The 144,179-nt window shown below is 46.4% G+C and overlaps 2 protein-coding genes and 1 long non-coding RNA gene across 3 annotated transcripts; 2 read left to right on the forward strand and 1 right to left on the reverse strand.

Annotated features, from left to right (window-relative positions):
* Positions 1-23,218: 23,218 nt before the first annotated feature.
* On the reverse strand, positions 23,219-24,444 carry LOC147701876 (uncharacterized). Its single transcript, XM_086928719.1, has 2 exons — positions 23,354-24,444; positions 23,219-23,309 (listed from the first exon to the last, which is right to left on the reverse strand). The coding sequence occupies exons 1-2, from the start codon at positions 24,442-24,444 to the stop codon at positions 23,219-23,221; spliced, it is 1,182 nt and encodes a 393-aa protein (XP_086784845.1).
* Positions 24,445-30,053: 5,609 nt separating this feature from the next.
* On the forward strand, positions 30,054-83,540 carry ZBTB45 (zinc finger and BTB domain containing 45). The gene is made up of 3 exons (XM_086930511.1): positions 30,054-30,191; positions 31,137-32,804; positions 80,031-83,540. The coding sequence occupies exons 2-3, from the start codon at positions 31,247-31,249 to the stop codon at positions 80,282-80,284; spliced, it is 1,812 nt and encodes a 603-aa protein (XP_086786637.1). The 5' UTR covers positions 30,054-30,191; positions 31,137-31,246; the 3' UTR covers positions 80,285-83,540.
* A 65-nt stretch (positions 83,541-83,605) lies between these two features.
* LOC147701878 (uncharacterized) lies at positions 83,606-90,827 on the forward strand. Its single transcript, XR_015297485.1, has 2 exons — positions 83,606-87,741; positions 87,886-90,827. It is a non-coding gene; the product is annotated as an uncharacterized LOC147701878 (long non-coding RNA).
* Positions 90,828-144,179: the final 53,352 nt, after the last annotated feature.

A 144,179-nucleotide genomic window follows, 5' to 3' on the forward strand; every position in this document is an offset into this window, starting at 1 on the left:
CTTGTTCTCTCTATTTTTCTCTGGCTCACTCACCCCTGCCCATTAGTCTCTTCCCCATCTCTCTCTTGCTCTTTGCCCTCAGACTTGAGATCTTCTCTATGCCGACTTTCCTCTCACTAGTTCTTCCTCACAATCATTCACCCGCCTCACTCTGCACACACACAAGCATACAAGCGTGCTCTGCTTATTCACACTTAAACAGGTGGCCGACGGACTACTGATGGTGAGGTGGAAGGGAGGAGCGGCACTGTTGGCTTAAACCCGGGGTGTAGTGGCGCCGAAGACAACACGATCAACTTGCGCAGCGATCGGCCTTCCGGGGGTGGCAGTGACTCCTGGGGCGGCGGACTGAGTGGCTTGCGCAGAAACACCCCACAACACCTGAAACCTTGATAGAGCAGCTGCCTGCGCGCGCCTGCTACCGGCCTATCGCTTCGGGGTTCCCTCCAGGATTCAGGTTCCCGTTGATGGAGGCCGGGCCCCCGGGACAGTTGTAAGGAGGTGCCGGCCCCGTGGGCCCTTGGCAATCCCCCGGTGGTGCGCGTGACGAGTGACGCACTCAAGCATGTCCACGGCCATGATACCCAAGCAGAAAGCCCAGGATTCTCTCCACACCTAAGACACCAGCTACCGTTCCTACGATGGCTTCCCAGCCACAGTCCCCCGGGTCACAGAGCGATCCCATCACTAAGGACTTTCTGGAATCCCTCTTCAACACACTGCGGGCTGATATTCAGACGGTGAAGACAGACCTGACTGCCGAATTAAAAGAGACACGCAGGGACATTGACGGAGTAGGAGAACGGGTTGCTACACTGAAGGACAAGCAAGACAATACCACGTCGGATGTGGCCGTGCTACAGCAAGAGATCATTGCTTGCAGGACCAACACCTGGAAATCCGACTACATCTGGGGGACCTGGAAAACCGGTCCCGGAGGCACAACATTCGAATTAGGGGAGTTAAAGTCACTGAGGATACCAAAGACCTCTTCACATTCACAACAGGCCTCTTCCAGCACAACTTGGGGGTCTCTGACAATATCGACATTGTCCTGGACAGGGTGCACCGCGTACGGGCCCCACGTGCATCTGGTGCCCCCCCGGCAGACATCCTAGTATGCCTTCAAGACTTTAAGACCAAGGAGGCCATCCTATCGTGGGCTCGAAATCTCCATCCCATCTCTTATAATGAGCATGCTCCAGTGCTCTATCAGGACCTGGCTCTGATCACTTTACAGCGCTGATGTCAATTCCGACCAGTGACTAAATCCCTCCGCCAACAAGGCATTTCGTATTCATGGGGGCATCCATTCCGCCTGATATTTCAGTACAACGACAAATTACATCAGATGCGCTCCCTCACAGAGGTGTGCCGCCTCTTGGGCCTAGCGGCCCCCACGGATGATGATGAAGTCCGCAGCACTGCGTCGGGACCAGAGAGTCCACCCTCGGGGTGGCAACGCCAGAGACGACATCGGCGACCTAGGAGGCTGGCGGCAGCAGACATTGCAAAGGGGCAGCAAGATGCCCTGACTCTGGCCTTGGAGACCCTGGCTGGCTCTGGCTAAGTAGAACCCTCACCAATGGCACCTTCATTGGGAGCCGGATGTGGCTTCTGGACACGGGTGGGCGGCGGGAGGAGGCACACTCCCCTGGACTGATCACTCGTAAACCCCAACATGATAACCTCCTGGCTCCTCCAGGATGGCGGACTTTACATTTGGACCTTGTTTCCGCTCCTGGTTACCCTATTCCCTGTTGCACTTATGAATTTGCAGACGGCTATGCCCTGCACAGATTTCTTGTTTTGTTTGTGGGTTCCCTCGTCCACCTTTTTTAGTAATGTGATAGGTTTTTTTCCCCTTGGGGTGCTCTCTGCTCATGCGGCCGACATCCCTCTGCTCATGCTACAGCAGTATTATTTGCACTTAGATCCCACCCCTACCCCTGATGTCTACAGGCACGCTTAGAATCCTTATGCTTAACGTGAAGGGCCTGAACAACCCTATTAAGCGCAGAGCGATCCTCAATTATCTGGAACAATCCAAGGCTAATATATGTCTCTTGCAAGAGACACACCTTCTCTCCAAAGACCACTTCAGGTTGAAGTCCTGAGCCTTTCCCATCCAATTTTTTTCCTCTAAAGCGTCTAAATCGGCCGGAGTCGCCATATTGGTCTCCACATCCTTTAAAGGTAGGGTACTCCAAAAGGAAGCAGAAATTAAGGGTCGCCTGCTTACCTACCAATTTTCCATGGGGGGGGGCTACCTTTGTAGCAGGTTCCATATATTCGCCCAACGATAGCCAGGTCAAATTCCTCCTTCAAGCCCTCCGAGACACTGCAGCAACGGCGGACCGCCATTTGCTATTAAGAGGGAACCTTAATATAGTTTTCGACAACGACATGGACAGGTCTTGCCAGAGGACCCATTAGTCGTAGGCGCTCACTTCCGCAGGGCGGGCCTGTCTCCGCGACCTGGGGCTCTTCTTTCATTCTCGCAGCTACACCTTCTACTCTGGGGCCCATAAAACATACGCGCAGTTGGACTACTGTCTTTGCTCCTCCTCTCTTCAGGCTCTTGCACGTAGTGCTGAAATTCTGACTGCCTCCCTCTCCGACCACTCCCCAGTCCTAGCTACTTTCCTCCTGCCGGCCTCGGAGAGACCTCTTAAACACTGGCGTCTACGAGACACTCTACTCCACCGCACCTCAGTGTTGGATCAGATCCGGAAAGCTATTGAGAGCTATCTTGCTCTCAATGCTAACCCCGACACCTCACTAGCTACACAATGGGGAGCATTAAAAGCGGTACTTAGAGGGGAACTTATTGCTATTTCCGCTGCGGATAACAGAGAAAGGGTGCGTAAAAGAGCAGAGCTTACGCAGAGAGTAGCGGAGCTGGAACAAATGTACCAATGTACTGGGGCATCCTGTGCATGGTGGCAACTTTGTACTGAACGCAAACATCTTGCAGCTTTTTATCAGGACAAGACCGAATACGCAGCGCTTAAGCTTCACCATTCTTAGTACACGGGCGGGGTCCTCTGTGGCCGCCTTTTGGCTAACAAATTTCGGGAGGCTAGGCAACAGCAGGGGGCCCACACGATCCTCACACCACAGGGAGTCCCCGTCTCGGAAGTTGCAACCATTGCAGAAACATTTCGAGACTTCTACGCTACCCTCTACACAGGAGATCCCCTCAATGTTCAAGTCAGTGCTGATTACATAGCTAGGGCCCGCCTACCCGCACTCACGCAAGCACAAGCCGACTTTCTGGACAGGCCGATACAGACTTATCTCCGCCATCTCACGCCTTAAACTGGGCAAATCACCTGGCCCAAATGGCTTCACGGCGGCCTTTTCTAAGACATTCTGGGGCCAACTAGCCCCCATCCTGACAGCGTTGTTTAATACTTTTGAATGCGCTGGAGCCATTCCTAGGGAAATGCTGGAGGCAGCGATAGTGGTCATCCCCAAACCAGGGAAAGATAGGACGAGCTGTGGTGCATATAGGCCTATTTCACTGCTGAACATTGACATCAAACCGTACACCAGCATTATTGCGACCCGGTTGGCCCCATATATGGCACAACTAGTTCCGCAACGGCAAACCAGTGACAACACGAAGTGCATTCTACATCTGCTGGAGTGGGCCTCCCGCACACAAGGAGAGTATATGTTTTTAGCTATAGACGCGGAGAAGGCCTTTGATAGGGTACACTGGCCTTACCGAAAACTGGTCCTGATCACCGCGGGCTTCGGTGAGAGGTTACGGTCCGGTATCTTGAACTGCTATCGCTCTCCTTGTGTGACTTTCCGGGTTAATGGCCACACTTCCTCTAGGCTCCCCATCGAGAGAGGCACTAGGCAGGGATATCCGTTGTCTCCCCTACTTTTCGCTCTATTCATGGAACCACCGGCCCTTAGACTTCTGCAGCATCCCCTCATATCTGGTATCAAATTCTGGGGAGACATTAACACAGTCAGCCTATACGCCGAAGATACCCTTCTCTCTCTATCGGACCCGATCACATCTATGCGCGCCCTTTTTGTTGAATTAGATTGCTTTGCTCTGGGGTCTGGGTTTCGGATGAACATGGATAAATCTGTGGCCCTGAATATTTCTCTGTCGAAACCTACCCTTGCTCAACAGTCCCTTGTCTGGGAATTCAACTAGCTCCCACAATCCCTGCTAATGTAGAGACTAATTACTCTAGCCTTCGCACACGCATCCGGGCGGCTCTCCATAGATGGAAAAATTGCACAGTGTCCTGGTTAGGTCGAATTGCGGCTGTTAAAATGACAATCCTCCCTCAACTCCTATATCTCTTCCAGACCCTTCCCATTCGGCGGCCCCGCGGGTGGATACACCAAACACAGACGGACCTCTCATGCTTCATGTGGCTCAGACGCAAGCCGCGATTCCGACATCAAATCGCAACATTACCACCCGAACAGGGAGGAGTGGGAGTCCCCGATATTCAGCTTTATTTCCATGCCACGCAACTCAGGTATCTGGTAGAGTGGAGTCACCTAGAGTCCGAAAAACGCTTGCTGTTCCAGGATCAGGCAGTGGCCGGTAGACCATTACAGGGGGTCCCCTTTCTTCATAAAACTCACAGGCCCCCGAACTTGTACGCCTTATTCATTACTAGCACAATGCTGAACTCCTGGTACCCTACCAACGTCTCTCATCAACTGACTACCTTCCCGTCCCCTCTTACTCCTCTTTTCGACAACCCGGAATTCCACCCCGGCACGATTGCTTCTGCCTTCAGGTTGTGGCGCTCCTCCCCCTATAGATCATTGGCCCATTTATTTGATCTGAATGGCATCATACCCTTCTCACAGCTCAGGGAGGTCTACGGTCTTCCAGAACGTGAGCGCTTATCTTATCTGCAGATCCGGTACTGGGCACTACATCCGACGATTAAACCGCAAGCACAGCGTCTACTGACAACATACGAAAAATGGCTAGTGACCCGACCCACTGATAAAAAACTGATATCAGATATCTATTGCATGCTGTTAGCTAACATCACGCACACGTACAATGCAAGCTGCTCACGGTGGGAGAGAGATCTTGGAAGGACGTTAAGCCGTAAGGAGTGGGAGGGTATTTATTACAGGGCGAGACACTCGGCTTACCACATGGGCCTTACGGAGACCCTAACCAAAGTGGTACTTCACTCCTGAACGCATTCATCGCTTCGATCAGCGTCGGAGCGATCGGTGCTGGAGGGGGTGCGTGGGGGTTGGGCACCTTAGAGCATATTCTAGACTTACACATGGAAACGCAGCTCCCGAGCTTCCCCTTATACATTCTTCTGGGCCACCCTAATCCACTAACATACCCTCTTAAGTCACAGAAGGGTCGGCTGATAGCTATTGCTCTAGGGGCTGCGATACAGAAAATCCTAATACACTGGCGCTCCACTCAACTCCTACGCAAACCGGCCGGCTCCAGCGACTGTGGTCCGTGCTAGGCATGAAAAAATTTACCCTGACGGTAGCTGGTTCCTTTTCTAAAGTATATGTGAAAAATATCACTGTAAAAGTAATATAGGTCTTATCAGAGGTACTTTCTTAGCTAAGGACAGGATGGAAGCCATGGTCTGGAAGGGCCCGGATCAGAGTCTGCATCCCCCGTTGCGGCTGGGTCAGTGTTAGGAGCGGCCAGCGGAGGGACAGGGGATGTCCCTGCAGGTAGAGCAGGTTGACTGTTTCGAAAGGCCTGTTTGTGCCTTGCAAATGCATTCAGGTCCACCCGCGAGTCCCTGGGACGCTTAGGTGGCGGAGTGCCCAGGTCTCCTGGTCCTACGGGCACCAGGCTGGAGCTGTTGTGGTAACATGGGGTGTGAGCTTCTCAAAGCTCTGTGCAATTTGGCGGGAGAGCCTCTCCTCTAAAGGAGCTATGGCTTTATCAACCGCCCAGTAAATGGATGTGTGAATCGCTTCATAGAAGGCGTCTCTCCACAGTAAGTCAGCCAGAGGATCTTCCTCCTCCTGGTAGTCCTCATAGTTATGAGGGAGTAAAAGGCAATAAAAAATGGGTGATAATCCACCAGGCCATGAGTTAGGCCCAAGTATGTGAGGGCTGTGTTTCAGCTGGTGATAGGATGCAGATTCACCCAAAATGACCAGAGTACTAGCCCCAGGAGACTAAAGGTGCTGGTGAGAATGTATAATCAAATAGCCCTGTTTCAAGGACGAACTGGCCTGGGTAAAGTACCAAACAAGGGTTGCCAGACAAATACAGACCTGCAAACAGGCGTTTGTTTATGTAAACACTGACTCTGTTCTCCAATAGTTATCTGTGAGGAAAAACAGCGTGAAAGATAGTACTGGTGGATGGCCGCAGTATCGAGAGCTGCTCCCCGCCTACGGACCCTAATTACAGGCGTCTTACTTAGGCCAAAGGCTCCAGTGTGCACGTGCGGTGCCGGAAAACGCAATGATAAGCATTCAAGCAGCGTGCCGCACTCACCGCCCTCTCCCACGCCTCCTGGTGGTGGGCGGTCCTCAGCGCCGAGCCTAACACCAGCAAGGAGCTGCGTAGGAACGGAAAACCTGTCCCGTGGCGAAGGTCAAAGACTAAATAAAACACAACGCACCAAACGACGCCGATCACAAACGTGCCCAAGAAGAACCCAAATTCCTTAAGGAAAACACAAAACGAGCGCAAAGCACACCTCCACAAAACAGTCGTAAAAATACAATCATAGGCAAAAGAATGCAACAGTGAGTATAATCTCAAGAAAGGAACAAAGCCTGAAGGGTACTTATCTGGCTGCGTAGCAGCTAAGAAAGAGGGCGAAGGGACATTGAGAAAGGACTATTGTGCTAGAAGGCCCCTAATTGGATACTTATCTGACTTGATTGGATGTTACCATGTGTTTTACTTACTACCTTTCCCTAGGGTTCATGGGAAACTTAGTCTTTGTTAACTCTTTTAATGTGCTTCTATTCGAATAAAGTGAAGAGAGAAGGCATAATCCTCACCCCCAGTCCTGACAGAATTCATACTATCTATGGCATAGAATAAATCATTATTTTAGTTGAGCCTAAGTATGGCTGAGAACTACAATTAAATGCATATACGTCTCTCATCAGTGCACACATCACATAAACTGTGTAGTTTCAAGTTAAATATAAGGATGGTTTTAATCACAGTTTCTAATCGAATTTCATCTTCATAGAAAGTAAATTATCTGCTAAGAGAGGATGGTTCTTGAATGTATTAAGGCCTCATTAGTAGATTCACTAATTCTACACTAAATGCACTCTTAAATAGTAATGTTAAATGAAATATTATCATTAATTATTGAATCAAGGAAGAAACGTGCTAAGTACACATTCATGTCATGTATCTGTTAACATTTTTTGTCATAATTTGTGATGTGTAAAGAGTGGACAACTTTGCGCTGCACCAATCCCCCTCTGATGGTGAATCAAGCCATCACATCAAGTCTTATCAGATTGACAACATGATATTATAATTAAAGCTCCCTGTTGTCCGTTTTTACCGATATTTACAGATAAATACAGACATAAAACATTAATTTTCTTGTTTGCATTTATTTTTAAATGTGGATAAAAACGGAAATTGTGTTTCTTTTTTGAGTAATTCAAAATACTGTCTGCCATGACTGCCAAGCCAATAGATGTGTGATTGATAGGTAAAGGGGTTAAAAAAGAAAGGACTTTTAGTAAAGAGACTTTAACAGCAGTAGATATGCACACAGTTGATACTTAAATTTGCATATTTTCGTATAAGTGCATTGATTTATCTTCTGTGGGTTTTCACAGCACTGAAACCTGGCAGGCATGCAAGCAAAAGTGCATATTTATCGGTTAAATACATATGGAAATATACTCATTTTAGCTTAATTTTTCCACAAATCCCCAAATAAATATGCCTAAATACTGATAAAATCAGCAAAAAATAAATGTGGATAAATACAGACGCAAATGGCAAATAAAAAAAATACCATAAAACCAGGATCCCTAATCATAATATTTACTCAGCCTATCCTCCAGTTCCATATCTGCTCTCTTTCTCCCCATTCCCTTTTTTTGCTTGTGCACGTTTGTATACCTTAACTATTACAAACAAGAATAATCCACAAAGAAAAGTTATAACTAAGGGTTTTAAAATGCTTACAACAAGTCCACCACCTAGGTTTCCAAACCATCAGCCTATAGCAGAAAATCCATTCCCCATTGCTTTCCAAGCACCTGTAGCTGTTAATCATTTCAAATCTTTCGTAAGGTCAGTAATGTTGCTAATGTCTGATAATAATAATAATAATATCTTTATTTGGATGTAAAATAACATCCTTAAAAGGAGCACTAACAGCAATACACATTGTAAAAAACTAAAAACTAGCATCACATAAACAACGATGGTTAAGTACAGGTGTTCCACATAGCATTATACAACTCCCTATTGTAAACAATCCACATAGCATTAAACTAACTTTAAAAGGTAAGGAGGTTGTGATACCGATGATTAGCAATGTTGGACTTGTAGACCAACCAAACGATGACAAATAATTACAAATTTTAAAAGTAAGTTCAGATAAAAATAGTAGTAACAGTTCAGTAGCAGCGAATTATAAGAAAATACAGAGGTAAAAGGACTTTTTAACAGCTTAAAAATAATGCGATTTAATTTAGGCTGTTGCCGACAGGAGGCGATATGCGAGGCGTATGTAGGTTGTGAGGCCTATGTTTAAAGCTGTGTTTTCTGGGCTTAGGGCTGCGATGATTGCCTGTCTGCAGGACCGGACTCCCAGCCTGTTCCACTCCGCTTTCAATTTGCGTCTACGCTCTGACATAAGTGCTGGGCAGAGACAGACCACGTGCTCCAGTGTTTTTGCCGTCCTGCCGCACCCTCTGCACCATAATACATCTGACGTACGACGCCAGCCTGGCAGGTCTTTTAGAAATTGCCAGTCACCGAGTCTAATGGCCATAAAACTAAGTTTTAGATGCAGGGAGTAGGTGCATGACAGGTAGGTTGCAGGAGCTAAACGCCCATACGAATTCATAATAGCCCATGCGTGTCTGCGTTTGGCAAGGTGGTTTTTATCAATAATGAGGGAGCTCGTTCTGACACATTTCTTAAAGGTACTTTTAAATACTGTCGTACTGGGGTTGAGGTCCCATAGGTCACCCGCGGAGAGTTCTTGGATGGAATCTTTAAAAAGGCGACCGTACGAGTCCCCTGGATTTTTCTCAGTGATGTCTAACCAAACTAATGACTCTAATGAGCCTGTGTCTGCTTGTCTAAGTTTATGGCAGAAATTTAAGTACATGCGAATGCTAGAGACTTCATAATTTAGTAAGTTCTAGCCTGATCTGGGCAGCAGAGGCACTTTTGGGCAAGCGAAGGACTTTTTTTACAGATTTTAGTCACGTGTTGGTTTAGATTCATATTTAATTTACCCCTAAAAATCTCAATACCATATGACAGTGTCGGACCCATTTTTGCTCTCATAACTTCTAATAAGGGTGTTAGACTTGGTCCGGGCAGTTTTTTTGAGAGCTTGGAGAGGGTCACCTGTAAGGTCACAGCTTTAGCTGATATCTCCTTATGTTATTTCACAAAATTGCCCCTTGAGTCAAGATTGACCCCTAAGTATTTGTATGCACTTCCTACTGCAATACTCAAGTTGTTATACGACCATCCTCCCCCGACTTTTCTTTTTTTTCCAAAGGTAACCACTTGGGTTTTCTTTAGGTTAACCTCTAATTGATTTACAGTGGTGTAATTGTATAGTTTGGCCAAGAGCCTTTGTAAACCTACACGTGTAAGACTAAAAAGTACTAAATCGTCAGCATAGAGCAGGTTACTTATGGGAACTCCACCCATCTTTGGTGGGTGACTGTTAATTTCTTCTAGAGCTGTCGGCAAGTCAGCTATAAACAGATTAAAGAGAAGTGGGGCCAGCACACAGCCCTGTTAGACACCGCTGGTTGTCATGATTTTCCAAGAGAGATGTGTGCCAGACCCCAACTTCACCTGGAACCATGTACCTGAGTGTAACTAAATAATTGCCTCCAGGAGTTTTCGTGAGATTTCCCATTTCTTTAACTTTTCCAATAAGGCTGCCCTAGGGACCCGTTCGAAGGCAGCTTTAAAGTCAACAAAACAACAAAAAACAGCCCTTGATGTTGCACAAACTTTGTCAACAATTATGGCTAGTGTTAATAAGTTGGTCATAGTCCCGGATTTGGCAGTGAAGCCTGTTTGAGTCATTGGGATCAAGTTGTTCTTATCCGCCCATGCTCTCAGCTCGTTCAGGAGAATGCCAGCATAATGCTTAGCCTCAATGTCCAAGAGAGCAATTAGTCTGTAGTTGTTTGGTGATTAATGGGGACCTGATTTGTAAATTGGGTAGATTATTGCCCCACGCCAAGAATCCAGTATGATTGAGTTTCTGAGGGAGTAGTTAAAAAGGTTGGTTAGATGACCCGACCAAAGTGCTATGTTTGATTTAAATAAATTCTGTGGTAGGCCATTGGGACCTGGGGCTCCGTCCGATCTTGCTTTTAACAGTACTTTAGTAACTCTTTCTTGACGAGTTTCATTCATTTTTCTTTCATTTAACATTTAACATTTAACCCCAGTTTAGATCTGGCCATATGCAAATCAGTCCTGATCCTGCGCCTCATGGAACAGTCCAGCCCGAACTGCCTAGCCAGGTCCTGCCTGGGCCGGAAACAAGCATCCTAGGGCTAGTTTTGGGGTTTCACCCCTCTTCAGACAGGATAGCTTGATTCCAGTGGCACAGTGAGCCCAGGACCCACGTCTGGGCATACCTGGCGAACTTAGGGCGAGAAAGTAAAAGACACACAATTGATGGACGGAATGCAGAACAAATAAAAACATTCACCCCCAGTCAAGATATCTGGTATAAATCCATCATTCTTTTGCTCACCATGCCACCCCCAGTTTAGATCTGGCCATATGCAAATCAGTCTTGATCATGTCCTCATGGGAACAGTCCAGCCCAAACTGCCTAGCCAGGTCCTCCCTGGACCGGAAACAAGCATCCTAGGACAGGTTTCGGGGTTTCACCCCTCTTGAGCCAGGATAGCTTGATTCCAGTGGCACAGTGAGCCCAGGACCCACGTCTGGGCATACCTGGCGAACTTAGGGCGAGAAAGCAAAAGACACACAATTGATGGACGGAATGCAGAACAAATCAAAACATTCACCCCCAGTCAAGAGATCTGGGATAAATTCATCATTCTTTTGCTCACCATGCAAAGCTATAAAGTTCTGTCTCTAATAATTGTGCAGTTCAAACTCACTAATGATCACTTCCAAAATAAACTGACACAGTCTGTTTAGTGGCAATGCAATTTCAAAACTCAGTTTGGCCACAAATTTCAGTGCAAGGAGGCTCACTTGGATGCAAATTGTTAAAGCAAAAGGTGAAACTGTTTCTCTCCTTGTCATCGAAGGCTAGGTAAGTCCATTCAGGTGAAGAGTACCCCTAGCAAGGTACTCTAGCTCTCTTGGATCAATCCATCAATCAATCAATCAATCATAAAACTTGTATAGCGCGCTACTCACCCGGAAGGGTCTGAAGGCGCTTGAGGGAAGGGGGCCGCTACTGCTCGAACAGCCAGGTCTTGAGTTGTCTCCTGAAGGCGAGGTGGTTCTGGGTCAGTCTAAGGTGGATGGGGAGTGAGTTCCATGTCTTGGCCGCCAGGCAGGAGAAGGATCTGCCTCCGGCGGTGGCTCTTCGGATGCGTGGTACGGCGGCGAGGGTGAGGTTAGCGGATCGTAGCTGGCGGGTGGGCGTGTGGAAGGTCAGGCGGTCGTTGAGGTACTTTGGCCCAGGTTGTGGAGCGACTTGTGTGCGTGGGTGAGGAGCCTGAACGTGATCCTCTTGTTGATGGGGAGCCAGTGCAGGTTCCTCAGGTGGCCGGAGATGTGGCTGCGTCGAGGGATGTCTAGGATGAGTCGGGCGGAGGCGCTCTGGATGCGTTGTAGTCTTTTCTGTAGCTTGGCTGTGGTTCCGGCGTAGAGGGTGTTTCCGTAGTCCAACCAGCTGGTGACGAGGGCCTGGGTGACCGTCTTCCTGGTTTCGATCGGGATCCATCGGAAGATCTTGCGGAGCATGCGGAGGGTGTGAAAGCATGAAGAGGAGACGGCGTTGACTTGTCTGGTCATGGAGAGGGAGGAGTCCAGGATGAAGCCCTGGTTGCGTGCGTGGTCTGTCGGCTTGGGGGCGGTGCCCAGGGCAGGGGGCCACCAGGAGTCGTCCCAGGCGGAGGGTGATGGTCCCAGGATGAGGACTTCCGTCTTGTCTGAGTTCAGTTTCAAGCGGCTGTTCTTCATCCACTCGGCGACGACTTTCATCCCTTCATGGAGGCTGGTTCTGGCGGTGTCGGGGTCTCTGGTGAGGGAGAGGATCAGCTGGGTGTCGTCGGCGTAGAAGATGATGTTGAGGTTGTGTTGGCGTGCGATGGCTGCGAGAGGTTTCATGTAGATGTTGAAGAGGGTGGGGCTGAGTGATGATCCCTGCGGGACGCCGCAGATGACTGCGGTGGCCTCGGAACGAAACGGGGGGAGGCGGACTCTCTGTGTTCTGCCAGCTAGGAACGAGATGATCCACTTCAGTCCCTTCTCTTGGATGCCGGTGTTGCTGAGGCGTTGGACTAGGGTGCGGTGGCAGACGGTGTCGAACGCGGCGGAGAGGTCCAGGAGGATGAGTGCCGCTGTTTCTCCGTTGTCGAGAAGGGCTCGGATGTCATCGGTGGCTGCGATGAGGGCGGTGTCGGTGCTGTGGTTGGCTCTGAAACCGGACTGCGAGGGGTCGAGGGATCCATTCGTCTCGAGGAAGGCGGCAAGCTGTTTGTTGGCGATCTTCTCGATGACTTTGGCAGGAAAAGGGAGGAGCGAGATGGGGCGGAAGTTCTTGAGGTCGGTGGGGTCCGCTGTTGGTTTCTTCAGTAGGGCGCTGAGCTCGGCGTGCTTCCAGCTCTCCGGGAAGGTGGCGGTGTCGAAGGAGGTGTTGATGACGTCTCGGAGTTGGGGTGCGATGGTGGAGTCGGCCTTGTTGAAGATGTGGTGGGGGCAGGGGTCAGTCGGAGATCCGGAGTGGATGGTGTTCATCGTGCGGGTTGTGTCTACGGTGGTCACTGCGGTCCAGGTGCAGAGGGTGGCAGTGTGCAGTGTAGAGGGTGGCAGTGGGGTGCGTTGGTTCGAGGGTTGGGTGCGAGGATGGTGTGTCGAAGCTGTTGTGGATGTCGGCAATCTTGCGGTGGAAGAACGAGGCGAGGGAGTCGCAGAGAACTTGTGAAGTCCTAAGTTCCTAAATAGTCTTGCCAAGGGAGCAATGTAAATGTTAAACAAGGTAAGGCTCAAACATGAGCCCTGTGGTACTCCCTTGGTCACCCTGCACCCTGGTTGTTTGTGAGTGGAAGGGACCCAGGTTAATGGTATGAGTTCTGTCAGACAGAAAGTTAGCCATCTACTTCAGGCCACTCCCTATGAGGCCTGTATCTCCCAGTCTCCTAGGAAGAGTCTGGTGGGAGATGGTGTTGAATGCTGCGGATAGGTCAAGCAGCACCAAAAGTACCACCTGACCTTTTTCCAACAGCGTCCTGATGTTATCTGTAACTGCCACCAAAGCAGACTCTACTGTATTTGTGTCAGAATCTGAGTTACTTTTAGAAGGGTTTCAGTCTCCTTAGTGGTAAGTGTCAGAAAATTCTCCAAAGTGTGGGAAATGGGAATAGCTGGTGGACGGTCATACTTAGGGCCAATATGAGAGTCCTTAGCCAATGTGATTTTGTTGTAGATCATATCAATTTTCTGGGTCAGACGACTGGCTATGCTGTTGCACAGTGTTTGAGATGGGGCAGCTTCAATGTCGCAGGCTTTGGGGTTGGTGAATGTTTTTTGGATCTGGTAGAGAGTTCTCGGCGTACTCCCTGTTAAATCAAGTTGGGATGCAATGTGCATTTTGCGAGCATTTTTCAGGTTTTTGTTGTACTGTGTCAGTGCATACTTGAATCTATCTTTCCCTGGTGTGTCATGTGAACGGCGCCACTGACGTTCAAGTTTTTTGCACTGACTTTTTTTAAGGCAGAGAGTGGCAGAATACCACGGCGTCAGGGTGCACTTAATGGTCGTGTAGGATTTTTTTAGGAGGGCTAAGCTGTCCATAGCGGATAGCAAGTTGGTATTAAAGGATGCAAGGCACTTCTCTACATTATCGGTTTCAGATATTTGTGGAGGAATAAAAGCAGTTTGGAAATGGGAGGGTGTGAGCTTATGCCATTGTCTGTAGCTGTTTTTAGGGTAGTGTTGTGTACAGTCTGTGCTTTTGGGTCGTTAATATGGTACTCGATCATAGAGTGATCTGACCAAGTCAAGGGGTACGTTGCCCCATAAGAAATGTTGGGGGAGGTTGTTAGAATTATATCTAATGTATGACCTGCCTGATGAGTGGGCTCATCATTTATTTTATTTAGGTTGAGTGTGGACAGGTCAGTCAGAAGGGTGGCCGCTTCTAGGTTTTCAGGGTTTTCACTGTGCACGTTAAAATCACAGACATAGAAGAAATTCTTGGCTAGGAATACGTGTGGGGAGATTAATTCAATGAGCTGTGAAGTGTTGTTAGGGAGTGGTCCTGGAGGGCGATATATCAAAGCTCCTTTCCAGCTGAGACGTTGGTGTAAATCCATTTTAAAAACTAGAATCTCCAGCCGGTAGGTGCAAATTAGATCTAAGATGGAAATGTTAACAGGGTGCCTGTAAACGATGGCTATTCCTCCTCCCGCCCTGTGCGGTCTATCTAGTTTTTGTATGTGATAGCCATCTAGGAATGCCACTGCAATTGTGCGGTTGAACAAGGTTTAGTCCAGGTTTCTGTGAGGAACCCTATGTAGGGGTGTGTAGAGGAGAGCAGATCCCATATGTTAACAGCGTGTTTTGGCAAAGACCTGACATTGGCCAAAAAGCAGTTCCAGCCTTCGCTATTGTGAGTCATTGGGGTGCACAACCTGTGGGGTCCTAAAATACTTTACCTCTTTCAAAGCCTGCCTACCCCTATTCCTCAGGTAAGCATCCGAAGCCTCCCACGTCACCTAACCTCCTTTATTTGGGGTAAGGGTTGTCTGCTTCTCGAACAAAGTGCTTATGCTGCCTGAAGAGCTTAGTTGCCTCACCTGCTTAAATCTTCTGGAATATTAAAGGGCTGCCCATCTTCGATACATATCTGAATGGGTGGTTTGTGAGAGCGAAAAACTCTGTTTTCACATGGATCGGGCAGTTGCTTGCAGACCCTTGTGGGACCTAGCCTGGCTCTCCAGAACGGCCTGACCCCACAGCTCATACATAGTAACCCCTAAGAAAACAGTCCTCTGGCTATGGGACAGGATTGCGATTTCTAGAGGACTGACGAGCTTCCCCTCACCTAATACACCCATTACCCGGAATCTCGTGTTCCCTCCGGCTTCACAACCACACACATTCCCAGACTGGAATCAGGGGGAATGCTGAGTTATCCAAGACCTCTTCAAGGGTGATAAGTTTAAATCCTTTGAACAATGCAAGCAATCTTTCCATATTACTGAAACCAACAGATTTCAAAACTACCAACTTCGTCACTGGTTGCTCACCCCCAAATACGCTCAGAGCGCTTACCCCCTTTGAATCCCTGGTCCGAACCTTTGAAGGCACATGCGGCCTAACATCTCGCACATACCAAGTGCTACAACACTCGCAACCCAACCATCTCCATACATACGAAAAATAATGTATAATTGACATAGGGGGAGAGCCCTCCCCTCAAAACTGGGAACAACTATGGTGCGACATATCTAGAATTTATAGGAGCACTACCCAGTGTGAATCAGCATTTAAGCTAATGACTCACTGGTACTACACCCCCTCACATCTACAGAAAATGCTTCCTGCTCTTTCCCCCCCACTGTTGGAGATGCCAGTCAACGACCAGGGGACTTTATCCACATCTGGTGGACATGTCCGCTCCTGACTGTGTTCTGGAAAGAGGTCCTAAGCTACATCAAAGACACAGTGGGGTTCCCTATCCCAAACTTCCCCTTGGTAACTTTATTGAGTATAAGACCAGCGCAACTCAAAGCTATGTCGCACTCTGACTGGCGCCTTACCATGCAGATGCTGGGAGCTGCGAAACAATCTATAGCCCTCTATTGGAAGACAACGTCTCCGCCCCCAATCTTTGCTTGGTTTTTGCGCCTATGGATTGTCATGGCAGTGGAACTACTGACAACCCATCTCACCCATACAGATTCCAAATTCAAACACACCTGGCAACCAATTATAGACCATCTCTCCCAAACTGATTGTGCCCGCTACGTTCACCCCTAGGCTGTGAGCTCTCCAACTTTTTGAGGGCTCTCTCCCATCATACCCTAGAGAAATCGCCCGACAGGAGCCCTCCACATGGGAAGTAGATGGTGGCCCCCACTCTCCGTAAAAGACGTGCATAATTGAAAATGATTTCCTCAGAACCCACAGCACTAAAATTGACTTGGTTCCCCTCAGACTCTATACAGTCCTGGTTCTCCCTGGTTCTTTTTCTCTCTTCTTAAGTGTTTCTATGTTTCACCCTCGTATGTTGTACATTAATCGGAAGCTGATGAAGCTACCTTGACCACACTGGGGCCTTGTTAGGCTCTCTACTCTCACTTACCTTACACTGCAGAACATAGACGTCTTGTTTCAATTGTATTCTGATGCTGTATAGGATATTCTTCTAACCTCCGAAGCACTGAAAATGTCTGATATTTGTACATTTACTTAACTGTATTCAAAGTTTGCAGCTTTGTATGCTTTTATGTTTATTTCAGCAAACTAGACTATACTTTAGGGAATATATTTTCTTCAACACAATTAACCTGTACTTCTACCAGTGAGACACTATTGTCGGCTGTGTACTACGTGAGGTTTGATAACTAAATGTTACAGGTACGGCATATACTGGCCGATGCCCTGCTTACTCACACCGCTTTCTGACAGGCTTATACAGCAATAGATGTATGTACGACTACTATTTATAAAAACAAAACCCCGTTTTTTTTCTTCATAAACAGAGTTGAAACAAAATGGACCGCAAAAATACACTATAACATTCCCTGGTATCTTGAGTCTGCACTCATCTCTGGTGAAGGGCTTCCTCCTCTCGCCACACTGACTGTGCCACTAAAGTATTTTTAGACACAAGTGACGCACCTGTAATTAATACCAGCATGAGCGCATCAGTTCACACATGCAAGTACTCCATCTTACTTCAAGCTTGGAGATCGCGCCACTGTCTTCCCACCAGCATTGTGTTGCAGAACGAGACATGGGTGTCACACAGCTTCACGTAATCGAACCCCATTGGTAAAGCAATTTCAATCATTAGGCAAGTCCACCATGATACACTATCAGAACCTGCACCCTGGCAGGGTGTTTATTACTTACATCGCCTTCAAAATTATGCCTTTCGCTCCTTGGTAACCTCCTGCCACGGTCCGTGCAGGTACCCACGGTGGGGCGATGTAAGGCGGATTCAAAATTTGCAAACATACGTGACAAGAATTTTCAATTCTATTAAGGACAAGGAGGCGAGGATTATGCTATACTCATTTCTTTATTAGAAATGCCCAGCAGCCAATGAAACACATAAAAACCATAATACCCATGAACACTTGGGTAAGAACCATAGAGTCTGTAGTATATAAGGCCAGGTAGATAGTCACACTTCCTCTTTCTTTGATGAGAAAAGTTTGTTCAAATAACCAGAAAAATTAACATGGAAAGTCAGTCAAGGTAAAACACCATCACCAATCCAGGACAGGCAAGGAAACCTCTGAATGTCAAAGCTGAAGACAGGAACCACAATCCTCAAAGGAGCAGGCAGGGAAGTCCAGGCCTCCACGAAGAATCATCACTTGGGATCAGACCCTGATAAGAGACAAAAAAAGCCGTAATACACAGTCTGTGCAAGATGATCATAAAAGAAGGGCGGGTAGAAAAACAAGATCATTGCATTATGTCAACAGCAAGGAAATCTTGAACACGTGTACAGTAACAATAATGTATACAACAATGGGTGGGATAATCCTCGCCTCCTTGTCCTTAATAGAAATGAAAAATCTTTTTTTTTCTTTTTTTTGTCCTCATTAGCCATAAAGTCGATCCAACTGTGCTCTTTTCCTCTCAAACACGAGGACCGACCCCCCCATAGCACCTAGGAGCCCAATGCTGAGCTCCAGGTGCCCAGAGAGCCGGCCTCCGCGCTTCCAGCAGAGCTTGAATAGACATACTCGCTTCAGACCAGTTCGGCCAGTTGTCCAGTTACTGTACGATACCACCCTTTTTGGACAGAGAGATTTTAGGCCTAATCATCGGACCCGGGGGAAAAAAAAAAAAACCCGGGTTGGCTAACTATCCCTCCTCCAATCAATCAAAAGGTGACAAAACTTAAGAGATCGAGGGCTGCATGTTCTAGATAGGTCCAGCTTCGAAGTTGCATATAATGAAGACAGCCACTCTGCATGTGTTGGGGGATTTATGTTAATCCAATTTTTACAAATTTCTCTTCTAGCCAGTAAGATGGCATAAAACAAAAAATCTCTCTCTGATCCCTTGATATTGTGATTTAATCCGAAAATGATCAAAGACCATGACCACGGGATAGTGACACTAAGAATAGATTTGAGTGTTGTTCTAACTTCATGCCAAAAAGTGGCAATGCTCGGACATTCACAAAACATATGCAGATTTGACGCTGCTGGTAAAGAGCATTTACTGCAGCACTTCCCTGTTTGGAATTTCGACAGCCTTTTAGGAGAGTAATACGCTCTATGAAGTGTGAAGAAATGATTGCGCCTCAGCCATGCTGGCTTGACGATTTTATAGAGGAGGGTAAAAGATTCCTCCCAAATATCTCCCCTATCTGGTTCTCACTCCGCGCCCCAAAGATTTTCCGGGAGGTTAAAGTCTCGCTCTCCATCCTCTATAATATGCCAATAGAAGAGTGCTACTTCCTTTTTTCCAGCTGGTCTTTCAACTAGGATATTTTCTAAAGGACTCGTTCGAAATCGTTCGATAGGGTAAATTAGGCATACCTAAATTCAATAATGATTAAATTCCATCTGGGACCCAAATTTTGTAGGACCATAGGCTTACTATATAACAACCCTAGAGCATCTCTACTAATAAACGGTACACGAACAACTCCTTTTAAAATCAGTCGAGGAACAAGGCAGGGCTGCCCCCTTTCCCCCCTTCTCTTTAATTTATATGTAGAACCGTTTGCACAATCCATCAAGGAGGATACCAACATTCCATATTTCACTTTTTCGGGCTGGGAAAAGAAGATTGGCCTCTATGCCGATGATATACTCATATATACAACAGATCCTACAATGGCATTCCCCATCATTATAAAGAAAGCGGAAAACTTCGGGAAATTCTCGGGATACGAAATTAACGCAGGAAAAAACGAAATAATGGTTTGGAATATTCACAATCTTCAACTCCCGACAAAATCCTCAATGAGGTACCTCGGAATCACAATAACTAAAGATCTAGATCACTTGGCTCAAAACAACTTAGCCCGTATTTCCCGGGAATCCCAAATTCTGATGAAAGCCTGGTCTTTTCTCCAGCTTAACATCTATGGGAGAACTAGTTTGATAAAAATGAGTATTCTCCCGAAATTCACTTTCATTTTTAATTCCATTCCGCTAATCTTTGATACCAAGCAGCTTGCAAAATGCCAGCAAAATATTAATTCATTCATTTGGGGATATAAATCCAGTAGATTAGCTTGGAAAAAATTGAGAAGGAGGAGAGAAAAAGGGGGGCTTGCTTTGCCAGACCTGGAATATTATGCTTGGGCATTTCATCTGACCCACTCTAGGATGTTACTTAAGCTCCCCTGGGAAAATGCAAATGGGCTTATGTACAAGGCAATGCTACTGGGTTCGAACCTTCCAGTGAATGGTTTTCTCTTCAAGTTCGGCCACCAGAAGTTTTTCAAAAAAATCAGATTAAAGACACTATTGAGTAGTTCAAAAGAATGGTCTCAAATAAAATCTAAGACTGGGATAGGACACTTATCCGAACATGCCCCAATTTGGGACCTACCGGGACTAGCACCACAAGAAGCCAACACAGCCAAAAGAGTCCTGTTGGACGCAGGGATCACAAAGTGGGGGGAACTGTTGACGGAAGGATCAATTTTGGACTGGGATATCTTCAAACTTAAAGTAACATCACCACTCTCCTGGATAGTATATCTACAAATAGGAAGTTGGATTCGGACTCAAATCAAGAAGAAAGAAATGAAAATTCTTGTCACGTATGTTTGCAAATTTTGAATTCTATTTTCAGGACAGGAGGCTCCGATTATGCTTGGTTAAAGCTGATCCACCACAACAGAAGCAACATGATCAATAGGCTTAAAGTTAAAGGTTTTAAAAACAGAATCAGAGGACCAATCAGCTGCCTTCATAATATCAAACAAAGTGACACCCAACGAGAATGCTTTAGAAGCCATAGCCCCTCGTGCTGAATGAGCCCCAAACACCGACACATCAATTCCAGCTTCCGCCATGAGCCAACGTACCCACCGAGCCAAAGTAGCCGGGGTAACGGGGCGAAAGGGCTACTGCAAAGCAATCAACAATTGACCCTGCATATCAGAACGAAAAGAAGAAGTACTTACTTCGTAATCTTTGAGACATTGAACGACACAAAGGTTAGGATGTGCGGGGAAGGACAAATAAGAAATAAACGTAGTATTGGTCTTGGTACGCCTAGAGAGACGCCCTTAGGAGTAAAACTATGCCCGGCTAGATCTAAAGCACAACATCTGACACCCGCTTGCAGGAAACTAGACACAACAACAAAGTCAGTTTGGCTGACAGCTGTTTATGGGACAGCAAAGAATTGACGGGCCAAGCCTCCAGAAAACGCAAAACAATAGACACGTCCCATAATGAAACTTATTTAGGACGTGGAGGATTCGCAAGGCGGATACCTTTGAGCAATTTAGCAACTAAAGGATGTTCACCCGCCGGTTTACCATCCACGCGGAGGTGACCTGCAGAAATAGCAGAACGGAAGTTGTTCACCGTGCGATACGCCAAACCAGATGAAGCAAGTGAGGCCAAAAAATTGACCATCACAGAGACATCAGCCGATGTTGGATCAACTTGCCGTTGAACACACCAGTCACTCCAACGCTTCCAAGAGCCTCTGTAGCGTTTGTGGGTACCAGGAGACCAGGCGTCACTGATAAATCTGGAAGCGTCCGCAGAAAGGCCTGGGACCGACCAGCGTTCCCCGAAATCCGCCACGCCAGAAGAAGGAGAGAGCCTGACAGAATCAGGGGATGCGGAGTCTGAAGAGGATCTAGCAGGAGATTCCGGCACTGCACAAGCCATTTCCAGGAGAACCGGGAACCACGCTTGAGCCCTCCACAGAGGAGCAATCAAGATCAACTTCGCTTGGTAGCGCTTCGTGTAAGCCAGGGCCCTGGGGATCATCATGAACGGGGGAAAGGCATAACACAGCGCTGTCGGCCACGGTTGGAGAAAGGCATCCGTGGCTAGAGCTTCCGGATCTGGCCTCCAACTGAAGAACAGTGGAAGCTGAGAGTTGGAGCGGGACGCAAATAGGTCTACCTGACATTGTCCCCAGGTCCGGAGAAGATGACGGAACACGCGAATATGAAGCCTCCAATCGCTGAAGTCCCTCAGATGCCTTGAGTTCCAATCTGCAATGAGATTGTTGCAACCAGGGAGATACTCTGCAATAACCGGGATCTTTTGTTGCAGACAAAAGTGGCAAAAATCCTTGGTAATCTCCGCCAGTAACCGCGACCGAGTCCCCCCCAGCTTGTTGATATAGCGGACTGCCGATATGTTGTCTATGCGGAGAAGTATGCAGCAGTTGGACCGAAGGGGAGAGAGGCAACGAATCGCAGAGGATCCCGCCAGGAGCTCCAGACAGTTGATGTGGAGGGAAAGCTCTTGGGGAGACCACCGACCCCCCCCGTCGAGACCGGGCCGCACCAGGCACCCCAGCCCCAACGACTGGCATCCGAGTCGATCACCATCTCTGGCGTGGACCCGTACAGGGCTCGCCATTCCAAGCCTCCATATGATCCAGCCACCATTGCATCTCCGACCTCACGTCCTCCGAGAGAGGAATTTGATCCGAATATCTGAGGCTGTTCTGGAGATGACAAATTTTCAGGCACTGCAAAGCTCTGTAATGCAGCAGGCCGGGAAGATCGCTTGAAGGGAAGAAGTCAAGTGAGCGTCGACTCGTGCTAACGACCTCAATGACAGTCGGTTTCGTAATAATGGAAGCCAACTCCCTCTTGATATACCAAATCTTCTGATTGGGTAATAGAAGCTGACATGTAAGAGAGTTGACTTTGAAACCCAAGAAGTCTATCACCTGAGTCGGGCGCAACACAGACTTTTGAGCGTTCACCTGAAAGCCGAGGGATTGCAAGAGCTCTATGGTCCACTCCAGGTGAGACATCAGTTTGAGTGGACAATCCGCCAGAAGGAGGATGTCATCCAAATAAATGATCAACCGAACACCTCGTCTGCGAAGAGACTCGACGACCGGCCTCAACAGTTTCGTGAAGCACCAAGGTGCTGACGAGAGGCCGAATGGGGAACTTGATACTTGCACCAAGTCCCCTGCCAGTGGAACTGGAGGAAGCGGCGATGCTGGCGGAAGATGGGAATGGACAAGTATGCGTCCTTGAGGTCCAGACGAACCATTCAGTCCTTCTCGCGAAGAAGATCCCGCAACAGATGGATTCCCTCCATCTTGAAGTGTCTGTAGACCACTCCTCCGTTGAACTCCTTTAGATTGAGCACCAATCTTGAGCCCCTTCCCTTCTTCTCCACTAGGAAGACCGTGCTGACGTACCCCTGTGGATGACGCACGGTTGGAACAATCGCCCCCTTTAAGAGAAGTGACTTGAGTTCCTCGGTGATGAACACTTGATCTTTTTGGGAAAAACAAAGAGGAGAAGGAGGATGGGATTGACACTGGGCTGATAAAACTCCATTTTGTACCCCTGGACCGTCTCCAGCACCCATGCATCGCTGGAGCTCAAGCGCCAATTGTCTAGGAAAAAACGTATCCTGCCCCCCAGAACAACACAGCATGCAGGAATTAGGCTCACCTGAAGTTGCGGAATCTTGATATCCACCGGAGTGTCCACCGGAACGTTCCTTTTTGTACTGTCCGCGGCCCTTCCTTGAGGGATAGAAGTTTGACTTTTGGGAGTAGCCGGAATCTTTATTTCCTCCTCTGTGGGACTGGTAACCTTTTTGATTGGGTTGTTGTTGACCACGGCCGAACGAGCGTCCCCTGTTTCGTCCGGCCTTGTTGAAAACCGGACGAAAAGCTTGTCTGAGTGATGCCTGGGCTTTGTCTAATCCACTAAAGGTATGGACAAACTGGGTCAGCTCTTTCAAAAATGGCTGACCAAAAAGTAAGCCCTGTGCAGCAGGGCCCGACTCGGAGGTGGAAAGTTCTAACAGTTTACGGTCGCGTTTCAGAAGGATAGACCCACGCCTCTCACTGGAGAGCGAGCAATTGGCGTTGCCAAGTTGGCAAATCGCCCTCTGAGCCCACTCGATAAGCTCATCCGGATCCACCATCGCAGATGACTCTTTGGCCATGAAGCCAAGATCCAAAATGTTTGTAAGGGGACCCAGCATATCAAGGACCTTGTCCTGGCACGAACGCCATGAACGGTCCAGACCTTTCTTTGGGTCTTTTGCAAACTTGCGAAGATAAGTCACCATGGTGGGATCCACCTCTGGTGTGTCTGCCAAGTTGTCCGCCAGATCCGGTCTAGGGCACTCCGAACGGAGACGTGCACAGACCTCCTTCTCAAAAGGTTGACGGATGTGCTGTTGCACATACTCTGCCACCGCCGGGGATGGGAGCCACGCTGTTGAATTGGGGTGAACAATGTCCGTGGGATCAAAGGTGAGGACTGGAGGATGAGTGGGGGCATCCACAAAATGTTCTTTGCACTTCCTCTTCTTTGGAGGTGGTGGAACGTGGTCCGAGGAAGATGAGGAGAGCTGGTCCTCACTATCAGCGTCAGCTGCCGCAGATGTGGACTTGGCAGCGGACAGAGACTTAGCTAACCGCTGAAAGTCTGAAGCATGGGGATTCCCAAGGGAATTGGAAGATTTACGCGATGCAGGAACCCAACCTTGTTGTTGAGCATATTGACTCAAATGTCTTTTCAGAGGATGAATTGCACGAACCAGTGCTTTATTCATGGAATGTTGTACACCCCTATCAAGGGCTTCCACCAAATCCTGCTCAAGAGACTCAGAGGTCTCTTCGTCAAAAGCAACATCATTTTCATAGTAATATTCACTCATCGTACACCAATAGTGTAATTCTGCCCACAAGATGACTGAATAGAAATGTGCCAAAGGCCAAAGTCAGGGGGAGTGACAAAAACCCCACAGCAAGCCAAGGAAAGCAGAAAAAACTGCCCCAAAAAAATATTTAAAAGGTGGAGGGAGGGATTGCCATCTATCAAAAAGCACTATAGGCAGAGCCCATGTCAAATTATCAAGCCGGAAGCTTTTTCCAGCAACCGGCGCCAATTTGGGGTTAAATTTGAGGCTGTGGGCGTGTTAGTCTCAAGGGACATCGTTCTCTGAAGCTCCGGTTCCAGTCAGACACACGGAGCGCCGGAAATCCTCACCGCGCATGCGCGGACACTGGCTGCCTCAAAATATAGAGAGGAGCTCTAGCCGGCAGCGCGAGCCCTCTCCAACCCCCAACTCCCACTCCACAAGCACAGGACACGGACACAAGGCGCCCGGACCTTCAGGGAGGTGAACACACGCTCCTAGCCGCGCAATGCCGCAGAAATTAAATAAAGGGAAAAGCGGCACAGACGCGAGGGAAGGCGGAACACAGCACGGCACAGAGCGCGAGCACATCGCTAATTAGAATAAAAGCAAAAACACAGCAAAATGTAAGTAAGTAATAATAAAGCACTTAACTGGCTGCGGAGCAACAAAGAAAGAGGAAGTGTGACTATCTACCTGGCCTTATATACTGCAGACTCTATGGTTCTTACCCAAGTGTTCATGGGTATCGTGGTTTTTATGTGTTTTATTGGCTGCTGGGCATTTCTAATAATGAAATGAGTATAGCATAATCGGAGCCTCCTGTCCTGAAATAGAATTTCTTGAGGGCGATGCCGAGGGAAAATCAATTATTTATTTAATTTTCCCTCTGCATCATCCCTCGAAATCCCCCCTTATCCAGTCCCACCGCTGTTACCTGCACGGACCACAGCTGATCACCTCTCTCTTAGTGTTATCTTGCGATACAAACAAATGTAAGTTCGAGCACCCTTGAATGACTACTTCTCACACCTACGAGGCTTGCTAGTACTGTTTCCAATCCATCCGGCGGGAATTACCAAGCAGCCACCTCCTCTCCAGGCATGAGCATTAAAAAGGTGCTCACAACTTACGTTTTGCTGATTCACTTGATTGATGTAATGGGGACAGTGGGTCAGAAACGTGCAGGCACCCTTCTCCTGAGACCAAATTACCAACAACTGATATTCAAATGAGAATTGCAAGTGAGTACAACATTACTAATGGCTATACCCTGTAATTTCAGATTATCCAAAATATTAATTTGCAACTGCCTGGTGTAACAAGTTTAAAGCGAAAGTGCCTCTCAAACATTTACCACTATGAACTGTAACCTAATTACACTACTCCCTTTTGATCCTTCCATCTTGCTGTCAGACGATCGTAGCGGCAATCTACACTTTATAATTCCAATTATACACTGCTGAACTCAATTCGATTAAATATAACTTTATTTTGTCTAAAAACAATAGCCATAAAAATATTGCACATAGCTGTAATCAGAAATAAAGGTTTAAAAATAATCGTACATTAAAAACTGTTAAAAATAAGTGCATAAAGGACTTAGGTGTTTAACACTACAACAAATAATACATCAAATAAACATACTTGAAGTTAGCAGAAAAAATGCAAGTCAAAGGCAGATATCGGAGCTCCAATATAGTATTATAAGCAGTGGATACAGTTGGAAGAGCATGAAGATGAGATAGAACAAAATCCTCAAATAGGGTCCGCCATGCGCTCCTGCTATTCCCCAAAAGTAAACCAAACACCTTTGCTAACTGTATATACTAAGCTATGGTGAACGTAAAATTCTGACAAACTAGCCCATCATGGTTTATCTAGCCCTAAGTGCTGCTTTATAATAAAACAATACCAGGGGTTTAGATATGTCATGTTTGAGCCTAATGTTTGCACTGTGTTCCTTAAATAATGTTTTCACTTCCATCTTGGCATTTTTGGGAATAAGACTGGGTTCGGTAAACCACCAGGATATACAGAGGATACCAAGAGTATCTCTTATATAACTCAGCCATGGCATTGAGCGTGCCTTATCCAGCGTCAGGCAATCGGATGTAATGTCTTTGCAGAGTTTAGCGGCGGGGTTCAACCAAACACTAGCTCATAATAAAAGTGGCACCAGCTGAATGCTATCCTCAATAAAACCCTGGTTTAAATCAAGGTGGGTAATGAGATTCGGAGTGGATGGCGGTGTACTTAGCAACTGTTGCAAAAAGCGGTTTTCCTCTGCCTGAAGAGAGCAACATTTATTGAAACACCATACTCTAGCTCCGTAGGTGGCTACACTGATGCACTGTGAGTTGTTAACTTTCAGTGGTGGAAACACAGTCGCCCTAATATGCGGTCTAATGAGGTTGAAGACTGTGCCCGCAGTTTTGATTAATTTAACACTAGCCTGAGCAAGATGATGATTTCATGAGCCTGTGGAACTGAAATTTAATCCTAAATAACAAAAGTTCTCAACAGTCATCAAAGCATGATATTAATTTTATTTAGCCTTAGTCTGCCTGGGCCACAGGACATGATATGCAACTTAGAATAATTGGTGTTTAGATTCAAATTGTGCATAAAGGAAACAAAACAGTCCACCTAATGTCTCAGTCCTTTTGGAGTGCGGCCTAACAATACTGCATCATCAGCATACAGCATATAGTAAAGCAGGGGTAGGGGAGCCAGCAATTCTGGGTATGTCTGTGTGGGAAGTAGATAAATGGGCTTTTAATCAGTTGATATATAAAATAAATAATAAAGGTGCCAATATACAACCCTGCCTCACTCCACTCTTAAGAGGGAATTTCAGAAGAAGGTTCCCCAAGAGAATTTAAATGAACCCGGGCTGAAAGGTCTGAATGCAGCTAGTATAAGAAATTCACCATAGGGAGGGTCCATGTCTTGATCCAGCAACATTAACCAAAGTTTGGTTCTGTTTACTGAATCAAAGGCCGTGGAGGGATCCATGAAAGTTAAGTAGATGGGGGAGAGCTTGGCCTTGGTGTATTTTGAAATGGTCAGGCCAGATTCAGACATTGTACGTTGGTTCCTAGTTTAAGCCGAAATCCACATTGAAAAGGGGGAGGATGTCCTTGTCAGTTCCCATTCGACCAAACGATCATAATTGACTCTACCTATGAATTTAATAGTGCTGTTGATAAATCAAATAGGTCAATAGTACTTGGGCGCATACAGTCACCCTTTTAAAATATGGGTACACTTGTTTCGGTAGACCATGAGGGGGGAATAGTGGTAGAAAGGGAATTGTTAAAAGTGTTCCTAATAAGGGGGCTACAAATTTCAGGCTTGGATTTCAACAAGTCCATCGGTACCAATCTGGGCCTGGGACTTTCCCACCCTTACTGTGATGGATGGCCGATTCAACTTTCTGCAAAGTTTATAAAAGTGGGGGAGAGTTCTGCAATCTATTGAGGAGAATAACAAACATAACTGGCTCGTCCTCATTGTGGTAAATAGAGGCAAAGTGGGTAAACTAGTTCACACCTGAGATGTTGTTTTGGAGAGGGGGATTGATAGAGGAATTTCTGGATCGAATTAACTTAACTAAGTCCCAGAAGAATTTACTGTCCTTTCCCCGGGATGCGTATTCCAAGAGTTCCCAGTCTTGATTATATCCCTCCCTCTTCCTGTTTGTAAGTGCAATTTTGCACTCAGTGCATGCCAGGGATATGTTGGTCTTATTCCTAAGGCGCGCCTTTAGGGGTTTTTTCAGCTTCCTGTTTGCCAGGGAACAAACCCCTTCGAACCATCTTGGGTCTGTGTTTGAAATACGAATTAGCTTGAACATCGAATCCCTGATTGTTGGTATTAGCCTATTATGGTGTGGAGCCATAGAATCCTGTGCACTCTCCGCTAAGCAGTCGAGAAATTTCTTTAAGTGTGACTTGAGTAAAGCAGTTAGTGACTCTTTTGGGTTTTTCATGCACCAAGCTAGTCGTAGGCCATCTGATGTGTGATGCATAATGGAGGCTAGATTACTGTTGGGCGCTCAAAGTGTTATGATCGCTTCAATCTGTAGGCAAGATCTCTCCTTTGGAGAACCAAGATTTGCTGAAATCGATAAAGTGTGACAAAAAAAGTGTACTGTGTGCTAACTAGTACTGTTCCAATTCCCAGTGTCCAAATTCTTCATCCATTTTTCATAACTAACAGGGCTTCATGGTACATACTTGATCAGGAAGTTCTGGTGTGCACACTTGTTTTTTTTGTCAGGTGCTTTCTTACATAAATTATCACATGCTCATTCCCCATGATTTAAATGCCTCCTTCAAATCTCTGAGAATTGTCTTCCTCAACACTACCATCAACATCATCAAAACGCACCACAATCTCTGCATCTGGTAATCCTTAAGCATTTGCTGTCAACTAGATTCAAGTGGTCTCCGGACTGACATACTCACACCAGTGATGCACGTGTCTACCTAATATGACACATCAAAGTGATGGAATATCGCCCTATAACCAACACATCGCCTCTTTCTATGCCAATCTCGCTATAATCTGCTCCATCTGTCATCTATGCATTACTTACGAAAACATTCAACCATGTACCTATCTCTTGTTAAAAACAGTAAATTGTATGACAGCCTGCCCACTGCCTTTTATTTCCATTAGGGTATTGTAATTGTAATTCATAACACTTTAACAAAGTTTCAGTGACATGTTGCACAATAGGGGAGAGGGTGTAACATTACGGCTAGAGCTGCCGACTTTGGAACTGGGTTCGAGCCTCGGTGTGGCTCAGCATCCTGTGATTCTGGGCAAACACGTAATTTCCCCGCGCCTACCAAATAATGAAGGCAGCGACGGCTCGTGGAGGGAGTTACGGTGGGGCAGGAGGGTGGGGAGGGGGAGGGGCAGGGTGAAGGTTGCTAAAAACCGGCATATGGATAATTGCAGGTAAGTAAACAATTTAATTAATAAAACGAATTTCGTAGCTCGCACTGCATTGCATTTTGCGACGCAAGGCGCACTACGAAATTCGTTTTATTAATTAAATTGTTTACTTACCTGCAATTATCCATATGCCGGTTTTTAGCAACCTCCACCCTGCCCCTCCCCCTCCCCACCCTCCTGCCCCACCGTAACTCCCTCCACGAGCCGTCGCTGAATGAAGGTGTGCTCGTGTAACGTAACTGGTGCACATGTTCGTGTATATAAATCTGCAAAAAAATAAAATAAAAAATGCTCACTAAGCTACAACTTACAACAACAAAACATTATCATTTATCAATAGGCGAAACCTATGCATTCACCAATGTGTGTTGCTCAAAGTGGTGAGAGGGCTTCGACCTGAGCCCCAAGAATGTAGGCAGCAGACAGGCGGGCGTGATCAGCTGTCTTTGACAGTGATTTCAAGAGTCTGTCACCTCAAAGGACCTCGGACAGACGCAAGTCTGGACTCAACAACCAATCAGCATTTAGGAATTATATGTAGGGCACTAGGGTTGGCTAAGGTTCCATCCAGGCTCCAATCGCAGATCTCTACATATCCCGCCCACTCCCATACAATGATCTGAATATGTTCAGCCCTAGGATTGGCTGTCATGCGACCCGGAAGTGCTGAAATTATCGATATATCAAGCGTTAAAATCACTAATGAACAGCAGATATTACGTTGAAGTGGCTGGTGTTTCGTGGATCTTATGCATAACATTTCAGTGTGTGGGAGGGAGCGGTAAAAGAAAACGGAGGTACCGTGGGCAGCAGAGGGCTCCGGATGACAGTTTATGCTTTTATTATTATTATACATTTCCGTGATTTTCCAATGGCATAACTAATCAACAAATTACTACAATGAATGTAGAAGAAATGCTGCTCTGTAATTGCTCCTAAGCTTTGAACAGGGCTGACCAGCAGCAGGAGTCCTGGATGATAATGGTGTAATATATCCCGAACGTTTTACATTTGACGATAGTTTATTTTTTGAGAGACCCCCTTGATCATTTGCTGTAGAATTATTTGTGTTTACATGGGGCTCGTCCACGAGGGTCTGGTACACATCTGGTGACATTTTTGGCGAACTATATAATCTGATCAGTGTACCTAAGGCAAATCTGTCCCTAGATCAGTGCAGAAGTCTGTCATTGCTAGACAAGTACTGTGGCATTGCTTTTCCGCGAAAAACTGCACCGGACAGCTCGTGTATGTACAGCTTTTTAACTGATCGGTGTCCCGAGTTACGACTCGATAATTCAGTCCCAGACTGTAGTCGGTTTTCTTTGTTGTGTTGGAGGCTGTTGTTGTTTACATGTATGTCTGGCACAACATACGGATGGGTTTTTAAATCCATGAACAAAAAAAAGGGGACAACTCTGGTACCACTATTAGGTCATTACCAAGCGGATCAGTTGGTTAATAATCTCACAACAATCGCACATAATCACCACAGCAGCCCTCGTGGGGTCAGTGGATAGTTGCACTGAATCGTCAGGGGATTCAGAGGACAGGTGGTTCCCAGAAGTATCGAAGGGCCGAAGGTACAGGAGTCACATTCAGCTGAGAATCTATGTTCGATATAATTGCTAGTGGACTAGAGGGGCTGTAAAATTGGCAGACAGTTTAATAACATTGTTGTGAAGAAGTTTACGTTTCCAGGTATTGTAAGCGACTAAAGATGTATTCTTCTTTGTTTGCAGGCCAGTCCGGTGGTTTACTAAAGAAGACTTTTTCATCTGGCGTCAGCATCGGACTCTTTGCATTTCCCATCTTTCCCTTCCATTGTTGTTCGTATTTTCCGGCAGGAGAAATGTCCGAGGCCGTACATTATATACACTTGCAGAACTTCAGCAAGTCCCTACTAGAGACCTTGAATGCACAGCGCCTGGGTGGTCACTTCTGTGACGTAACTGTGCACATACACGATGCCACCTTACGTGCTCACCGCTGTGTATTGGCTGCTGGCAGCCCCTTTTTCCACGACAAGCTGCTTTTAGGCTACTCTGAGATTGAGGTACCACCAGTGGTACCCACACAAGTGGTCCAGCAGCTGGTGGAGTTTATGTACAGTGGTTCTCTTGTGGTGGCTCAGTCTGAAGCCTTGCAGATACTCACTGCTGCAAGCATCCTGCAGATCAAGACTGTGATTGACGAATGCACTCAGATCATCTCCCAGAACCGGGCCAACAAGCCCCCATCTGCTAGCAGCGCCACTGTTTTCTACAGTAACCAAAGCCGAATCTCTGCCAATAAATCTCAGAGGCAGCCAAAAGAAATCGATGGAGCATTTACTGTTGCCCTCAGAGACTCCGATCCTCTCCCCTCTGCTCCAAAGGCCAATGAGATGGACACAGTCACTCAGTCTGGGTCCATGACTCAGGCCCCCAAGATCCTTTGCGCCTCAGAGGTGCGTTACAAACTAAGAGATCTGCTCTCCTCTCAACATAGACAGTTGACGGAGGTGAGAGAAGTAATGGTGCCGGAAGTGGAGCCTGTTGCCTCTAGTGACGGTGAAGGGGCATCTGTGGAGTACCTGCAGCAGGTGGAGGCCCCACCAAGCTGCCATAGCCGGAAGCAGCGCCAGCCTGTCCGACTTCAGCTGTCTGACTCATTTCCTGTGGTAATCAAAGATGAAGAGGAAGAGGAGGAACGACCACATGCAGAAGAGGAGAAAGATGAAAAAGAAGAAAGCAATACAGAAAAGCCAGAGACATTCGCGGAACCTGAGCAAATGCAAGACTTGAGCAAAGCTCAGAATACCCCTAGCAACCGGAAGGATGCCAGTGGCCAGTTGGAATTTGCAGCAGAAGGGCAAGATTTCTTCAGTAACCAAGATCTCTTCTCCGAAACCTTCATCCCGCCATGGCAGGGTGAGGAGGGCCTCCCAGAAGGTAGCAGGGACAGCTCCCTGGAGGAGAGGGATAAATTCCACACAGACTGCAGCCTGGAAGTTCCTGCTCTGAGGACCATAGCCACATCGACCAGTGAATTCAAACCAGTCCCTCCATTCAATTCCCGTGTGTTTGAGTCCAGGGGAATCGCTTTTGTGTCTCCTGCTATCCAGCGGGAGATGAAGCCGTCTGCGCCAGCTGGTGTTGCCACAAGCACATCGAGTATCTTCCAATTTCACATGTCTCACCCCAACCAGAGTCAGCCGGGGGTGGCTCAGGGCTTCTACAGTGTCCAGCAAGAAGGTACAACGAATCTGGTTCAGATGTGTCAGAATGTGCCCTCTGGTCCAGCACAGAATGACCCCTCCCAGAACCCTGGACCGTCTCGTAGCACAGAGCCCTCCTACGAGTGCAGCCACTGCCAGAAGACTTTCAGCTCCAGAAAAAATTACACCAAACACATGTTCATACATTCAGGTAAGAACTCCCCACCAGTTGTATAACAAGCCTTGGAAAATCATAAAAGTGTTCTTAGACCTGCAACTCCAGTGATTTGATTAATTTACTCAACCTAATTGTAATGTGTTTGACCCGTAAACGGGTCTCAATTTGTGGGAGCCTAAAAAAATATTTTATTTTACTGAGTCACCTTTTTCTCTGTTACCACATCTATTGAGAACAGTGAAATCCCCTCAGTCCTCCCAGATATCGGTGATCTCCCTGAACTATCCTTTTATACTTCTTTGACTACTCAGGAGACCATTAATCTTCTTCCGTCCACCAAATCTGGCTCCCCAATGAACCCATACCCCCCCCCCCCCAAATTTTCCATCTCTTACCAGAACTATTCCCCTTGCATTTGTCTCCCATTTTTAACCGAATGTTCTCTGCTGGTATATTTCCAACCAGCTGGAAATTGACATCTGTGCTCCCCCTTCTGAAGACGCCAAACTTAGATGGGGCAGATCCCAATAACTATCGTCCAAGTTCCACACTCCCTCTGCCTGCAAAGATGGTGGAGAAAGCCTTGAATGGTGTCATATCAGACTAAAGATTCATTCTTCTTCGTTTGCAGGCCAGTCACGGTGGTTTACTAAAGAAGACTTTTTCATCTGGCATCAGCATCGGACTCTTTGCATTTCCCATCTTTGAGAAGCATGCTTTCTTGGATGCTACTCAGTTTGGTTTCCGAAAGCACCATAGTACCGAACTGTCCCTGCTCACAGCGTCTGAATTGAATAGGCAGACAGTTGATGCAGGAGGTAAAGCAGCGCTTGTGCTGCTTGACCTCTCTGCTGCCTTTGATACGTTGAACCATCAAAAATTATTGGAAGCTCTGAGGGGGATTGTTGTTAAAGGGAAGGCGTTTGCGCTACTTAACTCATTCCTGACTGGAAGACAACCGTTTGTGGCGCTTGATGAGTTTGTCACCGAACTTCACATTGCCATGCGGAGTGTCACAGGGATCTTCTTTGAGCCCAACTCTTTTTAACATTTATGTTGCACCGCTGGCTAGGCTAATTAGGTCTCTGGGTTTCTCTGCAATCTCCTATGCCGATGACACCCAGATTGTAGTCTCAGTGACAGGTTGACCTGCTGACACTGCTGCACAGTTCTACACCTGTCTTCATCAGGTCGGGGACTGGATGGCCACCAGCTGTTTGAAATTAAACTCTAGTAAGACCGAGGTCTTACTTTTTGGTGGCTATACTCATTTCTGGTCCCCTGCCATGTGACCTTCAGAGCTGGGTTCATTACTGACTCCTACGAATAAGGTGAAAAACTTGGGAGTCACTTTTGACTCTAAGCTTTGTTTCGAAGGCCACGTTAACCAGGATATGTCTTATTCCTTGTGAACACTAAAACTGTTTAGAAGGATTCTTCCATTTATTCAGGCTGAACTGCAGAAAGTGGGTTGGTTTCGCCTCTTGTTCTATCTAGAGCTGACTACTGTAGTGGATTATTCATTAACCTTCGGAAGAAGTGCTTGACCAAGCTGCAGATTGTGCAAAACGCTGCGGTATGTCTGCTGTTGAATATCCTAAGATATAAATGTCTCACCGGTGCTCAAAGAAGTACACTGGCTGCCAGTGAAGAGACGGATTGAGTTTAAGGCTCTTTGCATCGCCTTTAAGGCCGCACATGACATAGGGCCACCCTTTTTTAAACAAAATTTACAGCCTTCTGTCCCCGCCCAACATCTTTGTTCATCTCATCCCCATAATCTGACCGTCCCCAGGTTAAAAAAAAGTTCCTGGGGTGGAAGCAGGTTTTTGGTCGTTATGACCAGACTGTGGAATTCTCTTCCATTGAGATTAAAAGAAGAAACTCACCTGTTAGCCTTTAGAAAGGCATTGAAGACTTGGCTGTTTAATCTCTGATGTGTTTTGAAACTGTTCCAGTAGGTCTTGTTTGATGAGCTACCACCTTAGCACTCTCGGGTGAATGTTTGGCGCTCTATACATTTCTTTTTCATTTAATTAAATTTTATTTCATAAGAGCATCTTCATTTATGTTTGTTCAGCATTTCTGCAGTACAAAAACACTTTTGTTCGATTTAATAGACTATACTTTTGTTCCGGGTGTAATAAGAATCTGGCCCTCTTATGGCAGGTATACACAATCCCCCACTTACCTTTTTAGGTCTCGTAGAGAGACCTTTTGCCATCCATCCACAAAGCTGACTTTTTACGATGAGGATTTGAGGATTTTCAACAGTTCATGAGAATCCCAATTACGTGACCTGCTCTTATGCACGAGCCTTCCCCCTGCAAGCGGGCTTTCTCCCTTCACAGCCATCTGTTCCTCTCTCCCCGCCCCCCGCCGTCACTTATTCACGGCCGCAGGCCATGCCTCGCATTTACTTCCCCGGCTCGGCTCCCCGCCCGCCTCCTCTCTATCCCTCACTCTCCTTCACCCTGCCCCCACCACCTCTCGATATTGCTGCTTGTTTGTCTGCTCCAGTTTCCGAACGTGAACGATAGTCCCCTGTCTACAGAGCACAATACCGCTGTTGTAACTTTTATACTCACTTTAAACTAAACCCTATTATTTATGTGTCGACTATGAAGGGTGAACTGCTGGGTTGGAGCGCCTGAGTTTGAAAGACGTGACTGCAGCCAGACCTTTAACTCTCAGAGCTATTCTGCCAGCTTGAGGGAAAACCAGCTTGATCGAGAATGTATTCATAAAGAAAAAATGTGCCAGTAAATAAAATCCGCCTTTTAATTATGCAAGTAATTTCGACAATCACGAACAACGATCTGCCTGTCCTTCTTACTAAACAAGAAAGCAAAACGTGTTCAAAATAAATTGGCTCCAAGTTTTTGCACGCGTGCGTTCGACTCGCACATGACACAATTGCCACCGAATTGTAAACTCACTTGTGAACAAGTTCAGAAGGTAGGGGAAATACATGAGAACACAACAATGATTTATTGGCATGCATGTGGGTTGACACGTGTTTCCAAAGCTTCACAGATTCGAATGGTTGTCACAGTTTTACACGAGCTTCACAGATCTTTTGTTTTCTGCTGTAGAAGAATAGCTTTTGGTCCGGCCACTCCCTCTGCTATTTCTCACCAAAGTGCTATGTACGAGCACAAAGGAGCAAGCCGGGTAATTTCCTCCTTCACACCACTGGAGAGTCAGAAAGAAGGGGGCACAAACATTCCCAAGCCGTTTCAAAAAGTAAAAGGGTTCCAATTAACACATGTGGAAGGAACAAGCCAAGGACCAGGCCAGGGGCACAGGACAGTAGCAGATTTTGTGTTCAATATGTTCCCACCTGTGCTGCACATGGCAGTTCTCTCTACACCCAGCACTGCATGGCCCATGAGATATCCATTTCTGATACAGTGGTAGCATTGCTAACAGTCGCAGAAAGACGTCGTGGCAATAAAGTTATTTACACTGAATTGAGCCCTTCCTTCTTAGGAAAGTCCTAAACAGGCCGCCTTCAACATCAAAGAGCTCCGTTGTTTAGGGCCGTCATTCTTTCATGCAGATTATTCTGGCGCTTTGGAGGACGGGGGCGGACACCCATCATCCCACTGAGAAGATACTAGCATCTTTCCAAGCATTTTAAAGTACATCATTTAATTCAAAGTATCCTTAAGTACTCGGAGGATTTACTAGAAGAAAATACTGCGAAAATCAAAAGAAGGTACTTCCCTGTAAGCACAGTTCTCCAGCGTTAGTATCTCTTTGAAATTCTCATGTATGCACGTATGAAAGGTGTAATGCTGGTGTATTGGCCACACAAATCCATGCTAGCATTTTACTGGGGCGGGTAATCATATTGTCCCTTTTGAGTTAGGTTACATTAATACCAGTGAGCTGGGTAACAGTAATATCTGCCATTAGAACTGATGGTTGCCAAATAATTTAGGCAACATATAAAAAGTGTTGAGAGTTTACACTTAGAGCGCTTAAAATATGTGAACCTCGACTACTAGCTCCTTGCGGATTTATGTAGCTGAAGGCAAACATGCCAGGTTCACAAAACTGCAATGCAAGGGGCTAGCTGTTAATAGTGCACAGCTGGAGTGGCACATGGGGCCAGTGGTTGCAGGGAGCCACTGCACCCAAATTATAGCTGTTTACTATCCAATTGGGAGTTAGATGAGCATATTTTTCTCGCTGCAACAGAGCCCATTGCACTGTTGCTGCACCACAGCTAAAATGATACAAATTCTATTGCGAAACACTAATCTTTCGAAAATAGGGATTCAGACACGCATTTCTTTTTCTTTCCTGGTAATATAATTTCGGAACCGTATCACACTTCACACAAAGGAAATCAAAGGCAGCAGGGTCTAAGTATCTTTACCCAGGTAAGTGACATGCTACGCACTGATTGATCTACTAAGCTGAAGTTCCGCATTCAGAGCATTTTGGAGAGTGGGCCTCCTCAGAGATGAGAGGGTGTCTGGACTTCGTTCTTGTGCCTTCAGGATAAGGTCGCATTGTCTCTCATCTCTATGTACATATTAACACCTCAATGGAGTTTAGGAATTAGGTCTACAGATATCTGTCGGTCTATTGCCCAGGGAACAACACATGGACACAGAGAATGGGCCTGTAGTTAAACCACGGTATTTACTACAGCAAGGCACTTCGGTTTCAAACAAACGTCATGGCTCCATTTCTCCTCTTGCACACATTCACCATGCACGTATACAGCTCTCCCACACACGCCTGCATCAGGCCAAGTACTTCAAATACCGTACCTAAGGCACGATTTGGCTAGGAACTGTTTGTGCCACACATGTTGCTGTCTGCCCTAGTCAGGCCCAGCCTCGGATTGGTAACGCGGGCATTCGAGCAATGCCCGAGGGGCCGGTGTCTGAGTTCCTGCTGTGGGCTGCTTTTTTTAGCAGTCTGGTGGGCCATTTGGGCGCTGTCTCTATTGTTCGAACACAGCCAGGTGCCCAGTGGGTGTCTGAGTGGCCTTTCTAGAGGCAGATGGGCGCTCGTTACCTCCGTTTTGCAACAGCCTTTGTCTCGCTGGCCGGCCCATTAATGTGTGCACATACTGAGCGGGGCAGGGGGCCTGTGCAGAAGTGGCCTCACTTGTTTTCAGTGCGTTTCACTAGTGTAAACTAATGCATGCATTTTTTTAAGTCCCCCCCCCCTCCTTCTTTTTATAGCAATTATGCTGAAGCAGTGATTTGAGGAAAGGCATTATACAAATGGGGGCCGATTTTTAGGTCTCGTAGAGAGACCTAATGCCGTCCATTCACAAAGCTGACTTTTTACGATCCGGATTTTGACGAGTGCATGTGCTCTCGTGCACGAGCTTGCCCGAGCCATCTGCCTGCCTCCTGCCTTGAAGGCAATCTGCTTCTCTGCCCCCCTGGCAGCCAAACGCTCTTCAGAGGGTTTTCTCCACGCCCCCGCCTGCACCACTCTCCATACTTCTCCTCCCACCTCCCAAGGCCGTCCTTTCTGCCCGCCTTGCACACCACATCAATGCACCAGATCACAGCCTGTCCAGCCTGTGCCTTCTCTCCCTACCCTTAACCCTGCCCCCACCACCTCTCGATATTGCTGCTTGTTTTTCATGCGTTCTTTCTATGTTCTGTTTTATCTCTGTCTTTGCCGACTTTTTTTCCTCTCCTCCATCTTTTATTCTTTCTTCTCCTCCACCCTCCTCTCTTTTCACTGTTTCCTGCATTGTCCGCCCATATTTGCTCCTATTACCCGTTCTCTACTTCTGTTCTTTTTCTTGTTTACCTTTCACTGTCTGTTCACTTCTATGTCTCTGCAGTAAATTTGATCATAATATCAATAATATAATAAAAACGAATAATAGCATTAAATTTTTGCTCTAGAACATTCCACGGTTTCTTGCATCTTTGCACCTGTGTACATGTGTAACGGTTGTTACTGTTACCTAATTCAAGGGCCCTCTTGTTATACGTATTATTATCGTTATTAATGGTATCTAAGATGCTTCAACAATATGCCACCACAAAGCTCCAATAAACTATCAGCTGGGAAGGATATAGCCTGACGGCTAGGGCGGCCGAGCTCTAACCTGGGGAACCAGGTTCGCGTCTCGGCAATGACGCTCAACATCGTGTGATTCTTGTCAAATCCCCCGTGCCTAACAAAAACGAATGTGTCCTTGTGTAACGCAACTGGTGCTCATGTAAAGCGCTCTGAGGCCGTCGGGTCACGTTTGTGCTATGTATAATTCCGGCAGAATATTTTTTAAAGCAACGTAGTTCTTTAGTTTGTTCTTTTATTTGTTTAGCAGCCTCCTAAGAATGAAAGTCAGAGGACAGAGCTATAGAGACCCCAAAGCTCTCCGAGCTCTCTGCATCCGCCGGCCGCTCATGACAGCCTCCACACTTGCCCCAAAGGGAAAGGCACATTTGCACGGTGGCAGGCATCACAAAGAAAACCCATCAGTGACCCAGGACATGAAAGGCAGAGAAAGGCAGCAAGAATTCACTGGATGCCAGTCCTGCTGTGAGCATTCCAGGGCATTTCTTGGTAGACTGGGCAGTCATTCACCAGTGTATTGGCTGATGGAATATATCCATTTGCCCGTTTGCAAATGCGATCAGGTGACAGTGGCCGGGATGGCGAGTATTAGTTACCCTTTGGAAACAATCTGACGTGCAGATAGCTGCAGGACCAATCCAACAGGCTATTTACGAGCTGCCCTTAACATACACACAGTTGCATGACCTGCAGCTGTACACATTTCTTATGAGTTCATTACGTATACGGTTATGAAAATATATGGTTAGTCATAAAATTGCCAACACCTCCCCAGCAGTGGTACAGCAAGGATGCTGTGAAACCAAAAGCAAGAAAGGAAACTGGGTACACTGGTTGGAAAGTAAAAGCCATTATTGGGGTGCAGTGGGGCCCTGGACCCACTAGCTTCCCGTCACACTGGACTTTCTGCACTTATTATACTAGCCACCATGACCTGAAGTCTCAAATATAGACCACTAGTTTGGACAATACAGCACCACCACAGCATCACTCAGGTCTTGTTTGATGAGCTACCACCTTAGCACTCTCGGGTGAATGTTTGGCGCTCTATACATTTCTTTTTCATTTAATTAAATTTTATTTCATAAGAGCATCTTCATTTATGTTTGTTCAGCATTTCTGCAGTACAAAAACACTTTTGTTCGATTTAATAGACTATACTTTTGTTCCGTGTGTAATAAGAATCTGGCCCTCTTATGGCGGGTATACACAATCCCCCACTTACCTTTTTAGGTCTCGTAGAGAGACCTTTTGCCATCCATCCACAAAGCTGACTTTTTACGATGAGGATTTGAGGATTTTCAACAGTTCATGAGAATCCCAATTACGTGACCTGCTCTTATGCACGAGCCTTCCCCCTGCAAGCGGGCTTTCTCCCTTCACAGCCATCTGTTCCTCTCTCCCCGCCCCCCGCCGTCACTTATTCACGGCCGCAGGCCATGCCTCGCATTTACTTCCCCGGCTCGGCTCCCCGCCCCGCCTCCTCTCTATCCCTCACTCTCCTTCACCCTGCCCCCACCACCTCTCGATATTGCTGCTTGTTTGTCTGCTCCAGTTTCCGAACGTGAACGATAGTCCCCTGTCTACAGAGCACAATACCGCTGTTGTAACTTTTATACTCACTTTAAACTAAACCCTATTATTTATGTGTCGACTATGAAGGGTGAACTGCTGGGTTGGAGCGCCTGAGTTTGAAAGACGTGACTGCAGCCAGACCTTTAACTCTCAGAGCTATTCTGCCAGCTTGAGGGAAAACCAGCTTGATCGAGAATGTATTCATAAAGAAAAAATGTGCCAGTAAATAAAATCCGCCTTTTAATTATGCAAGTAATTTCGACAATCACCAACAACGATCTGCCTGTCCTTCTTACTAAACAAGAAAGCAAAACGTGTTCAAAATAAATTGGCTCCAAGTTTTTGCACGCGTGCGTTCGACTCGCACATGACACAATTGCCACCGAATTGTAAACTCACTTGTGAACAAGTTCAGAAGGTAGGGGAAATACATGAGAACACAACAATGATTTATTGGCATGCCTGTGGGTTGACACGTGTTTCCAAAGCTTCACAGATTCGAATGGTTGTCACAGTTTTACACGAGCTTCACAGATCTTTTGTTTTCTGCTGTAGAAGAATAGCTTTTGGTCCGGCCACTCCCTCTGCTATTTCTCACCAAAGTGCTATGTACGAGCACAAAGGAGCAAGCCGGGTAATTTCCTCCTTCACACCACTGGAGAGTCAGAAAGAAGGGGGCACAAACATTCCCAAGCCGTTTCAAAAAGTAAAAGGGTTCTAATTAACACATGTGGAAGGAACAAGCCAAGGACCAGGCCAGGGGCACAGGACAGTAGCAGATTTTGTGTTCAATATGTTCCCTCCTGTGCTGCACATGGCAGTTCTCTCTACACCCAGCACTGCATGGCCCATGAGATATCCATTTCTGATACAGTGGTAGCATTGCTAACAGTCGCAGAAAGACGTCGTGGCAATAAAGTTATTTACACTGAATTGAGCCCTTCCTTCTTAGGAAAGTCCTAAACAGGCCGGCTTCAACATCAAAGAGCTCCGTTGTTTAGGGCCGTCATTCTTTCATGCAGATTATTCTGGCGCTTTGGAGGACGGGGGCGGACACCCATCATCCCACTGAGAAGATACTAGCATCTTTCCAAGCATTTTAAAGTACATCATTTAATTCAAAGTATCCTTAAGTACTCGGAGGATTTACTAGAAGAAAATACTGCGAAAATCAAAAGAAGGTACTTCCCTGTAAGCACAGTTCTCCAGCGTTAGTATCTCTTTGAAATTCTCATGTATGCACGTATGAAAGGTGTAATGCTGGTGTATTGGCCACACAAATCCATGCTAGCATTTTACTGGGGCGGGTAATCATATTGTCCCTTTTGAGTTAGGTTACATTAATACCAGTGAGCTGGGTAACAGTAATATCTGCCATTAGAACTGATGGTTGCCAAATAATTTAGGCAACATATAAAAAGTGTTGAGAGTTTACACTTAGAGCGCTTAAAATATGTGAACCTCGACTACTAGCTCCTTGCGGATTTATGTAGCTGAAGGCAAACATGCCAGGTTCACAAAACTGCAATGCAAGGGGCTAGCTGTTAATAGTGCACAGCTGGAGTGGCACATGGGGCCAGTGGTTGCAGGGAGCCACTGCACCCAAATTATAGCTGTTTACTATCCAATTGGGAGTTAGATGAGCATATTTTTCTCGCTGCAACAGAGCCCATTGCACTGTTGCTGCACCACAGCTAAAATGATACAAATTCTATTGTGAAACACTAATCTTTCGAAAATAGGGATTCAGACACGCATTTCTTTTTCTTTCCTGGTAATATAATTTCGGAACCGTATCACACTTCACACAAAGGAAATCAAAGGCAGCAGGGTCTAAGTATCTTTACCCAGGTAAGTGACATGCTACGCACTGATTGATCTACTAAGCTGAAGTTCCGCATTCAGAGCATTTTGGAGAGTGGGCCTCCTCAGAGATGAGAGGGTGTCTGGACTTCGTTCATGTGCCTTCAGGATAAGGTCGCATTGTCTCTCATCTCTATGTACATATTAACACCTCAATGGAGTTTAGGAATTAGGTCTACAGATATCTGTCGGTCTATTGCCCAGGGAACAACACATGGACACAGAGAATGGGCCTGTAGTTAAACCACGGTATTTACTACAGCAAGGCACTTCGGTTTCAAACAAACGTCATGGCTCCATTTCTCCTCTTGCACACATTCACCATGCACGTATACAGCTCTCCCACACACGCCTGCATCAGGCCAAGTACTTCAAATACCGTACCTAAGGCACGATTTGGCTAGGAACTGTTTGTGCCACACATGTTGCTGTCTGCCCTAGTCAGGCCCAGCCTCGGATTGGTAACGCGGGCATTCGAGCAATGCCCGAGGGGCCGGTGTCTGAGTTCCTGCTGTGGGCTGCTTTTTTTAGCAGTCTGGTGGGCCATTTGGGCGCTGTCTCTATTGTTCGAACACAGCCAGGTGCCCAGTGGGTGTCTGAGTGGCCTTTCTAGAGGCAGATGGGCGCTCGTTACCTCCGTTTTGCAACAGCCTTTGTCTCGCTGGCCGGCCCATTAATGTGTGCACATACTGAGCGGGGCAGGGGGCCTGTGCAGAAGTGGCCTCACTTGTTTTCAGTGCGTTTCACTAGTGTAAACTAATGCATGCATTTTTTTAAGTCCCCCCCCCCCCCTCCTTCTTTTTATAGCAATTATGCTGAAGCAGTGATTTGAGGAAAGGCATTATACAAATGGGGGCCGATTTTTAGGTCTCGTAGAGAGACCTAATGCCGTCCATTCACAAAGCTGACTTTTTACGATCCGGATTTTGACGAGTGCATGTGCTCTCGTGCACGAGCTTGCCCGAGCCATCTGCCTGCCTCCTGCCTTGAAGGCAATCTGCTTCTCTGCCCCCCTGGCAGCCAAACGCTCTTCAGAGGGTTTTCTCCACGCCCCCGCCTGCACCACTCTCCATACTTCTCCTCCCACCTCCCAAGGCCGTCCTTTCTGCCCGCCTTGCACACCACATCAATGCACCAGATCACAGCCTGTCCAGCCTGTGCCTTCTCTCCCTACCCTTAACCCTGCCCCCACCACCTCTCGATATTGCTGCTTGTTTTTCATGCGTTCTTTCTATGTTCTGTTTTATCTCTGTCTTTGCCGACTTTTTTTCCTCTCCTCCATCTTTTATTCTTTCTTCTCCTCCACCCTCCTCTCTTTTCACTGTTTCCTGCATTGTCCGCCCATATTTGCTCCTATTACCCGTTCTCTACTTCTGTTCTTTTTCTTGTTTACCTTTCACTGTCTGTTCACTTCTATGTCTCTGCAGTAAATTTGATCATAATATCAATAATATAATAAAAATGAATAATAGCATAAAATTTTTGCTCTAGAACATTCCACGGTTTCTTGCATCTTTGCACCTGTGTACATGTGTAACGGTTGTTACTGTTACCTAATTCAAGGGCCCTCTTGTTATACGTATTATTATCGTTATTAATGGTATCTAAGATGCTTCAACAATATGCCACCACAAAGCTCCAATAAACTATCAGCTGGGAAGGATATAGCCTGACGGCTAGGGCGGCCGAGCTCTAACCTGGGGAACCAGGTTCGCGTCTCGGCAATGACGCTCAACATCGTGTGATTCTTGTCAAATCCCCCGTGCCTAACAAAAACGAATGTGTCCTTGTGTAACGCAACTGGTGCTCATGTAAAGCGCTCTGAGGCCGTCGGGTCACGTTTGTGCTATGTATAATTCCGGCAGAATATTTTTTAAAGCAACGTAGTTCTTTAGTTTGTTCTTTTATTTGTTTAGCAGCCTCCTAAGAATGAAAGTCAGAGGACAGAGCTATAGAGACCCCAAAGCTCTCCGAGCTCTCTGCATCCGCCGGCCGCTCATGACAGCCTCCACACTTGCCCCAAAGGGAAAGGCACATTTGCACGGTGGCAGGCATCACAAAGAAAACCCATCAGTGACCCAGGGCATGAAAGGCAGAGAAAGGCAGCAAGAATTCACTGGATGCCAGTCCTGCTGTGAGCATTCCAGGGCATTTCTTGGTAGACTGGGCAGTCATTCACCAGTGTATTGGCTGATGGAATATATCCATTTGCCCGTTTGCAAATGCGATCAGGTGACAGTGGCCGGGATGGCGAGTATTAGTTACCCTTTGGAAACAATCTGACGTGCAGATAGCTGCAGGACCAATCCAACAGGCTATTTACGAGCTGCCCTTAACATACACACAGTTGTATGACCTGCAGCTGTACACATTTCTTATGAGTTCATTACGTATACGGTTATGAAAATATATGGTTAGTCATAAAATTGCCAACACCTCCCCAGCAGTGGTACAGCAAGGATACTGTGAAACCAAAAGCAAGAAAGGAAACTGGGTACACTGGTTGGAAAGTAAAAGCCATTATTGGGGTGCAGTGGGGCCCTGGACCCACTAGCTTCCCGTCACACTGGACTTTCTGCACTTATTATACTAGCCACCATGACCTGAAGTCTCAAATATAGACCACTAGTTTGGACAATACAGCACCACCACAGCATCACTCAGTGGTACCACAACATCACTGAGCTCCACCACAGCATCAATCTGTGCAACCATTCAACAACAACTGGTTCAAATATGTTATCTCAATGTTTCAAGCTTTATTACAAATGTAACAAAAAGATGTTAATATTTGACATATGTTCTTGGATTTTCGTCACAATAAAATACACTGAACATAATCTTCACAAATGTTATTTACAAAAGTTTAAGCTATTGCCATTATAAATTACAATAACTTTTATTTAAGTATTAATTATTAAAAAACATTGTTATTTGTAATATCAATACATGTAAGTCACGTAAATACAACACATATTGCATTACAAATGCTATAGGTGTCACATTTGCGAGAGTTATAACTATTGGCATTGTAAATGACAAAGCAATTAATTTCGCAATTTTCAAAAACAAAACCTAAAAAAAATGTGTCATTTACAATACCAATAGCTCTAACTTTCCTAATACGAGACCTATTGCATTGCAAATGCTTGTTAGTTAACTATTCACATTGACATCAGGGTGGAGACAGGAATGTTTCTCAGTTCATGTTTGAAAACTCTCACATTGTAATACATATCCTAATAAAGAATAATGGTAGTGGACTGTCATTTACAGACAGCACATTTCCCATTGAAATGGCCACAACTGTTCCCACTAGCATGCTGTTATACTGGTAAAACTATATAGCGTATAAACAATAATGTATGGAAATTGGGTTTCAGCAAAAATATTGCACATCACCAAGTAAAATGGTCTGATTGGTTTTGATCCTATTAAAATCTTTGTTTCCATCACACAGAATTACAAAAATGTGCTTTCCTAACTTCTGAAATATATATTTGAAATATTTGTACAGTTCATTTGCAAACTATTTAAATGCTGTGTTATAAAAAATATGCCATCCTACAGCCTTGTATTTCACACGTCAGCACATTTGTCAGACAGTTCACTTTACAAAATCCTCTAACAAGTTAGAGAAAGAGAAGTAAACACCAACCTCCAGGGAAACTTGAACTGATATTTGATCTCGGCCTTTGAATGCAGAGCAAATGTAACAAGCTAAAAACAAGATATACAGGTATCTTTATTGCGTATTCACTCTCTTAGTGAGCAGAAGACCTATTCTCTATCAGTTTGCCAAAACAGGCCAATAGGCCTTGAAAATAGCTCTTCCTGATATAATCTGACTCGCTAAACCCAGTGAGTATGTAGATATCTTGAGGTCTGTAAAATTTCTCTCTAAAGGAGCAAGAGATAAGTGTAATAACTGGCTGCTTCGTTGTAACCACTTCATTTGGGAGCAATTGAAGTGGAGTAAGTGAGTTTTTTGTAGCTGTGTAGTTTGAACAATTTGGCCATTTGCCTCTAATAGTTTTATTGGATTAGGATTTCTGAAACCGGTTTCCTTATAATGTACGTATTTGTGACATAACAATAAAGGAAATATAAATCAAGAACAGATCAGCTGCAAGGTGCAAGTCTCCTGCATCTTTCTCAGTTCACCCCTGACTCCCCCTTCCCCACCTCTTTATCTCTAGATATACAAGCTCTTGTAGTCCCAGATTTCCTGGTCTAGCGTCGCCACTTCCATGTATTCTTTCGATGAATCAAAACAATCTGCTACCATTTTCCAAAAGTCTTTAGGATCTTTAGTTGAGTAACTAAGACCATTCATGCCCACATGTTCTTCTCTGCTTCTTTTTTAGGTCGAACTTTCGAGACCTCATGTGTATACTTTAGTATATACTTCTTATACGTGGGGTTACAGGGAATACTTGTTTTTCATTTGTTTGTTCAGTGCCTTTAATAAATCCTTGCTTGCTAGTGGTCAATATTTCTTCTTTGTCCCTCCTTTTCAACAGTTGTTTACTCCAACAGAGCAGTTCCCCAGTACTTGTATCCTTCCACTTGTCCCATTGTAACATCTGTTGTGGGACTATTTTTTCCCTTCTTTAAGAGCATTTGACTAGAGCGCTCAATGTCTTCAGTTGGTCCATGTCCGTTTCTGAAAGAGGGCTGTAATTCATGTTCTCCTCTCATTGCATTTGCTATGCATTCAAAGACCAAGGTCAAATGTTAAAGGCTGTTTTCGGGGAGTGTCTGTTTCCATTCCCCCTTCCCTGCACAAAGAGAATCGTGACCTCAACTTTTTATAATTATTTCTAGTTAAGCGCTGCCGATGAGCAGAAAAAGTTGCTAATGTTATCATTTTTAATGACTATTGCCCCAATTTAATATGGCAGTAGCATGCACGATGACATAGTTAATGAGACGACAAAGCTGTCTTTTTCTTGTAGTGCACACTTTGAATACAGTCACACTTTAAGGAGCCATTGTCATTTTGTTGTAGACCGCACCATGCAAGGCAGTGACTTCTATTGTGCTTTCTGGGAGTGCCTCGTGTAAAAATGTTGGCACAGTATGTATCCTGTTTCTGTCATCTTGAGGCTCTCCTGCCATTCTGTATGTGCTTTAACACACTTTACAGCAGTTGTGATTATGACAACAAATTCAGCCCAGTGTGATGTCTCACAGCTTGTTTACACCCTTACTTCGCCCTCTGTTTACTGTCAGGGTCTTCCGCTCCCTCAGCTCCTTGTTAGGTCGAGTCTTAGCCAGCACACAAGCGCTGCTCTGGCGATCTGTTGTAGGTAGAGTACAGAGGAGAAGCCCTGTGCATATTTTTCATTGACTTGTGTCTTTGTCCTTCGTAAATGTTGGTGTCGATTTCTTAATAGGATTATTAGTCCCTCCTTAGTACGGCCATGTCGTCATCTGTACCCGCCCTGGCCCCTTTAATTCGAGTATTACACGGTAAGTACTATATTCTTTATTAAGTCTGTCCTACTTGAGTCAGGACTACGTGGTTTGTTTACATTCAGCGTGCTGTGCACGCTTTCGCTTTCAGAGCTGCTGGGACACTCGCGACCGCTTGTTTAAATATTGCTTTCTGCCGTCTATGCGCACCTCCGCCCCATCTGCTTTGTAATTGTTAATTTCTGCCTTCTGTTCGCACCCCTGCCCCACCTGCATCGTACAGGAACACATATTTATATGCATGGGCTCCGTGCTTTGTTTCGGCATGGTGCCCGATTTTCTGTTAAACTCCATCTGCTTGTATCCTCTCAGGGGGCCAAAGTTTCTTGCCCTGGTCTGTCAGGGAACGAGGGCACTGTGGCGATGTGTGCACTAACGCATCGCCATTGTTTTGTATATATTGTACAGTGGGTGCGTCCGCCGAAGGACAGACAACATCCCCCCATGTAGCTGGGAATGGGACATAACCAGCCCAGTGCCTGCTCTGATTTCTTAAGGAACCCTCCCATCCCCAATCTGGCCAACCGAAGCTGCTATACCAGTTGCCAAGCAGAGACCGGCCCCTCCCAAAACATTGAACCTGACCATGACATGGTGGCTTTAACCCGTTTACCGCGGCGAACATTCTTCCTCGTTGCGGGCGTTCTAACGGGTGGGCGGGGTGCGCACGACCAACGACCGATCCGAGCACGGAAGGGGTTAAAACACAGCATTATTTAAAATGTAAACAATCTTCGTTGTTTACTTTAAAATCAGCAGGGAAACTGAAAGCCCTTTTCAGGATATGTTTACATCTACTTACAACAGGCAAACATTTTTTTAAGTCCGATATTTTATGCTGATTTGTAAGAACCCATTATATAGACATACGTGCTTCAATATTTCTCAACTTTTCGTGTTTGCTTTGCATTTTCATAGCAGTAGGTTGTGCTTGGTTGCGTTTGCGGAGCTTTGTGAGGCACCACATTCCGTTTGTATTGGCATATTTGCGTGAAGTTTTTGGCCATAACCAGGTTTTGAAGTGGGATGAAAAAACGTGGGGGTCTCGCAAAGGGACGTGGCTGGTGTAATTAAGGGTGTAGCTTAAAAGCATAAAACCCAAAACTCTGTGCTTAGCATAGTGTGCCCCAGACTGGTATTTTGCTGTTTATGTGCAATATATAACATTATACAGACAGCAAGTGAGGACTATTGGCTTTGTCAATAGTTGTTAGTTGTATACAAAGAAAAAGCAACTATGGCTTTGCTGTGTATATTGTAGCGTTGTGCTACTAATAATGACGCTGCACACTCTATATTTAACAAGCTCTTTATTCTTACGTCTTCACTGTTCCCCGCCCCTACTCTATCTAATCTTTTCCTGTCGCCGCTCCTCCTCTTCCTGTGTCCCCTTAACTCCAGCCACCAACAACTAGACTGCACACATTATTACATCTCCCCCTTTGTTAGCAAAATGATGAAACAAAAGTCTGACTTGGTTATAGCTCTTCGATCAGCCGCACAGGTCGTCGAATATCTTGTCTGGGTCTCAGGACCACACCTCCCTCTTCAGATTCAGCTTCTGCCTGAGTCTCAAGTCTCTGTACTGCAGCTGCACTGCCAGGTCTCTCTGCACCCAGTCGTTTTGTTGAGGGCATCCTTAACAGCCGGAGTGCACCTTTGAAAGTGCGAGACATTCCTGGTAATTCTCTTGTTCTCCGACTCAGCTGTTATCATTGTACCCTTCTGTTGAGTGATCATTAGAGGTTCGGCTCTAAACTTGCAATCTGTCTTTTTCTGTTGTTCCTGCTTGACCAATATGCAGTCCTCTTCATGAAAGGATGGCGATCTGGCTCTCCTCCGAGTGTCAGCGTAGGACTTCATTTTGTTCTTGCGCTCGCGGTCGGCCACCACTAGCTCCTTATGTGCACTTGTGGGCGACACCGGTCGCAGGGCCCCTTCCCACGTAGGTATCCGTGTTCTGATCGGTCGTCCTAACATGAGTGTGGCAGGACATTTCCCCGTAGTGGCATAGGGTGTCGTTCGATATGCTCTCAGAACATCATTGAGAGCTACTTGAAAGTCCTTCTTGTCAATGGTGGCCTGCTGGAATGTTTTCTTTAATGTTGCCATGAATCTCTCTACCATTCCATTGGCCTGAGGCCATAGAGGAGTGATCTTGCGATGCCTGAAATTGAGGTGCTTCGCAAATTCTCCAAACTCATGTCCATTAAAGCGGGGGCCATTATCCGTCTTGAGTTCTTTAGGAACACCCCAGGCAGCAAACACTTCATCCAACACAGCAATGGTGCTGGTGGCACTGGTAGATGATACAAAGTGTGGTATCGGAAATCTGGAGTACTCATCCATTATTACTAGGACATATTTGCCCGACTGAAGGGGTCCATAAAAATCCATGGCGAGCTCTTGCCATACACTACTGGGTAGCTTTGACATTTGTAGAGGAGCTGGAGGATCTCCTTGATTGACCAGTTGGCACTGGGGGCAGTCTTTTAGAGTGAGCTCCACTATCTGGTCAAGTAGCAGGAACCATACTCGCTCTCTGAACGCTCTTTTTGTAGCGACCACTCCACGGTGGCCCTCATGGGCTAGATTGATGACGCCTTGGCGGAGCTGCATAGGAATGACGATCCGTTGATCCCTCAGTAGGAGCCCCTCTGATGTGGTAGATAGTTCCTCACTCACATGCCTAAAGGCCTGCATCTCTTGGCGGATGTGTGGATCACACCCTTCCTCCTCATTGTCATGGCGCCATCGATTGGTCCGCAATCTGCGCATCACCTTTTGAAGGACCTCATCCTGAGCATATTGCCTCCAAGGGAACCACCGGTGGTCTGGCTTGGTCCACCACGAAGTGTATGTACTCTTCTGACACAGATGGACGTGAAGCCTGTGATGCTTGAGGGTGTCTCGACATGTAATCAGCCGGATTCGCTGATTTTCCTGGTTTGTGCACTATTGTATAAGTGTTCCTTTGTAGACACAAACCCCAGCGCTCAATTCGAGGTGGCATTTTGGCTCTGGGGTTTCCGAAAATGGTAACTAGCGATTGATGATCGGTCACTAGCGTGAAGTGCTTGCCATATATAAAAATGTGAAAATGCTCGCAGGCCCACACAACAGCAAGGCTTTCTTTTTCAGGTTCGGAATAGGCCTTCTCAGTGTCCGATAGACTTCGGCTGGCATAGGCCACTATGTGCCTCTGGTCTGTCTCTTTGTCAAATTGAGCCAGTATTGCACCCAGTCCCACCGGGCTAGCATCAACGGTGATCTCAGTGTTTCTCTTGGGGCTGAAATATGCCAAGTTGTCCGCTGACTCAACGGCTCGTTTGATTTCCTGGAACGCCTGCTCACATTGGGGAGTCCAGATGAATGGCTGCCCTTGTTTGGTAAGAGCACGTAAGGGGTGACTGATGGTGGCGTAATCCTTTATGTACCTGGCACAATAACTTGCCATGCCCAGGAAAGATCGAATGTCACTCACGTCTTGTGGACTTTTGGCATCATTTAGGGCTATCACCTTCTCAGGATCCGGCTTCATCCCGGCTCCAGAAAACACATGTCCAAAGAATTGAAGAGTGGACTGATGGAACTCACACTTGTCTTTGTTGAGGGTGAGGTTGGCCTCCAGGAGAGCATGGCACACCCGGTCTAGTGCCTTGTCGTGTTCCTGGACATTCGAACCGTATACTAAAATGTCATCACTATAATTTAGTGTATTTGTTATGTGATGTATGGTCTGGCGGATGGCTTCTTGAAAAATCTCCGCAGCAGATGAAATTCCAAAACTAAGTAGTTTATAGCGGAACAGCCCTAGATGAGTGGCAAATGTTGTTATATAGTGCAACTTCTCATGTAGTTCTAACTGGCGGTATCCTTTATTCAAATCTAGTTTGGAAAAGACTCTTGTGCCATTTAGGGATGAAATATTGTCACTTAAATGAAGTCCTGGATAACGCTCCCTTTCGATGGCGGTGTTGGGAAGCCTCATATCCACACACAGGCGCACCTTTTCCGGTGTGCCCTTCTTTGGCACGATAACCACTGGTGAAACCCACGGTGTTGGACCTTCTGTCCGCTCGATAATGTCCGTTCGCAATAACTCCTGAATTTCATCCTCCACAGCTTGTTGAAGGTGGAAAGGCACTCGCCTGAGATGTTGTGCGACAGGACGTATTTGTTCATTAATGTGCAACTGGATCTCGCACTTGTTCATTTTTCCAAGTCCGGTGAACAGTTTAGGGAACTTGTGTATAATGTCTGGAGTGGGTAGACTGAGGAGACAGTCAGCTTCCGGGCCTTCAATTACATGAACATAGGCCGGCACAGAGATGGTCTGTGCTTGAGTGTAGTTGCAAATTTTCCCAGGCAAGGGAGATGTTTCTTCGACATCCACGTGAACACTCTGACATGGGCCGGGCTCAAGGTGGGTGGCGGCTTCATTTTGTTGTATTCAGTTACAGGGATATAGTTCAGTGATGCCCCACTGTCCAGTACAAACTTGGTTGCATGGGTTCCCACAGATATGTCCAATCTGGGGTATTTTTTTATTGGTCTGGATCAGCTACCATGCTGGCATACTCATCAGTGTGCACCGATTCCATAGTTGCTGACCTGAATTCTCTGGATGGAGACCTTCTCACCCATTGAGACCTGCAAGACTCTCTGCTGGAGTGTGAGGAAACCGAGGATGACTCCGGCCGATCATGGACTGCCTTCGCATGATGCCGCCTTGTGTCAGGGCGAGACGATCTCGTTGTTTCTTTCAGCCTTTCTTTGCGATATTCTCCACACATGGCCTCAAAGTGATTTTCTCTTCCACATTTTCGACACTGCTGACCAAGTGCCTGACGAACATCTGTGTGCGGAAAGTCGTATCTGCACCGATAACACTTTCGTGGGCGATCTCGTTTCTTGTCTCCACGGCCAGACTCATGATGGATGTCTGCCATTGATCTCGAGAATGTCTGCGAGTGTTCTTAGCTTGTACACGATATGCTTGTTCCCGCCTCTCACCACGTTCCGTCTCCATTCTTCTAGCATGTTCCTCTGCTTGGTCATGTACCCAGGTCATCTCTTCAATCTCGTCAAGGTTATGACTCTTCCATAACAGCCGCCTTCTGAGAGTCTCCGATTGGCAACCGTCAATTATTCGCAATCTTATGGCATCTTCCTTGGAAAACGTATCAAACTCATAATACCGAGGCAGTCGTCGTAGTCTCATTATAAATGTACTCCTTTTCTTGACGGGCTTGGTGAAACATGTACCTTTCATAATCCACATTTCTTTTATGTAAAAACCTTTTATTTAAAGCATCTCGCACCTTGACATATGAACCTGTTTCTGCAGTCGGCAATTCCTTGATTAACTTACTGACTTCTTTCCCAACCAGATTGCGTAATGCAACTAACTTTTCCTCTTCATCCGTGACTTTTGATCCTTTCATAAAATCCTTAAATTCCTCGAACCACCCCTGCCATCTGGGGCCCATGCCCCTTCCAGCTATAAGGACCAGTGGTTCTGGGGGGCGCAGATATGAGACACCGTTGTGTTTGGCGTGGTCGCCGCCGTGTTTGCAGCTTTCCGGCGCGCTCTGCCTCTGCCTTTGCTCGTGCTTTTTTACCTTGTTGTTATCACTGTCTTACTTCATCACTTGCATTGGCTTGTGCTTGTTTGTGTCGCTCTTGTATTTACTTGTGCTTGTTCTCTTATCTCGGCTCTTGTGTTTGCATGTGCGTGTTTCCTTTTCTGTTGCCTTTGCTTGTCTTCTATTTCTCCTTTGCATTTGCTTGTGCTTGTTTTCTTTTGCTGTTGTCTTTGCTTAATTGTCTGTTGCCTGACTTTAAAATGGCCGCCCTATGGTTTTAATAGGAACTGGAACTCACCGCCTGACTTCAAAATGGCCGCCGCTATGGAAATCTCGTTTCCCACGAGATTTTGGGGCTCATTCACTCCTTCAGGCTCACGCTTCAACCGGCACTCACCAGCAGCCGGTCCCCGCAGCAAGCAGCACCTCCACATGCTCCTTGGACCTCAGAGCGGCAGGTAAGATCGGGGTGGGCTCCCGATCTTCGTTTCTTCAGCCACCCTCTGCGACCTCACGCATCCGGGGTGGGCACCCGCTCCCAGCGCTCGACCGTGCAATTCCGACAGGGCGATTCCAGCGCTCGACAGCACTTCACCAGCTGGGCTTCTGCTGGGCTTTTCCCGCCTAGGCTCCACGTGACCAGTTGATCGCGAAGCAGCTGGCGCTTACCGCTGGCCGTACACTCTCTGCGGCGGTCTCCTGCACAGCACACGTGTCGCGACAGCAAATTCCACGATGTGCTGTCTGGGACGGTTCGCTCGTCGTCAGAGTTCAGGGGGTGACAGACTGCACCATCCCACCCTCGTGTAGCGTCGTGCTACTAATAACAACGCTGCACACTCTTTATATTTAACGAGCTCTTTATTCTTACATCTTCCCTGTTCCCCGTCCCTACTCTATCTAATCTTTTCCTGTCACCGTTCCTCCTCTTCCTGTGTCCCCTTAACTCCACCCACCAACAACTAGACTGCACACATTATTACATATATATATGTATGTCAAAGCTCCAAACTGCCCCCAGTTGGAGACGCACACGGAAGAAGACTCGCTCAGAGGCTCGGCATTACCTTGTGCTACGACACACCCACTGTTTAAATGCCCTCCAATGGGCTCCTCGAATGAGCAAGGCGCACAGTCTTATGGACTATGTAGTATGTGTCTTTAATTAAATCCTGAATGGATGCACTTAGAAATGAACCGTGCCCAATTTAAAGGTCCTGGATGGGCCTCGGCGTACTGCACAGTTCCATATCCTCAGTCCTTTTCCCACATGTGCACTTGTCAGGATGGCAAAACACGTGGCCCCCAGTCCTCACGGGGTGCTGCGTCTCTCGCGGCGGGACTGCCGCGAAATATCAAAGTTCCAAACTGCCCCCAGTTAGAGACGCACACGGAAGAAGACTCGCTGTTAGAAGGGTTTATTCAGGTAAAACTGCATCAGCACACCAGTCTTGGACACAGCAGGATGCCGTCAACAGCCTGACGCGTTTCAGAGCCCTTCGCTCTTTCCTCAGAGGCTCGGCATTACCTTGTGCTACGACACACCCACTGTTTAAATGCCCTCCAATGGCCTCCTCCTTCTTCCGTGTGCGTCTCTAACTAGGGGCAGTTTGGAGCTTTGATATTTCGCGGCAGTCCCGCCGCGAGAGACGCACCACCCCGTGAGGACTGGGGGCCACGTGTTTTGCCATCCTGACAAGTGCACATGTGGGAAAAGGACTGAGGATATGGAACTGTGCAGTACGCCGAGGCCCATTCAGGACCTTTAAATTGGGCACGGTAAATTTCTAAGTGCATCCATTCAGGATTTAATTAAAGACACATACTACCTAGTCCATAAGACTGTGCGCCTTTCTCATTCGAGGAGCCCATTGGAGGGCATTTAAACAGTGGGTGTGTCGTAGCACAAGGTAATGCCGAGCCTCTGAAGAAAGAGCGAAGGGCTCTGAAACGCGTCAGGCTGTTGACGGCATCCTGCTGTGTCCAAGACTGGTGTGCTGATGCAGTTTTACCTGAATAAACGCTTTTAACAGCGAGTCTTCTTCCGTGTGCGTCTCTAACTGGGGGCAGTTTGGAGCTTTGATATTTCGCGGCAGTCCCGCCGCGAGAGACGCACCACCCCGTGAGGACTGGGGGCCACGTGTTTTGCCATCCTGACAAGTGCACATGTGGGAAAAGGACTGAGGATATGGAACTGTGCAGTACGCCGAGGCCCATTCAGGACCTTTAAATTGGGCACGGTAAATGTCTAAGTGCATCCATTCAGGATTTAATTAAAGACACATACTACATAGTCCATAAGACTGTGCGCCTTTCTCATTCGAGGAGCCCATTGGAGGGCATTTAAACAGTGGGTGTGTCGTAGCACAAGGTAATGCCGAGCCTCTGAGGAAAGAGCGAAGGGCTCTGAAACGCGTCAGGCTGTTGACGGCATCCTGCTGTGTCCAAGACTGGTGTGCTGATGCAGTTTTACCTGAATAAACGCTTCTAACAGCGAGTCTTCTTCCGTGTGCGTCTCTAACTGGGGGCAGTTTGGAGCTTTGATATATATGTATATATATATATATATATATATATATATATATATATATATATATATATATATATATATATATATATATATATATAATAAAAATGCTTCAGTTCTGACGTGATGACAGTGAAAGAACAATAAAAAGTCTCTTGTGTGTTACATTAAAGGCAGTGAAAGGTGGTACTGCTGCTGAGTTTTTTTTCACCCTCACAGCGAGGGCAAAAATGGAGTGCCTGAAAGGGACCCGTCTCAGCAGCTGCCTGTTAGAACTACCGGCCCACTTAAAGCCCTGGCCATAACCTTGCACTTGCATGCTAGTGAAAAGCTGCATTTCTTTGCTCAGTGTTTTTATTTTTCTGCTGCAAGACATGGCAAACGTTCTTAGTCAGTCCCCCAGTTCCTGACCCTGCAATGTTTAATACTGCTCTGCGCTGGCTTTGCTGATAGCTATTGTTTATTGATTTATTAGATTCATATTATTTTGCATATTTCTGAATTAGGGTTTTTAAAAATATTATTTGTGCTCCCTTTCACTGGCCTGTCTTCTCGTCTACCTTCTTTCCCTCATTATTTTGAGTCCTCTCCCTATTTTGCTTCCTCACAGACATCACACACCTCTGTACCAGCTACCCTTCCCATAGACCATACAGCATAACTATTGCCCAAAAAATGCAGCTTTATTCTCGAACCACAAAACAACTTCATTGGGTAGTTTAAAATGCCAGTCCTGTTTTTTTTTCCATTCAGTTTCCTTGTGTTGTGGATATACATTTCCCTCTGTGACCATCCTCATGTTATCAGTACATTGCCTTTTTTTCTTCATCCATGTATTTTTACCATACTCCCTGCGACATTTAAGATGTAATTGTTGGTCAGTTTAACAACCTTTTACTCCCAAAATCCCCTGTTTTGTCACACAATAGGTTTCTCATTCCCTGTGCTGTGCTACCTGCAGTGCAGTACCACCTGAGTGTGCAGCTGTGCCTTTAACTCTCACTTGTTTCACCCCTTCCCAACTACTCACTCTGCCTTCCATGCTCTGTACAAACATTTATTCTGGCTGATCTGTGTCTCTATCAGTACACCTCTGTTTCCCTTTCTCGTGCTAGCTTTCGAAGTGTCGTTCTCTCTCCAAATCTCGCTCTACCATCCTCCTTATTTCTCTCCCAATTTGCCAGTCAACACATGTCTCCCAATCTCTCCCTCTCCTCCCTCTCTCTTTCTATCTCGCATGTCCCTATCCCATGTCTCCTCATCTCTCTCTCACTTCTTTGTCTTTCTCACCTTATACATCCTATTGACTTTTCATCCCTCTCTCTCTCTTGCTCCTTCATCTCACTTCTTAACCTGCCGACCTTTTTCCCTTTCACTCCTCCTCTCTCTCTTACCTTACTCATTCACCTCTGTCTTTTATCTTACCTGTCTTCATCTGTCTCCACTTTTTCTATTGCTCTCTATGTACCCATCCACCCATGCTTCCCCATCTCACTCTCTGTCCTTAACATCTTTTATTTCATTAAATCTGTATCTCTATTTCTACCGTCTGAGTTTTACGTATTGCTCACCCCCATCTCACACACTCATCTCTCTCTTTTGTTTCTCTGTCTGCCACCGTATCTGCCTCTAGTTTCTGTGTCTGCCATCCTGTCTTCCTCTTATCTCCATCTATACCCTGCCCCTGTCAAAGCACTTGAAATGCTTACATTTGCAAAAAAATGTGAAAGAAATATTTAATTCAAGACACCTCACTGGGGTGAGACAAGAAACACAAGAGTGTGTGCATGTAACGGTGCGTGTGCATGCCTGCATTCATGTGTATTTGAGTGCACATATGCATAGGTATGTATGAGTGCCTGTGTGTGTGTACTTGTGTGTGTATATATATATATATATCTGCATGCATGTGTGAGTTTGTAAATGTTTCTCCTCTTAGTAATGCTGTATATGTATGTGCATGCTTGCTTATGTGCTTGTCTATGTGAGCGTAAGTCTGTGCTTGTATGTGCTTGTGCCTGCATGTGTGTGTGCGTCAGTGTGTGTATGCTTGTCTGTTGCATTTATCTGTGTATGAGGCTGCAGCTGGCTTTTTCCAAATGTGTGCATTTCTGTGCATGCTTTTGTGTATAGGTGTTTCTTTCTATCTGTGATTGCACGTTTGTTTGTGTCTATCTGTGCTTCTATTTACTTTGAAAGGTTTTTTTATTGCACATAAAAGGCTTTACTAAAAAAATATATCTGACGATAACTACTGGATGGGAAAAGATTAACCACATTAGTACCAGTTTCGCACTTGAATTCAACAATCAGCAACTGTACAGTGCCAAATGAAACTTTAGAGAGAACATGCCAATGCCCAGCACCACGTTTCATGCTTATTTATTTTTTGTTTGAGCTACAATGTGTTTGTTGTAATCTAAGATTATGCAGTAGGTTGTGGATTGTGTGTCATGTTTGTGAAATACATAGTCCAGTTTAAAATCTTGTGGCTTCAAGAGCATATAATTACATAGGTACTCAATGAATTTAGGCCCAGATCTCTATACTGGGGTGAATGTATGACATTGTTCTGCATTCTGTCCATCAACTGTTGTTTTGCATTTGTCACCCCGAGTGGTATGGGTATGCTCAGACGTGAGTCCCATGCTCTCCACACCACTGGATTCAAGCTATCCTGGCTGAAGACGGCTGATAGCCAGAAACCGGTCCTAGGATGCTTGATTCCGGTCCAGGAAAGACATGGCTTGGCAGTTCGGGCTGGACTGTTCCTATGAGGTACAGGGTCAAGGCTGATTTGCATATGGCCATGTCTGAACTGGGGTGGTGTGGAGTGAAAAAAACAGATGGATTTAGGCCCAGATCTCTTTACTGGGGTGAATGTATGACATGTTCTGCATTCTGTCCATCAACTGTTTTGCACTTTTTTTTCACATATCATATGAATAGAAATAGCGCTATGCAATTATCAGCACTCCACTATATACAGAAAACAAGATTAAGAAAGTAGATGCTGACACAAGCTAATTGACTCAATGTACTAGTCCTTTTTTCTGTTAACCTTTTTTTGAGTGTATTGTAAGTGCATTCTTTTGAGCAGTAGAATTTCTTTTGCTGGAACCAAGGGTTACAAAATAATCAGCCGTTCTGTAGGCAACCGTGTTTCGCAGAATTAAAATATTCAATAAAAGTTGATTTATTTCTTCATAGATACTTTCTTTTCATTTTATAGCGCACGAATGGACTGCTGCTTATCTTTTAGGTCTCCCCTGAGCCAGTGTGCATGCGCTGCGAGGCTTTTAGTAGGAGCTTTAGACTGGAAACACACGCTTGCTCGTGGCTTTTTTAAAATCTCCCGCTATTGGCCTTTGTGTGCATCTTTATAAGAAAGGAGGCTCGCAATTGGCCCAAGGCGGGTGCATGTGCTTTCCCATATACAAATACTTGGGACCCCGGAGGACGCTTCAGCCCTGAATCAAACAGCTTCATCTGCCTTACAGCCAGCAGGAAGCATGTCTATAAATCCCGCTTAGGTTTAATCTTGGATTCTGTCAAAGAGACATGGGCGGACTGCAAAAGGGCAAGGCAGGCTACGAAAAACCTAGAAGGTGCCATTCAAAAGGTGAGCGCCTTAGCTTTTATTTAAGACAGGACTACAGCTTGGAGACAGATGTTTCAGATGTTACAGCTGTTAAGGAGCGGGCTAAATCAGATGATGCCCAATTAACCGATGTGCAGTGGAAGCTAGAGGACATGGAAAACTGGCAGCGCAGGGTTAATCTTTGTTTTCTTGGGATTGATGAAGGCCTTAATGGGGACGACATATGTTCCTTCATGTTGAATCTCTTAAAGAATACCTTCCCTGAACTTTCTGAATGAACTGGGCATTAGAAGTTCAGAGTCCACTGGTTCCAGGCGGCTCATAATAAGCCTGCCCAGCCTAGCAGAGATCCAAGAAACCAAGGGCTATTTTAGTATATTTTGGCAACTTCTTGCTGCGCCAGGCCATCTTTAAGAAAGCTTTCCCGGACGCAAGAAAGACATACCTAGAATCCTCTTTCTTCGTACGCCCTGAATTTTGCCATGTAACTGTGGAGTGTAAGTGGCACCTGCGCAGGTGATCAAACCATTTCATGATGCCGGCTTTGAAGCATATATGTTGGTCTCCGCCAGACTGAAAACTATAGTTGGAGGAACCGTTAAATTCTTTATATCTGAAATTCAAGCTAAAGAGTACTTGGGTCAGGTTCTGGGGTATTGAAGGAATGTATAGCTATGGGGCCTTCTTTACGAATGGGTTTGATTAAGCTTAATTAAAGCGATTTATTTCTTTTTCTTTTTTTCCTATGGTACTTCATCTTAGAGCACATTTTTGCTAGGAGCGGGGGGGTTACACTTGAGAGGAGTCTGGGGAGAGGCCCATGGTGCTGGACACCGGTCTCCATCACACAGACCTGTTTGGTCTGGCTACTTTCAGTAGCAGGGGGGCGGGTTAGCAAGAGGGTTGGTTTCGAGGGTTTGGGAATTTTGGGGGCCTGTCAGGGAGGGGAGGGGGTCAGTTGTTTGATGGTGTGTTTATACACAGCAAGTGGTTATAAGTTTGATTATGTACTTTTTGCTATCGAAAAAACAGCAGCGTTGTGAATATGAATACAGTAAGGAGAACATGTTTTTAAGCCCCAAATTCAAGATAGACTTCGCTCAATATATAAGAAGGGTCAGCAACATGGTATTTGCTACATATTGGTGGGATAAGCAGTTGGTTATGATATTCCCTATGTGCAATGGCTAAACTTGGTATTGCTTCCATTAACGTTTGTGGGATAAACAATAAAGAAACCCATATTGCCATTAAGGACAGTGTTATGCTGAATTCTTTAGGACTGAAAGTAGCCTGTCATACAACACAGGACCCTAGAACCAAGGGGGTTGCCGTTCTAGTGAAAGGAAATACTTTTCTCCAGGATTAGGGTGTCTTTCTTAGATTCACATGCTTGAATATTCCCCGTCGTCGAAGTGGGAGCCCCATGGTAAATAAAATAGAAATAAATCCCAATAAAATATGTATACAAAAACATATCACACAAATTCCAACACCAGAAATACTTATAAGTACCAGGTTAGCATTAACACATAGGAATGCATAGGAGAAAAGAAAAACACCTATATAACATATCCATGTCATTATGTTAGTCCAAACTACAGCCAATCAGGCGCAAGCATCACTCTAGAGCCTTCTCCTCAGAGGCTGAGGCCCTCAGATTTTCTACTGCACGTCGTGTGAAGGGAGTCTCCCTGAACTCTTCTCAGTTTTCAACTTTTTCCTGGATTTCTTCAGTTTTTCTAAGATGTATTCAAGTAAGAAGTCTTTGTTTTGTCCATGTTCTTCTTGTGGGAAGTTGAGACTCTACTAAGAGCACCCTCACAAGAAGTGTATTTACTGCCTCCATCCAGATCATGAGGTAGGAATGTAAAATCTGCAGGATATTTTCAACCAAGACCCTTAAGGACAGGGAGGGACGTCTTCTCCTATGGTTGCAGAGGTTGAAAGATAAGGATTCCCCTCTATCTGATGCAGAAAGCCTTGCGTCAGGTGTGTCCACAGCTGCTTCAAAACGTAGTGTTCAGGAGTTGCCATCTCCTTTTCTGAAGAAGAAAAAACTTCCTCGCATGAAGGAGCCTGTTGTGTCTCCACCTCCTCCTACTATGCCTGCACCCTCGAGATCTGACTCTCCGGCGCCCTCAGCTCCTTCTGCGCATGTTTCCACTAAAAAACATGCTAAAACGTCGTTCTGCTATCTCCAGTTCCCTGACGACGACAGTGACGACGACTTGTGCCAGAGGATCGTCTACGTCCGCTGCTTCGGCATCTTCTACATCGACGATAGTCTGTGTCAGTTCTAAGTCAGTCTCGTTGAATATTCCCATCTCATCGTCGACGTCAAAGAAAAACGTCCCATCGACGTCGAAATCCTCGTTGACGCTTGCTGTTAAAAGACCCTCTTCGTCGACGAGTGCTCCGTCGACGACAACGACGGCTCCATCGGCGTCGATCCCGCCGACGATCGTCTCGTCGACGACAGCTCTGTCGACGACAGCTCCGTCGACGGCGGCTCCGTCGACGGCTTTGGTCTTGTCATCGACGGCTCCGTCGATAGTGAATATTCTGTTGACGTTCTCATCGTTGTCGACATCTACCTTTGCATCTTTGCCTTTGGTGCCATTTTCTTCAACAGTTTCTGGTCCTCCTATGGCTGACCCATTGCACCAGCGACGACAAGTGCCTCTGGAACAGCTCTCGCTTCCAAGTCACCCTCAGCCTCCATCACCTCTTTTTACCACCGGTTCGGAGCATGATTCAAGTTCCGATGATGACAGATTCCGACAAGCTCAAAGTCCTTCAGAGCTAGTCATTAAATGTCAAGATTACGAGGATGATCAGGACCATTCTTATTTCCAAGAAGGGGAACCTTCTGTTCAGGTTCCAACAGCGCAGATACCACTTTTCCTTATTTCAAATCTCCAATATATGCTGGAGGGTTACAATAGACGTTTTCCACGTCTCATCGAGGGTCTCCTCAATCTACTGTGCCTGTAACTTCAGTGTCTCCTCCTGCTCCTTCACTGCCGGAGCCTGCAGTATCATCCGCCCCATTGACCTCCATTCAAGTCCATGCTACGGTCTGTGAGGATGATGACATTCGCACTGACAAAGAGGACGGCGAGGTTGCGGATGATGATGGGGACATGGCGGATTGGGACGACTATCAGGTCCAGACTCAGTCTCCGACGCCTTCAGTGCCAGGTGATTCCCCTCCTGTGGGGTTTTCACCAGCTTATGGAGCGGGCGGCACAGCGCTTTAAGCTTCCTATGGTCACAAAAGACGAGGATTGTTTTCTTTACGACTTCAAGAGTCAGCCCTTCAAACAGGTCCGGGCTGTGCCAATTATTGACTTCATTTGGAATGAAGGTGTCAAGTTGATGCAAACACCCAATACCATTCCGGCTCTTCTACCTTGTTTGGAAAAGAAATATAGAGCACCCCAGGGGTCACCTGCTTGCTTAATATCGCAGCCTAAGCCTGATTCCGTAATCACCCAGGCCGCGCAGCGGCGATCCAGGAATCCGTCTTCCCCTATCACCGCTCCTCCGGACCGTGAAGGACGTCAGCTTGACCCATTGGCCGCAAGTTTTCCACCATGGCTTCTACCACCGTGAGGGCTGCAAATTCGTGGGCCATTCTGGGGCGCTACGACCACCAGATGTGGTCTGATATGTCTCTTTCATCTACCTCATTCCCGAGCCCTCTAGAACTGAGGCCCTTAAAAGGCTTCAGGAGGGAGAGAGGGAGTATTCTGAAATTATCGATTGCTCGGTCGACATTGCCTGTACTGGTTTTCGACATCTTGCGGGGCAGCCATATTGCATCGCCAGGGCTGGCTTCGTTCCACCTCCTTCCGCCAGGAAGTTCAGTCGAAAATCCTCGACATGCCCTATGATGGCGAATCACTTTTTGGCCAGCATGTGGACGATGCACTGCAAACTATAAACACACATTTGCAATGCAACGGTCTTGCATTTGGGACCTTATATGTATTTAGCTATGCACCATATTATCCATGGAACCACCTACACTCACTTTTTAGTTAAAGCCCTTTGCTATCAAACCCCCTGTTTTGTGAAGCAAAACTAGTTTAGACATGACTGGGTGAATTTAAGCTACATTTCTGTAATGCAATATGGTCAATATTTTCACACTCCATATATATTTTTTTAAGTCTATTGAACCATTCAGAAAGGGTTTGTTGTGAAGGGAGTGTTACTGTTTACGCCTACGTGTTACATACAACTCAAGCAAAATGGTCCTAAATATTTACATTAAGTAAAATGAGTCAGTGCTGCAGCGGGGCTTAAACAGTTTTAGCGCCGTAGGTTAGGTGGGTGCTAATACCGCATGTTGTAAGAGTGCATTGTTAATTAGCCTTCCGGACCGTCCTTAAGACTTTTAACCCCGCATCAGGTCTTATTGTATGCACTTTCAAATGTCTATTCTTCATGGATGGAATTAAAAACTATGTAATTGCCTATTGTGAAGATCTAAGCAGAGGTTTGCCCGTTTTTATTTATTTAGCGCTTTTGCACTGTATTACTTCGTTTTTTATGGGTGCTTATTATTCCACTCTATTCATTATCAGTGTTGTCTTTGTACAGGGACAGCGGTGTATTAAGGCCTGTATTAAGGCCCCAAGAGCGCTAAAATTTAAGCGAGAGAACTAAGTGATAGTATTACCAATCTTCGGGGAGACACATCTGAGTTTTAATTTAAACATATTTTTGCCGCCCAGTACCCTCTTACACTATTTCTGCTTTTAGAAATACACATCGTCTTTCCTAAGTCTAGTTAAATTAAATACTAGAAGCTCTTAAAAGAAATAAACAAAGAAAGAAAGACGTCCTAAAAATACACTGGTACGAAGTGCACCCATGCTTTTTAGGTCTCGCTGGAGTAGCATCCGAAGGATGCGTCCAGCTAGAGACGTATAGCCGTCCGTCTCGGTGGAATTAGGGACAGGAGGGTGGCACGCTGCTGGATTTGCCTGCGTTAACGCGCACGTCGGCTCCGTCTACATTCTCAGCAACATGCGTGCGCATACACACACAGACAGACACTCGCTCGCTCACACACACACCCTCCCCCCCACAGTCATCGGCCTCTTTTAAACACACACACACGCATACACACACGCATACACACAGACTCCAAGACACACGCACGCTCACACACATACAGAGCCCCACGCCGCCGCACGTGCACACACACATGCCCCCCGCCCTCGCAGCTCAGCAAAGGCCCCCACTCACTGGTACTCGTCTCCAGCTCTCCATGCGCGGGCTCGTTGCAGGCGGCGGCGGTCTCTTCCTTCGGTGCGGGGCTCTTTCACCTCACGGGAGCCCCGCTAGCACCAGCCACCCTTCTCCTCCTGCCCACACGTCCCATTGCTGGGAGGCTCCCGCCTGGGCTTCCGGTGTGTCTTGACGTCCCGCCTCTGGCCTGCCTGACTTCCGCCCGGCATTGTGCACGCCACGCATGAGTCCATTACTTCCTGCTGTGTCTCTTTGGTATTATCAAGGGAAAAGATATTTTAATAATAAAACGTTACAAATGTTAAATTATTTGGTGCGGTATGAGGAGAGCTACACAATCCCTGTTCACGTTTTTCACTTCTAAGCACGCCCCATTGCACACCCAGGTGCGCCTCCGTCCCAACCCCCAATCAGTCTCCTCCATCCTAACCACGAACCTCCAGGGGCCAAAGCAGCAGAAATACAGAGCTCCCCCTAACTCAGCAATAAAAACTCCTCGCTGCCTCCTCCCCAGGCTGCCTAAGCACGGTGTCCCCCCCTTGCACCCTTCCACATGAGCCCCAGGACGATAAACCATGCCTAGACCCAAACCCAACCCCACCCCCTCCAAAGACGACAGCTCCGAACCTAAGGCTCACATCCCCCCCCCCCAAACCCAACCATCCCCCCACTGTCCTGTTATGCCACACTCTATGCTCCCGAGCCCCATCTCAGCAGCTGCAACACAGTCCTCCTGTCCGTCTGTACTTTTTCAAGCCCACAAAGATGTTAATATTTCACTTCTGTTCTTGGATTTTCGTCTCAATAAAATACACTGAACATAATCTTCACAAAAGTTAATTACAAAAATGTACGCTAGTGCCATTATAAATTACAATAACTTTTTTCTAAGTATTAATTATAAAAAAATTAAAAGCCATTGTTATGTGTATTAACAATACATGTAAGTCATGTAAATACAACACATATTGCATTACCAATGCTATAGGTGTCACATTTGCGAAAGTTATAACTATTGGCATTGTAAATGACAAAGCTATTAATTTCGCTATTTTCAAAACCAACACATAAATAAAAAATGTGTCATTTACAATACCAATAGCTCAAACTTTCCTAATGCGAGACCTATTGCATTGCAAATGCTTGTTTCATTACCAGTCCTCATAAGAATGACACGTCTTTTGCCACATCTGAGTTACTGCTGCGATGCAATGCAAAGACGAGACTTGAAGTCAGCACTCAGCCCTCCTCACCAGACCAGGAGCGCCAAGCTGAAGGAAAGAGCTACTTACTGTATTTGTAGTACTGAGAACACCCCTTTACAGCACGATAAACAAGGTTGTCCCTGTCCCCCCCAGAATTTTTGTGTCTCCTACGCCCCTGGTTGGCTGGTGCTTCTCCGAAGGCGAACTGCTTCTGCTCGTCCATGAGTCTAGTAAGGGTTGGAGCCCAGCAACCCCTTCTCTGGAGCGCAACGTTTGCTGTCGTCCACAGAACTGATCTTGCACCAAGGCATATATTAAAGAACGTTTCCTAAAACCACACAAGGACCACAGATCGGGGTTTCACGTGTCTCCAACTGCAAAGCAAAAGCAAACGCTATAGGAACGCGGACGTTTTCAATTGGAGAGTGTACGCGAACTGCGGGATTGGTTAGTAGTTCAAAGGATCATTGGGCAGCGGTGTATTTACAAGGTCCGATTGGCTGATGTAGCATTTCCCACATGTTCATTGGTGGAGGTGCCTCGGTAAAGTATTTCCTCGCGACTCTTCTACTTCTTCCTGTTGTGGTAGGCTCCACGACCAGGCACTCGAGAGAACCTGGCGCAGAGACCCAACACCGGACAACATGACTGCCCTCAAGCTCGCCACCCGAAAACACCACCAACTCATCCGCGCCACCAAGAAAACTGCATTCAAGGAACGACTGGACAACAACGCACACAACAGCAAAGAACTCTTCAACATCGTCAAAAGAGCTCTCCAACCCCAACGCCGGAAACAACGACATCACCCCTTCGCAAGACCTCTGCAACTCCCTCGCCTCCTACTTCCACAACAAGATCGCGGACATACACAACAGCTTCAGCACTCAACCGACGAACACCACGACCAAACCACCGCCCCCCACCACCACCCTCCGCGCCTGGACTCCAATCAGCACCGAAGACACCGTCTGCATGATGAACTCCATCCACTCCGGATCTCCGACCGACCCCTGCCCTCACCACGTCTTCAACAAGGCCGACGCTGTCATCGCACCCCACCTGCGGGACATCATCAACACCTCCCTCGACACCGCTACCTTCCCGGAGAGCTGGAAGCACGCCAAACTCAGCGCTCTACTCAAGAAGCCATCGGCTGACCCCACCGACCTCAAGAACTACCGCCCCATCTCGCTGCTCCCGTTTCCTGCAAAAGTCATCGAGAAGACCGTCAACAAGCAGCTGGCAGCCTTCCTCGAGACGAACGGATCCCTCGACCCCTCGCAGTCTGGCTTCCGGGCCAACCACAGCACCAAGACCGCCCTGATCGCAGTCACCAATGACATCCGAGCGCTGCTCGACAACGGAGAAACAGCGGCCCTCATCCTCCTCGACCTCTCCGCGGCCTTCGACACTGTCTGCCATCGTACCCTAGTACAACGCCTCAGCAACGTCGGAGTCCAGGAGAAGGCACTGGAGTGGATCATCTCCTTCCTCGTCGGAAGGACACAGAGAGTCCGCCTCCCCCCGTTCAGATCTGAAGCCACCGAAGTCATCTGCGGCGTCCCTCAAGGCTCCTCGCTCAGTCCAACCCTCTTCAACGTCTACATGAGCCCCCTCGCAGACATCGCACGCCAGCACAACCTCAACATCATCTCCTACACCGATGACACCCAGCTGATCCTCTGTATGTAAATGTATGTATAGGCATTTATATAGCGCACTACTTACCCGGAGGGTCCCAAGGTGCTTCGACCGCTGCAAAACCCTTCCTGGCTTCCCTGAGAGATGGTCCCTTAATGGGTATCTCCAGTGTGAGACCAGGCATCCTCGGCGGTCTGGTGGGGCTGTTAGTGAAGATGAGGCAAGCTAATGCCCAGAGTTGCCGAGTGTGATCGCTGATCAGAGTGGGCACCGAGGCGAGAGAATTATCGAGTCCGCTGACCCTGGTCCAGAAACCTGCCGCGCCGGGAATCGAACCCTGGTCCCGGGCCGTCCTCTGCTCTCGGGTCTGCCGCTTCTAACCAGTGAGCCACACTACTTCACTTTCCAACGACCCCGCCACCGCCAGAGCCAACCTTCACGAAGGGATGAAAGAGGTAGCCGAATGGATGAAGAACAGCTGCCTGAAACTGAACTCAGATAAGACGGAAGTCCTCATCCTGGGATCCTCACCCGCCGCTTGGGACGACTCCTGGTGGCCCCCCGCCCTAGGCAGCGCACCCAAACCAACAGACCACGCATGCAACCTGGGCTTCATCCTGGACTCCTCCCTCTCCATGACCAGACAAGTCAACGCCGTCTCCTCGTCGTGCTTCAACATCCTGCGCATGCTACGTAAGATCTTCCGGTGGATCCCCACCGAGACCAGGAAGACGGTCACCCAGGCCCTCGTCACCAGCCGTCTGGACTACGGCAACACCCTCTACGCCGGAACCACCGCCAAACTCCAGAAGAGACTCCAGCGGATCTAGAACGCCTCAGCACGACTCATCCTGGACATCCCCCGTCGCAGCCACATCTCCGGACACCTGAGAGATCTGCATTGGCTCCCGGTCAACAAGAGAATCACCTTCCGTCTCCTCACCCACGCACACAAAGCCCTACACAGCCAAGGCCCAGGATACCTCAACAGCCGCCTCAACTTCTACGCCCCCAAACGCCAGCTTCGTTCGACCAGCCTCGCCCTCGCCGCCGTCCCCCGCATCCGCAGAGCCACCACAGGGGGACGGTCCTTCTCCTACCTCGCCGCCAAGACATGGAACTCCCTCCTCGCCCACCTCCGCCTGACCCAGGACCACCTCGCCTTTAGGAAGCAACTCAAGACCTGGTTGTTCGAGCAGTAGCAGACCCCCCCCCCCCAGCGCCTTGAGACCCTCTGGGTAAGTAGTGCGCTATATAAATACGATGATTGATTGATTGATTGATTGACTTTGCGATTTTTCCTGGACTTGTCAGGGAGTCAACGATTGGCACAACACAGATGTTACGTCCATACGATCGATGTATTATTGGATGAACGCAGGCACTTAAAACTTCGCTCTGGCGGTCAGAGTGGAACCAGTTTCTGCTGCGCAGGCAGGCGCGGAAAGCCACCCGGCTTTAATGACGCCAGACGTTGTCGTTTCCTGCACAATACTCCGCCCGCCCCCTCGAGCAGTGGGCTCGCACTGTAACAGCAGGGTGACACCTGCATGCATGTGCTTAGGCCGCCTGCTGAGCTTTTTCACAGTCCAGCTTTGGACCACTAAGACTAAGAGGGCAGTAAGTGTTTCCGTAGTGACAGGGCTGTGAGCAGGCTCGCGCCAGTTATCCGGCGGGGGTGACATTGGACTGCCAAATTCAGTGCTTGTAATCAGCAATGTCTGTTAGTGGCTGCCCACCATACATTATGCATTTAGCGCACAGTGACATTCCCCTGGTGTGAGCCTCGGTGTTCTTAAGGGTAAGTAACGCGTGCCTTTGAGTGTCATCTGGCTGGTGTGTGCATGTTATTCACAGGCGCCGGGTGCACGTATGGAGCTGAAGGCTTGCGCAGAGTCCAGCTGTGAGACTAAGAGGGTGCATATCTGGGTTGTTGCAATGTTATACGCGCTGTCGCGTTCCTCTGTGCTGCTGGTTACCTTGTGGGGTGAAGACGGCCCCAGGCTCGTCTTGTAAGGCAGTGGTTGAGAGGGACAGTCGAAGGGCTCTTTCCATGAATGTCTTGTCCTTCATTATAGACAGAGTCACAATTTGGCCCGGGCACTGACGGAACAAGCTTCCTATTTGCCTGGCGACCCCCCCTTGCCTCCGGTGACGTAGGCGGCACTGGGCCAATCCTAGCGGGGCTCCTCCGAACACGGTGGCCTGCTTGACGGTTGCCATGACAATATTTTGTCAGGGTGCCGTAAAGCAGGTCACCCAGTCCTCGGGAGGCGGGATCGAAAGTGGACAAATCAACAAAACACACGGAAGTTCAAATGGCAGGCCTCCATTTCGCGAGGCCTGCCAATGGTAAAAGGGGGTGTGGTTTCACGCAGTACTGAAATCCCCCTGTTCGCAATAGGTCTTTTCCTGCAGCAGGGCCATGCCCTGCAATGCAGGCTTCGACCTAAAAAGGACACCGAGACGGCTTGTGCACTCGGCACGCTACAATTTCGCAAGCCGCCTTTTCGTGGTGCGCGCGGACGCGGCACCTCCTCTTCCTTTCGCAGCGGATCCACCGAGTACGGATCCTACGGCCAAGGAAATCAACGATACTCCTCCCAGTCCCAGCAGTCCTATCGGCAACAGTCTTCAAAATCTTACCGAGGAAAATCTTCCTACAGGGGTTCCGCTTCTAAAAAACAATGACTTGCCTTCCCCACTCAAGGTTATGTTATGTTATGTTATGTTACACTGCATTTTTAAAGCGCACAGCTACTCAGAGTATCCCGGCGCTGCTACCCTGAGCCCCCACCCCTAGCTGAACAGGAAGAGCCTCTAAAAGAATGGACTCAGAACAGAAGTGTTTTTAGATTCTTTTTAAAGATAACCGGATCCGAAATCCTCCTGAGGGCGAGAGGAAGCTCATTCCAGGCTGTGCCAGCCTTACGGGTGAACGAGCAGCCACCTAGCCTATGGCGTAAAAAGCGCGGGTTCTGAATAAGGAGTTGGTCCGAGGACCGCAGAGTCCTGGTGGGAGTATAGAAAGAAAAGCGCTTCTGCAGATAAAGTGGGCCCAAACCATACAAGGCCCGATGGACAATGGCCAGCATTTTGAATTTCAAGCGAGCCTCAACTGGGAGCCAGTGAAGGTGGCGGAGATGGGCCCGCACGCTCTGCCTGGAAGAAAGACCCAGAAGGAGACGAGCAGCCGCATTTTGGACTACCTGTAATTTTTTTATCAGATAGCCTGGGCATCCCACTAAGAGTGCGTTAGAATAATCCAGCCGAGACAGAATCAATGCCTGAACTACTGTTTCTTTAGCCTCCGCAGGCAGAAGGGGGAGGAATTTACGCAGGGTTTTTAGTATGCCAAAACAGGTCCCTGTAAGTTTTTTTACATATGTCGCAAAATTCAAATTTTACTCAAACCAGACCCCCATGTTTTTCGCAAGGCCCTTGTCTGATTGGGGAGGTGGGAAGTTCCGGGGCCAAAGTTTGGTTCTAAAGCCCGCAGGAAACGCTCCAAATAAGAGCACCTCCGACTTCTCCTCATTGCACTTGAGTTGTGCATTGGCCAGCCAGCGAAACACCGCAGAAAGACAGCGCTGAGCCGTGTTGACCGAGTCCTCACCCCTTCTCCAGGTAAACAATAACTGCGTGTCGTCCGCGTAGGCCATCACCCTAGCCCCCAGTGACTCCGCCAGGTAAACCTGGAGGTCGAATCTCCCTTTTCTACTCCAAATGGTCTTCAATCACCTCGGACCGTTGGGTGCTGGACATTGTATCAAAAGGCCATGCCTTGGAGTTTGTCAAGTTCCCTCCAAACACTCCTCCAACTGGTCCTCCCCCGGTTCACCTCAAAGAGCTCTTTCAGCAGATTCGGCTCATGATTCAGAAGGGTGCCATCGAAGTGGTTCCCAAGTCTCAAAAAGGGATGGGATTTTATTCCCGGTTCTTCCTCGTCCTCAAAAAGTCAGGTGACTGGCGTCCAATCCTTGATCTGCGAGCCCTGAACAAGTATCTGAAGAGTCAATACTTCCGCATGCTCACGCTCTCGGAAGTTCTCCGCTCTCTCCTGAAAGACGACTTCATGACCACCATAGATCTTCAGGACGCGTATTTCCATGTGCCAATACCTCCACGACACCAGAAGTACTTGCACTTTCGAGTGGGGCACTGAGACTTTCAGTTCAAGGTCCTGCCTTTTGACCTTCGCTCCTTCGCTCCGCCCCTCGCGTCTTCACGAGCCCCTAGCCCCCACTTGTGAAAATGGGAAGTGTGCTTAAACATTGGGAAATGAGATCTCAAACAGGCAATCCATCAAACATGGGCTTCGGTTCTGAAATTAACTCCCTATTCAACATTCCTGTCAGCAACCGATATAGTCTTCTAGATCAGGTGGACTGACTAAATAACTGCTGAATGCCAAACTCCCACAGATAACTAGCTAGTTGAGTCCCATAACTGTGTAATAATTGAACTCTCCGACAACATACCATGGGAAAACAAGATGCTCCACCGGTGGCTAGTATCTTAGAAGCCATTGATGGAGCATCCAAGGTTATTCCTTGTTCTATACAGGGACGGGTGGGGACCCCATATTTAGTACTACGTCAACAGGAGGATCTTTTGCCCTCGCAACTTGCACAGATAGTGAATATGCAGTGCACTAAGCTCTTATGCTGGAACATAGCAGGTTTAATATCAAAAATGGATCTCCCGGAATTGGGGAGATTTCATAGATATCCATGAGCTATGTCTCTTCCAGGAAACATGGGCAACAATACCATTGTATAGAGTAGGATATGTTGCCTACTGCATACCAGCTGCCCAGGGGGAGACCCTCAGGGGGCCTATGTATTTGGATCGGTATTCATTTGTGATGCACCATTAAGATGGTAGACACCTCCTCCCCTGATATCTTGTGTATTCTTCTCTCTTCAGACACCCTCCCTAAGCTAGCCATTATTAACGTTTACTCACGTCCAGCGAGATATGGCCATACCTCGCAGACCTTGGATTGTTTGGCCTTCTTTCTTTCCACATTACCTGAGTCAATACATGTAATCATTGGAGGAGATTTGAATTGTCATTTCGAACCTCTCAATGGCATATCCTCCTCCGTAATAAGTGAGGAAGATTCGGTTTTGGGAATACCAGAATGTAACATCTATCAGACTAAGGGGTGGACCCCCTTGTCCTTCAAGTGAACACGTTAACACTTACCCCCTCGCTTAGGGCGTGTAACAGTAGTTTTCCTTCTGGTAGTCCCGGTAATCCCACCTTTGAAAAAACGGGACAGGCATCTACAATTGATTATATTCTGGTAGACGTTGAGCTGTGGCACAGTTCTAAGAATTATTTGGCCCAGCCGCAAAGTGAAAGTGACCACAATCCGTTGGTCCTAGCTTTAGAGTGGTTTCAGCTTAAATATGCTCAGGGAACACCAGAATGATGTCCCCCCAATTTAATGGTAATTGAAGGTGGCAGAAGAGTACGCTGGGGAACATTTGTACAATCTATTGAAAAAATGTCTTCCAAATCATTCCCTTCTTAGAAACCGCTTTTTTTCAAATTAGTGGTGGCTCTGAATCTTACTCGATGATAGCTAAGAACCACCAAGATATGGTTCCAAAATTGTCCGTGTTCTTTTACAACAGTAAAAATCCTAAAAACCTCTCCCCAAAACTAAAAATCCCAGGTTTAGCAAAGCATGCAGGGAAGCTAAATCCGCTTTGACTCTAAAGATTAGAGAAGGGGATAGTATATGTATCAGAGTTGCTAGGTCACACTACAAAAAAACTCTTGCTGAAGTCAAAACAGCATGGGACCTCGACAGATGGGAAGCAATTAAAAAAGCTTTAGATGACAGAGATATAAGAGGCTTTTGGAACTTAGTTAAAACAGAAAAGTCCGAAGGCAACTCTGCTATCGAATCTAAACTAGTAGAAGAAACTTGGAGATCCAAGTTTTATATACAAAATCCCGTGATGGAGAAATTGATGATACGCCTATAGGTTTTAATCGGATTCCTGTTAATAACACAGATACACCACTCTGCACATTGGCAGAGATAACTTTGGCCTTGGCCAAATTACTGCCAAATAAGGCACCTGGGCTAGACAGGATCCCTGGAGACTTGTTTAGAAATGACCAAGTTGTATGGGCACCCTATTTATGGACCCTATTTAACGCCATCCTCAAAGGTATGGAGCTCCTTCCCACTTGGGCTGATGCAGAAATTATTCCAATTTATAAAAAAGGCTCCCCACACAACCCGGCAAACTACCGCCCAATTAGTCTTATTGATGTAACGCAAAAGATTTTTGCTTGTGTACTCCTGGGCCGATTACAATCATGGATGGATGAGTCGAATTTACTGACCCCTTTACAAGCTGACCTTAGGTCTAAAGTCTCAACCATCGACCAGTTGTTTAGATTGCAACTGATCTATTGGAAAATTGTAGTCTTGGAGGGTGGTAGTCTTTATTTAACCTTTGTGGACCTTAAATCTGCCTTTGACATGGTGCGGCGCGATCATCGCTGGGGCCTACTCCATGATATGGGAGTACTGCCATACTTATACCACCAGCTGAAGCGCCTGCACGAAGGCACTTACGCAAGGATAAGACACGTAAGAATAGAGAACTAACAGCTTCGTTCCCCGTTGAGAAGGGGGTGAGGCAGGGATGTGTGCTAGCGCCGACTCTCTTCTCCATCTTTCTCAACGGTTTAATTAACACTCTCCTTGCTGTGAAGGACATAGATTCCCCTAGGTTGGGAAATTGTAAAATGCCAGCTTTAATGTTTGCTGACGACACCCTCCTTTTATCTAAGTCACCAATGGGTATGCAGCAGGTATTGGATGAATTTAGTTTATTTTGTAAGAAAAGTTACCTGGAGAAAAATCTCCAGAAAACTAAATACATGGTCTTTCACGCCAATACCAGTAACTGTCCTACCTTCGATTACTTGGGTCTTACTTTAACTGATAAGATGGATTGGGGGACTTAAGTTAAGGAAGCCAATCTAAGATTAATACAGTCCACAGGGGGAATTCTAAAAGTTTACAAGAGCTGTACCCAAACAATGGTAGGCCCACCAGCAGGAAGTTTTAAGACTCAAGCGAGGGGAGCTTTGCTATATGGCGCTGAACTTCGGGGCCACTCTCCGAACTTACAGCGACAGAGAATAATTTTATTAGGCAGCTGTTGGGACTCTCAAAAAGTACCCCCTTAACCCCACTTAGGATGGACTTGGGAATTGGCCCCATTGCCGATCTAATTGCCGCTCGACCCATCCTCTACTGGCGCCGTCTCTGGAGCACGCCAGAGTTAGCTCCCTATATAGAGCAATTGAAGGATGTCATGTCCACTCAGGGCGCAGGGAAATTCCCTTGGTTGTCCTATATCAGGAATTTAAGCCACACACTGGGGAGGGAAAATATATGGTTATCACCAGAAGATACTTGCCCTTCGATTTCTAAAAAGTCCCTAACTACTCCTTTTAAAGAATATAAATTGGCCCATATCCTACAGAGCACTGACTCGTCCACCCTGACCTCTAGGTTCCTTGAGATCAAAGATCAATATAAGCTAGAGTCGGTCTTGGATAGCATCCAACCTCTAATGGCCAAGAAGTTATTCTTACAATTTAGGCACGGGACGCTTCCGTTGCGTGCATTTACAAATAAATGGAAAGGAGCCATTAAAGAAGACTGCCCTGGGTGCTCCCTAACAGAAGAAACCGAACTCCACGTTATACTTTTTGGTCCTGCTTATGAGAAGACAAGGTCTAAGTAGGTTCTTCAGATCTGTAGGATTATGGGGATATGTAACCACATCGAGGTTATTAGACTACTTAAGTATGGCACGCACCGATTAGTTGTAGCCGTCACCTCCAAATTTTTATTTGCGATGTGGTGTATTCGTAGAGGCATCATAAAGGAAAATGAGCTGGCTAGTTATGCAACTCTGGCCCCTGACTAGACTCACTGTGGCCTAAATCTCCATATTTCTCCCACTTGGGGAAACTTTTTGAACTTTTTGTATAGTTATTTTTTTCTTATTGTCTTAAACGACTGTTTTGGCTCTAGGTAACCCTTAAAGAATTATAGTATAATACCTTACTTGGCACCAACTACATTTTGTACAAACTGGTTTAAGCTCACAACTGTTGTCTGTTGTAACTCTTGCAATATTGTGTAATGTTTTAACTATTTGTGCTTTTATGGCTGCAAAGCAGAAATAACGTTTTTTGACTGACTGAATGACTGTTACTATGGACCAGATTTGGGTAGCTTGATACTTAGTGTGAAGGCACTCTGTGTATGTGGTGGCTCCTTGGCACATTAGAGGGGGCCTCACTGGCCTCTCAGTGGATTGAGCAGAGTGATACTGCCCTCAATCTCACTTTTATAAAGGTGTATGCCCCGCTTGTCACCGAGGGTCTGCTATGGGTGCAATGCAGTAACACTGGTTGCGACACAACCAGGTGGCATTTCATTTGGTTCAAAGAATCATACTGAACTATGGTCACCTGCATTAGACTACTGCTATCGCACTTGGAATGCTACTTGGATCCTGAGAGTTCAAGAGGTTGAAGGAGGGCATGAGCACAACGAGCAGTTTTTGGAACCATGGCCAAGATCTTGGCTTTTCGGAGTGCCAACTGGTCTTCAGACATCGGAGCAGTATAACTCATCTCTTGTATTGTATTAACTTAGTGTTCCCTAAGACGAACAATCAGTTCAGTTCAGTTCAGTTCAGAAAATCTTTATTTCGATGATTAAAAATCATCATAAAAATACATCATAAAATACATAATACAAATCAGCAAAAATAAAATAGATTACATTTCTGAACTATAGAGTGTTAAAAATGAAGTTATTATGGATTAAAAAGGCATTTAGTTAATCCCAAATCAGTCCCTAGTGTTTCTTAATTTAACAGAAATTTTTTAAAAATTAAGATGAACGAGCTCAGAGTACGCATATCGGTTGCTCTTTGCAAAAATGTTAAGGCAGACTTAGCATGACAAATTTTTGACTCCCTTAAAATATCTACAAGAAACCTTTGGCGAGGGATTTGGTAAAAAGAACATAAAAGTACAAAATGGAGGGTGTCCTGCGGAGACCTATTGTCGCAGCCGCAGGCACCCTTCTGCTCAATTGTTAAAGTAAAACCAGACGGGTAAGCTAAAATATTAGATAACAAATTGAGCCTAAAACGGCACATTAAAAATCTCTCTTGTTGATTGTGCATTAAAAATAAATAAGGTTCCATACCCTCTCCGTTGCTTACTAATGAATGCGCAATAACAGATATTTTAACCCCTTCCATGCTCATGACGGAACGGTTCCATCATGAGCGTCGGTTGAGCTGTGCTCATGACGGAACCGTTCCGTCATGAGCCGATAGGCTCATTAGAACCTTCAGCACAGCGCGAAAATTCGCGCCGCGCTGAAGGGGTTAATAGAGTCAGACTTTTTTCTGCTACAGTCATATTTGTCCAATAACTGCTTCTGAATCCGATGTTTATAGAGAGTATCAATTGTTTCTGGGTCAATGAATAATGCTTGATGATTAATGGACTCTAAAGTGTCTTTGACATATTTGAGCCAGGGGATGTGTAGGCACCTATCTCTCTGGAGACAATCTTTAATTATTTGTCTGCTGAGTTCAGCTTCTGGGTTTAACCAGATTTGGAACCAGGTCAGGATGGGTTTCACTTTAATCAGGTCAGAGATATACGGAATGCCCAACTCCTTATGTACAATAGCTGCTGCGATGTTATGAGGTAGTTTCAGCAATTTTCTTTGGAATTTATCTTCCTCCACTTGTAGCTGGTGTACGTCCCTAAATCCCCACACCTCTGCCCCGTTCGTGGCTTTGGCAGTGCTAACAGCACGGTACAGTGTCATAACTTGTTCTGGTGACCAGCGGCCCATCCTACGTGCAAAATTTAAAATGGCGCCGTTTGCTGACACCAGTTTCCTGCACCTTTCCTCTAACAGAGGGGCACACCTGATCTCTCCATCAAACAAGAGACCCAGGTACGAGAAGGTATTCACAGTTTCTAGAGGATGTGTGCCTATTTTAAAAACACATTTCTTGGGGGGGTTTTTCCTGCCACCATAACATATGACTTAGTAAGGTTCACAGAGAGATCCATCTTCTCCATGAATCTTACAAATCCATTGACCCGATGTTGCAGACTCAACGCTGTTCGTGCAAGCAGGACTGCGTCATCCGCGTACAGCAGTACTGGTATATGACGCGATCCTACTCTAGGGCAGTCAGTTTCCAGAGCCATCAGTGAGCTCTCTAGGTCATTTATGTATAGGGAGAAGAGAAAGGGGGCTAGGATACACCCCTGCCTCACCCCGCCGGAGCACGGGAAGGGATCAGTACTCACCCCCCCGCGCTATAGCGGACTTTGGCAGTGGTGTTCCAATGTAACTCCTTTAGGATGTTTATAAGGTCTGGGTCAATTCCCAATTTGAACATGAGGGCCCAGAGTTTGCTTCTGTTTACATTATCGAACGCAGCTGCCAAGTCCATAAACCCCATGTACATTGTTCCATTGCCTGCTTTCGTATATTTAGCAACTAGTAGGTAAAGATTAAGACATTGGTCACTAGTTGATTTGCCTGCTCTGAAACCGTACTGTGTATCTACTAGTGTGTGGTGTGTTTCGGTCCACTCAACAAGACGATTTAGAATTGCTCTACCTAGTAGTTTAGCTGAGACATCTATCAGGGAAATTGGTCTGTAGCATTGCGGGTTGTCCCTGGAACCTTTTTTGTAAATGGGGACAATCATCGCTGTTGACCATGATCGCGGGAGCCCAGTTTTTATTGCTGCGTTTAATACTCTCGTCATAATCGGTGCCCACAGGTCGATATTGCTCAAATAGAGGTCTGGGGGGGTGCCATCCGGGCCTAGAGCCTTATTTCGTGTCAGGCCTTGAATTGCCTTAGTGATTTCTGTTAAAGAAAATTCTAAATTAGTGGGTCTCACCCCCTCCCATTCTCCAGCCCTCACTGTATCCCCCTGTTGGTTATATAGACTCTTGAAGTGATTAATCCATTGCTCAGGGAGAATGTTAGTACTAATAACAGGGGAGCTGGAATCTTGGTAGCAGGGTCTATTAATATTGCTCCAAAATTGGGTATAATCCCTATTTTCTCCTGCTTCCCTCAGATCTGCCCAAACTTCCTTTTGCATTGTGCTCTTTCTTTGCTTGACATGCATTTTATAGTTGCGCCTACATAGCGCAATTTCATTCTTGTCTCTCGGGGACTTCTTAAGACTGAGTTTTAGCTCCCTCAAGGCCCGCGAGCAGTTAGTCAAACCATCTAGGGGATGGTAAGTCCTTTATAGGTCGCTTAGTTTTTAGCAATTCATCAACTACCCTGGTTAGGGCCTCGAATGCCAGGACTACATCTCTGCCCTCTAATGTTAGTTCGAGGCAGGCCTCTATTTGTTCTTTTCCAGTTTTCACTAGGGAGCTGTAGAATTCTTGAGCATTAATCTTTGCCCATCTTAAGTGCCTCCCCTGTTCAGTTGGGCGGATTACAGTGTCTTCGACGAACAATCAACCTTTGGCCTATTCTTATCAGTGGCACCAAGACTCATGTTTGTGATAGTATGACAATGAATAAATTGTCTATCCTTAAAATGACTCTGCGTTTGCATTTGTGTATTTTCACCCGTGATTTTCTATTTCACTACATACAAGTTGGCTGACTTATTGTTAACTGATGCTGCCTAACGCCTCATTCAAGGTTATCAACCAATTCATGACACCACAATTTATGTCCATGAAATCTACCTGATTACCTTCTCTTTCAGTTTGCCTCGTTTGACTTGGAATCAGGCCGCATCTTGTGTGTGCACCTCCTAGACGAATCCTAAAATTATATGTTTTTGCTGAGTAAAACCATTTACTTGCTTAACAATTCCTCAGTCTGCTATAACGCCAATATAGACTTTGCATTTTATCCCTGTTTGGTGCCTAATTTCAGTCCCATTTCTCCAGCAGCACGTCATATGACTCCCTATTCCCATCAAGTTGCCCTCAGTCATGTATTGAACACTGTAACAGGAGCTAATAAATGGTTGCATGTATAGAATTCAGTTTTTTATGCTCTAGTGTTGGAACAGGAGGCATGTCATATTAATACTAAGTCATTTATTTCTTGCATGATGGCAAAGAAACTGACGTGCATAGACCGGCTTCACGGATTGGCTACCAAAGGTGCTTAGTTTGAAACTAAGATTGTAGACCAGAGAACGATGACGAGAAAGAAAATATATAGATACACTGTAGTACTTGAGTGATAGTTACATTCTGCCTTAGCTACACACTGGGCTTTTGGACAATTTGTAGGAAGGCCAGTAAGAAATCTGGATTGCTGTAACAATCTGTCTTTTTTTCTTTCCATCCCTTCCACAGGAGAGAAGCCTCACCAGTGCAACATCTGCTATCGCTCCTTCTCCCTGCGGGACTACCTTCTGAAGCATATGGTGACACACACTGGAGTGCGAGCTTTTCAGTGCTTTATCTGCTCTAAACGCTTCACTCAGAAAAGTTCCCTAAATGTGCACATGCGCACACACCGACCCGAGCGCTTCCAATGTTGTATCTGCAACAAGTACTTTTCTCACCGCACATTGTTGGAGCGTCACATGACTACCCATACAGCATAATTGCTATTGGGTTCACTGAAAGCTGTGTCATTGCCCAAAATGGAAAGGGCTTGCCAAATAAGAATTAGTGTTGGCTCGAGTGAAAAATTCAAAAAGTGGACAGCACAAGATATTTCTTCATTGTAATGGCGAGCCAGCCATCTGTGGTCACGTACCCTACAAAAAGGTATCATGGGTGGGAGTTAAAGATTGTAAATCAAGTTCAGTGCCATGCAGTGATCAGGATAGTCATTTAAGGGACTGGAACCATTTAACACTGTGACGCCCTTCCGTAAGTGGGCAGATTAGGAAAGTAGGCATGGTGATAAAGGAGAAGGTATTATTGACACTGACTACACTGTTGTTGTTTCCACCATTGACTTGAGTTGAATTTAAACTTGGATCTAAGAACTTGGCCACTCTAGATGACGCCTGTCATGCTTGCACTGGGTTCCCCCCCTCCTTGCACAGATCTGCAGTGCGATTTATTCCTTTCTCACATTATTCATGCTATTACACACAATGGTTCACCTTTGCCTCTGCAAAGTAGCGCATTTAAGCCCCCATTGCTGCAATACTGGGATCTGCGTGCAGCTAGGGACTTGTTTAATTCTTTTTTTTTGTATGCACTTTTTTGCTATTCTGGAACTGATATCTCCCCACACTGCACACAGTTTTCAAATCCAAATCTGTTCTGAAAATCCTCTTGCAGCACATGGACTTATTCTTCCTCTCTCTGCCCGAATATTTTTCTTTGCTGCAGTCTTCGGCTCTCTGATTTACTTCTGCAATATCTTCCTTGGATCCCTTCCACCTCTCTTGCTTAATTTCACCATCCCACATCATTAAGGAATGCTGTAAAATTGAAGAGGTCCAAGGGTTCCAAGGAGAAACAACATAATATTGGGCTTCTTCATCTAGGGCTGTTTCCAAAAACGCCTCCCTTTGCTTCTTCACTGTAAAACAGTGGTCTTCTTGCTCCATCTTTGGTTACCTTGTTAGCTTTGTAAAGATCTGAAAAAGTTTATGCTAGATTTTCCTGCAGGTTATTATTTGTTTGTTCTCCAGTATTGGAGCTTTCCCATTGTCGAAGTATGATTCCCACGTTACCGTAAAGAAGCAGTGTACAGCAGTATCTTAGGCCATTATTGTAATGCAAAGTCACATTAATAGCTATCAATGTCCGAAAAAAGGACCATTCTTGAACTATAACCAATCAGGTGACAGCATCCTCTAGAACACTCCAAACAAAGGCTGAGTCCCTCATATTTTCTACCGCACGTCGTGTGATTGGAGTCTCCATGAGCTCTGCTCAGTTTTTTCTGATTTCTGATCTATCTGACAGGAATTCTTCAAAACAGCATTTTTACTCTTGACTGACTTTATCCTGACTTAAACACCATGTTAGCTTCAACGAGAAAGGTTTATTTTAACCTTGTGGTACCTGTTAGAAGATAAGGCTTCACCCTCCAAAAGAACTGTGTATATTGCATACGTTAGACATCAACCAATGTCTTAAATTCTACATACACAGGACTAATATCAAACGCAAAGCAGATCAGCTGTTTGTAGCCTACTTGGACCTCAGAAACGTGTTTCCTGTTTCTAAACCGACTATAGTAAGATGGATGTCTTCTGGCATACAATTTTGTCATCAACAAGCAGGAAAGTAGTTGACTTCCAAGGTCAATGTTTATTTCACCAGAGTTATCTCCACATCCACGGCTCTCTTTGAATGAGTGCCGATTTAAGACATAGGTCAAGCAGTAACCTGGTCTAGCAGACACACTTTTACTCTACACTATTGCCTTGATGTGGCAAAGAAAGCTGATGCAGCAGTTTGACAAGCAGTTCTACAACATCTATTCCAATAAGGTAAGCCACTATTTTTTCCAAACTTCCTCGACTTTATTCTCATGATGTTTTTATCACTATAGTATTCCCTGCAAACTAGTCTGATTCAAGCATGGGAAACTATGAAAGATCCAATACTGGAGAAGAGTTACTTACCTGTAACTTTGGTTCTCCAGTATTGGAATCTTTCATGGATTCACATGAGACCCACCCTCCTCTCTATAGAGGCTCCCCTCATAGATTGGGATTTTGTATTCCCACTTGTGCTTGAAAATCTGACGGACTCTGCCTCTGTGTGAAGTGTTCCAGAGGGTGCTGTTGCCTGATTGGTTAACGATCTTGCAGACAGGCGGTGAAGGCCTGCTTCGAGGGGGGGCGACGTCCAGTTAGCCTGTAGCTTTGCACGTTTCATAAAAATAGTAAAAACAAAATTAAACTTGGCAACCTCTCTACTGATTGGCTAGCACCCTATGCTGCTGGTAACTCATCTGGTCTCTGCTCATGGGGAAAGACCAGTTTTAGACTTACCCTAAACCTGGTTTTTACACTTAATCACACAAAAACTCGAACTGAGGCGAACCTTAAGGAGGACGGTCCAAAAGCAGTCATTGTGTGCCTAAAAACAACACACATACTAATCTTTTATCTTCCGTACCATATGCAAGTTTTATACTTCTGTATTTTATGAAACCGCTGCGATTTTATTGGATCAAGCGCTGTTTTATGTAATGTGTGTTTTTATATGCAGCTATTTTGCTAAGATTTTTAATAATCAAGCAATAAAGAGTACTTACTTACTGATTGGTTATAGTTCAGGTTTGGTCCGTGCAAAAAAATGACATAGATAGGCTAATAATGAGACTTTGTATTACCATTATGGCCTATGATATTCTTTACACTGCTTTTCTATGGTACAGTGGGATTCCCACTTCGATGATGGGGAATGATGCAAGCATGTGCATCTATGAAAGATACCAATCCTGGAGAACCAAAGTTACAGGTAACTAACTTAGATTGTTTCTCTGAAAACACTTTCAGCAGTATTTGGTGTTCAGTGAGTTAAAGCCAGAACAGAAATCTAAAAGCATACGGCCAGGTCCATAATATTTAAAAGAGACATGTGGACATCATCCATTGGGGACGGAGACTGAGTGATTCCCTCAAAGAAACTGGTTGTTTTCAAAGTGTTACTCTACTTGGAAGCTGACTTATTTTCTAGCACTTGGCTGCACTTATTTTTGTCTCCTAGCCTACTAAGCAGTAAATATTGAGCACTAATGTTGCTGACTTCTCAAAGGGGGTGTGCCGGCCTAACCATTGTTAATGTGGCCTCGAAGCCTTGCTGTACTTCTCCCTTTAACCCCTTCGATGCTCATGACGAGCTCAGCTCGTCATGAGGCACAGTGGAGCTGTGCTTATAACGAGCTCAGCTCGTCATGAACAATGGGTTTCAAAGCCTCTCAGCACAGTGGGGTAATTGCTGCAGCAGTGAAGGTGTTAATTGGTTTTCAAAATCTATTCATGTAAATGGTTAGACAAAAAGGAATAAGGTGTCCAGACATATAATTTAAATTGTACCTTCTGCAAAGTACATGTGCTTTTGCAGGAACAGTAAAATAAGTGGCATATTAGTTCTGCTGGTGACAGCTTGCAGTGATTCGTATGACAAAGAAGTGCAGAACTGTATGAAAAAGCCTCTGTTTCAGTAACATTCCCACATCAAGGTATACCGACCAACACTTTCTTATTAGCATTAGAAGCACACAATAGATTTTTAGACTGGTGGGGCAGGGTCCTAAAAGGAGTTTTGATATCATAATAATGTATTGGAACTCGGCATGGTCCTCTCCTATTAATTTTTAATACTAGCCCTCACAAGTACAAAGGTATTGATCCAGACAGACTACAAAGCATTGAACTATTACTTGGGAATACAAGGAAGAACAAGATTCCAAATTCTTGACTAAGGTTCAAGCTATTCAGAACTGGTCATTACCAAGTACTTCAACCTAAAGACCAATCATGTTTGAGAAGATCAGCACCCGCAGGCAGATGGTGAATAGAATCTTGGAAAGGCACAAATAGATCCTCTGCAACAACAAACGTCTAAGACCTCGTGTATCTTTAAGGACAATTACAAATAAATCCATTTATAAACAAATAGAGCACAAACCGGTAACATTTTATGTCCAGATATTACATTTTCCCCTGCAAAGTGGATATGCTGCTGATAACCTGTTCAAAACCCTTTTCTGCACTTGCCCATCAATTCCTTTTAAAGTCAAGGTAGTAATGAAACTAAAACCATCCTGGATGAGGATGATTCAGATAGTATCAAAATGACCCAGCCAATGACAGTTCTTAAATCTAAACAACTAGACATGATACCGCCTGCAGACCATATTTGTTGTCCCTGACATGGTGCTGCTTTGCAACTTAACTTGCAACTTAACTTTCAGTAAACTTGGCAGCCTGGCTCCGAATTTCTTTTAATTTAAGAGGCAAAGACACTATCCACCAAGTTAAATCGTTTGGAATAGTTTTTATCTGGCTTTGCAGACTTTCATCAAGCTTGGTGTGCCAAGAAATAGGTGGTTTCACAGAGTGGTTTGTGCTTGACCGAGTCCAACTTACAATTTTAGTCGGGTAATTTTTTGATGGTCTTCATATTTTTTCCCAAAGTAGTGGATCATGCCTGCCTAAACAAATTCGGACTCCCAAGCTGCTGATGCATAAAGAAACAATTTAAAATCCTTTATTAAAAGTTAACTTTTTAATGGTTTTCTTCAGCATGACTGTAATGGATAGATAATCTTAAGCTATTGGAACAGGTATGGTACAGGTATGTCCACAGCATGCCTCCAAATCATCTAGATGGCTAAACATTCGTCACCTCAATAACACTCTCATTCACATGTAGTCACTGCTGCATAAAACATATAATGGCATCAAAGCTAAATATTTGCAAAAGATGCCACAAAAAAATAACAACCAACCACTGCCTTATTTAAGCCTGTGGGGCCCACCAGCATCATTTTTGGAGATCCACACTTATTTTTCATCATCAAATCTTTACAGAGAGCAAGAAAGGTAAAGAACACAAACAGGAAAGGCGGAAGAGAAAGTAAGAAAAACTATCACAAAGGGAAAAACCATTGAGGAGGCAAGAGGTGGATTCTAGACTGCACAGCCTGGTTTTTCGGCACGTTGGCATTGAATTTGAATTGTGCCAGCCACCGGTTTCTAAGCAGAGCTTTGGGCCCGGTACTTATTGTACAAATTAAGTAATGCAGACAGCTGCAGGTTTGGGAGAGTTAAGGCTGTGCTTCATGAGATTATCATCTGGAATAGATCTCAAGTTACATGCTGCTAAAACTAAGATTCTTTTGACCGAGCATCTTCAGTGCATGGAGTACAAGTCTTATGTCCCCCACTCAGTAGGCAGTTACCCTAAACCTGTTATGTCGATGCAGGGTATTAGGCTTGTAAAATCATCCTTATCTGTCGTTGACCAACTAAATCTGACATCGACATCTAGTTTTTTAAATCTCAAATTGGTGAGAAAAGTACTCTTTTCTAACCCTCTGTCATTATGTTTTAAGCATCATTTATCCAGATTGACTCAGGTAGCACATTCTCAGCTGCAAAAGGAATGTGCTTCTGATAACCTGAAATGTTATGATACAACATAGCTTTTCCTTCCCAAAACAATTAGGCATGTATGTCTGTGCTTTCAGTTTTCGTGAACTAACTCTTTGTTATTCAGTCCATCTCTTCCTAAAGCTGATTAAAGGAAATGTTAAAAGTTTGTTATTTAGTCAGTGGCGGCTCCTCCGCTAAGGCAGAGGAGCGCCTGCCCAACTGCTGTTTGCAGAGAAAGAAAAGGAAAAATGACTGATAACTCGACGTTAGTATCATTTTATTTGTTCCTGAAGCGGCGTCTTGGCGGGGAAGATCTGCTCTGCTCTCAGACCACGGGGAGGTGTGGTGGGCGCTATGCAAGTGCACATGAATGGTTGGCTAGCCGTAGAGGGGTGGCCAAACCTTCATGCAGACCTTGCATGTTCTGCACCCAAGCTGCATTACGCCCGGGTGGAATTGGAAAACATACCCAGGCTCCCATTCCCTGGCTGAGCACCGAACCACCGCGCTCCGACCAATCATAACGCTCATTACAGAGGTTGTGATTGGCTATGGGGAACATGGGAGCTTCGTGCTTGCAGAAATGCCAGGAAGAGGACTGAGAGGCGGCATCTAGCCGGCCGGCAAATACATGATTTGTTTTTTAATTAACCTCCTCCCCTCCCCCCACCCCCACTTCCCACTGCTGCTTCTCGGGAAGAGCCATCACTGTGTTTAGTGTGATTGTGTTTTTTTAAGTAGAGACTTTCAGTGATTGGAAAGTACCGTCCAAGACACCCTGCATTAAATAAAAATGTTAGAACTTAGCAACTGACAAATGTTACTTAATAGGATAACAAAACACCCAAATCTGTCCTGCTATTAGGCAGAATATTCCAACACTAAACAATATACTTGTCCGCTTCAACAGTGCGGGCCACTATCCAGTATGAATCACATTAGAAAAATAGCAAGTACGACTAAATAAAATGTTAAGAAACGACTTTGTATCCAGTCCCAGATCCTTTTCCAGTTCCAGATTGTAACATAATATTATCAGTAGTACTGCCCAACATGTCTCTCTGTCAGCAGGACAACATTTTGTCCAGTTGCTAAATCTAGTTTACTGAAGCCATTGCTAACCTTCAGTATGATAATGCTGTGCTTGGAATATACTGGAAGGCCTTCTGCAAATACCACATACTGCCACTTTTTCTTTTTCAAGTGGCACTTTAGGAGTAACTAGCTCTGTTGGTCATGAAAAATTGAAAAGGCCCTCTCCTGTTGGCCTTTAATATCCTAGGTTCTTAATTTTTAATCAAAATGCACATGAAATGGTTACAGCTATAATTTCTCAATAATATTTCTTTTTCTCAAGTTATCCTGTACTTAAAGGAATACCTCTGCCTACTTTGTAATCTCCCCAGTTTTGATTTATAGTATAATGCAGATTGAACTAGACTTGCCTCCCATAATAAAATTGGAATAAACAAGAGTCATCCTCAATTCAAGACAGTCAACTTCTTAATGAAATGTTATAATACTATAGTCAACAGAAACCCCAAAACTTTAAAGAGCAGCCAGATCACGAAAACTCATTGGGACCACACAGTTGGTAGGAGTGCGCTTTACAAATACATATTCCATAATATGTAATGATAAGGAGGTACCTGCTCTTTTTTCGAGTTGTATATCATATTTTGACCTTAACATAAGATTGCGCTAAGAGCTTGACCCTACCTTCTCTCTCAAAGATTGCTCAAGTTTTCATGGTATTGAGAATAAAATTACTTTCTGTTTTAATCCGCTACTGAAAAGAACTATTCATATCAATGATTTGACAATGCGAAAGGACAGACAAACTCTTCACTAACTTCTATCACAGTCATAAATCAATGGCGACACCTGAACAATTGGAGCATATTGGAACATGTGATGCATGATATACTGCTATCAAATGGTAAAATAAATTCTACCAAGACCTAGGGCTAAAGCCGTTATTAGTCTTATTAACCCCTTCCATGCTCATGACAAGGTCAGCTCGTCATGAGGCACAGTGGAGCTGTGCTTATGACGAGCTGACCTTGTCATGATCCATGGACTATTTCAATTTCCAGCATAGGAGGGGAAATCCCCTAGCAGCCAAGGTGTTAAGAACATCCCGAAAACTGATGTGTCAAGAACCTACAACCTGGAGCTCATTTAACAAATATTACAAGTTATTGCTACCTAGATCTCTTTCTAGAATTGATCCCCAAGTTGATCAAACCTCTTTACAGTCAATATCTTAAATTCCATATATATTATCAGTGCTTTAAATGGACCAGTGACCAGTACTGGGTTCCTTCTTCTTTATTTTGAGAGGAAGAATACCTGCACATCTCAGCAGTGGTGCAATACTTTTAATTGGAAAGTACAAGCACTTCTCAGAAGTAAAAATGTACTCTGGTATATGCTACCCATACTTTTTTCCATTTCACTGTATTTTATAGATGTCCACCTTGCCGCTAGCCTGTTAGCATTTGTTTCCCACTTAAGAGCATGGAGATGAGCTTGCTGCGCTGTGCTCTTGGATATTAGTGAAGATCCCATAATTGGAGCTGGCAAAGGTGCTTATAAGTAATCCTAACACAACCTCATAAACTTCTTTAAGGAATTTGTGACTCCTTCAAGAGAAGTAATGGACGTGGACGTCCGTATATCAATAATAGTGTACACTTAAAATAGAATTTTCTTTTCCATTTTGCTGAATTTGTTGGGCTTATGTGCCCTTTTTAAAAAAAATTGCCTTCACCTACCAAGCATAGAAAAAATTTGACCTGTTGGTGGAATGTGCCTGCAGTTCTGGGTTCACTGTTTTTCCCTTTGCCTGGCCCCCTCACCTGGTAGATACAGAGCCCATGGAGCACTCCTGAAATACTTTCCTTCTAGCTGTTTGAAGAGTTATGGCAGCGATCAACTTGAAGCTTCAAATTACATTTGTGAAATGATGTGCTAGTCTCCCAAGGAGAACTGTTATATTAAGCATTGTCTTAGATGAGGGGCCAGGGCAGAATTTGAAACCTAATGGTAAATCCTCTGTTCCATGTCACTCACATTAATTAATAAGTGTCTCAGTTGAAAGACTGCACTTATTCATTTTCCCAGCAGGTTCTGTGACAAGACTTTAAAACTCCTTAGCTGGAGTCTATAATTTATTGGGACTTTAAGGTGATTATTTTGAGTTTGGCGGAGTGGGCCATCTAGCGAAAGAATATAAATTTCCTGTCAGCCATTTATGAAGTGTCATTAACATCAGTGCACTCAATACAGCAGGCAGGACACTCTTTGACAGATGTAGTACACCTGTCTAACTCTAAATAAGGCTGCTGGTTTATTGTATCATGAGTGGTGATACAAGGAACTTCTTGCCAATTTTTTTCTTTCATGGGATCCATTTACATAGCCCAGAATGTATTACTATTAGAAAATGTGGGTTTTGCCTGATAAAAATATCACAAAGACATTTCACCTACCTCTAGTTGAGATCTAATTCCTTATTTGAACTCCAAATGAACTCAGAATCCATAGCTAAGGGTGTGCCTTCTAGGAAAGTTGGGATAGCCTTGTGCCTTAATAAAATAATGTGCTTCTTCTCTAGGTGAAGCTGTACTGCCAGTTCATTGGCTTTTTTTAGATTTTGGTGCATGTTTAAAAAAGGCATTGAAAAAGTTTAGAGGCTACTTTCTCATACTTCTTAAGAGTCCAATTAGCTTCCTCTAAAATAGTGCCTTTTGAAAGTTTGCCTAATGAAGGGCTCTGAGGTCTCTCTCACAGGCAAGGATGTTAAGCGTTTATGAATTAAATGAAGATTTTCACAGTGAAGCACTAGGGTTACGAATATGTAACTTTTCCTTTCCCATCTGTTTACCCTTCCAGTTACTCATGGAAGTGTGTTACTGCTCTTAAGTATGAAACTTATTATTGCAGCGTTGCAATTCATGAACATCTGGCCATTCTCGCATGTAGCGATTTGCAACACCTTCAACTTTTTTATGATCTCCCATTTCTTTCCCAACCGCTTGCTAACCTAGAGGACCCATATGACTTTTCTATACTGTGACAAGGCCTTAGTTCTTTCAGTACCCCAGATTGCTCATCTGCAATAACCATGCTCTACCAATGCTGAGTATTTCTGATAAGAATTTGTAGTTAAGCCAAATTGTGTCTTGCCATGTTGGCCAGTGTCTGGTTAGTCCATTTATTATGCGACTTAACATGATGAAAAGAAAATATTAACCCATGACATTATGCATCAACATAACCCTACTGTCAGTGACAGAGACTCTTTCAGTTAAGGCTGCGTTAGTTGGTTAACTTGATGGAGAGATCCTCTTAGAAGTTTGGTGCAAGTCTTCGGCCCATGGCGCTCTCACATAATGCACTTTTAGCCAACAAAGGAGTGAGTATGGGGATGACCAATAATTTTACCATATTTCTGTTGCAACCTAGGAAGACACTGTGATGTGAGAAGAGGCTCTACATTCTGTGAGGTTAGTCTAATTTTTAGTTCTGGCACCTGCTAGTCGATCTTACTAGCACCCTAAAAGTGTGGCTTGTTCTGAAGGTGACCTTTCAGACAGATATTGTCCATTGTTTTGTGAAGTACACCCTTTTTACCCCATGCTTTATCTCTGCTGTATCTGTTTACACGTACCGTTCTTTTTATGTCTGATCATCCAAGGTTTGAAATGAAGTCCTGTAAATCTATTGTTTAGGGTTAATACAAGTACCTTACTGTTAACTTCACATTCAGTAATACATCACATAATTGCACAGCAAAAAGTAGTGCCTCATGTAGTATACCTAGTCATGTGTTCTTTTTTAGCATTTAGTAGTGCTTTACATTTTTAAAAGCCACATGATCATGTCTCATTCCCATAGATATGAATGTACCAATGCACTGGTTTTCTTCTATATCACGAATCTGACCGAATTTGTATTTAATGCTCTTGAAATTAATTCAGCCCAAATCTGCTTCATTCACGTTTTAGCCTTTTTGGCACTGTGCTGCATCTTTTATGTATCTATTAAAATGAGCTATAACCTATTCATGGTCAAGCAATTTTCATTTCTTTTACGTTTTAATAAAGTTAATTCTACAAGACTGAGTTCGAACGATTTCTATGGCAACAAATGTCGATGGCAGCCACCATTATAGGGAACATAGCAACATGAAGTATCAACATAAAACAAAGGTAGTTTTGCAGTATGAGTTTTTTTTATTTATGTCCTATACTTTCTTCTGTAGTTTCATGTTTCAGAATATTAGATAGTTTTTCTTCAAAGCTGTACTTGCTGTTTGGAGCATGCTGTGAATGATTCTTGATCGCACCTCCATTTCCTGGATAAAGAATACCGCTTAGATAGTTTTTTTTGCCATGGGATACGGACACATTTTAAATTGCTCAGACAACAGGCTGTTCTAAATTATTAGAACAAGGAGCCCAGCAGGAGTCACTGTGCGGGAGGAAGTAGTAAAAAAGATAGCAGTAACACAACTGTGGCATTAAGAGGATGTGGGAGGAAGAGTGTTGTTTAAATGTAAGCAGTTAGGGCTCCAAACCTGAAACACAGACAAACAGTACCAGAGAAGGAAACCAAGAAAAAAAGAGTCCCCCCAAAGAACAAATATAGAACCATGGCAGAACGAGAGAGTACTAAGTCCCTACTCTGTGGGAGGAACAGAAGAAAGAAAGGAGGGACAAAGAGGCAGGATTGACCACTAGCTAGAACATATTTTTAAAGAAAACCTATGTAGGCAAATGATAAGCAATGGAAAGAAAGGGGTTCTGTAGTAGGGGATCTCTGTGTATAGTCATAATCTAGTGAATAGTCCCGCCCATGTGCGTGGACCCCGGAGCAATCAAAAATAATCTCTCAGTGTCGAAAAAATGCAGAACTGCACAGACACTTAAGAGAGAATTTAAAGACATATAATGCAGCCTATGAACAGGCTACACTGTCCAGTACTTCAACTAGAAATTCCACCAAAAAATCCACAAACAGCAAAGCCTGTCCAGATTTCCCTTGCCTTCAGCAAAAACCCCTCTGGAATGATAGAGAGGAAGACATGGACAGACAAGCCCCATAGGCTGCCATTATGTGGCTCAGAACAGGATACTGTGCCTTTAAGAGAACTTTCCAGAACTTCACAGTATCCCAGAATGCCCTGCAGGTCCCTTTTACTTTCAGTTCTTTTTTCCGGCTCCTTCTAGCAGGACCCTGGAGCATTGAGCTCTCCCTTTTTGGGACTTATTTGGTGTTTTTTCACAGATTTAGAACTTTATTGTATGGCGGGGCTTTTCTTCTTGGTTTTCTCACTCTGTTTTTGTCGAATATGCCTGCATTATTCGACAAATGCCCGGAGTGCTCCAGGAAAAAGGCCAGGTCGGACCACCATGAGGTGTGTATTGCAAATGCTACTTACCAGTATGCATCTGTTCTTGGCATGTAGGGCTGCTGCCATTCATATCTGTGCATAGTCCGCCACCTAGTGTTGGGTCCGGATGATTGCACATTGTTGTCCTGGAAGAGTCTTCGAAGTATCACGAGATAGGTGGCTCCTCCCCTGGACTACAGTGCGCATGGGCATCGCCTCCATCCCCAGATTGTTTTTAGCCATTGGCAGAGATGGAGTGAAGAAGTGAGTGATGACCATGCTATGAGCATATGTGTGTATATGAATACATACTGCAGCTGCTACAGGCGCCGGGGAGGAGGGTGGGCGATATGAATGTCAGCAGCCCTACATGCCAAGAACAGATGCATACTGGTAAGTAGCATTTGCAGTTCGAGGCATGTGGGCTGCTGAATTCATATCTGTGCATAGAATACATAGCAGTCCCTCCATTAGCGGCGGCCGCCCGTGCCAGCTGCAGCAGTCTGAAAAAGCGTTTTTAGAACAGCCTGACCAACAGCTGCCTGTTGTTTTGAATGCACGTCTACACAGTAGTGCTTAGTGAAAGTATGAGTGGTAGACCATGTGGCTGCTCTACAGATGTCTTCTAAGGGAATGTTACCTAAGAAAGCCATAGAGGCCCCCAACTTCCTAGTGGAGTGGGCCCTCGGTGGGATAGTGAGAGTGCGCTTAGCTTTAGCGTAGCAGATCTGAATGCACTTTACTATCCATCTAGCGATTCCTGCTTTGGAGATTGCATTTCCCTTGTGTTGTGTGGCAAAAGCAACAAAAAGTTGTTTGGTTTTGCGGAAATCTTTTGTCCTGTCCACATAGTACATCAAGGCCCTCTTCACATCAAGGGTGTGGAGCATACGCTCCGCCAGCGTCTCTGGGTTTTGGAAAAACACCGGCAATTCAATTGTTTGGTTTATGTGAAACTGTGAGACCACTTTGGGTAAGAACTTAGGGTTAGTGCGGAGCACCACCCTGTTAGCATGTACCTGGAAGAAAGGTTCTTGGATGGTGAGCGCCTGCAGTTCGCTAACCCTCCGTAGCGATGTGATTGCTACTAAGAACGCAACCTTCCAAGTTAAAAACTGGAGCTCACAAGAGTGTAGTGGCTCAAAGGGAGGACCCATCAGCCTTGTAAGAACCACATTGAGGTTCCATTCTGGAGCTGGTGGAGTCCTTGGTGGAATGACCCTTTTGAGTCCTTCCAGAAAAGCCTTGATAGCAGGGACCTTAAAGAGTGACAGGTGCTGCCTATTCTGGAGGTATGCTGCCATAGCCGACAGGTGAATGCGGATGGAAGAGTAAGCTAGATTACAACGATACAGGTGAAAGAGGTAACATATGATGTTTTGAATGGAAGCGTCTAGCGGGTCAATGCTGTGCTCCACGCAGTAGACGACAAACCTCTTCCATTTAGCCGCATAACAAGCTCTAGTAGTGGGCTTCCTTGCCTCCCGAATGATGTCCATGCAATCGGGAGGAAGATTGAGGTAGCCAAACTCTAGGACTTCAGGAGCCAGATCGCCAGGTTGAGCTGTTGCGGATCTGGGTGCTGAATGTCGCCATGGCTCTGCGTCAGAAGGCTGGGAGTGAGATGAAGCCTTTGATGCGGTACCACGGAGAGTTCCAGAAACGTGGTGTACCATGGTTGGCGAGCCCACGTTGGAGCAACCAGGATGAGCGTCATCGAGTGTTGCCTGAGCTTGCGTGCCACCAGCGGTATCAGAGGTGCTGGGGAAAAGCGTACGCAAATCTGCCTGACCAGTTCATCCACATCGCATTGCCCTGTGATTGGGGGTGTGGGAATCTGGCGGCGAAGCTTTGGCATTTTGCGTTCTCCTTTGTGGCGAACAGGTCTATCTCTGGATGACCCCACCTTTGGAAGTACGGTTGGAGTACTGATGGATGTATCTCCCACTCGTGCATCTGATGGCTGTGCCTGCTGAGCAGATCCGCCATTTGATTGTCCTTGCCTGGGAGATGTTCTGCCATGAGGAAGATGTTCCTTTGAATGGCCCACTTCCACATGCTCTGAGCCAGATGAGACAGCTGTGGAGAGTGTGTACCTCCCTGCTTCTGGATGTAGTACATGGCCGTCATGTTGTCCGTCCGGATCAACACGACCTTGTTGCACAGATGTACTTTGAACGCCTTTAAGGCCATGAAGATTGCCATCAGTTCCAACACATTGATGTGCATCTTCCTTTGCTGAAGTGTCCATAGTCCCTGCACAGTGTAGTGGAGTACATGCGCTCCCCATCCCTGGAGAGAGGCGTCCGTCGTCAGGATGATCTGTGGGACAGGCTCTTGGAATGGTCGGCCCTTGCAAAGGTTTTGTGGATTCCACCAATGCAGAGAGTTGTACGCCCGACCGCTCACCAACACTAGGTCTGTCAGTTGCCCATGAGCCTGAGTCCACTGACGTGCCAGGCACTCCTGAAGCGGACGCATATGTAGTCTCGCGTGCGGGACAATGGAGATGCAGGAGGCCATCATGCCTATCAACTGCATGAACACCTTCGCTGGAAGCGAGTGTTGGGGTCTGAATCGTTGGATCAGCGCCTGGATACTGGCGATTCTCACTGAACTCGGCTGCGCAGTGGCTGCCAGAGTGTCGATTGTCGCGCCCAGATACTGTCGCACGTGGGCGGGCTGGAGATGGGACTTTGGGTAGTTCAGAGAGAATCCCAGATCGTGCAGGAGGTGAATGGTGCGTGACACGTGGTCTACGCACTGCTGTTCCGTCTTTGCCTGAATAAGCCAGTCGTCTAGGTATGGAAAGACATGGACGTGCTGGCGACGGAGATGCGCCGCCACAGTCGCTAGGCATTTCGTAAATACTCTCGGTGCCGTGGTGACCCCGAACGGCAGGACTCTGAACTGGTAATGCTGGTCTAAGATCGTGAATCTGAGATACTTTCTGTGGGAAGGATGCAGGGGAATATGGAAATAGGCATCCTTCAGATCCAGCGTTGCTAGGAAGTCCCCCTGTTGAAGCAGGGGAAGCACCTGCTGCAATGTGAGCATATGGAAGTGCTCCGAGTTGATGTACCAGTTCAGGGGCCTGAGGTCCAGGATCGGCCTGAGTGATCCGTCCTTTTTGGGGATCAGAAAATACAGGGAGTAAACCCCCGTTCCCCGTTCTTGCAATGGAACGAGCTCTATTGCCCCTTTTTGCAGCATGACCAGTACTTCTTGCTGCAACAAGGTCAAGTGCTCGTCGGACATAGCACGGCTTCTTGGCGGTATGTCCGGTGGAATGGACGTAAGTTCTAGACAGTACCCGTACTGGATAAGAGACCTCACCCACCTGTCCGTGGTGATGGACCTCCACGCCGGCAGGAACTGCTGGAGTCTCCCCCCGACAGGTGTCGTGTGATCGGGGGGAAGTGACAAGACGTCACTGCTTGTTGGAGGTGGTGGACCTGGAGGCATTGTTTCCACGTCCCCTGCCTTTGATATTATTGCCTCTGTAGCCACCCCTGCCCTTGTTGTTGTTATACGAGGACTGGGTGTTACCCTTGTAGTATTGCGTGGACTGGGATGCCTGGCCCCTCGAGGTGCCTCTTGAATTGGAGCGGCGAAAGGAACCACCCCGAAACTGCTGACTTTGTAAAGCCCCCATAGACTTGGCAGTTTCGGTATCTTTTTTCATCTTTTCTAGGGAGGCATCCACCTCAGGGCCGAACAGATGGTCAGGATTCACTGTTTGACCCAGTATTGTGGTTTGTATGTCGGGTTTGAAACCCGAAATTCGAAGCCAGGCATGGCGTCTAAGTAACACGCTTGTAATGATAGCCCTGGAGGCAGTGTCTGCCACATCTAGGGCACATTTGATGGATGCATTTGTAATGAGTTTACCCTCCTGAATGAGCATCTCCCCTGCCTCCTTGTATTGGTCAGGCAAGTGTTGCAGGATGGCCTCTAATGTGTCATAATGGGCCCTATCATAACGTGCAAGCAGGGCTTGAGTGTTAGAGATCCTCCAGATGTTCGCTGCCTGTGCAGCAATGCGTTTGCCTGATGCCTCAAAGATCTTGGACTCTTTGTCTGGGGGAGGAGCATCACCAGTAGTCTGCGAATTCGCCCTCTTTCGAGCGTTGGACACCACCAGGGAGTCCAATGGTAAGTGTCCCTTAATATACGTGGGATCCGTGGGCGCCGCTTTATATTTTCTGTCGATGCGAGGATTGACCACCCGCGCCCGGGTGGGCTCCTTGAATACCTCCTGGGCATGCTTCAGCACCCCTTTAAGCATCGGTAGTGTCTTGACTTGTTTTTCGGCTACCGAGAAGGTGTCGACTAAGAAGTCCGCATCCACGGGGTCCGAGTGCAGTTCGACGTCATGGTTCGCTGCAGCTCTCTCTATTAGGGCATTGAAGGCCGCTGAGTCCTCTGTCGGGGACGTCTTTGCGGCGAAAAGTTGAGTGTCCTGACCCGACTGCGGGTCGTCTGCGTCGCCTCCCGCTGTCCAGGGCACATGCTCCTCTTCCGGATCCGAGTACGCAGGATAGGTGTACTCGTCCTCGTCCTCGTCCACATAAGGCGCGGGGGAATGGGCCGGCGAGTGTTCCGGGGCTTGTGGAGACAGAGGTTCCATCAGAGCCGAAGAGTCCGCAGAGTACCTCTTGTTCTTGAGTGGAATCCTAAAAGGTTCCAAGGCCGGCTCCGACGTAATCTTTCGTTTGAGGAGTGACAATTTTCCGGTGTTGGCGTCGATGATCACCTCACGACGTTCCTCCACCGCAAGCGGCTGGAGCCGAAGCTTCAACACCACCAGGGCAGCTTTCGGCGTCAATACCTCCTGTGAGTGTCCGCCCTGTTTCGGCGCGAAGGCCTTCGGCGCCGTTTTGGGTGGAAGGGTAAAACGAATGGGCGTTTGTTCCTTAGCAGGCTTCTGCGTGGGTCGAGGCACTACAGTGTCCTGGCTGGGAACCACAGTGGACTGTTGGATCCGCTTTAAGGATTCCCCCACCTTCCTTGTAAGGGACGCCGAGGGCTGAACCGGCTCGAGCGACTCGTCGACTTCGAGAGCCCGATCGCCGATAGGCCTCTTCTTCGGGGCCGACGCCCCATGGCCAGGCGCACCGTCGGCGTGACGCTTCTTCGAAGACGTCTTCGGGTCCACGACCCCTTTCGGTGCCGATGCAGCCGCGTCGGAGGCCTTCACCTTCGGCGCCGACCCAGAGGGCTTCGGGTCGGCCATTTTGGCGTGGCTCTTCTGGTCGGCCATTTTGGCGTGGCTCTTCAAGTCGGCCATCTTGGGTTTCGTGGAAGTTGACGCCTCCAGAACCTTCTTCACCAACGCCACTTTCGGTTTCGGTTTCGCATCCGAGGGTGCGAGACCAGTTGGCTTCACTTTCGGTTTCTTCGTAGAAATGTCCGTGACCGGGCCCGGAGGCGGGGACGTAGGACTCATAGTTAGATCTTGGGTAAGGCCCGAAGGCGATCCCTCGACCTGGGCCGTATGACGGGGAGTAACCCCGGAGTCTTGTTGGGGATGCTCTTCCTCCGAGCTATCTCCCATCGTGGGACAAGCCAGTTCGTCGTCCCCTACCTCGTCGGAGACTTCGTCGTAGGCCTCATCACCCGCGTCGCCGGTCTCTTCCTCGGACGCGGGGCCAGAGTCCGACCCTTGTACGTCGTCTTCTCCCTCAACAGATTCCTGGAAGATGTCATCAGGTGGGGGTGCCGAAGCCGACAATTGAGCCTGGAGCCGATTAGCCCGGCGAATCTTTAAAGTTTTCTTACTCCTAAATTTCGAACACGCCATGCAGGTGTCTTCACGGTGATCCGGTGACAAGCATGTATTGCACACGGGGTGCACGTCGAGGTGCGAATATTTAGAGTGACACAGCGGACACTTCTTGAATGGAGTCCGCTCCATAGCAAAGGGTGTAGTGTAGGCCCGTCCGCGTCGAAAGCACGTGGAAGGGCAGTAGGAGATCGGAGCTGAGAGTCAGTAAGAAACCCGAACGCAACTATACCGACGCCCAGCCTAAAGACCTTTTGGCCTCGAGTAAAAGTAGAACAACTATCGGTTCCGATAGAGGGAACCGAAAACACATCCGAACCCAATGGCGGAAAAAAACAATCTGGGGATGGAGGCGATGCCCATGCGCACTGTAGTCCAGGGGAGGAGCCACCTATCTCGTGATACTTCGAAGACTCTTCCAGGACAACAATGTGCAATCATCCGGACCCAACACTAGGTGGCGGACTATGCACAGATATGAATTCAGCAGCCCACATGCCTCGAACACTCTGCCTTCCAGCTTCCCATGTTCCAGAGGAGTGTGTTATCTGCCAAGGCTTCTCTGGAAAGACCCTGGGGGAAAGGAAGAAGATCAGACTTCAGGGTCTCGAGGAAAGAAGACTGAAGGCACACGGTGGTCTGAAGGGCCTTCTTCTGCCCATGCTGAGGCCTCTGGGGGGCTCCCCAGGGGCAGGAAGACCAGCAAACGTCTCCATTCTCCGCCTGGGTCCATTGTGCCCACTACGGCGTCGAGAGGAATGACTGCGGTCTGTTCCCCATTGTCGGAGACAAAACGACGTCGACGCTCGGCGTCGAGGGATGTCACAAGACCTTCGAAGTCCCCGGTGACTGTTTCATCGTCGTCGGCGTCGTGCGATCGAAGTCGACGAGACAGGCGTCGGCGCTCGCCGGCGAGGCGATACCGCCGTTCGCCGTCGGCGAAGAGGAGGCGGACGTCATCGATGAGGTCCCCGCCGTCAAGGTCGCCGTCGAGGCACAGGTGGCCGTCGAAGCACGGGAGGTCGCCGTCGAGGCACAGGAGGTCGCCGTCGAGGCACAGGAGGTCGCCGTCGAGGCACTGAGGATCGCCGTCGAGGCGCAGAAGGTCGGCGTCGAGGCGAAGGCGTTCGACGCAGAGGAAGACACGCTCGACGTCCAGGGGCCGACGCTCGCCGTATGGTCGCTGTTCTTCGACACCAAAAAGAGGTGGAAAGAGACCTGACGCCGTGGGAGGTTCGCCTGCGTCCCAGGCTGGAAGAGAAGGGGGTTCGCCTCGCTCAGTGTATTCCGAGGTGTATACCCCGTCGGGGAAGGTGACTCCCCCCTCCTCCGTTACCGAGGGGTCCCCCTCCGAGGACGCCTACCCCGCCTCCGTTGCCTCCACCGCAGACTGGGTCAGTGTTGCCTGAGAAGCCACCTCCGGTTCCACCGAGGTCGACTTCATTACCTAAGTTTCCGTCGCCTCCCAAGGGTACACCTAGACTGAAGGCTCCGTCCAAACCCAAGTCACCCTTTCCGGTGGACCCGGTGGATCGTCCTCGGCCGAGGAGGTCCCGTTCACGCTCCAGACGGAGAGGTAGATCAAGGAGTCGTCATAGATCCTCCAGCAGATCAAGGCGGGGGTCTAGGTCCCGCACGGACTCTTCCAGGACCCATTCCTACTCGCCGACCTTATCGGACTCCCCTGAGGCCAGGATTTCTCCAGTGGACGACATTGCCACATTCCAAGAAGTACTCCTGAGGGGGGCTGCAAAGTTGGGTATCACGGTGACGGCTCCAACACCTACGACATCCGTGATATTTGAGACGCTTCACAAAAAGCACTTGTCTCGTCCTCTTCTGCCTCTGGTACCTGGATTGAAGGAACCTGCGAAGGAGCTGTTCCTCACGCCAGCGGTGGTGAAGGCCGCTCCGTCCCGGCTTCTAAAGAAGTACAGGGCCCCGGATTCGGACCCTGCCTTTCTGAGAATGGATCCGGTACCGGATTCAGTGATAGTGATGGCGGCCAGGAAATTGCATTCTACCTCCCCGTCATCCACCGTGCCGCCAGATAAAGAGAGTCAATGGATCGACTCGGCGGGAAGGAAAGCGTGTGGGACCGCTTCCGCAGCCATGAAGGCTGCCAGCGATACAGCTCTGCTGGGCCGCTACGACCGGGCGCTGTGGGACTCCCTACAACAGTTCGTGGAACTGCTACCGATAGACAAGAGGGAGGACTTCCAGGAGATCCTCAAGGAAGGGATGCTGGTATCTAAACAGGTGACCAGTGCAGCGGCGGACGCCTCCCTGTTGGCCACACATGGTTACTGCCATGGAATCAATCAGCGGCGGCATGCCTGGCTATGGCTCACGTCACTCAAGCCGGAGGCACAGCAGCGGGTGGCCAATCTGCCCTTTTCCGAGGAGACCCTATTCGGAAAACACGCAGATGATGAGGTGGCCCGCATGAAGGCGGAGGCGGAGACCCTGATGGCTGTGGGCTTGGAGAAGCCCACAGAGAAGAAATCCTTCAGGCCTTTCCAGAGGCGCTACGGCGCACAAGGAAGAGGACGGGGCAGTCTTCGGGCAGCAGCAGCAGCAACCACAGCAGCAGTTCCGGAGACCCTTCCAGAAAAGTCAGAAGGGTAGAGGGGGACAACAGTCCTCTACCGCTAACAAGGGCCCGGCCGCGTCTCAACCCTGAGCGGTTACTTCCCCTTCATCCGTTACCCGCTCCGGTGGGGGGAAGCGTTTAATTTTTTCTGGCAGAGTGGAGAAAAATTACTCAGGACAAGTGGGTGCTGAATATTGTTTGCAATGGATACAGTCTTCGGTTCATCAGTCCTCCTCCAGCGATCCCTCCGGTCAGCTCGCAGTATCAACTGCGCGAGCTCCAGGCGGAGGCCGGTATCCTGTTAAGGAAAAGGGCGATAGAAGACGTACCTCTGTCTCAAAGAGGAAGAGGTCTGTACTCCCGGTTCTTCCTGGTTCGCAAGAAGGACAAGAACGAGTTCAGGCCCATTCTGGACTTGGGGCAGGCAAACAAGTGGATTCGCAGAGAAAAGTTTCGCATGCTGTCGTTGCATCAGATTTTTCCTCAGTTGCAACAGGGGGACTGGCTTTGTGCCATAGACCTACAGGATGCGTACTTCCACGTGTCCATCGCGTACAAACACAGGAAGTTTCTGCGATTTCAAGTAGGCACCAACCATTATCAATACACAGTGCTGCCATTCGGGCTGAAATCTGCGCCCAGGACATTCTCGAAGTGCATGGCAGTGGTAGCGGCACACCTCAGGAAGAACAAGGTGTTTGTCTACCTGTACCTGGACGATTGGTTGATCAAGGCCTCCTCCTTCTCGAAAGCTCATGCAGACTTCCAGAAGACGTGCGTTCTCTTGAACAAGTTGGGGTTGCACATCAACATGTCCAAGTCTGTCCCGATCCCGGTCCAGTGCATTCAATACTTGGGAGCCACCATCAATACGCTGTTAGCAAGCGTGTCTCCCTCGGAGGAGCAACGGCGATCGATCCTTCGGAAGGCTCAGGCTCTTATGACCGCTCCATCTACAACAGTGAGGACGGTGTCTTCTCTACTGGGGTCGATGGCCTCTTGTATCTTCCTCACGCCTCATGTACGACTACACATGAGACCTCTGCAGGAGTGCTTGGAGGACCAATGGGACCAGAGGAAAGGATCTTGGGACGACAAGATACGACTGTCTCTGCATGCTCTTCAGTCTCTGAAGTGGTGGTGTTCAGCGGAGAATCTCCTCAGAGAGTTCCCTTCCACAAGGACATTCCTACTCAGACTATCGTGACGGATGCTTCTCTCCAAGGCTGGGGAGCGAATTTTTACCTCAACAAGCAGGGGGGGTCGAGATCGCGCACCCTGTCTCGGGAGGCGCAGACTATCTGGCGCTGGCTTCTGGCCAGAGGATTGACGATAACGGCTACCCATCTACCAGGTGTGCAGAATGTTCAGGCAGACGCACTGAGCAGACTGATTCAGGAAAACTACGAATGGGTCATAAACGACGACGTACTAGGAGAAGTCTTCGAAAGGTGGGGGACTCCAGACGAAGATCTGTTCGCCACCGCCGAAAACAGCAAATGCCGAAACTTCGCCTCCAGGTACTACCAGCAAGGGACGCTGGGGAATGCACTTCCCCTGATTCCAGCGGTGCTAATCAAGCTGTCCCGGCCCAGGTCACGGATGATCCTGATTGCCCCGGAATGGCCCAGACAGTGGTGGTTCACGGACCTTCTACACCGGTCTCTCCTTCCACACATACGGCTGCCGTGCAGGCCGGACCTTCTCACGAAGTTCGGGGGGCAGATGTTGCACCCCAACCTCTCGTCCTTGAGTTTGGCGGCATGGCGCCTGAGAGAGTGCAATATGGCCATTTGAATCTGCCCAAAGATTGCATGGACATACTGAAGGAGTCTAAGAGACCTTCCACTCGGACTTCTCATGCTTACAAGTGGAAGAGGTTTTGTATCTGGTGTGTGTCCAGGAACTTTGACCCAACGACGTGCAAGGAAGATGTCATCCTTCCTTACCTTCTGCATTTGGCGCGGTCTGGCCTTAATGTTCATTCGATTAAGGTTCATCTCGCTGCATTGACTGCCTACGGGAAAAGCCCTTCACAGACTTCCTTCTTCCAGATCCCTGTGATCAAAGACTTTTTGGAAGGCTTGAAGAAAGTGTTCCCTCCTGTCAGGCTTCCTTCATGGGAATTGAATGTGGTGCTGTCCAGTTTGATGAAGGAGCCTTTTGAACCCATTCATAAGGCTTCGTTGCAGCACCTGTCCTGGAAGGCGGCGTTCCTCGTGGCCATTACATCGGCCCGCAGGGTGAGTGAAATTCAGGCGTTGTGTTGTAATGAACCTTATACTGTATTTCATGCTGCTAAGGTTGTTATGCGTACTCACCCTAAATTTCTTCCCAAGGTTATTTCTCATTTTCATGTCAACCAGACTATAACTTTGCCTACGTTTTTTCAGAACCCTTCATCTCCAGCGGAAAGGTCTTTACATTCCCTGGATGTTAGGAGGGTGTTGAAATTTTATCTGGATAAGACCAAAGGTATTCGTAGGTCAGACCAATTGTTTATCAATTATGGATCGGTCAGGACGGGTCTTGCGAACTCTAAGCAGTCCATCTCTAGGTGGATTGTGTCCTGCATACAACTGTGTTACCAGAAAGCTAATAAGACCTTAGGAGGTAAGCCTAAGGCTCATTCCACCAGGGGCAAGGCGGCCACGACAGCCTTGCTCCATAATGTGCCGATTGCAGAAATTTGCAAGGCCGCCACTTGGAAGTCGGTTCATACCTTTGCTAAGCATTACTGTCTGGACACTGATGCCAGGGCGGATGCTCAGGTTGGACAGGCTTCGCTGCGGAATTTGTTCGCACAATAGTGGTGTTGGTTTCTTTTCTCCACCGCCGCTTTGGTGTGGGGATGGGCTTGCCATTTTATTCACTAGATTATGACTATACACAGAGATCCCCTACTACAGAAGGAGTAGTTTCTTTTCTGTAACTCCAGTTCTGTAGTAGGGGTATCTCTGTTATAGTCATAAGCGCCCGCCCTCCTCCCCGGTGGAGAGATATTCATGTAAGGAATGCTACAGGTCTGGCGTGTTACGCCTTCAAAAAGAACTGAAAGTAAAAGGGACCTGCAGGGCATTCTGGGATACTGTGAAGTTCTGGAAAGTTCTCTTAAAGGCACAGTATCCTGTTCTGAGCCACATAATGGCAGCCGATGGGGCTTGTCTGTCCATGTCTTCCTCTCTATCATTCCAGAGGGGTTTTTGCCGCAGGCAAGGGAAATCTGGACAGGCTTTGCTGTTTGTGGATTTTTTGGTGGAATTTCTAGTTGAAGTACTGGACAGTGTAGCCTGTTTATAGGCTGCATTATATTTCTTTAAATTCTCTCTTAAGTGTCTGTGCAGTTCTGCATTTTTCCAACACTTTGAGAGATTATTTTTGATTGCTCCGGGGTCCATGCACATGGGCGGGACTATTCACTAGATTATGACTATAACAGAGATACCCCTACTACAGAACTGGAGTTACAGAAAAGAAACTACTCCATGTACTTGATGCCCACAGACTAATTAAAGCAGGTTTCGAAGAGACAACGTATGCGCTGTCTAGCTAGACCTCAAAAAGAAAATGTGCTGATGTATAAATGGGGGGTGGGGGGGGGGCATATGCTTGCAACAATGAAGCTAATCATAGCAGTGGGTATCGGTCTTGCAGAGTTATTGTAATTTGGTTATCATTGCTTTAACATTCACGCATGGCTGCCACATTTGGAACCAATGTGTTAAGCTATCTTGGAATAGTAAAACAATGATACACTGTGGACAACAGCTTTCCATCTTGGTTTCCTGCTTTAGAGGAGGCCGCTATGTGGGATGAGGCTCACTGGAGATAAAAGGAGCACACTCCATTTCAGGTTAATGTACACGTGTTCAGAAAATGTTGTCATTCACAGTGCCAGAGAGCTGATGACTGATGTGGACTAAACCATTAGCCCATGCAGTATGCTGTCATGGATGGAAGCAGGTTGTAAATAACACTTGGACAGACCAGTGGCAGAACAGAGCCGAGCCAAAGGGGGAGATGGGGGGGAGGTGGGTGTGGGTGGTAGTATGTGTGTGATGTGTGTAAATATTTTCTTTGTTAAAAGATCCTGACAGACAGTTAAGAAGAGATTATTGCAAGAATTAATACAGTGTAAATGTTCACCCTCTAGGGTTTGTCAGTGGCGGTAACTAAAGTCTGTCTGTACAAAGATAATTTGTAACATTTCATTTAACAAAATGCACTTCTGTAGGTTTCTATATAGAAAAATAACAATCCACCCTCAAATACCTATTGACTTTAACATATGCATTTGACAATCCGTATATCAGGGGTACTGCGTTTATCATAACTTTTCATAATAAACAGATCAGATCTATGGCATCGAAAATATATTTGTCCTAGTCAACCAATCAGGGCTCTAGCTGTTATCATTGGCTTATCACCATAGCCAACTCAAACCTACTATATTGGTTATAAGCCTTCCCACAATACAACAATCAGGTTGCCATAAGAAAATTAGAAATATGTGCAAAACGCAGTTATCAGAACCATATAAAATCCCTTCTAATAGTGGCTAATACGGATTAACATAGTGCAAATAGTATAGCCCCCATGAATTGTTGAAAATACCTTCTTATAGGCTTTAGCTTCGTGTAACAACAAATCGTCCTAAAAAAGCATATTTTTATACATACCCTTTACAATAATTAAGGCCTACCTGCTTTGTCATAACCTTTCCCTATAAACAGATCACACTTAAGGAATCAAACATACCCTTTCCCAGTTAACCAATAAGGCCTCTATCCTTTATCAGTGGCTTGATCCTATATACAGGACGGGCCTACTGAAGTGCACATTAACTGGCAACCACCTTTCATACAGTTGTAGAATTACAAATGTGTGCAAAATTACACCTGACAAAATAATGTACAGCCTCTCGCAATAAGGCCTAACAAGAAACATCATAATGAGATTTTGTTCTGCTCCCTGCATTTGTCTGAGTAGGTGGCCAACACCAACACTGTTGCTTACTATGGCAATCTGTGAGATTACATGTAACCAAATTTCTTTCTATTAACTGTAACAAAATGTGAGGACAAGCTACTTTTTGAGGCCTTCTGGATTTACCATATGCTTTTTACAATAAATAAGCCCTACCCACTGCCTTTGTAATAACTTTTCATAATACACAGGCGAGACCTATAGTATCTGGCATAACACCAGTTAAGCCTATTGCCTTGTCTTCATAAGCAACTCAGTACTACTGTACTGACCATAACTTTCTATAAGGCAACCGTCGTCACAGTCCTAAAAGTACAAATTGTACATATGGCTGAGATACCCGCCACCCCCTCTCAACACAATCCCCAAAAGGAGGGAAACCGGAAACAGTTCTTAAAGTTTTTGGAAGTGGGAGGGAGTGACCCTCCCGGCCGTATTTATTAAACAAAATTAAAAACATTAAACGTTTCATGTTATGTACAATTTCATTAACACATTGCGATGTTTGGCTAACCTTAACATATTCTCTAATACAGAGGTTCTCCTAGCCGAACTAGCATCCTACAAAACATTCTCTAGAAATACTGAAATTGTACATCCTAACGTTTAAGGGCCAACGGCAAGGTCATAACCGGTGTCAAGATCCCTAACCAGACTTACCCCTCCCACTTGGGAGGGGCGACAGCACAGAGGCTTACCTCAAGTGCAACTACTAACAATTTCCCTTGACTTGACGGGGGCACTTAAGACTCGACGCCATTTAAAGGTCGTTCGAAGACTCGTGTGAGGTATCTAGAAGGTATCGTGGACCTCCCCCCACCCCACACAACTTACCGCATCTGCCGTCGCAGATGACACTGGCCCCGGGAAATTCCCCAGGAGGGGGCTGTAACCCCTCCTACAAAGGAAGGGGCCTTGACCGCCTTTCCTTTACTTCCGGCGACCCACCCTTAGACGGGACCGCCTCCCCACTGAGGGGCCAATGGCCACCTCTCCCGAGCGCTCCCATCCGTGTTGGGTGACGCCCACTCATAGGGATCTTCTAATTAGTGCTCACCGATCATGACCTTACCGCCTACCAAAAAATAAATACGACAATTCTTACTCAAACCTATGTAAACATTGGTCGCGACGACCGAAAGAGCATGCTTAAAGATACAACACTATATCAAATCATTTTCATCGTAAAAACCTACACGACATTCACCATTCTTTATTAGGCTCAACATCAAACTGATACCTTCACAGCCTGTAAACGAAACGGAAAACATATTTATAAATTCACTTTATTACAAAACAACTGGCTGTCCTCAGGGGCTGGTGGGTGGGTCAAAATTGGCTCTTCGTTCTGTCCCGAGCTCACGTGTAGCGAGGAGGTGCAACTTCGGAGCACAAGAACAAGAGGACGTCTTCCGGTCTTGCGTCTCTTTTTATCCGTCTTCAGGGCGGGCGTAAACCCGCCCCTGCCTGCCCCTAGGGCGGGGCTGGCTACGTCGGTGTCTAGGCCAGCCCACTCTAGGGCGGGAAAAGACGCGCCCCGGCTACGCCGCTTCGGGCATACCAGCCGAGACGCGCCTCCCGCCCAAAAATGGCTTCCCGGGGGGATCGAGGCACTCCGCCATACGTTCGGGGGGACCGAGTGGTCGCCCCTTTCCATATGGCTGAGATACCCGCCACCCCCTCTCAACACAATCCCCAAAAGGAGGGAAACCGGAAACAGTTCTTAAAGTTTTTGGAAGTGGGAGGGAGTGACCCTCCCGGCCGTATTTATTAAACAAAATTAAAAACATTAAACGTTTCATGTTATGTACAATTTCATTAACACATTGCGATGTTTGGCTAACCTTAACATATTCTCTAATACAGAGGTTCTCCTAGCCGAACTAGCATCCTACAAAACATTCTCTAGAAATACTGAAATTGTACATCCTAACGTTTAAGGGCCAACGGCAAGGTCATAACCGGTGTCAAGATCCCTAACCAGACTTACCCCTCCCACTTGGGAGGGGCGACAGCACAGAGGCTTACCTCAAGTGCAACTACTAACAATTTCCCTTGACTTGACGGGGGCACTTAAGACTCGACGCCATTTAAAGGTCGTTCGAAGACTCGTGTGAGGTATCTAGAAGGTATCGTGGACCTCCCCCCACCCCACACAACTTACCGCATCTGCCGTCGCAGATGACACTGGCCCCGGGAAATTCCCCAGGAGGGGGCTGTAACCCCTCCTACAAAGGAAGGGGCCTTGACCGCCTTTCCTTTACTTCCGGCGACCCACCCTTAGACGGGACCGCCTCCCCACTGAGGGGCCAATGGCCACCTCTCCCGAGCGCTCCCATCCGTGTTGGGTGACGCCCACTCATAGGGATCTTCTAATTAGTGCTCACCGATCATGACCTTACCGCCACAGGTCTGGATAGTTGACCGGCTATCCGGACCCCCCACAAGACTCCTACCTAAAGGTCATGTTTTAACGTTTTTAACCAAGCTAAGAAGTCTCCTATGAGTAACTCATTCCCCACCCTTGACAAATGCACACCATCCCCCAAATACATACTGTCATCATTAATACAACTATGCGAGATCGAATGCAATGTCTTGGAACGGAACAACCTACTCACTTTGTTATTCAATTTTTTAACAGAATGATTCAAAGCAGGGATCGAGATAGCCCCCCGCCACACTTTTCGTGGGATCATATGAGACCACGCAATTATGCACCCCGGAACTCTCCTCGCTAACCAACTTACCGTGGAAAGCATAGCCTCCAGGAGAAGTCGTCTACCGGTGGTGACCAAATCATTGCCCCCTAAATGCACTATGACTATGGACGGCGGTGACCTCATCCGCCCTAACAAACCCTCAAAGAATGCTTGAAACTGGTCAATACAGAGACCGCCTCTTCCGTAGAAGGACACTCTGTACCCGTATTCCCCAGGTACGTGAACCATGTCACCTGCTTTGAATACGTCTGCGGCCCGTCTCACGTATGAGTGGCCCACGACCCACACCTCCTTTCTCACAGCCGGTGATGTCTGACCGCTGGCCTGGTGTTGGGTCAACTGCATAGTCCGCCCTGCCGCGTAGGCTTGCGCAACTGAAAACAAACAAAAGACAAGAAGCGTGAGTATATGATTACAGCTTCACAACATGTGCAATCGCACATATCTCTTATAACAATTGGAGGACCAACGCCCCACTCGTTTCACTTGTTCTACATTAAGACCCCTGGCTGTAGCTTCAGTGGCAGCCCCTATTCGAAAGGAATGGGTCCCGAATTCGCCCGGGTCCAAGCCCGCTGCGGCAATGGCCATTGCAAGCACCCGCTGAAACTGAAACCTCGTCAGCGGGGTGGCGTCTGCATGCCTCAACAAAGTCCCCCCCCATGATGCCACCCTTCGTGCTAGGTAATCTTCTAAACACTGTACCGGACACATGGAGGACCCGGGGGTCCTGCGAATGATCGTGCAGTCCCCCCTCCCATCTTGGTCGGTCTTGGACCTGAGAAAGGAGACAATCATCGCATCGCCCCTGATCTGAACGTGTTCCCGGCACAACCCCCCCACCACATCCTGTTTGTTTCTTGCAACCAGCTCACTTATCCTCATAGCCCCGTGAAATGCCAGCGTAAATGCAGTCCGGAACAAACACGTCTCGAAAGGAGACGAGCATGTGGTAGGGAGTGTGGCCAGCAACTGGGACAACCTATCCAGACCTATCGGTCGTCTCACATCTACTCTGCGACCCTCAAGGCGTTGCCACCCACGCAGCGCCTTTTGTACTGCAAAAGACGCTGTCGGGTCCTGGATATTATGGGCCCTGGCAACAAAGGAAATGGCGGCACGATGCCTTTGGGCCGTAGCCACCGATTTCCCAGCCCTACGTAAGGACATCAGAAAATGTACAACCCACTCTTCCCGACCCCAAAGTCCCCCTCTCTCAGTCCCCAAAAAGGCTAAATAGGCCTGAAACGCCCCTTCATATGCCTTCCTTGTCCTGGGTGCTAGACTCTCTCCCACGAGGTGACGAAGTTCGGGGCACCGAGAGACCAGAGAGCTTCGGGGAAGGGTGCCGGCTCTGGGTCCGCTGAAGGAAGGAAACCCGAGAAAGCCTGCATGTGAAAACGAGACAGTGCATCAGCCGCCTGATTCATCACCCCGGGACATGTTTTGCTCTGAATATCACGTTCAGTTGCATACACAGTAGGACAATTTCTTTGAGCAGCCTCAAAATCAGTTTACAACGGGCTGCCTGACTATTGATGCATTCTACAACGGTCATATTGTCAGACCAGAACACGACAGAATGATCTCTGAACCCTCCAGGCCAGGTTCTCAGGGCCACCAGAATGGGAAACAGTTCAAGGAAAGCAATATTACTCGTCAGCCCCTTCTCGTGCCACCATAGGGGCCACCTTTGTGCAGACCATTTTGTGCCGAAGATGGCGCCAAAGCCTATGCTTCCCGCTGAATCTGTCCATAGCCCAAGCTCCTCGGAGGATACGGCTGGCTTGTTCCAGACGACTCGACCATTGAAGTCCGCCAAAAATGCTAACCAAATACGCATGTCCTGGCGGACCTCGGCCGATAACCTCGTGCGATGATGACCCTCCTTTAGGCCAACCATTGCTTGGGCGATTGAGCGGGAAAAGGGGCGGGCCATTGGGATCACTCTCAAGGCAAAGTTCAACTTCCCCACCAATTGTTGCAACTGATGCAGTGTAACCTTAGATGCAGTTAAACATACTTGGAGGGCTGCCCTAAACTTCAACACTTTGCTAGCTGGTAAACGGAAACACCCCTCCCTAGAGTCCAACTCGATCCCCAAAAACTCGAGGCAAGTCGTGGGACCCATAGTTTTACCTGGTGCCAATGGCACGCCAAAATGACCCATCAACACACAGAATTCAGCTAAGGCCTGGGCACATTCGGGATTTCCGGCGGGGCCAAGGAACAGAAAGTCGTCAAGGTAGTGCATTACATTTCGGAAACCCGTTTTCATAGTGAACACCCATTGCAGGAAAGTACCGAATTTCTCAAAATAAGCACATGATATAGAGCATCCCATTGGCATACACCTATCCATGTAAAATGACCCCTGAAACCCGAATCCCAGCAGACGCTGGTCGTCTGGGTGTACCGGGAGCAACCGGAACGCTGACTCGATATCTGATTTCGCCATCAACGTCCCGGGCCCCAGGCGATTCAAGATGGCTACTGCCTCATCAAACGATGCGTATCGCACCGAACAAAGCTCTGGATCAATTGCATCGTTCACCGAAAGACCATGTGGAGCAGACAGATTATGGATCAAACGAAACTCACCTGGGTCCTTCTTGGGGACCACCCCTAACGGAGAACAGACAAAATGCGGTACCGGGGGTACACTAAACGGGCCGGCGACCCGTCCCCGGCTAACCTCTTTCTGAATTTTCTCTTGCACTACAGATGTATGTTGTAAAACGGAAAGTTGATTTTTGCACGTCCCTACACCCTGAAAGTCCCCCACCGGGATGCGGAAACCATGTGTAAAACCGTTCCGCAGCACCCCAGCAGAAGTACGATCCGGGTATTCGCTGAGCCAGGGAATCATCGCCAAGGTATCAATCGGGGTTGGTAAAGGCGCCCCTCGGACTATCTTAGACCTGTTTGGCGCTTCCCTTACCCCCATTCTCACTCGTTCTGGCTCTGCACGATGACTCAGGATGGGACGACCCACAAGTACTACATTCATGTTTGAATTTACACGATCCCGGAGGCCTGGTACATTTCCCCTTGTTGAAATTAAAGCAGAAACCCTTTCTCCCTGTATTGCCTGCGGGTCTCGAATAATCGTCGGTGCTCGTACTTGGTCGAAAGGGCGTCCCCACATTTTGGCGGGAGTAATCAACAACATTGCTCCCAACCAATGGCATTTTTAACATTCCTGATTCTTTCATTTTATCCCATGTCACAGAATCGTAACAATCCCAAGTCAAACTCTTGTTATGCTCCTTTTCTTTCCTGAACAGATTGTCATAACAGAACCAATGGTTACCTTGATACGCTGTCGAGTAACCCATAATTCGTGATTGATAAATGGGAAACTCAGGAAGCAACTCGGGCCTACGTTCCCCCAAAATCGATGTAAAAATACCCCACGCATTGCCCCAGTTGCCAATATTCTCATTTACCTTGAAGGCGGCCATTTTTGCGCGCCAAACACTTGGATGCATTAGGTCCTTCTGACTCTTGACATGCTCTAACTCATAATGATCGACAAGCAAGGAGAATATATTCACGTATTCCCCCGCCCAAATCTTTTCTTTTATTGCTAAGGGAACATGCTGCCCCAATCTTTCTCTACGAGAGGGTGCTGACTCGTCCCTTGCGATCGGCAATGGCCGCTTACCTGAACCGGATGCTGCGTCTACCACTTGCGGCTTTTCTATCACCGCCACCGGTGCGGTCACCTTGGCTGCTTCTTTTTCCTTACGCAGCTTTCTTATCAGCGCCTGTGCCTCGGCAGCCATGGCGCCCTCAGTACTATCGCCCAACCACGCTGCTAGCTGTGCTGCCAGCTCGGGGGGCATATCCTCGTTGGATGTCGGGGTGATGACAACGGGGATTGGATTCCCCTCCATCGGTAGCGGGGTCGGCACCTCGAGCGGGGCAGAGGGAGCCGGGACACTTCCCCCGGCTGGAACCCTTCTCGGCCTCTTAGGTCTCCCTCCAGCCGGTGGTTGGCCCGATCCCTCCTCCCCGTCTCGCTCCGCCAGCCGCTTCTTTATGTCGGACATATCCTTAAAGAGGGCCCGAACCATCTGCTCAGTCGTCATTCTCTTTGCGCCTTTCTTGGGCATCTCTCCGACGAAGTATCTAGAAGACAAAGAAAAAGATCAAAACGCTCAAAATTGGCTCTTCGTTCTGTCCCGAGCTCACGTGTAGCGAGGAGGTGCAACTTCGGAGCACAAGAACAAGAGGACGTCTTCCGGTCTTGCGTCTCTTTTTATCCGTCTTCAGGGCGGGCGTAAACCCGCCCCTGCCTGCCCCTAGGGCGGGGCTGGCTACGTCGGTGTCTAGGCCAGCCCACTCTAGGGCGGGAAAAGACGCGCCCCGGCTACGCCGCTTCGGGCATACCAGCCGAGACGCGCCTCCCGCCCAAAAATGGCTTCCCGGGGGGATCGAGGCACTCCGCCATACGTTCGGGGGGACCGAGTGGTCGCCCCTTTCCAAAATTACTGTTGGCAAAACAAAATACTATCTCTTCAAAGGAAGCCTAAAAGGATTATTGTATTGCATATTTTCTATCCCCAAGCTTTGTTGGAGTGAATCACCTACTCCAAAACCCTTGTCTACTAAGCTAATGAGCGTAATTCCATGTGACAAAATCCCCTCTTACATGCCTTAGCACAGTGTAATAACAATCCATCATTAAAAGTCTGTTGTTTTTTAATGTATGCTGATTTGACTTCTAGCCGCAGATTCCTTACTGTTGAATTTCCCCAGGTGTCAGACTCGATCCTGAATATTTTCCGTGAGCAGTACTCCTACCCGCTGGTAGGTGGTGTTAATTGTCTCTGCCTAGCGTAGCAAGCGCCGGAATTGACATCCGCAGCACCTATCTAAGTTCCACCGAGGCACACTGACAGCAGTTCTTTTCTTTCCGTGCCAGCCAGTGATGATTCGGAGAAGAGCTACTCCGCTGCCGTTTACTGACAGAATGTTTTTGACGTTCTGACGATTTTATTTTTTTTGAGCTATTACGTCCTGGTGTGTTAAGATGTCATAGTTTTAAGCCATTCTCACCAGCCGATGTCGGTGATGGACCCACGCCTCCTCTTTCTGTGGTGCTTGGAGCGCGACCCCAACACCAAGTCATACCCCTATTGCCAGGCCATGGTCCGAAGGCTTTGAGGGAGCTGTACCTAAAGCTGCCAGCAGCCGGGATGCGACTCCATGGAAATCGAGGTCCTGGTTGGGGGAAGGTCCCGGGATCGTTCACGGAGCACAACGTCCTCTTTGTCCCATTAAAAGTCCTCTGGATACTCAGTTAAGAGACACAAGAAAACAAACAAGTAGCTGGAGCGCTCTTCAACTTTTACTCGTCCGTTGGCTGACGAGACGAGGGAGCATTGGCACTCGAGGCATGGTTCTTTGGCACCAGGGCCATCTCTGCACCTTCCGAACTTCTGGGACCTAGAGCAGCCCTCCTTATTCAAAGTTTTAAAAGGCCATGCTTAGGAAAGTGGAACTTTCTGTCATAGAAACCCCCATTAGCATGGTTGGAAAATCCCTTCCATAGCCACAAAAGGAGCAGAAGGCAGACTCGGTGTGAAATGGAGCAGCCGATAAGCCGAAGAACTTGGCCATAGTCAGCAAGACCTTAAAGTGCTCCAGCGCCAAGTCTACCTAGTCTCTGAAGAGACAGGATTCCTTACTGACCCACTCATCCTTCCCGCTCTGTGGACAGATTTTTAGGGTCAGGGCTGATCCGTTTCAGGGCCCTAGTTTTGGACACACCAGTGCCAGTGCGCTTCATGTCTCCGCACTTCTGGCTTGGAAAATCATGTAAGGTAACCGCCGTCAGCATGCCTGGGTGGCACCTTTATAGATGCTGGGGATGACGCCACGCAAAGTCCATCAACACCTCCTACGGGTTCGCTGGGGTAATGCTCACAAACAATCTTACGAATCCAGTTTAGTGCCTGGGGAAATTCAAAGGTAGGTAATCTGTGGCTAGATATAGTCTCTACCAGGAATAGCGTTACTCCTTTCTTTCTCCCCTGACACTGCTGTCCTTTTTTCCCCAAAAATGTTATTAATTAATCCTACTGCCCTGGCTCTCTATATCCATTTGGGCCTTATTAATGTATCTACTGGTAAGTTATATATTTAGGATGTTGGATCCACCTCTATCACTGTTTCTTTCCTTTTTCTTTTTTCTTGTATCATCACGTTTAGTGGGGATATTGCATGAGGTATCCTTTCTCCTTATTCTTAACTTTAAAGCCTCACACCTATGTCCCCCTCAGGTGCTTGGTTGGTTCTTACTTTTTTTAGACACGTAAATGTCAAGAGTGAAGATATGAAATAAAGTTTGCTTTTTGTCTTCTTTTTTTTTTCTATTCCTTGAGATCAATTCCTGTTCACTTCTTAACTTTAGACACAGAGTTTTTTTTCGGTGTGTGATATATATCATCAATATATATGTCTAGTATCAAGACTCAGTGTACAACTATATATATATATTTAGTACTGTTTATTGTTTGTCTAGGAATCTTTGGGGCTTTCCTGAAGAAGGTGCTCACGTGCATAGAGAAAATAAGAAGCTCCCACCATTGAGCCACTATGTCACAATATGTGAAATCTTTTACATGTGTTTGTCTTTGTATTTAGTTATGAATTTGTTTTATAAGTTATGCACTCATTTGTATTCTATATTCGTCGGTCTATTGTACATCTCTTTATGTTGTCCCAACCTGTATATTATGTTATATTGTCTTAAATTCCACAATCTGTATGTCTGAAACAAATATTTTTTAACATGAAATTGTATTAATAAAATGAGGTTTTTAACTTAAATTTGTAGTGCACTGAGTCTATAGTAGTATCAGTGTGTTTTGTATAGGTCTTTATGAGTGATATGACCTAGTATTGCCTAGGAATGATGTTTTTCAGATTTGTATTTTCCCTACCCTAGGAGCTACTATCAGTAGCAGGGGGTCCTTCATTTAGAGAATTGATTTACCCACAGCTTGTCTGTGCGGGCTGTTCTTGTTTAAGTTGTCCTATATTAATTGCCTTCTTTATTAAAATTTCTAAGCTAATTTCTCTGTGGTTTTCTATTTCTCTTATACTTGCATCTATTTCTTGGTTGTTCACCAAATTCTCTCTGCTTTATTAAGTCTCTTGTTCACCATTTCTCTTTCTTGAAGTATGGACTAACTAAAAACATTCGGGTTTACTGATGAGGAGTTTGCTACACGAGTAGGTTCGAACACTAATTTTAGTAATATCCCTAACACCAATATCCGAGGGAACGATGAGATTAACCAACTTATCTCTCTTAAAAAGAAGTTGAAGCACATGGAAGCGCACAGAGAGTTTATGTTGGAGTATTTGAGGGCACGAGTGATCCCTCAAAGCCTGAGGATACGTAATATCCCAGGCCTGTTTTCCACATCAGACAATTGTTGGAAAAATGGACCTTAATTGCAAATAGATGCTCTTCCGATTTAATGATTCTCATTGCAGAAACCGCTAAAGAGTTAGTGGTGTCACTAAAAAATTAATTTGGCCGAGTTAGAGGAAAAAATCATAAAAAACAATGCGTTGGAAGAAGCTTAAAAGAAATTGGAGGAAGCTGATAGAGAAATGGCTTCTTTTACAGAGTATCTAGTTAAATGTAAAACAGATAAATTAAAGATATTCTGTATAATTCACAGGAAAAAACCTATCCCTATTTGGCAGAACATTTCTACTAACAAAATCAATACCCAAATGACAACTCACGAAATCGTCGGGTACACACCTTCTCTAGGCGGAGGGAGAAGGTAGCGGATATCATTATGACCAACAGGGACCCCTTAAATCATTTTACCCCAAGCAAGGTACCATGCAGCCTTTTTTAGGCCAGTGAGGTGCCCGCAGGGGCAGACAAAAAGTTTGCTTCCAGACCCAATTTTGAGGCAATCACCAAACACAATATTACCAGCCGAACAATCAACACATGCTGGAAACTCTCATTGGTCAATACTGGAGGCAGGGAACATAATACCACTCTTCAATTTATCATCTATATCCCTTGATACATCATGAACTACCCTTTTATCTAATGGACTCTCATTTGTGCCACATACTAAAATAGATATATTTGAATTATATCAGGACATCATCACTTTCTTCCGCAAGATTAGACTTAAAAAAATCTTCACAGATGGTGAAGCTCCACTCGATACCATTCAAAATCTTTTGGGTTTATCTAACCCCTCGACCTTTACTCCAACCTTAGACCAACTCGGTCTTGAAGTCGAAGTATTTGAACATACAGTACTTAACCGCCTAGAAAGAGCAACAAAATATATACCGAAACCAGTTTACAATTTGAATAAAGAGGAGTTCACCTCTCTCCAGAAGATCTCCCAAGAGAGATCACTTACCATCAAATGCAGTGATAAAGGCGGTGGCATTGTTGTGCTTGACACCCCTGCTTATGAAAATAAAATGAAGCTGCTTCTTAATGATCAAAACTTCTATGTCAAAGTTATACGTGATCCAACGTATAAAGTAACATCCAAGATCCATTGTATCACTACTAATGCCGTACAAAATGGATACATTTGTGCCAAAGAGTTTGACTATCTGAATTATAAGGAACCCAAGATGCTTTGCATTTATGGGATCCCTAAAATTCACAAAGATGTTCTAGATCCACCCTATCATCCGATTGCGTCAACTATCGGATCTATTACAGTACCTCTTTCAAAATATGCAGACTCTCTGTTGAGGCCTTATGTCTCAAAAATTCCATCTTATGTCATGGACACCAATGCAATCATAAATAAAGTAGAAAATCTTCCCTTTAACCATACAAGACATATTCTAGTGACTTAAGATATCGAATCATTGTACAGTAACATTCCTCAGCGCAAAGCCATTTATGCAGTCACCTGGTTCATTGATGGGTTCAATAAACCATGCCCTAAAACCTTTCTTCTGAAAAGTTTAGAAATTCTACTCACTAAAAATACGTTTGAGTTTGGGAACACAGCTTATACAAACAGACCAAAGGTCTAAGTATGGGGGAATCTGTAGCCCCTTCGGTGGCAAACATCTATATGGTGCTCTTTGAAATGAAAAATATCTATAACGAAATGGCGCTGTTCTTTGAATCTGATACACTGTTGGTCCAGATATATTGATGACATTTTTTTTATATGGACCGATACAGAAGAAAGCATGACTGAATTTCTAGAATGGCTCAACTTATGTGATCATAATCTTAAGTTTACTTCTCATCAAAGCCAAATTCAAGTAGAGTTTTTAGATATCATTCAACACAACAATGGCGTTATTGAAGTTGACCTCTTTTTTAAATCTACTGCACGCAATACACTTTTACGTTTTAACAGTTACCATCCGCATGCCCAGAAACAATCTATACAATTCTGGCAGTTTCTCCGACTGCATTGGAATTGTTCGAATTAAGACTTTGACAGACAAGCTACCACCATGAAAGCAAAATTTCTGTTGAGAGGTTACCCACATAGATTTATTCGAAAATCTTATAAAAGAGCAAGATTTTATGACCGAAACTTGCTCTTAAAAACAAAGACTCCCTCAACAGCTAATCAACTAGTCTGTGTCACCAAACATTCAACTTTGAATGTTTGCATTATGGAGAAAAAGTAAGACAGATTATCAAATAAAATTGGCACATCCTAAATAGTGATCCGGAACAACAATTGAAACGATCAAAACCGTTGTTTGTCCATTGAAGAAATAAAAATATCAAAGATATCATCACACGATCCAGATTTGTCGAAGGTACTCCTTTCATTCAAAAAATGATTGATGGAAAATTGCCAGTAAAAGGAACCTTCAAATGCTCACAATTTGAAGCCTGTAAAACAGACATTGAAGGGGATAAATTTACCCATTATGGGTATTATTTCACAGCAAAGAAAATGTTTAACTGTAAGACGAGAAACGTGGTTCATCTCTTACTATGCCCATGTGACTTCGCCTATGTGGGAGAGACCTCACGTTTGTGTAATACACCGATCAGCGATTCATACATCTAAGCTTAATGCACCATTAGTGAAACATTATCTGCATTTTAAACATACATCAAGTGACATTCGATGGCTTATAATTGAAAAAATGTACATGGATGGAGATAGATGTAACAAAATCCGTAGAAAATGGAAAGTTTTCTGGATTTTTGTCCTTCATACATACAAATGCGGCCTCAGCAGTGAAATACTGTGGGCAAATGCAATTCGTTATAATTCCTTGGCTCTCTGCAGTATATACAGCTATTGTGGGTTAGATTAATCATATATAGGAACTTACCATCTCATTATTATTTTTAACCAATATGGATATAGAGACAGGTCCTTAAATAGTCATTCTAAATTGGGCTTTGAACTATCCATAGACATAAATATAATCAGGATCATTCTCCTATTAGGTCCTCTACCCAAGTTAAATTTGCCCCGTTTGGAGTTTGCATATAAAGGAATTAATTCACTTAACATCAATGACAACTGTTATAACTTGCATTGACTAGGCCCCTAAAAAATACTAATATATTGATCCTTTTGTTGAGTTACTCCCACTTTGGCTTAAGTAATTTACTTTGGCTATCTCAATGCTTACGTCAATTGTGAACTGGTTTATACATTTTGCGCCTCACGACGGTTAGCACTCTAATTCTTTTTTCTTTCCCCGTGGAATAATACGTATCATGGTTACTTCACTATGTAACGCCGTGACGAGCGATTCCTATGGGACGCAATTCACTGTTGGGACGTTCAATTAATAATTACAGCAAGACGTTAACACGTACCTCTCTCAGCCCTTTAAAAATGCACTGTTTGGCGGCAATCCAGAATTGAGTGCCAGCATTTAGAAAAGAGCTGTGGTTTCACACACAGGTAAGTAACGCTTCATAGTATATGTATCCCTCACAGCTCGGGCGAGCCGCTTTAGATTACTTTGCCTCCATGTAAACCCTATACCTTTTTATAATGGTTAAGCGCTGTAAACCTCTCTATTTGATGATACTACCATTGGATTGAAATGTCCTATTTACGTTTTTAGATATACATATCTATTTGGACTGCACGTACATTTCCGCATTATGTAGAGTTCTTTATAGCACTTTGGCATTCTTTATAGCACTTTGGCAGATCGCTACATATACATCTAGACTTGCGTTTTGGTTTTATGGAGGCAATAAACTTTTCTCTTGTTAGAGCTACTAAACGCATAGATGACGAAACAACACACACTATCATGACTGACCAGGGCATATATACAGCTGATACCTTTAAAATATACTCTCTGTATCTTTCATGATTCTGGTATATATCGTATCGTCATAATGAGAGGTGCCCAACCATCATCCTTGTTGAATATATAAATATCTAAAAAATTCAGGAAATTCTAAACGGAAGGTGAGTATTTGGCGATGCGATTTGTTGTAAGCCCTCATATATATACTTTTCCATGTAGTGTTATTATAATGAGAATTGTTTTTTATTAAATTGTAGTTCTGCTTTGAGGACTACAGTAATTCACATCTTTCCAGCTCTGGTCACTTGGGCTCAAGTACCAGACATTATTCGTATTGCCAGTTCAACAGTCCAATAACTATAAGGTGATCTCTTTATGAGATCTTTTAATTGTAATTCCATCTTAGAAATTCTGAATTCATTCTAGTGTTATACCGTGTGTCACATTATTTTTTTGGGCAAATTATAGTTAACTAAAGTCCAATCAATCCCAAGTCTGGCATTTGGGAAGCTTGGGGCATCGAATCTCTAGCGGAGGTAGTTTTACCATTTCCTTTGGCCAACTTAATTAGGCCTATACTATTCTATTATCATTTTTATAATATCTTGTCTTTCTCCCCTGACGCTGCTGTCCTTTTTTTCCCCATAGATTTTATTAATTAATCCTACTGCCCCGGCTTTCTATATCCATTCAAGCCTTATTCATTTATCTACGGGTAAGTTTTATAGTTAGTATGTTGGATCCACCTCTATCACTGTTTTTTTTCTTCTTTTTCTTTTTCCTTTTATCATCACGTTTAGTGGGGATATTGCACAAGGTATCCTTTCTCCTTATTTTTTATTTAAAGCCACACACCTATGTCTCCCTCGGGTGCCTGGTTGGTTCTTACTTTTTTAGACAATGAAATGTCAAGAGTGAAGCAATGAAATAAATCTTACTTTTTGTCTTCTTCTTTTCTCTGTTCCTTGAGATCAGTTCCTGTTCACTTCTTAATTTTAGACACAAAGTTCTTTATGGGTGTGTGATATATATCATCAATATATAGGTCTAGTATCAAGACTTCTTGTACAACTATATATATATATTTAGTACTGTTTATTGTTTGTCTAGGAATCTTTGTGGTTTTCCTAATGAAGGTGCTCAGTACGCCGAAACGCCCGTAGAGAAAACAAGAAACTTCCACCATTGAGCCCATAGGAATGAATGGGAATTACCAAATCGGTAAATACCAATTCGGTATAAGGGGGAACACATTGAAGGGTGTCACTTTGACACCCTGTTGCACCCAATAATCGTGCTTGTGTGCACATGTGGCACACGTACATGCACTATGGGCATGTATGTCTTCCACATGGCACAGTTGAAAATGCACATATTTGCATTTTCAAAGGCATTCAGTATTTCCCACCAACTTATAGTTGGTCGTAAATAACGAATCCTTAAAGCACTTTAGCACTCTTAAATGTGCTTCCTACATGCCATTTACCGATTCGGTAAATACCGAATCGGTAAATAATGATTCAGTAAATACAGAATCTGTAAATACCGATTCAGTATTTACCGAATCATCACCTACATAGCAAATGGCTCAATACCGGTCGGTAAGCCTGAAATTTACAGAATTTCGGGTTTACCTACCGATACTGAGCCACCTACATCGGGCCCTATATTTGAAATTTTTTATATGTGTTTGTCTTTGTATTTAGTATTGAAAATGTCTTTATAAATTATGCACTAATTTGTATTCTGTATTCGTCTGTCTATTGTACATCTTTTTATGTTGTCCCAACTTGTATATTATGTTATATTGTCTTAGGTTCCTCAAACTGTGTGTCTGACACAAATATTTTTTAACATGAAATTGTATTAATAAAATGAAGTTTTTAACTTAAATTTGTACTAGAATGAGTCTATTGTAGTATCAATGTGTTTTCTATAGGTCTTTATGAAGGATATGACCTAGTATTGCCTGGGAATGTTGTTTTTCAGGTTACTAAAGGCAAGTAACTTGTTCCTCACAGTACATCTGGCAACTGGCTAGCGTTTCGTAATAAACTGATCAAACCAATGAATTTTGGCATGACTTTCCTCAATGAACTGAAGAAGCCTTTATATTTGCTTTACACCTTACCCAGCACAGGCCTGTTCAAGTGCACATAAACAACCATCATGCATACATTTATTAAATTACAAATATGTTGAAAAATACTGCTTGCATAACAATATATAACACCTTTCAGCAGGGCCTAATGAGAAACCTAGACTAACAAAAGGGAGAGCAAGGGATCGTGTTCACCTTGAGTGAACGGAGAGTACTCCTGTTCCCCTGATTAAGGACTAAATAAACAAAGAGAGGAGTACCACTATAGAGAATCAAGAAAAATCCTAATGCGGTGTGTAAATGACAAAAGGAAAAAATGTATCCTTTTGTTAAAAACCCCTCACTCACCAACCTAGTGGTGACATGCTTCATCATCGGGGTCCACCCTGGTGGCCAAGCGTCACCAGGGTGTGCTACAACACCTGAATTACAGTGGAGCTGGTTGTGGGTGGAAGTGCAAAAAAAGTGTGTTAAAAATTGTCCTGGTTTAACTTAGTGGGAAGATAAATTTTATTTACAAGTAACTGGACAATGTTAAAAAAGTGTGGTGAGATACTATGAGGGTAGTTACGGCCAAAAGTATCGCTGTATGTGATCTGGTCTACATGTTTCAACCTTAGATGGGATATGCCAGGTTTTCGTCAGGACCAAAAAACAAAGAAGTGGACGGTCTGCGCCCCCTACAAGGCGCACCCAATCCTAAATCCTCGTAACCAAGTTAGCAAAAATCGCTACTGGTGAAAGCTCTAACCTCAGTGGGCGTGCATGTGAAGTAAAAATCAAAAGACCTGTTAGGGAGAAAAAGAGAGAAACGAACATCCGTCAGACGTGATCAATATTACATGCCTGTTACGTTGTGCAATGTCGTATCTCCGTGTCAGCATGCTTCATGACACTCTCATTAGGAAATTGTGTCACCCAGGCACGTAGTTTTATAGCTAATTATCTTGTACTCGTGCCGGTACCCGCGTGATATTGTCGTGCTGTTCTTTGGCCCACTGAGGGCATTCTATTTTGCCAACACACGCATACTGATCAATAGGTGCGTGTTCCGTGGCGTACAATACTTTTATACCAATCTCGCGCACTCGCAGTAATTATTGTGGCATGATATTTTCCTCTCGCATCCCTATTATTGTGGTCGCGGGGTTCGTTTTTGAAAATGTGCATAGATTACCCGTATAACTCATTGAACACACAAGGACTCACTGACATGTAACATGGAGGACAAACAAACATATATTGGTAAATGGGAGGCGGCTTACTCCTATTCTAGTGTCTGTTGCATCGGAGGGCAGGGAGTGGTATCACCTCGTGTAAAACGTATTCTGTAATTACATGGAGGCAACTGTTTAGGGTAAAGGGGTGCCGATCAGGGTGGGCCGCGTATCGCAGTAGATTCTGGACTCCGTAGTGGCGGTGAGTCACGGAGGCTGAAAAGGAAGTTTGCTATACATACAGTTTTGTCGTGGTGGAAGTGGCCAGTTACCTACATCTCTCCTCCACTGCCCCGCTACAATGGCCGGAGCTCCCGTGCACGTTAATGTCAGGAGCCAGCTTCCGGGGTGGGGGGGGTTCCGTGTTAGTCACGTGAACGTAACCTGGGCAACTGTTGTTTACACTCTACTACGGCTGCCGCGTTTGGCCAAAAAGGTTAAAGATTACAAGCCCTGTTCCGTGTAATGGGATAAAGTTATTCGGTGGTAAAAAAGGGCGCTATAGTGTAAAAAGCGTTTGCGGGATATACCCACATTGTCAGGGTTGGGGGAATGCTGTAAGCGCGACAATGTGCGCGCACATTTGTTAACCACTATCGTGGGGGAGAAGCAGCTGTACAACGGCTACTGTATTCTGGCCATGATAGACGCGGATAAAATAAGAGCGTCGGGCAAAAGGTGTAAACGCAACAAAATGGGCGTTTCAAAGTGCACATAATTATACAAAGGACCGACCACCGTGGATGTCATTCATAGCGATAGTGCACTGTTAATGGCAGAATCATTGACAAAGGGAAGTAGTGCTGTGGAAAGAGATGCCTAACCTTAGTTGCACTATGCCATGGTTGAGGAATGGATCAAACCGCGGGGTAACTGTGATGGAGTTTAATAGGGCGTTACGTGTTTTGATCTGTTGGTAGCACATTCACACAGTGTACCGGAACAGGGTAAAGACTGCTCTGGTAATATAAAAGTAGGTTCAGAATTACAGATGTGTGTGGTTTTTAGCATCTTTTTACATGGGTGATGTGTAAACGTCTTGACTCAAACTCCATCACAGTTACCCCGCGGTTTGATCCATTCCTCAACCATGGCATAGTGCAACTAAGGTTAGGCATCTCTTTCCCCAGCACTACTTCCCTGTGTCAATGATTCTGCCATTTACAGTGCACTATCGCTATGAATGATATCCACGGTGGTCCGTCCTTTGTATAATTATGTGCACTTCGAAACGCCCATTTTGTTGCATTTACACCTTTTGCCCGACGCTCTTATTTTATCAGCGTCTATCATGGCCAGAATACAGTAGCCGTTGTACAGCTGCTTCTCCCCCACGATAGTGGTTAACAAATGTGCGCGCACATTGTCGCGCTTAAAGCATTCCCCCAACCCTGACAATGTGGGTATATCCCGCAAACGCTTTTTACACTATAGCGCCCTTTTTTACCACCGAATAACTTTATCCCATTACACGGAACCGGGCTAGTAATCTTTAACCTTTTTGGCCAAACGCGGCAGCCGTAGTAGAGTGTAAACAGCAGTTGCCCAGGTTACGTTCACGTGACTAACACGGAACCCCGCCCACCCCGGAAGCCGGCTCCTGACATTAACGCGCACGGGAGCTCCGGCCATTGTAGGGGGCAGTGGAGGAGAGATGTTGGTAACTTGCCACTTCCACCACGACAAAACTGTAAGTAGAGCAAACTTCCTTTTCAGCCACCGTGACTCACTGCCACTACGGAGTCCAGAATCTACCGCGATACGCGGCCCACCCTGATCGGCACCCCTTTTCCCTAAACAGTTGCCTCCATGTAATTACAGAATACGTTTTACACGAGGTGATACCACACCCTGCCCTCCGATGCAACAGACACTAGAATAGGAGTAAGCCGCCTCCCTTTTACCAATATATGTTTGTTTGTCCTCCATGTTACATGTCAGTGAGTCCTTGTGTGTCCAATGAATTATACGGGTAATCTATGCACATTTTCAAAAACGAACCCCGCGACCACAATAATAGGGATGCGAGAGGAAAATATCACGCCACAATAAATACTGCGAGTGCGCGAGATTGGTATAAAAGTATTGTACGCCACGGCGCACGCACCTATTGATCAGTATGCGTGTTTTGGCAAAATAGAATGCCCTCAGTGGGCCAAAGAACAGCAAGACAATATCACGCGGGTACCGGCACGAGTACAATATAATTATCTATAAAACTACGTGCCTGGGTAACACAATTTCCTAATGAGAGTGTCATGAAGCATGCTGACACGGAGATACGACACTGCACAACGTAACAGGCATGTAATATTGATCACGTCTGACGGATGTTCGTTTCTCTCTTTTTCTCCCTAACAGGTCTTTTGATTTTTACTTCAAATGCTCACCCACTGAGGTTAGAGCTTTCACCAGTAGCAATTTTTGCTAACTTGGTTACGAGGATTTAGGATTGGGTGCGCCTTTTAGGGGGCGCAGACCGTCCACTTCTTTGTTTTTTGGTCCTGACGAAAACCTGGCATATCCCATTTAAGGTTGAAACATGTAGACCAGATCACATACAGAGATACTTTTGGCCGTAACTACCCTCATACTATCTCACCACACTTTTTTAACATTGTCCAGTTACTTGTAAATAAAATGTATCTTCCCACTAAGTTAAACCAGGACAATTTTTAACACACTTTTTTTGCACTTCCACCCACAACCAGCTCCACTGTAATTCAGGTGTTGTAGCACACCCTGGTGACGCTAGGCCACCAGGGTGGAACCCGATGATGAAGCATGTCACCACTAAGTTGGTGAGTGAGGGGTTTTCAACAAAAGGATACATTCTTTCCTTTTGTCATTTACACACCCCATTAGGAATTTTTCTTGATTCTCTATGGTGGTACTCCTAACGAGAAACCTCACAGGGAAAATATCTAGGAATTGTCAGAGTGTGAGGCAAACGCCAAAACTTTTGCCTAATATGAAAATCTTTGAGTTTGCATGTAACAAAATATGTGTGTATAGCCTGTCACACAGTGTGATAACAAACTGTTAGTCTTATTAGCTTTAACAAATGCTTTCTACACTAAAGTAGTCCAAGTGTCTCTGTTATAACAGTTTGTAATAAACAGCCTAGGCCCATGGCATTGGGCATACTATTTTTCAGTACACCGATCAGGTCCATAAAATGTCACCATAATTAACCCTGGCCTCCAGTTTTGAGTGTAAGCTACTACACAAGGCAACCATTGGACTTACAGTCTTAACATTTTGAAAGAAATACAAAGTTACCTTAGGCTAAGCAAAATACTATCTCTCCTAAAACAGCCTAACAATGATTCTCACAGAGCAAAACTTCTATATCCATGGTTTGTCACGCAGGGGAATCAACACCGAAACCATTGCCTACTATAGTCATCTGTGGGATTCCATGTAACAAAATTCCTATTGGTAGGCTTTAATATAGAGAAATAACAATCAATACTGCCTATTGACTTTACCATATGCTTTTCACAATAAATATATCATGTCTAATGCCTTCATCATAACATTTCATAAGCAGATCAAGCCCCTAAAGCCATAATAATTGGCTTGATATCATAACCAACTCAGTCCTGTATCGAGTATAAACTGTACCATAAGCCAGAAAATACAAGCCATCTTTTAAGTGAACGCGCAGCAATTCAACCCCAGGGATCCAACATGTGGATTGATCCTAAACCCCTCCCTCAGTAGTACTTTTAAAGCTCTAACTGATAAAGACTACTAGACACAGATTCCTTACCGTAGAATATTCCCAAGGCTAGATCTGGAAGTTTTGAGCAGTAGCCCCGTATGCTGGTAGGTGGCGCTGTTTGGTTCTGTGTCATTGTCCGTGCTGGAAATTACATGTGCGGTATTTATGTAGACTCCTCTCCACTGCGCTGATGGCAGTTCTCTCCTTTCTGCGCTAGATAGCGTTGATCAAGTAATAGCTGCCCGCAATCTTTTTTTACCTGCTTTTTTTCAACTTTTGTCCAACCCCTTATTTCAGAGAGTTTCTCTCCTGGTGGGACAGGCTGGTTTCAACCACGTGGTGCCTGACGGATGTCTGTAACAGACTCACAAGTAGTTTGTTTATGATGCTGGGAGAGGCACCATGACTCCAAGACCTGCAAGGATTGCCCCGCCATGCATTGAAGGTGCTGAAGGAGTAATCTCTCAAGCTACTCAATGCCCGAAGTCAGATGACCCTGCAACGTTCAAGATCCCGGTCCCACAGAAGGTGTCAGTACTGTTTGCTGAGCCACGCCTGTCGAACATTCTGCCACTAGAAGTCGTCAGGGGAAGTCCGGTGAGTCCCACAAGCCACGAAGTCGAAGAGGTCTTCGACTTTGATATGCCAGTCAAAGTCTCTTTTTATGAGGCACAGGAGCGTTGGCACCCCAGGCCTCACACTTTGCGGAGCTAGAGTCACTGTCCACTGTGCTCTTTCCTGACTTTCCCGGAGCAGCCCTATATGAGGCGATGCACCCCATATTAAGGCGGGCTGGGCCCTACGGGCTCTGGAGGGGCCCACACTTTATCATCGCTATGGGTGCATCTTCAGCGCCACTCGGGCACCATGGATCCCATGTTGGATCTGGATCAAAACTGCTGCTGAGACCTTCCTCTGTGCCCACAGCGCCATCCCCATCACTTTTCCCAAGTCTGACACCGAGCTGGATGGGTGTTGCCCGATGCCAGTTCTGGCGCCGGCAGGGACCATGCTCTCCAGATTGGAGCCAGTGCCTTTTACAATCGGCAGGCCAGGAGAGGGAGATTCATGGGAGGGGGTACGAGGACCCTTATGGATACCAGCATCCTTAGATGAGAATGAGGCCAACTGGTTTGAGGAGCTGGAGGAAGCCAGTGGGTTAGACACCTAACATGAAATGGCTTGGTCTCTCCTCCTTTCGTGGCTATGGAGGAAAGAACTTCTTACGCTATGATGGTGAGTAGGGTGACTGAGGATTTGGACCTCAAGCTATCCGCAATGGCAGTCAAGACGAACGTCCAGATGAAGGTGCTTCAGCCGACAGTCAGCCCATTCGAAACTTTAGTCCCCATTAATGAAGCCATCTGAAACTTTATTCCCCTTTAGTGAAACCCTTACCAATGTCCTACTCAGGGCCTGGTTAAAGTATGCTCTGGGGCACCTGTGCCTAGGACTTTTGCCAGCAGCCATCGCCCTGTTCCTTTGAACCGCAGTTTCCTTAACCAGTACCCCACACTTGAGAGCTTGATGGCCCAAACCTCCACCTCTAGGTTCAACCCGGCGTGTTCCCTACTACTGCACTGGATAGATAATTCAAGATGCTGGATACCTTTGGCAAGAGAATATTCTCTTCTGCCAGCCTTGCACTGTGGTCAGTGATCACCGCATGCCTTTTGGCTGATATTCCCTTACGATTTTGGATTTGATTGTACAAGTGCTGCCAAAGGGGCTAATCTCTCCGCTTTGTGATCACCCCTCCACCCATGCCACCCACTTATGACCCACTGATGGAGACCACCTCTCCTTGCATCGCCAGGAAGTGCTTCCTCTCTTTGCCAAATGAGCCATAGAGAGGGTGCCGACCACAGAAGTAGGTCATGGTTACTATTCCCCATACTTTCTGGTGCCCAAGAAGGATTGAGACTTTTGTCCTATCCTAGATCTGTGCCTTCTCTATCACTTCCTGAAAAAGGAGCAAAATGCTCACTCTAGTACAACTATTGTCTGCCCTGGATCCAGGAGTCTGGATTATAGCATTGGACTTTCAGGATGCATATTTCTGCATCCTTTCCTGCTTGCCCACAGACATTACCTGTGGTTCACGGTGGGTAAAGTGCAGTTTGTTTGCTACGCTGCCCTTCTGTTTTCGCAGCGCCCCTCAAGCATTCAGAAAAGTGATGGCAGTAGCTGCAGCTCATCTGCGGAGGTCAGGGGTTCCAGTCTTTCCTTATCTCTGTGATTGGCTGTTGAAGGGAGGTTCGCCCCAGGCAGTTATTGTCCACCGCCAGACTACAACAAACTTTCTGCACTTGCTGGGGTTCAGTATCAACATGCCCAAGTCACTCCTGACTCCCTCTCAGACATTCCCTTTCATTGGAGCTTTTCTGAACACAGTGCAATTTTGGTCCTATTCTTCATTGCAGCAAGTCCAGAATATACGGGCTCTAATACTGATGTTTCAGCCTCTGTCTTAGATATCAGTAAAAATTATACTGTGGTTGTTGGACCTCATGGCTTCCTGCATCCTGCTTGTAACTCCTGTGTTGGCATGTGCAGGCTGTTCAGTGGGACCTGACGTCCCAGTGGGTGCAGCATCAGGGGAATTTCTCTGACATGTTCCATATCTCAGAGGGAACTGCAAAAGATTTGCAGTGGTGGCTGACAAACTAGGATTGGCTTATTGACCAAACCCTCTCCCTTTCCCAACCAGAGCTGACTGTAGTGACAAATGTATCACGTCAGGGATGGGGTATCCATCTGGGAGAGGTGGAGATCAGAGGATTCTGGTCTCCGGCTGCGTACAGGTTCCACATCAACCTATTAGAGCTGAGGGCGATTCGCTTGGCATTGAAAACCTTTCTTCATTCGATCAATGTTCGATAAATGTAAGGCTTTTGCTGGTGTTCATAGACAACACCACTGCGATGTAGAACTGCAACAATCCCAGCGTGTGGGGTCACAGACTCTTTGTCAAGAGGTCCTCTGTCTCTGGACATGGCTGGAACCCCAGGGCATTTCCTTGTGGTTCAACACATGGCAGGCTCTCTGAACACCAGGGTGAACAACTCAGCCAAAGATGCCTAGCGGATCATAAATGACGTCTCCACCCGGAGGTGGTGCAAGGACCCTTTCAGCAGTAGGGAGAGCCTTAGCTAGATCTGTTTACCACAGAGAATGTGCAGTGTCAGCAGTTTTTAACTTTGCAGTCTCCAATGTGCTTTTCGTCTTGAATGGAGCTCTGGCCTACCTTTTCCTATGAAACTCCTGCACAGATTTCCCAAAAAGATCAGGAACGACTGGATCCAAGTTATTCTTGTGGCTCTAGATTGGGCACAGAGAGTCTTGGATCTTGGGCTGTTGAGCATGCCCATTGGCTGCCACTCCCAGATGATCTTTTGCCACAGCAACTAGGGAGGTTTCTTCACCCGAACTTGTGCCCCCCCTTCACCTTCATGCGTGGAGATTTAGTGGGGACTGTTGACAGCTTTCCACTTTTCACCGGAAGTCTGTGATGTTATTCCGATAGCCAGGCATCCCTCCACCAAGTTGGTATATGTCTGCCATAGAAATAAGTTTGTGACCTGGTGTGATTCTATCAACTTTGACCCTCTTTCTGCACCTCTTTCTTCGGTTCTTCTATTTGCACTATTGTTAGCCCAGCAGAGCTCCGCTCTAGGCACAGTTAAGTGGTGTGAGCCATTTTTGCAGTTGTCAGACTAACCTTCTTTATTCAAGTCACCTGTTCTGGCTAGATTTCTTAAAGGTTAGGATAGGATAGGATAGGATAGGATAAAAGTTTGTAAAGCGCTCGATTGCCGTGGCGTCTTGGCGATGATGTGTGTGAACAAATCCAGAAACTGCAGCTTCAACAGCTTAGATGACAGAAAAAAGAAGCATCTTCAAGTCCTTCCTAAACACCTTTCTGTCAGCTTGTAATCTCATGGCCAGAGGTAGTCTATTCCATAGGTGCGCTGCCCTGTTGGATAATGTCCTACCTCCCCATCTTGCCCGCTTAATCTTAGCCGTCTTAAGTAGACCCAGGTTAGTGGATCTTAGAGGGCGTGCAGGGGTTTAGGGTGTGAATAGTTTGGAAACCTCGCCGGCGCCACCTCTATAAAGCGCCTTATGAGCCAGGCATAAGGCCTTAAAATCCACACGCTGCTGCACTGGAAGCCAATGCAACAATTTAATGCCCGCTGAAGTTGAGCAACCCCTGGGGATGTTCAGAAGCAATCTTGCTGCTGCATTCTGAAGAGACTGGAGCTTTCCCATCTGTGTTTTGTCTATGCCCATAAAAAGGGCATTACAATAATCTAATTTAGACAGGAAAAGACACTATTACTGTCTTTTGAAGCTCATGTGAGATAAATGGGAAAATCTTTCTTAATGTTTTTAAGAGAAAGAAACGGGATGACGACAGACTGTTAACCTGGCAGAGAAATATAACTTGTCATCAAAGATAACCTTAGACCTAGTTTAGGACACCCCCCGCGCCGCACGGCCACCAGCTGCTGCCTGTGCTCCCTGCCTGCCTCGCTGCCCCGGCCGCCTCCGTGTGACCACGCCCCCTTCCACCGAGCGGCGTGGCCTCGCTGTGCTCGCATACCCTGCTGCCGTTGTTTTCTGTGTCCCCCCCGCCTGAAGTGCTATTTTGCCCTTTTGTATTGTTTTAAATGGTGTAATTGTATTTTTGGTTATCTGTTTTGCCGCCTGACTCTCGCTCCCCGCTTCCCGCCACCACCGCTGACCACGCCCTTTTTTCTTCTGTACCCTCCCCGCTCCCGCCTCCCAGCTGCTCCGCCCTCCCTCGCACTTGGCCATATATGGCGACCGTGCGACGCAGGTGAGTGTGACCTAGTTTAGGACACCCCCCGCGCCGCACGGCCACCAGCTGCTGCCTGTGCTCCCTGCCTGCCTCGCTGCCCCGGCCGCCTCCGTGTGACCACGCCCCCTTCCACCGAGGGGCGTGGCCTCGCTGTGCTCGCATACCCTGCTGCCGTTGTTTTCTGTGTCCCCCCCCGCCTGAAGTGCTATTTTGCCCTTTTGTATTGTTTTAAATGGTGTAATTGTATTTTTGGTTATCTGTTTTGCCGCCTGACTCTCGCTCCCCGCCACCACCGCTGACCACGCCCCTTTTTCTTCTGTACCCTCCCCGCTCCCGCCTCCCAGCTGCTCCGCCCTCCCTCGCACTTCGCCATATATGGCGACCGTGCGAACGCGCAGCGGGCGCGCCGATTGTGCGCCGAAGGCGCGCCAAAGGTAAGCCCGTCTGCGCCCGTCCGCGCCTGGACCGCGCCCAGTGCCAGGCCCCCGCCAAAGCAAGACGACGCGCCGGACCTACGACGCCGCAACACTCATCGCACTCAACACCGGCGGGCTCCCTGAATGCTACCGAGCCACTCCGAAGCACACTCACGGACCCTTCAGCTGCCACGCCTGCAAGTTCACCTGCATCCGGACCTGCCCCACACCAGCACCCGCCAAGCCGAACACCAGCAGCAACCACCTCAAGTGCATCCTGCTCAACACCCGCTCCGTCCACAGGCACGCCGTTGAACTCTGGAACCTCCTCGACACCACATCTCCTGACGTCGCCTTCCTCACGGAAACCTGGATGAACGACTCCTCAGTGCCCGACATCGCCATCGCCATCCCAGAGGGCTACAAGATCACCCGGAGGGACCGCACCACCAACCAGATGGGATGAGGCATCGCCATCATCCACAGGGACACCATCCACATCACGACCAACACCGACGACACCCTGAAAACCGCAGAACACCTACACTTCCAGATCCGCATCGACCCGAAGACCACCCTCAGAGGCACCCTGATCTACCGACCCCCGGGACCACGCACACAATTCAGCGAGGACATCGCCGACTTCGTCAGCCCGCATGCCCTCCCCTCCGCTGACTACATCCTCCTGGGGGACCTCAACTTCCACCTGGAGAACAACAACGACCGCAACATCATCACCCTGCTCGACAACCTCGCCAACCTCGGACTCAAGCAGCTGGTGTCCACCCCCACCCACCTCGCAGGACACACACTCGACGCCGTCTTCTCGTCCAGCAAACACATCGCCTTCGGCCATGCCACTGGACTCCACTGGACGGACCACAGCTGCGTCCACTTCACCTTCAGGAAAACGACGATCCACCACCACCAGCAACAGGTTGCTCAAAGAAGCTGGAACAAGATCACAGCCGACCAGCTCGCCGCTTCCCTGAGCCAGCACCCTCCCGCCAGCTCAGCGAACCCCAGCCAGGCCGCCGACAACCTCACGAAGTGGATCAGCAGCTGCGCGGACGAACTCGCCCCACTAAGGACACCGCCCAGCAGACCCGGCAGCAAGAAGGCCCCTTGGTTCACCGACAAACTCAAGAGCTCCAAGAAGAACTGCCGAGCCCTCGAGAAAGCCTGGAGAAGGGAACCAACACCGGACAACATGACCACCTTCAAGATTGCCACCCGGAAGCACCACCAACTGATCCTCGCCACCAAGAAAACTGCATTCAAGGACCGGCTGGACAACAACGCACACAACTGCAAGGAACTCTTCAACATCGTGAAAGAGCTCTCCAACCCCAAGGCCGGAAACAACGATATCACCCCATCGCAAGACCTCTGCAACTCCCTCGCCTTCTACTTCCACAACAAGATCGCGGACATACACAACAGCTTCAGCACGCAGACGACGCTAGCCACGCCCGAACCACCGCCCCCCACCACCACCATCCGCGCCTGGACCCCGATCAGCACCGAAGACACCGTCCGCATGATGAACTCCATCCACTCCGGATCTCCAACCGACCCCTGCCCTCACCACGTCTTCAACAGGGCCGACGCTATCATCGCACCCCACCTGCGGGACATCATCAACACCTCCTTCGACACCGCTACGTTCCCGGAGAGCTGGAAGCACGCAGAACTCAGCGCCCTGCTAAAGAAACCTACAGCTGACCCCACCGAACTCAAGAATTACCGCCCCATCTCGCTCCTCCCGTTCGCAGCCAAAGTCATCGAGAAGACCGTCAACAAACAGCTGGCCGCCTTCCTCGAGACGAATGGATCCCTCGACCCCTCACAGTCTGGCTTCCGAGCCAACCACAGCACTGAGACCGCCCTCATCGCTGCCACCGATGACATCCGAGCCCTGATGGACAACGGAGAAACAGCGGCCCTCATCCTCCTAGACCTCTCCGCGGCATTCGACACTGTCTGCCACCGCACCCTAGTACAGCGCCTCAGCAACGTCGGAATCCAGGAGAAGGCTCTGGAATGGATCATCTCCTTCCTCGCTGGAAGAACACAGAGAGTCCGGCTACCACCGTACAAGTCAGAGGCCACCGAAGTCATCTGCGGCGTCCCTCAAGGATCGTTGCTGAGTCCCACCCTCTTCAACGTCTACATGAGCCCCCTCGCGGCCATCGCACGCCAACACAACCTCAACATCATCTGCTACGCTGACGACGCCCAGCTGATCCTCTCCCTGACCAACGACCCCGCCGCCGCCAGAGCCAACCTTCACGAAGGGATGAAAGACGTAGCCGAGTGGATGACGACCAGCCGCCTGAAACTGAACTCAGACAAGACGGAAGTCCTCATCCTGGGTTCCTCGCCCTCCGCCTGGGACGACTCCTGGTGGCCCCCCGCCCTGGGCACCGCACCCAAACCGACAGACCACGCACGCAACCTGGGCTTCATCCTGGACTCCACCCTCTCCATGACCAGACAAGTCAACGCCGTCTCCTCGTCATGCTTCAACATCCTGCGCCTGCTACGGAAGATCTTCTGGTGGATCCCCACCGAGACCAGGAAGACGGTCACCCAGGCCCTCGTCACCAGCCGACTGGACTACGGCAACGCCCTCTACGTCGGAACCACCGCGAAGCTCCAGAAGAGACTCCAGCGGATCCAGAACGCCTCAGACAGACTCATCCTCGACATCCCAAGACACAGCCACATCTCCGGACATCTGAGAGACCTGCATTGGCTCCCCGTCAACAAAAGAATCACCTTCCGTCTCCTCACCCACGCACACAAAGCCCTACACGATCAAGGCCCGAGCTACCTCAACAGTCGCGTCAACTTCTACACTCCCAAACGCCAGCTCCGATCAGCCAGTCACGCCCTCGCCGCCGTCCCCCGCATCCGAAGGACGACAACAGGAGGAAGGTCCTTCTCCTACCTGGCCGCCAAGACCTGGAACTCCCTCCCTCCCGACCTGCGCCTGACCCAAGACCACCTCTCCTTCAGGAAGAAACTCCAAGACCTGGGTCTTCGAGTAGTAGCAGCACAACCCCCCCCCCCCCCCCCCCAAGCGCCTTGAGACCCTCCGGGTAAGTAGTGCGCTCTATAAATTTCTCTGATTGATTGATTGATTGATTGATTAGAGATGGGAGTCGGACACTTCCCAGCCTCGACTGGCCACCATGAATCATTCCACACGGGGTTCCCCCTCCAAATTCTATCACCTCCGTTTTATCTGTGTTGATCTTCAGAAAATTATGGTTCATCCAAGTAATGATCTCGGATAGGCAAGCATAACATTTAACGGCTTTGACCTCCGGTTGCTTGCAAATGGAAATAACAAGTTGTGAGTCATCAGTGTAAGATGCCAACGCGGAACCATACCTTCTTATGAGCCTAGCCAACGGGGTGACATAGATATTAAACAGTGTGGGGGATAAAGCTGATCCCTGCGGAACCCCGCATGGAAGATGAAAGCTCTCAGATTTCAGTCAGTCCCAAACCAAATTTTGTTTCCTGTCCTCCAGAAAGGAGGAGAGCAGGGCAAGGGCCGTACCCTCAACCCCTAGATCCCTCAGCCGCTGCACTAACACCGTGTGATTCACGGTGTCAAATGCTGCCGATAGGTCTAGGTGTATAAGGACCGCCCTGCTCCCACCATCCACAACCCTCCGTATTTCCTCAGTTGCAACAATCAAGGCCGATTCCGTGGCACGACAGGCACGAAAACCATGTTGAGTTGAGTCTAACAATTTGTTTAAATTCAAATAGTCACTCAACACCTTATTCAATGATTTCTCAATTTCCTTCGCCACCATTGGTAATCCAGCAATCGGACGATAATTCTTCAGCACCTGCGGATCCAAATTGGGTTTTTGGAGCAAGGGTCTGATGGCCACTTGTTTCCACAATGCAGGATATGAACCATTCTCCAATACTTGATTAATGAGGGGCGTCAGCCTCTCACAAATCTTCTTGGAGGCCAAATGCATAATAGCAGGGGTGCATGGGTCCCTAGAAGAGCCTAATTTTATAGAAAGGAGCAGCTTTTGCACCTCCTCATTTGCCATTTCTGGAAAGCAGGACAATCTGCACTGCGTTGGCGGCAGATCCTCCTCTGAGTACCCATTAGCCTCACAAGACCCCTGCATGTTTAAAAGGTCCTCATGTATTACTCGGACCTTATTTTGAAAGAAAAGGGCCAGATTGTTGCACATCTCCTGGCCTGCCTTAAAAGCATTTTCCTGCTGTGGTTTTGCCAAAAAGTTAACCACTTTAAAAAGATCTTTATTAGAATTAGACGCATCTCTAATTTTAGTTGTAAAATAGTGCTCTTTAGTCACAATTATCGCGTTCTTATATCGCTGAAGTGCGCGATTATAAATTACTTTCCTACTCTCACTGTAGTCTTGTTTCCACAAGTTCTCTGCTATCCTGCATTCCACCTTTAGAACTTTGAGCTGAGGACTGTACCAAGGCGAGGATATCCTTGGCCTCCTTATTGTTAACACTTTCTCAGGGGCTACCTGCCTGGCCGCAACCTCAAGCCTTCATTAAACAGAAATGCTGCAGCATTATTGTCCGAAGTAGGCAGATCAGGACTAACATCCAGCGCCAAGTCAAAGTCACTGCCCTGAACCGTATTCCAAACCCGGACCTTTACTTTACCAGGTTTGGTGCAGGGTTCTCGAATAGGATGTATGGTTCTGATAGTGAAATGAATAGCCTTATGATCCATCCAGGCTAAGGTAGATATGTCCCCCAGCTCAATATCTGGATTATTTGTAAAGATGCCATCCAAGGTATGACCTGCCTTATGGGTCGGTCCGGTTACTAATTGTCCGAAACCGTAGGCCTCCAAAGTATCCAGCAATTTAGCAGACTCTGAGTTATTTGACAATTCTAGGTGATAAATAAAATCCCCCAGATAATGTGAGGGAGGGAATCGTTACAAGACTCCAGAAGTGTCTGTAAAGCTTGGGTGAAGGCCAGCCTAGCCCCAGGCGGGTGATATATAAGAAGTCCCTGAAATTAAGTAAGATTATTTAATTTATACAAAATCGTAGTGCTTCTGCCAGCAGGACTGATATGGATTCTGTCCGTAGCTTAAAATGCTCCCGATATATAATGGCTATTCCCCCACCTCGACCTTTTTCTCTATCCTGTGACATGATGCCATATCCCACTGGCACCGCAATGTTCCAGTCGGGAGCAGCGGTGTTGTCCGTCCATGTTTCTGTCAGGAAAAGTATATCTGGGGAGGATGCGTGAATCAGTTCTTCCACTTCATATTTATGTTTTCCCATGGAACGGACATTCAATAAAATACATTGGGCAGTACATGTAAAGGTTTGCAGCACATGTTTTCCCTAGGCCATCCATTATGGCCCAGTGGGGTGTAAGTCGTGTTCTAACCTTCTTGATGTGTGCACTCTTTCAGACTCTGCTCTATTGCCCTCTTAGGGCATTGACCTTCAAACCTTCCTGTCTAGTGGCCATAACATTGGCCCGAAGAGTCTCCGAATAGCAGGCACTCACGGCACATCCTCCCCACACCACTTTCTACCCGGACAAGATGGTACTTTGGATATGTGCTTCCTTCCTTCCAAAGTTTGTAAATCTCTTCCATGTTGACCAAAGCTTCACTCTGTCTACTTTGGTTGCTCTGCCTCACCCCTCAAAAGAGAAGGAGAGACGCCACTGTCTGTACTCAAAAGGAGTGTTCTCGTTCTACATTGAACACAAAAGAGTTTTGCATGGAAGATCAACTATATCTGAGGTACATAGAACCTAAGAAAGGGATGGTTGTGCAGAAACGGGCATCAAGATCTGCTATGCACTGGCTAAGAAGCAACTCGCTGAGGTTTTACATGCTCATTCCACCAGACCTAAGGCTTTGACCACTGTGTTAGCCTACAGAGACCCTGTCCTAGACATCTGTCAGGCAGCAACGTGGGTATCCTTGCACACAGTTATCGAGCACTACTCTTTGGAAAGTCAGGTCTGTTACAACAGGCACTTCATTGCTTTGGTTTTGCAGGACTTTCTGGTTTAAAATCTGCTTTCTAAGACTCATCTCCGGGTAGACATAGCTTTAGTATCTATTCTAGGGTAAGGAATCTGTGCTCGAAGTCTCTATTTAATGGACAGGTTCTTTACCTTTGGTAATGCCTTATATGCTATAGACTATCTATTTAGCACAGATTCCTCACTTCCACTCCCATCCTCCCTGCTCTGCAAACCAATTATAATGTAAGGGACATGCTTCACAGGGCATTCGTTTTTCACACCAGTGGTCAGTTCTCATCGTGGCTCAGCGCTCCTGGCATGGAACGTTGTGAAACACAGAGTGGTGCCTATATAGGTATTGTACACATCACTTCCGGCGCAGACAACGCCTTTGCGAAGTTAGATGACACCACCAACCAGTGTGTAGGGGTACTGCTCAAAATATCCAGATCAACTCTGACACCTAGGAATATTCTACGTTAAGGAATCTGCAGCTATATAGTCCCTACCAGGTAAGTCGTTACCAAAGGTAAGTAACTTGCTCTTTGTGTTGATAACTTAAGTTCCGGTGAGAGTTGTACTGTCAATCCAGACATAAAAATCCATGTAGAATAGTGTATCCCTGCATATCGATACTGCTCTCAAACAAAGGGTGCTGGGACTGCAATACATGCCTCATGGCTGCCCTCCCATCTGTGCTGCAGGGAGAGAGACAAACGCCATATATTACATAGTTAGCTAAGGCACCTTTATAGCATCAGATTGTTAGGTGTGTACCCCTGAACGTTCAAGTTCAGGCAGCTGTATAAATAAAATGAACACAGCTGTGAGGAGGGCAGACATTTTTTTGTTGAAGTACATAACTTCTGCCCAATCACAGAAAGTACTCCTTGCTCCCAACATGAGGGAGGAGCTAAAGCACCTCTCTAATGATGCTAACAGAATTGTCTGGCGACAGCTACAATGTCGAGCCAGACAATAAAAAGGTGTTTGAGTCAAGATTGACGAAGCAAGATTGATGACAAATACAAGATAGGTAATGGTATGCGATGGTAGCTACCAGCCATTTTAATTCAACAGCCAATGCCTAATATTTAGGAATAAAATTGCCTGTTTATTTTAATCACATCTGTTTGTCACAAGCAGAGTTATAGGTTCTGCTACCACGTTCTTCTTCACTTCTTGTTTTTTTTGTTTGGACACACTTTTTCTCTTCTTTTTGAACTGAATGACGACCAGTGATGAGAAAAGGGGCTCAGTCTGGTGAGTACTTGCCAGTTACCCCGAGGGTGGTGTTCCTGTGAGGTGTCATTCTGTTCTCTACACATTTTTTGCAGAAATCTGTCTGCTTCCAATTTCATGTGGTGGATGCACTGTATAGATTAAGGTTTCAGACATCCTGTCTTGTTGTTCTATGCGACTGTCAAGAGTTGTAGGCCAATATGTTTCTTTTTTAACTCTCTAAAAATACCGGACATATTGCAGTAAATACCCCCGAAGAAATGATAGGGGAGCGTAACCGAGATTATGAACATGAGACTGATCTGTTGCAAGATATACTGATATTACTTATGCTCAAAGGACAGGGGTTATCGGTTGTTGATGTTTTCTGAGTGGAGGGCAACCCTGTTCTTTCTTTTCCCTCTGATCTCCTTTCTGTGATAGACTTGAGGTAGATGTAACATTAGAATTAGATTTTTTTAATGTCACTGAAACAGCAACACGTGACCAAAAGCAGGAGGCCCTCAGAGAACAGAGATCTCTGTGAACAATGATTCTTTGCACATTTTCTCAATCACAGTTAACCAGATTTCTCCAACAAGTTGCTTGTGAGATACTGGTAGCTTTTCATCTACGTGTATGTAGCTATCCTTTGTGCAGTCTGTATTAAACTAGACTTTTGTTGCAGTTATTGCCCCACTTTTTGCCCCCTTTTTAGCTACTAGATTCCGATTTTCGACTTTGACAGTGCACTGAGGCCTGCTAACCAGACCTCTGCCAGTACTCCTTCAACAAAACACGGGGTTGTCTAATTGTGCTACAGTTGGCTAAAGGCTTTAGCACCACATGTAAGTCCCTAGTAAATGGTACCCCAAGGACCTAGGGTATGAGTGCTAAAGAGAGTCCCTAAGGGCTGCAGCATATCTATACCCACACACAGATTCCACACAGACTGCCAATGCAGGCTGCGTGCCACGGTGCAAACCATGAGTGAAAACATGACATAGCATACTCCAGTGTACCATGCCACAGTTACTGCAGTAGGCCTTTGAAAACTAAGGCAGGATGCATTATATTTTATGTGGGGTCATATCTGCCTGAGCAGATATGCCCCTGTGATGTTAAGTTCTATTACTGGATATTGCAAGTGAGCAGGAAAGCCATCTTAAGGTATGTACTAGGCACTGGTCAAAATTAGTTCTCCAGCTACATAGTGGCTTTTCTAAAACGCATGGTGTTTGGTATCAAACATCTCGTAATAATTAATACTTCACACTGATTCCAGTAATTGATGTATTAATGCATGCACCCAGTGGATACCTTCGAGTTAACCCCTCAAACCTACCAGCCCTCATGTGTACTGGCTTACTGGTCCAGCCCAGCCTGTCACCACAGACAAGTATCTGGTCCCATGGGCTGAGAGAACTCGTTCTCAGGAGGTCAGGAAGGCAGGTAAATTAGCATTCCAAGGCACAGAGTTTCAAAGAGCCCACTGCCTTTGGTGTGTGAATCTGGCTTCCCTAAAAGTTGAGGGGATACCAATCCCCACTGACCAGGGCCCATTTGTCACCAGGACAGGTTGGAAGATTAGTAGTCAGAGAGGCGTATCCACCCTCAGGCTAGTTCCACTCCTATTGTGGGCTACCTGATGTGGATACAAAATCTATATGTCTGCCATCTTCGTGATGGCAGAACTAGGAACTTTGGGACAGGGTGATACCCACGTCCCACAGAAGGTGGTCCTATAGGGGTGGAGTGACTAGAGGGGTAAGAAGCCCATTTGCTACTACCCTACACTCCCCTAACACTTGTAAATCTAGTATTTAGGGGGCCCCATGGCACCAGGAAATCAGATTCCTGCCGACCTAAGAAGAAGGACAGAGAAGAGCCGTGAGAAGCAAGGCAACTAACTTGCCAGTTTGTCTGCTGTTCTCACCAGATTGCATTAAAGTTGTCTCTTCCTGCAGCGCTCTGCCTCCAAAAGCCTGGGAGAACTGCCTGCCTTCAACAAAGTCTCAGGAACTCCTGTGGCGGAGTGGAGCTGCTTCACTGCATCTTTTAGGCAGTCCAAAAGAACTGTGAGGACGACAAATGGCCACACACCTGACACCGGAAAGCACCACTGCACCCGTACCCCCTACTCCGAGTTGAAGTGGACCAGTGATGCCACTGTGGTCCCCGAACCCTGAAGAGACAAAGCCCACAGTGGACTTACCGACGCTACCTGCAGCGACGGTGTGTGCAGTCTCCCTGTACCGTGACTGTCTCCATTGAAGAAAACCTGATGTGTCAGAATACCTCTGCAACCAGCTGCCCTGGCCTGAGGAGAAGAGGACCAAAGGTGTCCCCACATCCCCGAGCATTGTGAGACCTGAGCCCCCTTGTTAGTTCAGCCTGACTAGCCTCCCAGTCCTATCTTGCAGCCTCTCCCATTAAAGTGAATGGGACACCCAAAACCACAGCACACATCTGCACCCAGATGCTCCAGAGCCTCCCGAGGTGACCTGTTGGTGTGGACTTGGACCTTGCCCCATAATCACCCTAGGTCCAGGAGATTGGTCCCCTTAGTTGCTGTGAAGTGCCCGAATGCAGAACATGTTTTCCCAATAGGATAACATTTGGTACCCAAAGCTGAATAGAAGCACCTCTGCACCTGTCCGCCCCAATGCGCCCAAGATGACCTGTTGGTGCTGCCTTGGACTTTGCCCCATATTTACCTTAAGTCTTATAGATTGGTCCCATAAGTCGTTAAGTGCCCAAATGCAGGACATGTTTTCCCCTATTGGATAACATTACCGCTTCCAAAAATTGCACTGTCAACTTTTGAAAACTAGAAATTCATAACTTGAAAAGTACTTACTTGATTCCGATGATCTTGGTATCTAAATTCATATAAAAATGTTATTTTTATAAATTTGTATTGGATTTCATTACTCAGTATGTGTCTCACTTAATGCCTTTGTGTGCGTGCAATAAATGCTTAGCCACTACCCTCTGACATGCATAATTGCTCGCCAACACTATAAAAAAAGAGCATTTGCAGTGTCATTTGTGCCTCTGTAATTCCTTTGAGGTTTGCCTGAACTCCTTACACGCTGTACCTCTTTTTGCTCCACTATATAAAGAGTCAGCTTCCTACATAGCCCAGCTTAATACAATGGAAATCTTGGCTTAGTTGAATTAATATTTGTATCCCATAGTTGAAAAGAATGTATTCAAGATAAATGTATGTATTTTCAGAATTCATTTGTGGATGTTTGGGGAAAATGGATGAATTTCCAATTTTTGGGGATATTTTATTGATAAAATATGCAGCACTGGGGAAAGATTACTAACATTATTACTTTGATGCAAGGGCATTGCAACTATTACTCTCATGTATTATCCATGTGGAGGCATTCCAAATAGATAAAGCCTTTTTCTTATTACTGCTGGCAAGTCTTGTCTAAAGTGGTTACTATTATAGCACTAATAAATATTAGTGGCTCCGGATGACCATAAGCAGCTCATATTACAGAAATGGTTAGAGACCCCTGCAATGCACCTCTTAGAGAAGTTTTAAAGTTGTTTCAAGATGGATGTATGACAGAACAACACATGCCATCACCACACAGGCCTTTACAACACAGTTTTTACAATGCTTCTACCACTTCAACACACTTATTTACCACGCATGTCATTATCACGAAAAAAACATAAAGGTATATTATAAGTACAGTTAGCACGCATACCACTACAGCACTAACATTTACAATGCATTGTTTTGAAATATATAACATTTTAGCTTAGTAGTAAAAAATATATATATTACTATCAAATTATGCAATACACCAGAAAATAAGGCAGCGCTGTATCTTTTTTATGCATATTTTCTAAAATAAACAAATATTAAAAACACTTATAAACATACGGCAAATAGCTTAAGAAACACTTTATTTTACATGCCTTCCTTTCAACCTTGTGTACGTCGCTTGTCCTCAACCAAGATGGCTGTTGTAAAATGTGAAGGTCAAAAATTAGCTTTTTTTTTTTAACAACAAATACATTAATTATATAAACCACATTGGAAAATATATTCCAAAAACATATTTTACTGTGAATTAACTAATAAACCCAAACAAATATAAAAACAGCCATCCACCATTTTGTGTGCTACAGTGACTTCTACGTGACCACACTGTAAGGAAGTGGCTCTATATATACTGGACCAAAGTAAGGTACAGTGTGTGCAGAGTCCCCAGTCTCCAGAGGTATAGCAGAGGTTAAAGTTAGATATAACCTTACTCTCTAAAATGGTAGCTTGGTCGAGCAGTAAGGCAGTATCAGAGGACAGTGTAAAGCATTGGTTGTACACACTCAGACAGCAAATGGTCTCACACACTCAAGAACTGAACTCTAGGCCAATTGTTTTATACCAAAAGATATAGTTGTTTTATTTTAGAACCAGCAAGGTATCAAAAAGGCAATAGACTTTGCAAGTACAATAGCTACAGTGGTTGCAATAGGCAACACAATTTCAAACACAATTTAACATTGAGCTCGATTGTTTTTTCTAGATAAATGCAATAGATTACTTTATAGATTACTTTTCTAACCACAGGACTGGATCCTGGATTCAGTCCCGGGACATAAGCTGTAAACAGTTAAGTAAAAGTGTTTTAGTTACAGTTGTGATTTTTAAAGAATGTAAATGTATTTTCAAAGTTGACACTTAGAAACTTTTTCAGTGGAAACCAAGCAATGTTATCCTATGGGAGGAAATTCAAGTTATTGGTAAGTACACTTATAATTACTTTTACGGTTCAGTGCTGGGATAAAAGGTGCAGCACTGGCTTCTCTCCTGATCACAGTGAGTAATTTGGAATTCGTTATTCGGCTGATTTTAGATGAATATTTTAAAGTTTCAAAACTCCATACTTAGAAGAAATTTCAAGTGAAACCAGTCAATGCTATCCTACGGAAGGGATATGAGTTATCGGCTTTTAGGTAAGTACTCGACTGGTAGAGTTAAGTTTCTGGGCATAGACCCTTAGGGTCGGAAAGGTACAGTAGTTACACCCTCAGCGACACAGGGGCAGCCGGGTGCAGAGCGAGTAGGCCCAATGCAATCCTATGGAGGGTAGGG

Source organism: Lissotriton vulgaris, chromosome 7, assembly GCF_964263255.1.
Source record: "Lissotriton vulgaris chromosome 7, aLisVul1.2, whole genome shotgun sequence".
Classification (NCBI taxonomy): domain Eukaryota; kingdom Metazoa; phylum Chordata; class Amphibia; order Caudata; family Salamandridae; genus Lissotriton; species Lissotriton vulgaris.

What these genes read in the sequence shown, in the direction of transcription:
- LOC147701876 (XM_086928719.1), bottom strand. Translation starts at nt 24,444, where the DNA reads ATGAGTGAATATTACTATGAAAATGATGTTGCTTTTGACGAAGAGACC. An exon ending in CAAAAAGGTTACCAGTCCCA is followed by an intron (nt 23,310 to 23,353) that starts CAGAGGAGGAAA and finishes AAAAGTCAAACT; the next exon opens with TCTATCCCTCAAGGAAGGGC.
- ZBTB45 (XM_086930511.1), top strand. Translation starts at nt 31,247, where the DNA reads ATGTCCGAGGCCGTACATTATATACACTTGCAGAACTTCAGCAAGTCC. An exon ending in ACACATGTTCATACATTCAG is followed by an intron (nt 32,805 to 80,030) that starts GTAAGAACTCCC and finishes TCCCTTCCACAG; the next exon opens with GAGAGAAGCCTCACCAGTGC.